Source organism: Budorcas taxicolor, chromosome 13 (assembly GCF_023091745.1).
Source record: "Budorcas taxicolor isolate Tak-1 chromosome 13, Takin1.1, whole genome shotgun sequence".
NCBI lineage: Eukaryota > Metazoa > Chordata > Mammalia > Artiodactyla > Bovidae > Budorcas > Budorcas taxicolor.
In genome coordinates, this window is record NC_068922.1 from 27,352,966 (window position 1) to 27,497,144 (window position 144,179).

Here is a 144,179-nt window from a genome sequence, read left to right on the forward strand (position 1 = left end):
TAAAAGATTGAAAAGGTAATCTTGTGTCTTATAAAGGTAACCATGTGTGTTCCTTGCCCAATAAACTTTGAAGAACATCACTATAACTGTGACTAGAAAAAGCCTTTGGAAATGATCAAGTACAATGTATGCATGTGTGTCCATATTTATTAATCCTTACTTATATAAGTGAAAAGCTGTTTCTGCAAATGGGCTGAGGCTGAGGCTCCCATCCCAAAGGTGCTCTTCATGTTGATGAGGCCTGGACAGAACCACAATGATAATCTCAGAACCATCATGTAACCTCTTGACCTAGACCCAATATGAACATTTCCTTGACTTGACAAGCATCATTTTTATTGCAATAAAATCTTCCTGGTATAATAAATTTGAACATATATAGTTTTAGTTCTGTTTTTCTCACAGCTATGAGACTTTCGCTTCTATTTCATGAAAACTTTACATTTCCTCTCAGTGGTTCAAATTAGAAAAATTGAACTTAAAAAAAAAAGTGACACAGAAGAGAAAGTAAGGGATTCCTTCATTGCACTGTTTAGATAGCAGGAAGGAAGCAGGAGAAGTGCTTCCTTATGTTTGGTAGTGAGAATTGCTGAGAGGTAGGTCATTGGAAAGACAGAGCCTGAGTACCATTCTCTACATATTTTTATCATCTTCAGCACTGAGACCACGCAATCTTTTGCTTTGAGGAGGACTGAGAAACACCAACTAGATCTGTGGCAAGTTGAATAGGTGAAAGTGTTCTCCATAACACTAATCTAAAATGTCCTACATATTGGGGCTATCATGGAATTCCTGAATTTTGATAAAATAAGTACATTTAAAATTTCAGTTAAATATGTAATTCAATTTTAAATCACAGCATTTTGCTGTATGCATCATGATATTAAATGTTGCTGACTCAGTAAAGTAAATAAATAAGTATATAAATGTAGATTCCATTCAGTTCAGTCACTCAGTCATGTCCGACTCTTTGTGACCCCATGAACTGCAGTACGCCAGGCCTCCCTGTCCATCACCAACTCCCGGAGTCCACTCAAACCCATGTCCATTGTGTCGGTGATGCCATCCAACCATCTCATCCTCTGTCATCCCCTTCTCCTCCTGCCCTCAATCTTTCCCAGCATCGGGGTCTTTTCAAATGAGTCAGCTCTCCGCATCAGGTAGCCAAAGTATTGGAGTTTCAGCTTCAACAACAATCCTTCCAATGAACACCCAAGACTGACCTCCTTTAGGATGGACTGGTTGGATCTCCTTGCTATCCAAGGGACTCTCAAGAGTCTTCTCTAACACCACAGTTCAAAAGCATCAATTCTTTGGCACTCAGCTTTCTTTATAGTCTAACTGTCACATCCATACATGATTACTGGAAAAACCATAGCCTTGACTAGACAGACCTTGTAGGCAAAGTAATGTCTCTGCTTTTTAATATGCTGTCTACATTGGTCATAACTTATCTTCCAAGGAGCAAGTGTCTTTTAATTTCATGGCTACAGTCACCATCTACAGTGGTTTTGGAGCCCAAGAAAATAAAGTCTGTCACTATTTCCACTGTTTCCCCATCTATTTGCCATGAAGTGATGGGACCAGATGCCATGATCTTAGTTTTCTGGATGTTGAGTTTTAAGCAACTTTTTCACTCTCCTCTTTCACTTTCATCAAGAGGCTTTTTAGTTCTTCTTCACTTTCTGCCATAAGGATGGTGTCATCTGCATATCTGAGGTTATTGATGTTTCTTCTGGCAATAATTGTACCTATTTAAATATTACAAGAATATGAGAATTTTAAGTTATATGCTGAAGTCTGGAGTATTTCAATTCAATTTAATAAACATTTATTGAGGCTCCAGTAGGAGTCCTGCTCTAATGCAGTATTCCAGGTTTTAAGGATACAGTATGGTCCATGCTCACACACAAAAAAAGACATATAGGCAAATAAGGGGAAGAAGAACAGAATTTTGCTTCAGATAAAATAACAGCACAAATAAAGGAATGGAGGACTTTTCCAGGAGTCATTAAGATTAGAAAGGGCTTCTAGGTGTTAACAGGTCAGTTTGGGATGATAAGCAAGAATCTCTTGAATCAGGAGAAGACCTTTTGTGATAGAAAGCATACTGTGTGCAAAGGAATACTCACATAAGGTAACATATATATTTTTAAGGCAGTCAACTCATGGTAGATAAGTGGCAGATGATAAGGAACAAAAGTAGATTGAGTGGTTCATGAAAACCTGATATGTTTTCAATATGATTGTTTTTAAAATATGGCAATTTTTATAGAATGAACAAAGACTTCAATGGAAATATAAAATCTTCAATTACTGTTAGAACTTCTCAGTGGAATTACAACGTGTTCTTAATTAACTGAACTTGCTAGCAGCAATTCTCTGTGTGATAGTACTAGGTGAATGTTAAAGAGTGCAAAGAAATTGGGCAATGCATAAACAAAAGTAAGTTTATCATCAGAAAACCAGGAGTGAAGTGTCCTAGCCTTCCCATACCTATTTCATATTAAATATGGGATATGCTCAGCAGTGGCGACAGAACTGGAAAAGGTCAGTTTTCAACCAATTCCAAAGAAAGGCAATGCCAAAGAATGCTCAAGCTACTGCACTGTTGCACTTATCTCACACGCTAGCAAAGTAATGCTCAAAATTCTCCAAGCCAGGCTTCAACAGTATCTGAACTGTGAACTTCCAGATGTTCAAGCTGGATTTAGAAAAGGCATGGGAACCAGAGATCAAATTTCCAACATCTGCTGGATCATCGAAAAAGCAAGAGAGTTCCAGAAAAATATCTACTTCTGCTTTACTGACTATGCCAAAGCCTTTGACTGTGTGGATCACGACAAACTGTGGAAAATTCTTAAAGAGATGGAAATACCAGACCACCTTACCTGTCTCCTGAGAAATCTGTGTGCAGGTTAGGAAGCAACAGTTAGAACTGGACATGGAACAACAGACTGGTTCCAAATAGGAAAAGGAGTACGTCAAGGCTGTATATTGTCACCCCGCTTATTTAACTTATATGCAAAGTACATCATGCGAAACGCTGGGCTGGATGAAGCACAAGCTGGAATCAAGATTGCTGGAAGAAATATCAATCACCTCAGATATGCAGATGACACCACCCTTATGGCAGAAAGCGAAGAAGAACCAAAGAGCCTCTTGATGAAAGTGAAAGTGGAGAGTGAAAAAGTTGGCTTAAAACTCAACATCCAGAAAACTAAGATCATGGCATCTGGTCCCATCACTTCATGGCAAATAGATGAGGAAACAGTGGAAATAGTGACAGACTTTATTTTCCTGGGCTCCAAAACCACTGCAGATGGTGACTGCAGCCATGAAATTAAAAGATGCTTACTCCTTGGAAGAAAAGTTATGACCAACCTAGACAGCATATTAAAAAGTAGAGACATTGCTTTACCAACAAAGATCAGTCTAGTCAAAGCTTTGATTTCTCCAGTAGTCATGTATGGACGCAAGAGTTAGACTATAAAGAAAGCTGAGTGCCAAAGATTGATGCTTTTGAACTGTGGTGTTAGAGAAGACTCTTGAGAGTCCCTTGGATAGCAAGGAGATTGAACCAGTCCATCCTAAAGGAAATCAGCCCTGAATATTCATTGGAAGGACTGATGCTGAAGCTGAAACTCCAATCTTTTGGCCATCTGATGCGAAGAACTGATTCACTGGAAAAGACCCTGATGCTGGGAAAGATTGAAGGCGGGAGGAGAAGGAGACAACAATGGATGAGATGGTTGGATGGCATCACTGACTCAATGGACATGATTTGAGTAAACCCCGGAGTTGGTGATGGACAGGTGGCCTGGTGTGCTATAGTCCATGGAGTCACAAAGAGTCGGACACAACTGAGCGACTGAACTGAAACTGAACTGATGCTCTGATATCATAGCTTCCCAGATATTGCTTCACATATGTACAATGGGCTAATGATACCTGTTGTAGGGAATTCACATAACTCTAAAGGTTATTGCGAAGGTAAAATTGATCTGTGTGTAAAGTCATCTTAAAAATTCTAAGCAGGTTTATGATATTTTGTTCTACAGTCAAGGAGATTGTGGCCTAACAAATTATATGTTTATAAAAATTGGTCTGTACTAACAGCAAGGACCAACAATTAAAACCTGCACTTCATATTCTTATCCATGTCCTTTCCCTTTATTAAAGCAAAATGTATGTCCTATACACCAAACTGTCTACTACAAAGCAGGGGACAAGTATATTGAGTTTGAATTCCTATGGATAGCAGTAATGCTCCCTACAAAACGCAACTCTTATGAAAGATTTTACATGCCTCATACATTTCCTTTTGGAATAGTAATATATTTGTAAGGAATTAGGGAGTAAGAGAAAAGATGTTCTTCCTCTCTCTGCTCCCGAGCAACCTGAGGTTTTTCCACCTCAGTTCTCTCTAGCAGGGAGTTCATTTCCTCTCCCATCATACCCCAAGCACTATTCATTCAAGGCTGTTATATGAGGAGATGAGAGAATTACATCAAGCCAGGGTAGTGAAATATTGTTATATGCATTCAGAGGTACATACATATTTTGATACCACTATTCTGAATTTCCTCATTTATTGCCATCAGAAGGAATTTCTCCAACCTCATTTTAACAGTGTATTCTTGGAATTTCTTGTCTAGACCATTCTCCCACTTTCACCTCTGTTTCTAAGTCTGCCATGTTCTCTCTTCAGAGCCCCTCACAGCTAACCTGATATTCCTCTTCATTTATTATGCAGAGCTACAGCTGGTTCTTTCTTTCATCTTTGTAATCTTGGCTAGGCCTGAGTGAATGTAGTAACTTCTCATATCAGTAGAATTTTTACACTGTAATGGAGACTTTATAAATTTGGGGAGGGCGGGGCGGTGGGCAAACACTGAGCCACTGAGGAGCTTGAGGAAAAAAAATGATCATGTTTAATAATATAAGTTAATCATGAAGTCTTATGAATTAAGATGTTTTTAGACTTTCAGTTCAAAGATAGTAATTGAGCATGCATTTGTCCATTTTCCGCATCTGTGCATCTCTGTTTATTGTATCTGTGGTCTCTGATTACTCAGTAAAAAACTGAGCTATCTGCTCACTCAAGTTATGTCTTTTTAATGGATCAGGCAGGACAACTACATATAAATTCACAGATTTTTTAGCGACGTTCTCTATTGCTAAACAATCTTCCTGAAATTTCACCTAACAGCTCATGCCATATTCCTTCATGAGAGGTGAAGAATAACTAGAGTGTTCTCAATGTAATTGTCTTGATGGCAATAACAGATTCTGTGCTTAATATGGTACCCTAGACAAACTGGCCCTGATATCTTAATCTGTTTTTTAAAAGGTTTACTGCTTTATTTCTCTCATTTCTTTACCCATTTCAGGCATCTTATAGCTGTGTTCATAATTTGAATCCTAAATATCAGCTCATGACCCTCCTGAGGAGCCTGCTGTATTTTTCTTTTTATGTCTCCATTTTAATAGAAAGAACTACATATTTGTGTATGTTTAAATTACACGATTGTGTAAGCACCATTCTTTCTTTTTTAAGTGTTGTGCCTAGGTGTGGACTTCAGGGATATTCGAGTTATAATTGGAAGTATTCAAATGAAAAGAAAATTTCGTTTTGACAATGACTTGAGAAGTGTGTGTGTTGTGTCTATGTGCTTTTAGTGTTCGAAGTTAAAGGGAACCACTCCCATTGTTTCTTTGTCTCCATTCATCTCTCATCTTTTATGCTCAGTAAAGCATCGGGATTTTTTAAAATTTTAGGTTAACTGATTTTGTTTTTCATCATAAAGTCACAGAACTGAGAGCCAGAAAGAACTTTAGAAAGTATAACAGAATGATTTAAATAGAGACAGCTCTACAGTTAGATTAAATCCTTTTTCTCATTTTCTAATTAAATGATCTTATTCAAGTTGCATAAGTAATCTGTGTTCATTTTTCTCATTTGTAAATGGGAAAAATAATGGTGACTGTTTCTGAGATCAGATTATGGTAAGGGTGAATTAGTTTATGTACCAAGCATAAATCAGTAAATTAATGCCTGGAACACAGTAACTATTCACTCCTCTGCTGTGGTGTCTCTGTCTCTTTCCATATATTGAACAGTATGGGTTTGAACTGCACAGATCCACTTATATGTGGATTTTTTCAATAAATACATATCACCGTACTACATGACTCTGGCTGGTTGAATCTGTGAATGTGGAACCTGGGATATGGAGTGCTGATTGTAAAGTTATACATGCAATTTACACTTTGCAGAGGATCAGCACCTCTAAGCTCCACACTGTTGAAGGGTCAGATGTGTGTGTGTGTGTGCATGTGTGTCTATTTATAAAATCTTCAGTCCCATAAAGACCTCCTATGTCATACTTATCCTCATTTCCAAAATGAGAATTTTACTGTAGAGCACTATAATAATTTGCATGCACGAAACATGTATAATTTGAAAAGCATTTTGCAAATGTTACCATATTTCATTCTATGAAAAATTTTAGAAATTTGTGGACATAGAACATTTATACCTTATGGTAATAACAAACATTCTGATAAATGACTATACCTTGTGTATCTTGAATATATCACTAAACTTTGAGTTTTTATGAAGTTACCCTATATCCTTCATAACTAATAGTAATATTTGGACAAAATTCAGTATTACTTGAGTATTTTGTATGAAAGTCATAAAATATAGGTTACTTAATACTTTTATCTTTCCACATCCTATTACATTGCTCCAACTGTAAAAACTAAAAAGATAGACCAAAAACATTTTTTTTTTCAACACACTGAAGAGCTTTGGATGCAAAGAAATCTGAAGGAAATACATTATATTGAAAAACAAGCCCTTCCAAGAGGGTCAGCAATCTAGGGCAGCTGGGAATGTTGCCAGATCTGAGCCTGTGTTGGCAGAGAAACAGTCCTTTCATGGGTGGAGAAAATTTGCTTCTGTCAAGAGAGATCACTCATAGAATTGGAATTCATAGAATCCCTATATGCAGAGTTAGTTCTCCCTGCCCATCTACCCTTGGTTCTCCCCAAAGAATAAGAAATGCATGTTAAAAAACAAAAAGGTTACAGTTTAAAGCAATTGGTAATATCAGTATGTTGAAGGATTTATAATTTATGTAGAAGTAAAATATATGGCAATACTAATAAGAAAAGATTGAAGAGTATGTAAAATTATAATATTAAAGGATTCTTATATTATCCACAAAGTTGCAAACTGTTCACCACCAGAAATATACTACAAAAATTTGTAGCTAAAAAGCCAATAAAGTAGATAGAGGGGAATAATAAAAACTTGTTTAACCTTAAAAAAGATAGAAAAGATTAAGAATAGATAGGATAATTAGATAACAAGATAGCAGACTTAATTCCACCCAAATCCATAATTATATTAAATATAAATGGACTAAATTTCCCAACTAGAGTGATTTTCAAATTACCTTGAAAAAGAAAAAGGCCTGATTTTTATACTGTTTATAAGAGATTCACTTAAGAATACATGTAGATTGAAAGTTAAATGATGGAAAATAACATGTAAACCATAAGAAAATTGATGTGACATAAAGAAAATGCAAGCTAAAACCACAATGAGATGTGACTACCCATTAGCATGGCAAAAATTAAAAAGGTGGCCAAAGCTGTGTGTTGTCAAGAGTATAAAACAACCAAAAGTCTCATTCACTGGTTGCAGGAATGCAAATTATTACACTGTCATTCAAAAACCACTTGATGGATATTACAACTAAACATATTCAAGACAAACTAGTGCATATACGCTAAATAAAAAGTACCTGGGGACTTCCCTGGTGGTCCAGAGGTTAAGTCTCCATACTCAATGCAGGGGACCCCAGTTCAATTCCTGATCAATGAACTAGATCCCAATGCCAGAAAAGAAGTTCAAAGATCCTTAGTTTTGCAAGTAAGACTCCTTGCATTCAAACAAATTTTTTTAAGGTACCTGTTCTAAATTATTCATAGTAGCAATGAGGTATTACCTCACAACCAGGCAGAATAACTATCATCAAAAAGTCTACACATAATAAATGCTGAAGAGGGTGTGGAGGAAAGGGAATCTTCCTGCACTATTAGTGGGAATGTAAATTAGTGCAGCCACTGTGGAAAACAGTATGATAGTTCCTTAAAAAGAAAAGAAACTTAAAATAGAGCTACCGTATGCTCCAGCAATTTCACTCCTTAGTATATATCCAGAAAATACAGAAATTAAAGTTTCAAAAGATTCATGGACCCCAATGTCCATAACAGCACAATATACAATAATGAAGACATGGAAGCAACCCAAGTGCCCATCAACAGACTATGGTCTTAAAATTGTGTGTGTATATATGTCCTGGAACATTTCTCAGCCATAAAAAAAAACTGAAATATTGCCTTTTTCAGCAACATGGATGGACCTAGAAAATATGCTGAATGAGTTAAGTCTGACAAATACTGTTTAACATCACTTATATATGGAATCTAAAATACAATACAATGTTGTGGGGAGGGAGGTGGGAGGGGGGTTCATGTTTGGGATCACATGTACACCTGTGGTGGATTCATGTCAATGTATGGCAAAACCAATACAGTATTGTAAAGTAAAATAAAGTAAAAATAAAAATTTAAAAAAATAAAATACAATACAAATGAACCTGTATACAAAACAAAAACAGATTCAAAAACACAAAAAACAAACTTATGATTACCAAAGAGGAAAGGGTTGGGAGAAGGGAAGGAACAAATTAGAAGTATGGGATTAACAGATACAAACTTATACATAAAATAGATAAGCAATAATGATTTACTGCATAACCCAGGGAATTATATCCAATATGTTGTACTAATTTACAATGGAATATAATCTGCAAAAAAAAAAAAAAAAACTATATGCTATACACCTGAAACTAAGGCAATATTATGAATAAACAACACTTCAATAAAATTTTTTTAATTTCCAAGTTCAGCATATCAGCTTTATTTTGTCTCTTCCAATATTTCCTGCATTTTTCTGTAATTAACTTTTCTAAAGCATAAATATCTGATTATGTCTCTTGTCCACTTAGAAATCCTTAAAGTCTCTTCATGGCCTAGAAAAAAAATTACAACGTTTGGCACATTGTGGATATAAATTACCATTCTACGTTCCTCTCTTTCACCCCCAATCTTCTCTTCCATCGTCACGCCAGTTCTCAGTGTCACAGTCACGTGGAATTCATTGTTTCAGGAACATAGCCATACTTTCTGACTTGCATTTATTAAAGCCATTTGACCACCTGAAATTCTCTATTCCCTCCTGAAACTTAGATCAGAAAATTCAGTATGATGCATTCTGTGAATATGTCTTAAAACACTTTTGAAATTAATTAGCCTCTCCTGTGTAGTAATCTAGTACTCACCTTGTGTGAAGTGGTCTAGTATTCACCTTGCTCTTGTTTGTTTTGGGGGGGAGGGCGGAGTTGTTTGTTATGTTAATGACTTCTCCTCTTATTGTCTTTTTAAGGTTGACAGTCCCTGCTGTTTCACAGAAGTGCACATATTTGTAAATTAGCTTTGAATTGAATTAATCTTACTGGTGAGTTCACATATCAATTATCCTTTTCAAGTATTTTCCTTTAAAAATGTCCTTGTCTTGATAAATTCTGATTTCTAAAAGAAAATTGAATTTAATTTTGACCATAACATTTTTTCAAAACAAAATAATGGAAAGTACCATGAAATGCTAATGCTAGTTATGGGTAACATTTTAAATGGTACATCAAATGTAAAAAAACAAAAAAAAGAAGAAACCCAATTCCTGTGAAAACCAGAGGGAGAAAAAAAAAAACCTAGATAATGCTATAACTAAAAACAGAGGAATTTAATACAATGCACAACTTTAATCCCAAGACTGCCATTTTTTCCTTGGCTTGGGGACAAAATGGTCACATTTATAAACTTTGCTTTTTATTTTTCCTCATGTTGACCTTACATATAGCATACAGTGCAACTGGAATCAACAAAGCTGCCAAATGATATATTAAAAATCCAGTATCTTCCTGCAACCATTCCTTGTGAATTTTAGATTGCAAAGGCGCTATTCTTTAATTACTGGGAAAGATCCTGTGCCAATGTTCCTTTCACTTCAGATAAACATTGATAAGATTAAAGCTGGCTCTAAATTATCTGCCTTACCATGCCTTGACTGATTCTCAGAATGAAATCGAGCAGTTTTTATTTTGGTTAAGTTGTTGATCTTTTTAAAATACAGGCATGTCTGGCTAAGAAAACATCTATAGAAGGCAAAATGACATGCAAAAGAAAATGTTAACCACCAGTAGTGCTATCAGATGTGTTAAAGTTTAGGATTTTGACAAATGTTTAAAGAAAACATGAATTCATCTCATTTCCTGTGAAGCACATAGGTCTCTGGGCATTTAGTTCTGGTTGAAGTAAATACCTAAATTTATCTAAATTTTTAAAGGACCTCAGTAATATAAGTAAATGGTATTCTTTTTAGTTTGTATTTCTGCATGTGATTCTTTGAGGAATCTTAGGAAAGAAAGAGTGAAATAATAAAATTAAAGGCCATTTAAATAGTAGTTCAATCTGTGTCTTAGGGATAAGCATAATCTACTTTTTTAAAACGTGTAAGTTAGTATTCATTTTTCTTTCAATTCAATCAGTTCAGTCACTCTGTTGTGTCCAACTCTTTGTGACCCCATGGACTGCAGCATGCCAGGCTTCCCTGTCTATCAACAACTCCCAGAGTTTACTCAAACTCATGTCCCTTGAGTCGGTGATACCATCCAACTATCTCATCCATTGTCGTCTGTTCTCCTCCCTCCTTCAATCTTTCCCAGCATCAGGGTGTTTTCCAATGAATCAGTTCTTCGCATCAGGTGCCAAAGTATTGGAGCTTCAGCTTCTGCCTCAGTCCTTCCAGTGAATATTCAGGACTGATTTCCCTTAGGATAGACTGGTTGGATCTCCTTGCTGTCCAAGGGACTCTCAAGAGTCTTCTCCAACACCACAGTTCAAAAGCATCAATTCTTTGGCACTCAGCTTTCTTTATAGTCCAACTCTCATATCCATACATGACTACCGGAAAAACCATAGCTTTGACCAGACAGACCTTTGTTAGCAAAGTAACATCTCTGCTTTTTAATATGCTGTCTAGGTTGGTCATAGTTTTTCTTCCAAGGAGCAAGCGCCTTTTAATTTCACGGCTGCAATCACCATCTGCAGTGATTTTGGAGCCCCCCAAAATAAAGTCAGTCACTGTTTCCACTGTTTCCCCATCTATTTCCCATGAAGTGATGGGACTGGATGCCGTGTTCTTAGTTTTCTGAGTGTTGAGTTTTAAGCCAAATTTTTCACTCCTCTTTCACTTTCATTAAGAGGCTCTTTAGTTCTTCTTCACTTTCTGCCATAAGGGTGGTGTCATCTGCATATCTGAGGTTATTGATAATTTTTCCAGCAATCATAATTCCAACTTGTGCTTCATCCAGCCCAGCATTTCTCATGATGTACTCTGCATATAAGTGAAATAAGCAGGGTGACAATATACAGCCTTGACGTACTCCTTTTCCTATTTGGAACCAGTCCATTGTTCCATGTCCAGTTCTAACTGTTGCTTCCTGAACTTCATATAGGTTTCTCAAGAGGCAGGTCAGGTGGTCTGGTATTCCCATCACTTTCAGAAATTTTTTCAGTTTGTTGTGATCCACACAGTCAAAGGCTTTTGTGTAGTCAGTAAAGCAGAAGGAGATGTTTTTCTGGAACTCTCTTGCTTTTTTGATGATTCAGTGGATATTGTCAATTTGATCTCTGGTTCCTTTGCCTTTTCTAAATCCAGCTTGAACATCTGAAAGTTCACAGTTCACGTGCTGTTGAAGCCTGGCTTGGAGGATTTTGAGCATTACTTTGCTAGCGTGTGAAATGAGTGCAGTTGTGCGATAGTTTGAACATTCTTTGGCATTACCTTTCTTTGGGATTGGAATGAAAACTGACCTTTTCCAGTCCTGTGCCCACTGCTGAGTCTTCCAAACTTTCTGGCATATTTGCTGACATTTTTCTTTAGTTACTAATAATTATTTCAATTTTCACTTAATTTACCCCCAGCCCCATGTATTTGAGCTAGAGTTTGGGTTGAAAGAAAGGAGAGCAAACCAATTTACAATCTGGTTTTAATCAACAAATATATTATTCAAAATGACGACCTTAACTATTAGTTTAAAAACCCATACCAAGTAGTTTAAAATCCATACCCAGCAAGATTCACAACTTTTTTATACAAACAGGTACCTTACAGTGCTCAAATACTTATAGTGCACTGATACTGTCTTCAAAATTATTGGCATTAAGCATGTCATCAGTTCACTTTTCCAAAGAGATAGAAGTTACTCCTTTCGCCATCTGTTTTTGTTCTTTGTTTTTGTTTTTTTACCATAGATCTGTCTTTTTTAACTACCAGGTGAAATAGCTGAATATAACTCACCACCTGCAAATCTGATGCTTTAGTCTCTTTATTTGCTTTTGAGTTATGTTTATATTCATCAGTAGTTCTGTTCTTTGTACATCTCTCTTCCTTAAAATATGCTTTCATTTAAATGGTAGCATATTTTTAAGGGAGACATTTACTCATGCCTAGACCTGCAGATTTTTGGTGTGGTGTTTTTTTTTGTTTTTTTTTTTTTTTTTTTCGCTTTTCCCTCAATTGCTGATCTGCCCTGAGGAAATGAATGTTGCTCTACTTATGATGCTATTTCATTGGTTGGATAGCTGAAATTTCTTATATCTGGGGGTTTTGTAGATGTCCACACTAAGCCTTTCCCTTGAGAACAGAGATTAATTTGCCCAATGTTTTGCTGGCACAAATATATTTTAGAAATCAACACAATATCTCAGTATCTCTCTAGTTAATACTGATTTGTATCCACTGTTCACAAAGAGTGATTCTAAGCTTCTTTCATGGTCTGAAAGCTTGAAATCATTTCATGAAACCCTACTGCAAATACCACCACAAAACACCTACAGAGACATAATTGGATATTTCACAATGCACTTTTCTAGAGACATAATTGGGCATTTCACATTGCACTGTTTTCACTTTTAAACATTCTTGAGATCAATCAAGTTATCTTTCATAGAACAGATAAACTCAGAATAAAAAAGTGAGCATAGTTATGTACCTTGGGAGAAAAGTGAACAAAGAATAGACATACTTTCCCTGTCAGTAAGAACTTTTTGCTGTTTGTTTTTTAAAATCTGTCTACTGCCCCAGCCAAACAACAGACGTGCATGCGTGCTAAGTCACTTCAGTCATGCCCAACTTTTTGAGATGCTATGGACTGTAGCCCACCAGTCTATCCAAGGGATTCTCCAGGCAAAATTACTGGAGTGGGTTGCCATGCCCTCCTCCAGGGGATCTTCCCAACAGGGGATCAAATCTGTGTCTCTTATGTCTCCTGCACTGACAGTTGGGTTCTTTACCACTAGCACTGCTTGGGAAGCCCTGCCAATGGATAGTGGTCACTAATCATAACAGCTCTGTGTGATAATTCAAATCCCATAAATCCTCTTTACAGAAAGACAATAAATTAGAGCGTTCTGCAACTAATAGAGTGTGAATATTTACATAGCCAGAATGCAGTTTTCCAAAATCTTAATAATGGGACTCTCATACAATCTAATGACAAATTTGTTTTACCTATTCATAAGGAAACCAGTGAGATAGGAAAACTGGCCCCAAGAACATGTGAGAAAAAAAATTCTATACTTTTTTTTTCAGAAACAAGAATTTAGAATGAAACAGAGTCAAATTTTAGGATAAGTTAGAGTCAAAATTGGCTACTGTCCTTTAACAAATGGCATTGGGAAAATGGACATCCACATGTGAAAGGATAAAGTCAGACTTTACCTGCACCATACACAAAAATTAACTCAACATGCATCTAAAGCTTAAATGTAAGAACTAAAACTATAAAACTTTTAGAATAAAACATAGAAGAAATATCTTCCTAACGCTGGATTTGACAATGATATTTTGCATGATACAAAAAACATAGAAAACAAAGGAAAAATAGACAAATTGCACTTCATTAAGAGCAAAATCTTTTGTGAATCAAATAACACTATCAAGAGAATGAAAAGACAACTCACAGAATGGGAGAAACTATTTGCAGATTATATGTATGCATATATATAATATGATAAGAAATTTTATCTAGAATATATAAAAGCCTCCTACAACCCAATACAAAAAAAAAAAAAAAAAAAAAACACCCAAAAAATGGGCAAAGGGGGCTTACCTGGTGCTCAGTGATAACGTGGAAGAGACACAAGTTCGATCCCTGATCCAGGAAGATCCCACATGCCACAGAACAACTAAGCCCATGCACTGCAACTACTGAGCCTGTGCTCTAAAGCCTGCAAACCACAACTACTGAAACCCATGCTCCACGACTAGAGAAACCATCACAATGAGAAGCTCATGCACCACTAGAGAACTAGAGAACAACCCCTGCTCGCTACAGCTAGAGAAAAACCCATGCAACACAAAGACCCAGCACAACCAAAAATAAACAAAAAGTTTTAAAATATGGGCATTATTTGGGGCTTAAATAGACATTTCTCCAAAAATACACAAATGGCCAATAAGCACATGAAAAGATGCTCAATATCACTAGCTCTTAGAGAAATGCAAATCAAAACATTGAGATACCACTTCACACCCATCAGGATGTTTCTTATCCAAAAACCCAAGCAAAACACAGTAATAACCCAGAAAATAACTAGCACTGATGGAGAATGTGATGTAATTGGAATACCTGGGCATTGCCATTGGGAATGTGAAATTGTATAGCTGGTATACAAAATGGTTCGGCGGTCCCTGAAACAGTTTAATGTCAAATTACCATATGATCCAACAATTTCATGCCAAGGTTTATACCCCAAAGCACTGAAAATAGAAACAAATACTGAATACCAATATTCTTAGCAGCATTATTCACAATAGCCAAAAGGAAAAAGGACTCAAATTCCCACCAACAGATGAATAGATAAACAAAACTTTTATTCATATAACAGAATCCCACCTTATGAGAAACACAGGCTACAAACCGATGAAATTTGAAAACATTATGCTCAGTGAATTGCCTTGACACAGAAGAATAGAGTAATGTACGATTTACTTAGGCAAAATCAGAGAGACAGATATTAGAACAGAGGTTATCAGGATCTGTGAAGGATAGTCAAACATATGATATTGTTTAATGAGTACAGAGTTTCTGTTTAGGATGATGGAAAAGTTCTGAAAATGGATAATGGTTATGGTTGTACAATATTGTGAATGTACTTAATGCCACTGAATCATAAATTTAAAAATAGTAAAAATGTAAATTTTATGTTATCTTACCACACAAAAGGAAGAAAGAAAGAAAAAAAAACTCTCCCAATTTCACTGTATTTGTGGTGGCTGAATATAAATGTTAACTTTATTAGCAAAAAGGGAATGAAAAGTTGATAAAATACAATAAAACTCTCATAATAATATGCATGATTAAATGTATACAGGGCCGGTTTTCTGAATGTCAACAAAGTGCCATCAGTTGTGAAAATTACTGACCACTATCCTCCAGGGTGATAGATAACCTCAGGCATTGTCTTGTCCTACAAGTGAGAAATACAAAAAGGCAAAAGGTTGTCTGAGGAGGCCTTACAAATAGCTGAGAAAAGAAGAGAAAGGCAAAGAAGAGGAAAGATATATCCATCTGAATGCGGAGCTCCAAGGAATAGCAAGGAGAGATTTAAAAAGTCTTCCTAGGTGATCAATGCAAAGAAATAGAGGAAAACAACAGAATGGGAAAGACTAGAGATCTCTTCAAGAAAATTAGAGATACCAAGGGAACATTTCATGCAAAGACAGGCACAATAAAGGACAAAAATGGTATAGACCTAACAGAAGCAGAAGATATTAAGAAGAAGTGGCAAGAATACACAGAAAAACTACAAAAAAAGATCTTCAGTTCAGTCTTTCAGTCATGTCCATCTCTTTGCCATCCCATGGACTGCAGCACACCAGGCTTCCCTGTCCTTCACCAGCTCCTGGAGCTTATTCAAACTCAGGTCCATCCAGTTGGTGATGCCATCCAACCATCTCATCCTCTGTCATCCCCTTCTCCTCCTGCCTTCAATCTTTCCCAGCATAAGGGTCTTTTCCAATGAGTCAGTTCTTCACGTCAGATGACCAAAGGATTGGAGCTTCAGCTTCAGCATCAGTTCTTCCAATGAATATTTAGGACTGATTTCCTTTAGGATTGAATGCTTGGGTCTCCTTGAAGTCCAAGGGACTCTCAGGAGTCTTCTCCAACACCACAATTCAAAAGCATCAATTCTTCGGTGCTCAGCTTTCTTCACAGTCCAACTCTCACATCCATACATAACTCCTGAAAAAAACTATAGTGCTACCATCCATGGGGTCACAAAGAGTTCGACATGACTGCAAGATTGAATTGAACTGAACTGAACAAGTGAGAAACCTGAACATTAACATATAATTTCTTAGTATGTAGTACAGAATCAAACAGTACATTGTAAAGTAAAACAAGAATTAAGTAATCTTTAGATTGGTCTGTTATATTTAACAATGAAAATGCATGTCTTATATCAGGGTTTGGTTAATTTTCCTTAAAAGTCTTTTATCACAAAAACTATTCTAGTCAATACTAATTTGTATCTAAGTCCTCTTACCAATTCCTTATTTTGATCATCAAAATACCAAAATATTATTCTTGACTAAAAAAAATGGTCTTATTGTGGTTGACCTTGATTATTTACTTGAATATAGAAAGAGGTTTTTAAAATTATGGGTCAAACCTTCCCTCCTCCACGTTTTCAAGTAAACTAGAAATTTTAGGCTTTCTAGAAGTTAGTTCCTTATCCCTTTGAGACTGGAACCATGCAGCAGGTTTCCTGGAAGGACCTAGTAGGCAATGGATCAGCATTTAAAGTGCAATCCTTGTCTGTAAATGGTGAATTGTCATAGCTGATAAAAGAGATGTGTAGCTTGGATGTCCAATTAAATCACAGCGAAAAAAGGACATATTCTTAATGAAACTATGCAAATAATATGTTGCCATTAAAAGTAAGGAGATGCTATAAAATATAATGTTTTGAATCCTCAAAAACCACTGAAAACCAAATACTGTTTAAATAATGTGCTTCAGGTTTTTTAAACACACAGTCTAAATTTTAAAATTTTATTATCAGAGATAAATTATAAAAAGAAGGGAAGTGATCTGTCATATATCCATCAGAAAATAAAACACTGAAACCACATCTCTATTCTAAATAACTGCTATCCATCAGTAATTTCTCTCATGAATTTTTTCAGTCTTCTGCTTTCATGAAGTCATCTGCACCTGAACCAAAGAGAAAACCTTGAAATAACAAGATTTAAAAATAACTGGTATGGTCCCTGCTTTAGAGGAGTACATTCAAGCAAGTGTTAAAACAAAAACCACCTAGAGAAGAGACTACATGGCTGTGATTAGTTTACTACAGAACCAAAAATCACAATAGAGCAAAGTTCTGCATTTGGTTGCAATACTTCATTATTTTATAAAGACTTCATCAGTGTTTCACCTCAGGGCATGTACATATCATTGTCCTGATGATCTCCACTCTATTAGGTAATATACTCAATTTCTGAAGGGCTTCCCAGGTGGCTCAGTAGGCAAAGAATCTGCTCGCAAAGCAGGAGACCAGATTGGGACCATCCCCTGGAGAAGGAAATGGCAACTCACTTCTGTATTCTTGCCTGGGAAATCCCGTGGACTGAGAAGTCTGGAGGGTACAGTCCATGGGGTCGAAAGGAATTGGACATGACTGAGCAACTAAATCACTGCCACCACCACAGTCTCTGAAATATTTATGTCAAAAGTATTCATTTGACCTCTTTAAAATTAATTGGAAGCCTGAGCTTTTTAGATTTGACAACTTTTTTCCTGTAGCTCATAGGTTTGTGTGAAGCTAATGAAAAAATATGCAAACAAGTCTAGTTTCTTTTAGCATCACTTTTTATAAGGTGAAACTCTTTATGATTTTTCCAGGAATCCTCTAGAAATTTGAAATATACTCTCTTTTGTCCTAAAACAAATCCTAAAAAAATTTTTTTTCCAAATTCAATGTATAATTTTGGGTAGGGAAAAATTTAAATATTATCAGAGAATATTTGATTAAGATAGGAAATCAATGCTGGGAATGAATGGTGGCTGAGCTGTCTATTGCTCAAGGAGACAAGATAGCATGTAAACTAAACAGAAGATGTTGAAATTGTAAGGAAGTTTATCCCCTTCAAAGAGAGAAATAGGCTGTTTCAAGCATGTTAAAATATCAAATTTCATATAAGAAGATTTGCAAATGGTGAATAATAATCTTTTTATTACTCCTTATAGCAGAACAAATATTATCAGATTAATTTGTCATTTTAACAAGTAAAAAGAGAAAACTCTAAATTTTAGTCCTGTTTTAATATAACATTTGGCAATAAAGAATTCAAAATGTTTTAATAAGTAAAGCCATTTTAGCCATATTATAATACATATCATTTTGTCTCTGACACTGATCATTTGCAGCTATTACAATCAAAGGAAAATAAATACCATTTCCCAAAACCTTCTACACTTCACTATAAACAATCAAGTTTTCTCCTTCACTATGCTCTTTTATATTTTGAATCTTCTCAAAATTACTTTATCTTTTGAAAGCAAAAATACATCTATTCCCTTGTATACACATCATTTGCCAGAAATATTGTAGTATAATTTCAACTACCCTTATTAATTATAACTTTTACCCAAAATAAATCTCCCGCACAGAGAGAACAGAGAGGCAGAAAGTTGAGAACCTGTCATGCTTACACCATACCAGTGATGAAGTAATCCCCTAAAGCTATCTACATACCTTTTATAACTTCATAAATAGTATAATTTGTGTCACTCTGCAATTATAGCAAGGTTTTGGTGTTAAATCTTCAAAAAAATTTATGTTAATTAACTCTAGTATTCGTTCAAATATTTAAAACAACTAAGCATTTTGGAAATTATGTTTAAGCTAATACATTTCAAAACATGACTACAAATATGAACATTGGCAGAATAATAATTAAGTTAAACTAAGTTTTATATTTTTTGTACCTCATCTTAAACATTATGTGGAGTAATATTTAACTATCTAATCAGTAAACAGTATAAGAGGTTAAGAAAGGTCAAATTAACTACTGTCTTAATGAAGAACTCAAATCTTAATATTTGAAAGGACAAAATTATATTATTGCACACTCTTATAAAACCCATATTTAGCTTTTATTTTTTTATTTTTTTTAAGATTTTTTTTTAATTTTTATTTTTACTTTATTTTACTTTACAATACTGTATTGGTTTTGCCATATGTTGACATGAATCCACCACGGGTGTATATGCGTTCCCAAACATGAACCCCCCTCCCACCTCCCTCCCCATAACATCTCTCTGGGTCATCCCCATGCACCAGCCCCAAGCATGCTGTTATTTTTAAACCAAAATTATTAAGCCATTCTTATTAATCCAAGGAATCACCTTGACCCTGTGAATGAAGATTGAGTTAGTAATTTCTTTGAGAAGGCTTTTTTGAAAAATAGAAAGTTGTGTCTCTTAATTTTCTGGTAGCTAGGAGGGGGGTTCATGTTTGGGAACACATGTAAGAATTAAAGATTTTAAAATTAAAAAAATAAAAAACTATTAAAAAAAAGAATATTATGTAACTGCTTCTTAATCTCTACAAATTAATCAGAATAGATTCTTTCAGTGTAAAAGACATTATACTTTAATTTACTAATATTCTCTGCAAGGAGGAAAACAGTCCACATGAAACACAATGAGAGCTAAAGGATTTTCCTAATGATAGACAAATCCAGTTTCATAATCTCAGTTTTATTGTCTCAGATACAGAAAAAGTTATAGCACAGAACACAAAAGCTTACCTGTCCAGGCCTTAAAAGGCTGTTGTCTCTCAATGGACATAAATAATTCCTTATTTTATACAGATAAACAAAAGGATTAATGAGATCTACAGTGGGCACCCATTTCTCAATACGTATTAGCACATGGTCAGACTAATGAAGCACAAGCTGGAATCAAGATTGCCAGAAGAAATATCAATAACCTCAGATATGTAGATGACACCACTGTTATGGCAGAAAGCGAAGAGGAACTAAAGAGCCTCTTAATGAAGGTGAAAGATGAGTGTGAAAAAACCAGCTTAAAACAACATTCAAAAAACTAAGATCATGGTATCCAGTCTCATTCATGGCAAATACATGGGGAAACAATGAAAACAGTGACAGAATTTATATTTTGGGGGGCTCCAAAAACACTGCAGATGATAACTGCAGCCATGAAATTAAAAGATGCTTGCTCCTTGGAAGAAAAGCTATGACCAACCTAAACAGCATATTAAAAAACAGAGACGTTACTTTGCCAACAAAGGTTGGTCTAGACAAAGCTATGGTTTTTCCAGTAGTCACCAATGGGTGTGAGAGTTGGACTATAAAGAAAGCTGAGGGCCAAAGAATTGATGCTTTTGAACTGTGGTGTTGGAGAGGACTCTTAAGAGTCCCTTGGACAGCAAAGAGATCCAACCAGTCTATCCTAAGGGAAATCAGTCCTGAAGATTCATTGGAAGGACTGATGCAGAAGCTGAAGTTCCAATCCTTTGGCCACCTGATGCGAAGGGCTGACTCATTAGAAAAGGCCCTGATGCTGGGAAAGATTGAAGGCAGGAGGAGGAGGGGATGACAGAGGATGAGATGGTTGGATGGCATCACCAGTTCGATGAAGATGGTTGGATGGCATCACCGACTAGATGGACATGAGTTTGAGCAAGCACCAGGAGATGGTGGAGGCCAGGGAAGCCGGACGTGCTGCAGTCCCTGGGGTCACAAAGAGTCAGACATGACTGAGTGACTGAACAACAGACAAAAAAATATCAGATTTCCAGTCATTGTTGCTGCCAGAGGGGAAAACTTACAGGTTATGTACCAACTAAGAACATATGAAAAAATGGGTATTAACTAACCTTTCCATAAAGAAAATAGAAATTTAGAGCAAAATTTCTAAGTTAGATAAAAAACTGTTTATACAGGATAACAAGACCATAAGTTTTGCAACTATCTTTTCTATCAAACCAAAATCTGCATGTTAACATGTAACTCCTACATTTCTGAGCTCTAATCCAATCCTTCTAGATAATTAAATAATCCTTAACATGGCCACCTGATGTGAAGAACTGACTCATTGGAAAAGACCCTGATGTTGGGAAAGATTAAAGGCAGGAGGAGAAGTGGACAACAGAGGATGAGATGTTTGGATGGCATCACCAACTCAATGGACATGAGTTTGAGTAAACTCCGGGAGTTGGTGATAGACAGGAAGGCCTGGTGTGCTGCAGTCCATGGGGTTGCAAAGAGGCAGACACAACTGAGTGACTGAACTGAACTGAACTGAATAACATGAAAAGACAATGTCTCCCTGCTTTTACTTTATTTTCACGATTTGGATACTTTTCCTTTTTGTGAAAGAAATTGTAGAAGAACATGAGGTATTTTTACTACAATATAGTGCTTAAGCTTGAAGGAAATTATAAATCTTAAAAGTCTTTCAATCTCTCATTAATCATCATTATTCAAATCACATGTCCTGAGACAGTTTCCCAATTTTTAAATGAAGAAAGGATCGAGATGATCTTTGCACTCTTAAGATTTTTAAAAATTCTGCTATTAAATGAGATTCTTAAATTTTTTTAATCATATACACTGGCCAGTTATTTTTTTTCTGGTTTTTTGTTGTTTTAAATAGTTGGCTCTATATTTGCAATAGTCCAGTGGCTTTTCATTAGAGAAGAGAAAAGAAGCGGAAACATTATTGACACTGTTCAGATCAATGTCCACAGTGGAAAGCTACACTCTCTTGATAAAAGTGTCATGAAAAAGCTCAAAAGCAATCCAACTGTCTCACTAGACTCTAATCCCTGATATCATCTCCATCCCCTCCATACACATTGCCCCTCTACACTTTCAAAGAAATCCTAAAGCTGTAAGAAACAGAGTTTAAACATCATTGATCTATGCATAGTTAAATGTAAGGGATCTGTCATGACACAAAGGATAACTTTGTCCATTCCATGAATCTAAATTGTTTTCTATTTACATCAATCTTAATTCAGCAATTTGCAAGCTCCTCAAAATTATTCTTTCTCCTTGCCTTACTTTCTTTCTTTATTTTCTTTCTTCCTGCTTTTCTTCCTTCCTTTTATTGAATGTAGTCACAAATATAATGCAATAATTCCATATAAAATTGAAGCTAGAATTTCATTGTATTCCAGTCTTCTCAAGTAGGCAAATTAGGCAAAGAAAAGTATCTGCTAGAACCCATGCTTCTTTTCTACTTCTCTAATCTAGTCTGTGTTATGAGAACATGTCTTCTTTGCAGTGATCATAATTCCAGAATCCAAATCTAAAACTATCCTGCCTAGAACTCCTTTGGAAGAATCCTGACCCAGCCTCTGACTGAAGTGACCTCATGTAATTTGGTGCAGAAATAGCACCATGCTGGTTTCAAAATATTCAGACCACACTGAAGAACATGGGCACAACAGTATCTTTCTGAAGTCTGAATTTCTGAATCTCACATCAAAAATATTGTGGGCCTGAGTAACAAACAATTAAGCTCAGCCCTTCATACCTAATAGAATTTGTCTTGCTAGATTTTTAATTTGTTTGGAACTGGTGACCTTTTTATTACTTGCAGTTTGTCTTTTCTGGAATGAGAATATCTGTCCTCTGCTAGTCCCCTCACTATATTTTGGAAGCAGATAACTTAATGTCCAACTTGACAGTTCCACAACTAGAGAGCAATTTTGTCTCATGATGGATAATTTCCAGAGTCTAACCCATATCTGATTTAAGAGTTAAACAATAATATTTTGCCTTTCAAGCTCATGCTATATAGATGATATTATGGACATAGAGCTTATGTTGTAATAGGTTGAGACTTCGGTGTATTTAGGGACACGTTGAACGTATTTTGCATATGGGATGAACATAAATTTTGAGGGGCCAAAAGATAGACTGTATTGGATTAAATGGTAGCCCCCATAAAAATAATTCCACATCTTTAACCCTAGAAACTTAATAGTAATTTATTTGTGAAAATGATCTTTGCAGCTATAATTAAATTGAGGATTTTGAGAAGAAGCTATAATTCTGGATATTTTGTGTAGACTTAAAACAAATAAATGTCATTATAAGGGAAAAGAAGAGGAATATCTGAGCCAGACAAAGAGAAAAGAGAAGGAGGAGGCAATGTGACCACTGAGGCAGAGACTGGAATGATGTGATTGTATTCTAAGAAAGCTAAGGGTTGTCAGTGAGCATCAGGGATTGGAAGAGGCAAGGAACAGAATTTTATCTGCAGTATTTGGAGGTACTAAGGCCTTGCCAACACATTGATTTTGGATTTTCTGTCCCCAAATTAGTAGACAACAAATTGATTTCATTTTAAAATAATATGTACATATATGTGTGTATAAAAATAAAGTGAAGTTGCTCAGTCATGTCCGATTATGCGACCCCATGGCCTGTAGCCTACTAGGCTCTTCTGTCCATGAGATTTTCCAGGCAAGGGCACTGGAGTGGGTGGGTTGTCATTTCCTTCTCCAATGTAAATATATAGTAGGCATATATTTGCTGCTGCTGCTGCTGCTAAGTCGCTTCAGTCGTGTCCGACTCTGTGCAACCCCATGGACTGCAGCCCACCAGGCTCCTCCATCCAGGGATTTTCCAGGCAATAGTACTTAATGAGAGGGAAATAATGCAGTTCAATATTACGGTTCTTGGATGCCTATAGGAGATGACTTGTATATACAAAAGAGTGAATTAAAATACTCCCATTCATTATATGAAGGAAAATCCCACACATGGCCACTCTCAGGCTCAAAAATGAATCTTTATTTTCCTAAGTTTTCATAAAGAAGGCCCCCAAAGTAAATTCTACTTTCTTTATTCTTATTAGCTGTTAACTACCATTCACCCTTGGAAATCTTCTTCCCCATAAAATTCAATTTATGAAAAGAAATTTTTTTATTCAGGGAGGTAACAAATGGACTTGGGCATTGGGATTATACAAAGCTGGGTTACTGAATTTAATCTTATGACACTTTTTAACTTTAAAAACAGAAGTATCTGTTTTTAAGATATCTCTAACAAAACCAAAATCTATATTACCCAAATCCTTTCCAATATCTCTTTTCTACCAAATTCCCTGAAACACAGAGGCTGGTGTAATCCTAATTTGTCCCTTAGGTATATAGGTATAAACATTCTTTCCTCCCTGTAATTCAGAGAAGAGCTTACTTAATAAGTCACAAAGCTCCTCAATCCCATACCCACAATGCCTGAAAGACTTTATTGTGGGCATGGCTGATGTGATAAAATTCTTGGGAAATGTGTAGAGAGAAAAGGGAGATTGTGGTTGGAAAATAAAAGGTTCCTTTCCTCAGTCTAACAAACTGAGAAAGCCAGACTCTTTAAAAATTAAAAGTTCATTTTTTTCCCTAGGATATTACCTCTGAAAGTAACACTAACTTGTTTAATTTAGATTGTAATAAATATCCTCTTTGATTTCCACCTTAAAAGTTTAATGAAGTAATAACAGACCAAGGTTGGTCTACCATCATTAATAATCCTCCCACCTGGTCTGACAAAGGATTTTTAAGCCCAGGAGCCAACTCTGATTCATTTTTATCAAATGCTTGGAAGAATGCATTTAAAAATATTTTTTGTCTGTATGAGGATGCTTGAAAAGAAAAACAAAAATTAATAACTCCCCCTTGGGTTGTTTTGAAAACTGAATTTGTTAATACCTGTGATATACTTAGAACAAGACATTTAACATGGTAAGAATGCATTCTGAGTATGTTGTCATTGTTATCAGCTTATGCAGTTTAGAGGACTTTATGTCTTTCTAAGCAAGCAGATATTAGTATAACTTCTATCCTAAAGCTTCCTGCCTGTTTTGAATATATTTCCTGTCTAGAAAATTATATCCACTTGTTTGGTTTACAAAAAACCTAATTTAACTAGTTTAACCAGTGACTCTTACACCTATATATTCAGAACTAAATTTTCTTCTGAAATGAATATGTACTTCAGAGTCATAGATATTTCCAAGGGTGTCTTAAAAGATCCCAAAGATATCAGGCCCCAAACTGAAGTCATTTTCATCTCTTTCTGCTTTTCTTTCATTTTAAATTGTTCTTAGATAATGATGTCACCATCCACTCAAGTTTCCAGAATAAAAAGTTTGAGTTATCAACTTCTATCCTCTCACCAATGCCAAGAAAAGTCATTCAACTAGACACAAAGTCTTTTCAGTTTCATTTAAAAAAATGGCTTTCAAATAGGTCTGTCCCTTCCATTACGACTGCTTTTGTGAATTGAATTGAAGCCTTCATCTTTTCTCACCTGGATATTAACTGTCTCCAAGTGTTTTTCACTTGATACTAATCTGTTCAATATTCCATGAGATCTTCAATTGACTCATTTGCCATCTTCACAACTTATCAGCTGTGAGAACTTGGGAAAGTTATTTGATATTCCTCTGCGTTAATTTCCTTATCAGTAAAATGGGAAAAACAATAACTAGCTTCCAAGGTATTGGTGATATGATATCAAATGAACTGATATCTTAGAAGGTAGTGACAAGTGAATGGCACATGAAGAGGGGTAATTAATAACAGCACAAAGGGCTTCCTTAGTGGCTCAGCGGTAAAGAACCCACCTATAAATGCAGGAGACATCAGTTTGACCCCTGATCTGGGAAGATCCCACATCAGTTCAATTCACTTCAGTTCAGTCATTCAGCCATGTCCGACTCTTTGTGACACCGTGTACTGCAGCTCCCCAGGCTTCCCTGTCCATCACCAACTTCCAGAGCTTGCTCAAACTCACGTCCACCAAGTCGGTGATGCCATCCAACCATCTCATCCTCTGTCATCCCCTTCTCTTCCTGCCTTCAACCTTTCCCAACATCAGGGTTTTTTCCAGTGAGTCAGTTCTTCACATCAAGTAGCCAAAGTAATGGAGCTTCAACTTCAACATCAGCCCTTCCAATGAATATTCAGGACTGATTTCCTTTCACATTGACTGGTTAGATCTCCTTGAAGTCCAAGGGAGTCTCAAGAGTCTTCTCCAATACCACAGTTCAAAAGCATCAATTTTTTGGTGCTCAGCTTTCTTTGTAGTCCAACTCTCACATTCATACATGACTACTGGAGAAATCAAAGCTTTGTCTAGATGGACCTTTGTTGGCAAAATAATGTCTCTGCTTTTTAATATGCTCTCTAGGTTGGTCATAACTTTTCTTCCAAGGAGTAAGTGTCTTTTAATTTCATGGCTGCAATCACCATCTGCAGTGATTTTGGAGCCCAAAAAAATAAAGTCTGACACTGTTTCCACTGTTTCCCCATCTATTTCCCATGAAGTGATGGGACCGGATGCCATGATCTTAGTTTTTTGAATGTTGAGTTTTAAGCCAACTTTTTCACTCGCCTCTTTCACTGTCATCAAGAGGCCCTTCAGTTCCTCTTCACTTCATCTGCATATCTGACGTTATTGTTATTTATCCTGGCTATCTTGATTCCAGCTTGTGCTTCATCCAGCCCAACATTTTGTGTGATGGACTCTGCATATAAGTTAAACAAGCAGGTTGACAATATATAGCCTTGATGTACTCCTTTCCCAATTTGGAACCAGTCTGTTGTTCCATGTCCAGTTCTAACTGTTGCTTCTTGACCTTCATACAGATTTCTCAGGAGGCAGGTAAGGGGATCTGGTATTCCCATCTCTTTTAAGAATTTTCCCACAGTTTGTTGTGATCCACACAGTCAAAGGCTTTGATGTAGTCAATAAAGCAGAAGTATATGTTTTTCTGGAACTCTCTTGCTTTTTCTATGATCCAACAGATGTTGGCAATTTGATCTCTGGTTCCCCTGCCTTTTCTAAATCCAGCTTGAACATCTGGAAGTCCATGGTTCATGTACTATTGTAGCCTGGCTTGGAGAATTTTGAGCACTACTTTGCTAAAAGTAATTTAGCAAATTACAAATAATTACTAACCATAATTAAGCATTACTGTTGAAGCCTTGCTTGGAGAATTTTGAGCATCCCATGCTGTGGAGCAACTAAGCGATGCACCACAAATATTGAGCCTATGCTCTAGAACCCAGAAACCACAACTATTGAGCTCACACACCACAACTACTATAGCCTGTGTTCCCTAAAGCCTGTGCTCTGCAACAAGAGAAGCTATTGCAATGAGAAGCCCACACACTGAAATGTAAGAAAGAGTGGCCCCCAGTCGCAGCAACTAGAGAAAGCCTGTGAGGCAACAAAAACCCAACACAGCCAAAAATTTCAAAATATTTTTAAAAAAATAATAGCACAAAAGGGGATGCATGAAAAAGTTTATAGAGTTTCATATAATTCAAGGTACAGTTAAGTACCTAAGTTTCAGGAAGAACCAGTGTCAGTCAGAAAGCATGGCACTAGGAATGTAGACCTCTTTGTTTCAAATTCAAAATCTCCCCTGATTGGCCCACTTAAATGAAATGTCTTCTTTTGTGAAGGGGAATCACCAAGAAGGGTATAGCAACTGGTAGCTCACTCTGTCATTATCAGAGAAGAGCAGTCATGGCAAGCCACGACAACATCTCAAAAATCATGGCTTTGTTGCTAAGTCACTTCAGTCGTGTCCGACTCTGTGTGACCCCATAGACGGCAGCCCACCAGGCTCCCCCGTCCCTGGGACTCTCCAGGCAAGAACACTGGAATGGGTTGCCATTTCCTTCTCCAATGCATGAAAGTGAAAAGTGAAAGTGAAGTCGCTCAGTCGTGTCTGACCCTCAGCGACCCCATGGACTGCAGCCTACCAGGCTCCTCCATCCATGGTATTTTTGAGAAATAAAACTAAGGCAAATGAAGTGCTATTATTGAAATGTTTTATAAAGACAACTTTTTAAAGTAACAATCAGCAGAGTGTACCTTCTGTGAAGGTTAAATAGATTCCATACAGAATTTTATATTTAAAGTTGTTTAAAAGTCCATCCCAAAATATCCATCAATATAGAAAACTAGTTTCTGATATAAAGATACCATTAGAGCCACAACAGGTAAAGAACTTACATATTATCAATCTCATCTTCACCGCAAAAAAAAAGCTGAAAGACTTGAAAGTCAGTGACTTTTCTGGTACTCCTCAGAGAACTGAGGTCATGGTGAAAACTACCACCCCCAAATCTGGAGAGACAGACAAATTTAAAGAGTCACAACTAAGACATGCTTATTTGAAGAAGAAGTCACTGTAGCCAGAAAGTGGTAGGAAGATTTAAATGATAACTTTGACAAATTGATGGGAGTTAAGAGTGGACCAGCTTGAAAGAAGACTACCAAGGATAAGTCTTGTGAGAGGAGATTTCCATCCTCCATAGATTTTATCTCCAGAAACACCACCTGATTTTCATGGGAAGGAGCCAAGTAAAATCCCCTCATGACTCTAATAGAGAAAGGGGGGAAATAAACATTTTGAAATTTCCTAAAACATTCTGTATGGGAAGACTTCCCATAACACTTGGTGGAAGGGCATTTCCTTGACTTTAGCCCCCTTTAAGCTTCAGATTTTACCTAGGGTGCTGGAGAGGGAATTAAGGAACACTTTTGAGGATCACAGCCCTGGGATACTTTCCCACTAAGAGTCTTGAGTTTCAATCATAAGATTACAGAGTTTTTACCACCGTATCAATAGAGCAATATTTTTACAGTGAATTACAGCTGAGAGAGCTACACAATTCATGCTCTACCTCAAGATGAGTTCCTAGGGAAACTCGAAGACAACAGGGGAAACAAAAACAAGTACATTAAGGGATTTGAAATTTCTGACAGCTAAAGCTACAGCAAACAGTAAAAACTGGCACTCAGCTCCTAGGTAGATTAATATAAAACTTCACACTGAATTGCTACTCATCTTAGTTCCTATTATTCAGCAAATATGTGTGAATTTCAAGTGAAAAATGGAAACGATGCTGAAAGGCTGAAGAAGGCTTTCTTATCTTTTCTTGCTATTCTCTGGAACTCTGCATTCAGATGCTTATATCTTTCCTTTTCTCCTTTGCTTTTCGCCTCTCTTCTTTTCACAGCTATTTGTAAGGCCTCCCCGGGCAGCCATTTTGCTTTTTTGCATTTCTTTTCCATGGGGATGGTCTTGATCCCTGTCTCCTGTACAATGTCACGAATCTCAGTCCATAGTTCATCAGGCACTCTATCTATCAGATCTAGACCCTTAAATCTATTTCTTACTTCCACTGTATAATCATAAGGGATTTGATTTAGGTCATACCTGAATGGTCTAGCAGTTTTCCCTACTTTCTTCAATTTAAGTCTGAATTTGGCAATAAGGAGTTCATGATCTGAGCCACAGTCAGCTCCCAGTCTTGTTTTTGTTGACTGTATAGAGCTTCTCCATCTTTGGCTGCATAGAATATAATCAATCTGATTTCGGTGTTGACCATCTGGTGATGTCCATGTGTAGAGTCTTCTCTTGTGTTGTTGGAAGAGGGTGTTTGCTATGACCAGTGCATTTTCTTAGCAAAACTCTATTAGTCTTTGCCCTGCTTCATTCCGCATTCCAAGGCCAAATTTGCCTGTTACTCTAGGTGTTTCTTGACTTCCTACTTTTGCATTCCAGTCCCCTATAATGAAAATGACATCTTTTTTGGGTGTTAGTTCTAAAAGATCTTGTAGGTCTTCATAAAACCATTCAACTTCAGTTTCTTCCATCACTTCATGGGAAATACATGGGGAAACAGTAGAAACAGTGTCAGACTTTATTTTGGGGGGCTCCAAAATCACTGCAGATGGTGATTGCAGCCATGAAATTAAAAGACACTTACTCCTTGGAAGAAAAGTTATGACCAACCTAGATAGTATATTCAAAAGCAGAGACATTACTTTGCCCACAAAGGTCCGTCTAGTCAAGGCTATGGTTCTTCCTGTGGTCGTGTATGGATGTGAGAATTGGACTGTGAAGAAGGCTGAGGGCCGAAGAATTGATGCTTTTGAACTGTGGTGTTGGAGAAGACTCTTGAGAGTCCCTTGGACTGCAAGGAGATCCAACCAGTCCATTCTGAAGATCAGCCCTGGGATTTCTTTGGAAGGAATGATGCTAAAGCTGAAACTCCAGTACTTTGGCCACTTCATGCAAACAGTTGACTCATTGGAAAAGACTCTGATGCTGGGAGGGATTGGGGACAGGAGGAGAAGGGGACGACAGAGAATGAGATGGCTGGATGGCATCACAGACTCAATGGACGAGAGTCTGAGTGAACTCTGGGAGTTCATGATGGACAGGGAGGCCTGGCGTGCTGCAATTCATGGGGTCGCAAAAAGTCGGACACAACTGAGCGACTGAACTGAACTGAACTGCTGAAAGGCAAAGAAAAGCAGTCTGAAAAGATAAAGCAAGCATCAGAAGATATTCAGATATGATACAATTTTGGAATTATCAGACAGAGAATCTTAAATAACTATAATATGTAAAGGGCTTTATTGGAAAAATTAGGCAACAGGCGAGGACATATGGATAATATAAACAGAGAGATGGAAACATTAGGAAAGAATTTTTTAAAGTGCTACAAATCAAAAACATTAGTACAGTCTTCTGGTTTCTAGTTCTACATGTAAGAAACTTTAAAGTGATCACAAAAAAGAGGCTGATAAACTGAAAATCAACAACTTTCAGATCCATCAAAGAACTGAGGTCACAGGACCAACCACTACACTGAAAACTGGAGACATGACAGGTTAAAAAGATGCAGTTTACTCAGAATGGAAAGGCCCAGAAATCCCTGATGGAGCTAATGTCAGTTCTTTTTACTTATAATAGATCACTCTTTTTATTTTCTAGTATTTCCTTTTGATACTAGGACTTCCATCTTTCTGCTTATATTACCTTGTAGTATACTTTGTTTTGTTTCTGTTGGTTTCATTTATTTATTTATTTATTTATTTTTGCCTCTTAACAGTAAATTACAAGGCATTTTCAAAGGTAAAAATCAGAGTTTGAAGAAGCAAGAGCAATCTCCAGACCTGAACTGGGATGTGACAAAGGTATTGGAATTATTGGACTGGCAATTTAAAATATCTATGACTAACATGCTAGTGACTCTAATGGAAACCAACGTGCAAAGGCAGGTGGATAATGTAATCAGAGATGGAAATTCTAAGATAAAAAGGAAATGCTAGAAAAAAAAAAATCCTGTAGCAGAAGTGAAAAATGCCTTTATTGGGCATTAGACTGGAAATGGCTGAGGAACATGAAGATATATCAGTACAAGCTTACCATACTTAAAAACTAAAACCAAAAATACTGGGGAAAAAACAAACCTAGAACAAAATATCCAAGAACTATGGGACAATTACAAAAGGTGTTACATAAATTTACTGGGAATACCTGACAGAAAAGAAAGAAATATAAGAAATATCTGAAGCAATGATGACTGAGAATTTCTCAAGATTAATGTTGTATGTCAAACCACAGATTCAGGAAACTCAGAGAAACCGAGAAAGATAAATGCCAAAACATCTACACCTAGGATATCATATTCAAACTTCAGAAAATCAAATACAAAGAGAAAATATTTTAAGAAACCAGAGGAAAAAGCACCTTAGCTGTAGAGGAGCAAGGATAAGAGTTGCACTTTACTTCTCTTTGGAAATGATGTAAGAAGAGAGTGGAATTAAACATTTGTGTGGAAAGAAAAAAAAAAATCTCTCCAACCTGGAACTCTGTATCCAGTGAATTGACTTTCTCAGCCAAAAATTGAGGGAACTTGTCACCGATAGATCTGCCTTGCAAGAAATGTTAAAAGAAGGTTTTCAGTGCAAAGAAATATATAGGTCAGAAATGCGTAACTGCATTAGAAAGGAAAAATATAAGAGAGGAAATAAGTCAAGGTAAAAGAAAAGCTTTCATTTTTCTTCGTTTTAATTGATTTAATAGTTTATTCAATCTTGTAATAGTAACAATGTATTCAATGATTATAGCTCAGGAATAAGTGAAGTAGGTGACAGCAAAGATATAAACGACAGGAGAGACAAATTAGGGATACTTTATTGTAAGACACTCACATGGCCCCTGAAGTGGTATAGTGTTCTATGGAAGGATTCCTTGTAGATGTATATTGCACACTTCAGGGACACAACTGAAAAAGAAAAACTAAGGAGCATAACTGATATGCTAACAAAGGAGACAAATGGAAACATATATTCTCAGATTCTGTGATAACCCATATGGGGGAAAAATCTGAAAAAGAATGGATGTATATATACGTATAACTGAATCACTTTACTGTACACCTGAAGCCAAAACAACATTGTAAATCAACTATCAGTTCAGTAGCTCAGGCATGTCCAACTCTTTGCCACCCCATGGAGTGCAGCACAAGTTTCCCTGTCCATCATCAATTCCCAGAGCTTGCTCAAACTCATGCCCATTTAGTCAGTGATGCCATCCAACCATCTCATCCTCTGTCATCCCGTCTTCCTTCAGTCTTCCCCAGCATCAGGGTCTTTTCCAATGAGTCAGCTCTCCGCATCAGGTGGCCAAAGGATTGAGTTTCAGCTTCAGCATCAGTCCTTCCAATGAATATTCAGGACTGATTTCCTTTAGGATAGATTGGTTGAATCTCCTTGCAGTCCACGGGACTCTCAAGAGTCTTCAACACCACAGTTCAAAAGCATCAATTCTTTGGCATTCAGCTTTCTTCATAGTCCAACTCTCACATCCATACAAGACTACTGGAAAAACCATAGCCTTGACTAGATGGACATTTGTTGGCAAACTGATGTCTCTGCTTTTTAATATGCTGTCTATGTTGGTCATAGCTTTTCTTCTGAGGAGTAAGCGTCTTTTCATTTCATGGCTGCAGTCACCATCTGCAGTGATTTTGGAGCCGAAGAAAATAAAGTATGTCACTGTTTCCATTGTTTCCCCATCTATTTGCCATGAAGTGATGGGACCGGATGCCATGATCTTAGTTTTTTGAATGTTGAATTTTAAGCGAACTTTTTCACTCTCCTCTTTCACCTTCATCAAGAGGTTTTTTAGTTCTTCTTAGCTTTCTGCCATCAGAGAAGGCAATGGCACCCCACTCCAGTACTCTTGCCTGGAAAATCCCGTGGACGGAGAAGCCTGGTAGGCTGCAGTCCATGGAGTCACTGAGAGTTGGACACGACTCAGTGACTTCACTTTCACTTTTCACTTTCATGCATTGGAGAAGGAAATGGCAACCCACTCCAGTGTTCTTGCCTGGAGAATCCCAGGGCCGGCAGAGCCTGGTGGGCTGCCATCTATGGGGTCGCACAGAGTCGGACCCGACTGAAGCGACTTAGCAGCAGCTTTCTGCCATAAGGGTGGTGTCATCTGCATATTTGAGGTTATTGATATTTCTCCTAGCAATCTTGATTCCAGCTTGTGCTTCATCCAGCCTGGCATTTTGTATGATGTACTCTGTGTTAGTTAAATAAGCAGGGTGACAATATGCAGCCTTGACCTACTCCTCTCCAAATTTGGAACCAGTCTGTTGTTCCATGTCCAGTTCTAACAACTATATTCCAATATAAAATTTAAAAATTAAACAAAAGCAGGCTTAAGGAGGGGGAAAAGATACAAGGAAACATAATGAAAAAGTCTTTGCCCACAAGTTTTATAACCTAGTGAAAAGTGAAAGTGTTAGTCACTCAGTTATGTCCAACTCTTAGTGACCCCATGAGTTGTAGCCTGCCAAGTTCCTCTGTCCATGAAATTCTCCAGGCAAAATTACTGGAGTGGGTTGCCATTCCCTTCACCAGGGGATCTTCCCAACCCAGGGGTCGAACCTGGGTCTCCTGCATTGCAGGCAGTTTCTTTTATCATCTGAGCCACCAGGAAAATCCCTCCTAACCTAATAAAAAGGACAAAGTCCTTGAAAGACACAAAGTTTAAACTCACAGAGGGAAAAATAGGTAATCTGAATGGTCTTATATCTATAAAAGGAATAAATAATTATTATTTATTCAGCACAGTAATTAATAACCTTTCAAAGAGAAAGCAGGCTCTGGGAGTTGGTGATGAACAGGGAAACCTGGTGTGCTGCATACAGTCCATGGGGTTGCAAAGAGTTGGACATGACTGAGCAACTGAATTGAACTGAAAAGAGTAAGTCCCAAGGCCAGGTAAATTTTGTAAAATATTTAAAGAAAAAATATACCAATATTTTACATTCTTTTCAAGAAAATAGAAACAGAAAGAACACTTCCTAACTCATTTTATGAGGTAAAATTTATTCTGATACCAAAACTCAATAGAGACATTTCAAAATATTAAAACTACAGATCAGGATTTCTCATCAGGGATATATTTAACAATCCCTCACAAAATAGTAGCAAACTGAATCCAACAAATCCAAATATATATATATATATATCACAACCAAGTGGACTTTATTCCATGTCGGTAGGACTTGTTCATAATTAGGAAATCAGTGAAATATACCAAATCAACAATTGTAGAATGTTATAGCCTCTTGAGAAGAAAATTGGCAATTTTTTAGAAAACTGAACTCTTACCATACAATTTAGCAATTGTATCTTTAGCCATTTACTGAGAATTTTTTGGAAAATATTCATAAAAAGTATTTGAAAAATATTTTAAATATTTTCAGTATTTGAAAATTATTGTTGTTTAGTTGCTAAACTGTGTCCAACTCTTTGCTATCCCATGGATGGTAGCCCACCAAGCTGCTCTGTCCATGGGATTTCCTGGCAAGAATACAGAAGTGGGTTGCAGTTTCCTTCTCCAGGGGATCTTCCCCACCCAGGGATAGAACCCACATCTTTTTCTTAGCAGGCTGATTCTTTACCACTGAGCCACCTGGAAATGTTCACACTAAAACCTGCATGTGGCTGTATACAGCAGCTTTATTCATAATTGACAAAACAGGAAACAACCAGGATGTTTTACAATAGGATGAAGATATAAACTGTGGTACATCCATAAAATGAAATATCTTTAAACTAGCATCAAGGATTCAGTGAGGCGTTTTAATAGGTGAAGTCTAGGAATTATTTGCGTTAGTGAAACTATTCTGTATGATACTGTCAATTTGAAATATGATACTATGCATTTGTCAAAAACCAAAGGACTTTATAACACAAAGAATGAACTTTATACAATTGTTTTAAACTTTAGTTAAGTAGGATTTGTCAGAATTATACATGTATATATGCATATATATATGCAGAAATATATATATAGCATTTACAAGCCAAATCCAATATCTCATCAAAATGTCAGCTTTTATGATTACCTAAATTTAAAATATCAATTTGTTTGTTAAAAAAAATTATTTTTCTCTGTATAAAGATATAAAAGGCAAAGGAGTAGCTCTTTTTGTATTTAAAATTCTCTTAAATATATATGTAATCTTACAAATTTTAGTTTTGAGTTTCTCTCAAATTTCAGTAAATCTCTAACAGATGGCACATCCTATGATTTCATTAAGTATTATTTCTTCTTTTATTGAAATGAGTATTAAAATACCACTTCCCAAAGCAGCCTTCTTAGACTATTGATGTAAGAGGTGACAACTTCCTACAATGAAATCTAGAAGAAATAGGAAACTTCAGTGGCCTCACATAAGTGATGCAAAGAACATCTATATCTTTACTTGAATTTTGCTCTGAATTCTTGAAAAAGATGAGGAAAAAAATTAAATTTAAAGCACACAATTTATAGTAATAATGAAGTCAGCTTATTAAAGATATTTATGATCCAACACAGCAATTTTCATGTTGCCAAATTTATATGATAACCTTTGGAGATAACAATAACTAACCTTACTGCAGAATTGCACATGAGAAACCAACATCCTGAAAAAAACAAAAAATCTGCCCCAAATCACACAGCCAATCTTCCCAAATTTGGGAGCATGTTTCTCTGATTTCAAAACTATCATTCTTTCTGTCACACTGCACTGCCAGACAAAGGTAAACTAATTTTAAAAATATTCCTAGTGTTCACTTTCTTTAAGAATCTTCCTATAACATATATGAGAGTGAAATGTTAGTTGCTCAGTTGTGTCCGACTGTTTGTAACCCCATGGGATGTAGCCTGTCAGGCCCCTGAGTCCATGGGATTCTCTAGGCAAGAATACTGGAGTGGGTTGCCATTCTCTTCTCCAGGAGATCTCCCCAACCAGGGATCCAACCCAGGTCTCCTGCATTGCATACAGATACTTTACCATCTGAGCCACCAGGGAAGCCCTTATGGCTTTGTCTAAACTGAAGAGTTCAGAGATCAGGGGAAATAATAACTTGAGATTGCAGAATTCTTTGTGTAGCCTCAGCTGCAGAAAGAGGTGGCTGGGGACCAGGAAGGGCACATGGTCTTTTCTTTCAGACTAGTTTTGACCTAGGGCAGCTGGGGAGCATGTTGGTTCCAGCCAGGGGAAGGTTTATGTGGAATTTCAAGCAGGAACAATCTGTATGCATCAGTTACTGAAAAGATAATGTCTTTTTCTTGAACATATTTGAAGAGGGAGACTCCCAAGCCCATTGGAGAGATGCCAAAAGACCATACCTGGGGGGGTCCCTGGTGTGTGCAGTGGGATACAGTGATACCTGAGCCAGAAGCGACACATTCTTAGAACATGTGCATCAAGCACCGATGGCTCCCAGAGTGTGCTGACTGTCTGGAGAAAAAGTACTTCTGCAGTTATTTGAGCCTTAATGTGTTCTCACACTTATTTTTCACCAAACACCAATCTTATTTGAGAGTTGGGACTTAAGAAAATATCCCACTGAACGTTTTTGTGTTCCTATATTGCTTGTGACCCGCATTAACCACACAGAACACAGTGCAAACCCTAGGCAATAGGATGCTTCTTGGCCAACAGATGACAGACACTTTTAAGAAAAGAAAAATAATCAATCTAATTATACAAAACTAAATGATGTATTCTTTGAGGTTTTCTCTTGAATTTTCCTGTGCACTAAATCAGCATATAGCAGAATTAGGAGTTAAATCATGTTTGGTCTTGTGTTCATGAGAAGGAGCTTGGATTTTTTTTCCTACTGGCCTTAGGAAACCATTGTTAGGTTTCAATAGAGGATTAATGTTAAAAGATTTTATTATTTTATTTTTTTAGAAAATCCCTCTGATGATCAGACAGGTTGAAAAATCTCATAAAATAAGTTGATACTCCTCCCTCAGCCCAAAACTATTCTGCATTCTAGAGGTTCTGTAAGTGGTAGCCCTCATGGAATCACAGAAGATACTCTCTACTCTTCCATTTTTTGTGTATAGAAAAGGATAAAATTCCAATAACAGCCTCCTGAAATTCAAGCTTATAGGGATAGCTCAAAATAAACTTAACCATAGTACAGTGAAAAGGAAAAACAATTAAGTTGTGAGATGGACATGTACATACTGCTATATTTAAAATAAATTGCCTTTCCATGAAAAAATAAATATATACATATATATTTTTTTAATGTTTTGAACTGGAATTGTTCTGAAGAGACGGAAAGGCTAGAGTTGGATCAGTCACAAAATCAGGTACTATCTTGTGGCTGAATCAGTAAGTCCCCAGATCCATGAAGAGGTTCTTATAAGGAGTGGAGAATGACTGAGGGTAGATCCCATTCTCACCTGAGCAGGTGCTTGACCAGCAGAACCTTCCCTCTGAGCTGAGAAGAGAAAAGGAGACCAGAGCCCAGGAAGAGAAGAACAGGTGTGCAGTTATTTGAGGCAAACCATAGAAAGCGCGGACCACAAAAACTGAGGATACAGAGAGTAAGTTGTTTCCTGGTACTGGCAAACAGACATGGAGATAGCCTGGGAGCTAAGGTATAGGGTTGCATGAGATAAATTCAGTACTCCATAATTCATGATTAGAAGCCTTGTTATTTTCCATGAAGTGAAGTCGCTCAGTCGTATCCAACTCTTTGTGACCCCATGGACTGTAGCCTACCATGCTCCTCCATCCATGGGATTTTCCAGGCAAGAGTACCGGAGTGGGTTGCCATTTCCTTCTCCAGACGGTCTTCCCAACCAAGGGATTGAACCTGGGTCTCCTGCATTGTCAGTTCAGTTCAGTTCAGTCGCTCAGTCGTGTCCGACTCTTTGGGACCCCATGAATCGCAGCACGCCAAGCCTCCCTGTCCATCACCAACTCCCGGAGTTCACTCAGACTCATGTCCATCGAGTCCGTGGTGCCATCCAGCCATCTCATTCTCTGTCGTCCCCTCTTCTCCTGCCCCCAATCCCTCCCAGCATCAGAGTCTTTTCCAATGAGTCAACTCTTTGCATGAAGTGGCCAAAGTACTGGAGTTTCAGCTTTAGCATCATTCCTTCCAAAGAAATCCCAGGGCTGATCTCCTTCAGAATGGACTGGCTGGATCTCTTTGCAGTCCAAGGGACTCTCAAGAGTCTTCTCCAACACCACAGTTCAAACGCATCAATTCATCGGTGCTCAGCCTTCTTCACAGTCCAACTCTCACATCCATACATGACCACAGGAAAAACCATAGCCTTGACTAGATGGACCTTAGTTGGCAAAGTAATGTCTCTGCTTTTGAATATACTATCTAGGTTGGTCATAACTTTTCTTCCAAGAAGTAAGCGTCTTTTAATTTCATGGCTGCAGTCACCGTAGGCAGACATTTTTCATGAAGTTGGCTAATATAGTCCAAAGGCAAACAATGCAATACAAGATATGATTTAAGTTGTATTACTAACATATGAAAGGAGTTTTAGATTGTACTCTGATATGTGCCCAAATGCGTGGTTGCAAAATTGATTGTTATTGTGCTTAGTGAGAATAATCTTAATAACTGTGTGCATAACACCATGCTAACTTGTGGGTTTTATTGTTTTATAAACATATAAAGCTGTAACCACTGAAATCTGTAATGTGTAGGAGGATGTCTACAGCATTTTTGTACTAAAAATATTTGAAACAACTGGGGATTTTAAATTCTGGAACACTATTTAAAGGAGTAATTTCTGCTCATGTAAATATTTGTTGTATCCTTTGACTTTCTTTGAAACTCTTTTCACCATCTTGGGATATTTTTACTAGTAGAAAAAAATTAATTTATTTTATCAAGATTCTGAAATGCATGTGTTTAAACATTTTTCTTTTGTTTTTCTTTACAGTGTAAAGATGCACTTGGTGAAATACATAGCTTACTGATAGAGTGGTCATAATGAAACTAACAAGAATTTCTCTAAACTCTTAATGAAATTAAACACTGAGATGTTAAGATAAACAAAAAGCAAAGTGTTTGAACCCGCGAGTACAGCCTAAGGAAAAATAAATGCATTTGGTAAAAATTGCAGCTACCTTAATCAATAATCGAAAGCAAACAATTCAAAGGAGTGAATGTGAGCATAGTTTAAATTAGGAAAATACTGAAGAAAATGGAAGAGAAATCTTGAATGGTTCAACTCTAGGTAAAATAACAGACATTTTCTATAGACCAGATAGACTTCTAATGGTGATTCTATTTTCATCTAAAGCCTCTGAGTTAAAAAAAAAAAAAAAAAAAAAAAAAAAAAACAGTGTACAAACAAATGGAAAAAAGTAGGACTAGGCAATGGAGAGAAAACTGATACATCATTTCAGAAACTGAAAGCTGTACAATTCTCTGTATTTTTAGCAAAAAAGAAAATGTGTGTGCATACTCAGTTGCTGGTGTCTGACTCTTTGTGACCCCATAGACCCCATGTAGCCTGCCAGGCTCCTCTCCTCTATTCTTGCCATAGAATTTTTCAGGCAAGAATTCTGGAGTGGATCACCATATCCTATTCCAGGGTATCTTCCCAACCCAGGGATCAAACCCATGTCTCTGTGTCTCCTGAGATGGCAGGTGGATTCTTGACCACTATGCCACCTGAAAAGGCCCCCAAAAGAAAATATTTGCTTTTAATCATGAGTTTAAAATGTAGCTATTATTTCACTAGTAAATTTGCATAAAACACAGTAAACGACCAACTAAATCTAAAGTGTAACATTCAGGACTTCCCTGGCAGTCCAGTGGTTAAGACTCTGTGCTTCCAACACAGGGTGTTCTTGTTCGATCCCTGGTCAGGGAACTAAGATCCCACATGCTGGGTGGTATGTGTGTATGGAAAAATTATCAATTGATAATGTAAGGATCCAGTATTAATTTCCAGTGCAGCAGCAGAAAAACATGTTGATGACATTCAAGAATCTCGTGGCTCTAACATTCTTGGGTGATGTGCAAAGAAACACACCTCTTTCTCAGGGTATCTATGGCTTATTAGCCTATTGGCCCCTTTGATATATGAGTTCTTAAAGAACTTTACATCTATTTTTGGAAAATTAAAAATTCACTGAGTCCTTTTATTTCTGTGATATCTCAGTATTCTCAAGTTCCTCTCTATTTTTTTGTAACCATGTTATTTACTTATACAGAGTTTGAAAGTACTCATTGCTTAGTAACTCGTCATTTCAGGGAAACACATAAAATCACTTAGATATGTAACTGAGTGACTGATTTATAAGACAATTATCATATAATCAGGAAGAAATGGTTCAGTTATGGTAAAAAGTATAGAATGACATATTTCATTACTCTTTCTTGCTCTTAACTTTATTGAGTTAATAAAATTCTTTCCTTCATTTTTCTCATGTTTCCCTGCTTCCTTCTCACTTTTCTCCATTTACTTTTTTCTTTTTATTTGATACCATATAGTATGATATAGTGAAAACATGAGATTACTTTTAAAATGGAAAAAAGGAAAACTAAGAGGAAATTGCTTTGCCGACTAAGGTCCGTCTAGTCAAGGCTATGGTTTTTCCTGTGGTCATGTATGGATGTGAGAGTTGGACTGTGAAGAAGGCTGAGCGCCGAAGAAGTGATGCGTTTGAACTGCGGCATTGGAGAAGACTCTTGAGGGTCCCTTGGACTGCAAGGAGATCCAACCAGTCCATTCTGAAGGAGATCAGCCCTGGGATTTCTTTGGAAGGAATGATGCTAAAGCTGAAACTCCTCTACTTTGGCCACCTCATGCAAAGAGTTGACTCATTGGAAAAGACTCTGATGCTGGGAGGAATTGGGGACAGGAGGAGAAGGGGACAACAGAGGATGAGATGGCTGGATGGCATCACTGACTCGATGGACATGAGTCTGAGTGAACTCCGGGAGTTGGTGATGGACAGGGAGGCCTGGCGTGCTGCGATTCATGGGGTCCCAAAGAGTCGGACACGACTGAGCGACTGAACTGAACTGAAGAGGAAATTATATTAATGAATTTAATTTTAGTTATATCTTCTGTACATAACTAGTTATACTAGTTATAGCTTTCTGTTATAGCATATTGGCTGTAAAGACTGTAAAAGGTTACAGAAACGTAAGGAAATGGGCAAAATTTTGAAATATGTGTTAGGTTAGCTCTAGAGATGTATAAACCCACTAATTAATGACACTTATATGACTTCCCTGGTGGCTCAGACAGTAAAAGCATCTGCCTACAATGCAGAAGACCCAGGTTCCATCCCTAGGTCGGGAAGGTCCCCTGGAAAAGGAAATGTTAACCCACTCCAGTACTCTTGCCTGGAAAATCCCATGGATGGAAGAGCCTGATAGGCTATAGTCCATGGGGTTCCAAAGGAGTCGGACATGACTGAGCGATTTCACTTTCACTTTCATAGGGAACTTATTGTAGAAAATATTTAAAGTAAGCAATTATGCATACTAAATGATATGTGGACAGATAAATGTGTCAGAACTCCTTGATTTGTTACAATGACAAAAGGAGATTAATGAACTAAATAAACATGTCTTGAACTACATAGTCCATGTCAGGCACTGGTCTAAGCACTGGATGTAAAGCAATGAGAAGAATGAAGTCCCTGTTCTTGTTAATTGTACATTCTTTTGGACCAGGATAAATACAACAATGAAGCTGATATCTCAATGAATCTCACAAATCCGAACTTATGTATTGACCTTTAAATAAATATCTGGCACATAATAATGGCTAAGTGAGCCGTTTCAATTATTCATTTTAGAACATTAGGTTTTCACCTGCTTAATTCTAGATTCCTACACTGTGAATTTAAAATAATCTTCCTATATGCCTCATGAGTGCTTAGTCACTTCAGTTGCAGTCGACTCTTTGCAACATTATGGACTGTAGCCCACCCACCCATCTCTGTCCCTGGGATTCTCCAGACAAAAATACTGGAGTGGGTTGCCATACCCTGCTCCAGGGAACTTCCCCACCCAGGAATGGAACCCACCTCTCTTAACATCTCCTGCATTGGCAGGTGGGTTCTTTATGACTTGTGCAAACTGGGAAGCCCATATGCCTCATAGATACTTCTACAGGGATTTGTGTCCACCTCAGTGATACAGTTTACAGTAAGTTAAATGTGGCTAACAGCAGAACTGCACGGGATTACAGAATTTCAAAAATCACTGCTTTGTCTGTGGTTTCCTCTTGTTAAAAATGCCAAGTTTTGCTTGACTTCAGTTCAAAACCATACACATTTTTCAAATTTTCACATGACTTTTTTCTCAAATACTTCCTTCCTAATATGCCAATACTTTTTTAGTTGTTTTTTTTTTTAATTTTTGCACAGCATTATCTTCAGAAATTATGGGACTGTCCAAATCTAGAACACATTCCCACTTTCTAAGGATCTGTTTTTTTAATTATTTTATAAAGACATTTTTCTTTTCAGCCATGTAAAAGTATAACCTAAGGGTTTAGCAGAAATTAATAGGCTTTTAAACTATTGAGTCAGATTCTAAAATTTGGAAAACACAAATTACATCCTTGCCTGAAAATCTTTCCTAGAATTCTGTGTTCAAATGATCCTTTGTATAATTAGAAGTGAACATTGTCATATAGAAGAAGCATGGAATATTGGAGAAAAGTAAAAGAACACATAATTCAGCTCTGGTTAAGCCTTCCTTTCTTGGTTTGGGAAATTCTGAGAATGATTTTTGGAGACATGCCTAGAATTTTAGGGATGCCAATAAATGTTCTGTAAAATAGTAGGTGCTCCATTTCATTCCTATAGAAAACTTCTTAAATCTATACCAAAGCAGAGCAATCTCAAGGTCACTGCTGGACTTGGGCCTCTTACAGAGTTATATTTTTCCACAGGGCTTAGGAAAGAGAAGAGATTTTAAATAGAGTGTGCAAAAGAAACCTGCATTCTTACATTCCCAAGTATCTCTTTGCACTTAAACTGCTTATCTGCAGAGCACAATGTTTCATTTCAATGGAATATTTGACACATGGGCTCAATAGGTCTCCCACTCATATTTTACTTTAATTATGATGCTTACAATGTACAATCATTTCCTTTATTTATAAATAGCCTTTTTAAAGGAAATCAAAGTCCAACAAAGTTTAGATTGCAGTGCGTTTTTAGTATTAATGGTGACATCAAACATTCACTCTTTATGCTCTGTTAACCCTTCAGTCACAAATTCTAGCCATAATGGCCATACATAACCTTCTTTTTCTGATGTGCTAACCTAAACTAAGGTTGACAAATCTAAAGAGAGCCTCCTTTTGGTTTAAGCTCTTGGGCCTACATTGTGTTTCTGTCATAGGAGTGATGGTAAGAGGGACTAATTAAAAGTCCAATGAATGTGCCAGGGTTAAAATCACAGACTCTGCTCATTAACAGTCGTTTACCTAAGGATATTTCCAGAGAATTCTTTCTATGTCTGAAAAGAACAAAAACTGAAGGGGGGAGGGAGGTATACATTGAAAGAATCACTTATAAATATTTTATATTAGAAATGTGATTTTTCAAGAAAATCCACAGATACCCTCACTGAAGGAATCCAAGTGTAAGTAGATTTTCAAATCCTGCTTTTTTTTTGTTATGTGTGCATGTGTGTCTGTGTATACATCCGAGTGTGTGTGTGTGTGTGTGTGTGTGTGTGTGTGTTTTAAAGGGGGAATATCCTCTCTAAAAAGTAAAAAAAGAAATAGGAAAAAAATCAGAGCCATTTTGTTAATTGTCTTTTTCCTGCTGTTTCCATGGTAATACTGGCTGCCAGACTTCTCTGCAGAGTGACAGTCCAACAATTCACACACTACACCCTTTCAAGCACAATGAATGGCCGTGAAAGAGGCCGAACAGGCACCATTCAGGAAACATGTGATATCTACTCAATGCACTACCTTTCATCCACATTTTCCAAATTGCAGTTAATTTAATTCTAAACAAATGGCTAAGGGGGACAAATGAGGATTAGAAGGAAAAGAACATCTTGAGCGCTAATGGGGATGGTTTGTGTGAAGAACAATATAGCACTTTCTTCTGTTGCCAAGAAGGCTGGATGTAAAGATGCACTTTCCCTCTTCATCTGAGGCCTTCGTAGAGACGCTATATCAACAATGAGAACCACGGCAAAAAAATTTCTTGGCAATATAGAGTTTATGTAGGTTTTGGCTTTCCATTTGGAAACACATTTGATACAGTACGAAGTAATTTCATTTACTAGGAAATAAAATATCACATCAGACTTTTTACTGACAATTAAGAGCTACTAGTTTTTGTAAGGTTATATTTTCCTCTATTTTTAACATCCTTTAAGGTTTAGGAGAGGAAAAGCAATGAATTCTAAAGTTCTTGTAACAAAATACAAGGAATTATCTTTATTCAGTCTACAGTTGCCTGTGATTTCTCTGTTTAAACGTCAGTAAAGTAGGCCACCATCATTTAAAAATCAAAACAGACCAATAAAAGGTAAAATGATATCCCTGCAAGTGATTTCATGTTATTTGAATGGAAGAATCATGATAATCAAGAATTCTCTCTCATGTTCATTTAAGTCTTCTGATAAATGCCTCAGAAAACTCGGGATAATTCAGTTTAGATACAGCATATATAAATCAATATTTCTAATAAAAAATAACTTAAGGTAGTATTTTTCAATCCATTGGTGGGCTTTATGTATTATGGTATCATGAACAATTTGGTTAGGGGTACACTAGTCAGATACCAATCTCAAAATTCCATATTCAATATTATAAATCCATCTCTAAGCACATTTATATTTCCCTTGTTACATTTAACTTTCTAAGAGATCATTCTTATTTATATTTACTGATCCAGGAAAAATAATCCGAATGAATTGGTTAATAATTCTTTGTCTCCATTATGACATGGTTCTGCTTGAAATATGAGCACATCCTTAAACTTATCTTCACCACTGCGATGATTACATAATACGCTCTTAATCCAAGTCAGTTATTTGAGAGGTACCACATTAATCTTCAGAGAATTTCTCTGATTTTTGACTCTACAGTAGTTCCAGAAGAACACACTTTTATTCATTCTGATTTGTCTGCTATCTATAAAGAAATGAGATGTGTACTGGCTTCAGTTTCTGAGTGGATTAGTCCTAGGGTTTAAGTATGAATTGCCCTAAATCTTTTCAGAAATTTAAAAGACACTAGAATCATAGTGTTTCAGATGTTTGAGAAAAGTCTTAAAATTCTTCCCTCTTTACTCGTTTCTTCTAGTTTTTTTTTTCCTCTCTAGTGTTTAGGGCCCTTAGGGTTGACAACCTATAGCTGTTGAAATGCACCAGACAAAGGGTCATTTTCCTCAAACAGAGGGACTTGGATCAGATGTTACCTTGTGAAAAAGTTGTGTTTGATGCAGAGATTCAGGTGGGGAGCCAGGACTCCTATTATTGCTGGAGTTTTGATATACTCCATGGAATCTTGATGGTTTTCTTGTAAAGAGAGAGAGAAATGGATACTTTCAGTGAAGAGTGACTTTCAGTGTCTAGAAGGTTGATACTATCATTTCAAGGCTGGGACTCAAAAGTAGCTGGTCCTGAGCAGGGGCCAAGGGCCCCCACTGTGGAGTGGGGGGGACAGACCAGCCTCTTCTGATGCTCCCACCATCCCCTCAGCATTACTTGCTTGTTCTCAAGCTTGCATTCCTCTGAGACTCAGACATATATCTTGGGGATTTCAATTGCTGGGAAAAATGGAGAAAACCTGTCTTTTATCACTGCCAAGCCACTCCTATGTGTTACTGTGCATATTGGGGGGGAGTCATCGCCATATTATTTTTATTTATTTTTGGCTGCGCCAGGTCTTCGTTGCTTCGTGCAGTCTTTCCCTAGTTGCAGTGAGCAGCAGCTCCTATTCATTGCAGTGTGCAGGCTTCTCATAGAGGCAGCTTCTCTAGTTGTGGAGCACAGGTTCTAGATCACACAGGCTCAGTGCTTGTGGCACACTGGCTTAGCTGCTCCACAGCCTGTGGAATCTTCCAGGACCAGTAACCCAACCTGTGTCCCCTGCACTGGCAGGCAGATTTTATCCACTGCGCCACCAGGCAAGTCCTGCCCTATTATTTTTAAAATCCATACATTTCAAAGAATCCTACTTTTTTGGTAATATTCCATATGGGCGGGGGGGGAGGGTGGGGGGAAGCCTGTGTTAAGTAGTTAGAAGTAGCCTACAGAAGTGGACGCAAAGTAAAAGACAGTTATTACAAAGACAGTGTGTCCATGCCTGAGCAAAGCATGCTGTCTGCAGCGAGCATGAGAAGACAGGCTAATGATTCAGCTGTGCTTATCTAGCTACACCCTGTCTATCTATAGGCCTTAGTATTATTTCTCAGGGCCCTTTCTCTTTAGGAAAGAAACATTTCCCGGACTGGGATTCAAATTTAAATAAATAATGACATCATTTTGCACAAAATGAGGAAGGAAACAGTAAGGCAGTGGCAGGTTGTCACATGCCTCACTCTTGTTTGCAGCGGTTCATTTTCTCCCAATAGAACGAGTCATCAAATTCTACTACAGACGGTACCAGTGTCTGAGGATCCTAGAGACTCACACGTGGATAGAGAGACTGAGGAAACCCTTGAATGGTGTGTCACGTAGAGGGAACATTTGTCTAAATGCATTTCTTCTGAGGAGGTGGTCACAATTTTACCCAAATCTCAAAAGACAGCACTACCCAAGGGTGGGGGTGTCCCTGGCTGGCAGGGTATTAAACAGCATTGGTGCTAAAACGACTGTGTGTCATTTCCTTAGCTTCATTTCCCAGAGGTCCCAAAAACACTCTCACCACAAAAGTGAACAAACCTCCACACAGTCAAGTAAGTTCCTTAAAAACAAAAACACATGGTGTTTGTCATGTATTTGTTTGGAAGGAGTGTCCATGACCTCTTTCTCACACTTGGTCCAAAGACAGAGAACAGTCACTAGACTCAGAAGCTTCCACAAGTGCTGCTAATTTGCAAGTGATTTCAATGTTTTTATTAACCCTGTTGAGTCACACAAAAGTGACACTGAGAATGAAGACACTGTGTCTTGTTTTACTTTGGGGCACAGATATGTGTCTTTAATCTTGCAATGTCACTATTCTCAGAAGTGGACGTTCTGGCGTATTTAAGCCTTATTTTGAGACTAATAATGAACAGCTGAAAATCTTCATCTTTAGAAAAGATGGAGAAAAACAGGAATGAATCACACAGTGTTGTCATTCTGGGCATATTAACTCCCTATAACAGGGAAATATGGGTCCCTTGGACCATCTCAAAAGCTCCAGTAAACGTCGACTAAACAGCAGATGTCTGTGAACTTAACTTGTCATCTTAAAGACAGTATTTAATTATTTCCCTTCATTCCAGCAACAAATGGCTCTTTTCGCAGGAAAGGTCAGTGCTACTCAAATTCTTTCTACCAACAAAGTGCTGATATTCTTATTTTGTTTTAGAGGAAGATATCAATTACCACTAGTCTTGGTAGTCATATGTCTGTTCTAAAACAATAAGGATAGTGAGAATTCTTGATTTTTCTCTTATCTGGACATCCAGTTACTCAGATGATACTTTCAACAAAGATGTGGAATGAAGAACTACAAACTCCAAATCTTCCCCCTTGGTGGCAAGTGGCTTTGAATATCTTTCTGCAAAATGAAAACAAAATTTGCAAGAAGGCAAAATGGTTGTCTGAGGAGACTTTGCAGGTAGCTGAGGAAAGAAGAGAAGTAAAAGGCAAGGGGGAAAAGGGAAGATATACCCAACTGAATTCAAAGTGCAACGAATAGCAAGGTGAGATAAAAAGGCCTTCTTAGATGAATAATGCAAAGAAGTAGAAGAAAACAATAGAATGGGAAAGAGTAGAAATCTATTTAAGGAAATTGGAGATATCAAGGGAATATTTCATGCAAAGATGGGCCCAATAAAGGACAAAAATGGTAAGGACATAAAAAAAGCAAAAGAGATTAAGAAGGGTGGCAAGAATACATAGAAGAACTATACAAAAAAGATCTTCATGACCCAGATAATCACGATGCTGTGATCACACCTAGAGCCAGACATCCTGGAGTGTGAAGTCAAGTAGGGCTTAGGAAACATCACTATGAACAAAGCTAGTGGAGGTGATGGAATTCCAGTTGAACTATTTCGAATCCTAAAAGATGATGCTGTTAAAGTGCTGCACTCAGTATGTCAGCAAATTTGGAAAACTCGTCAGTGGTGACAGATGTTATTCCAATTCCAAAGAAGGGCAGTGCCAAAGAATGTTCAAACAACTTACAATTGTGCTTATTTCACATGCTAGTAAGATTATGCTCAAAATCCTTTAAGCTAGGCATCAACAGTATATGAACCAAGAACTTGCAGGTGTACAAGCTGGGTTTTGAAGAGGGAAAAGAACCAGAGATCAAATTGCCAACATTCGCTGTATCATGGAGAAAGCAAAGGAATTCCAGAAAAACATCTACTTCTACTTCATTGTCTATGCAAAAGACTTTGACTGTGTGGATCACAACAAACTGTGGAAAGTTCTTAAAGAGATGGGAGTACCAGACTACCTTACCTGTCCCCCAAGAAACCTGTATGTAGGTTAAGAAGCAACAGTTAGAACCAGACACAGAACAACAGACTAGTTCAAAATTGATAAAGGAGTATGACAAGGCTATATATTATCACCCTGCTTATTTAACTTCTATGCAAAGTACATCATGCAAAATGTCAGGCTGGATGAATCACAAGCTGGAATCAAGATTGCTGGGAGAAATATCAGCCTCAAATATGCAGATGATACCACTGAAATGGCTGAAACTGAAGAGGAACTAAAGAAACTCTTGATGAAATTCAAAGAGGAGAGTGAAAAAGTTAACTTGAAACTCAATACTTAAAAAAATAAGATCATGGTATCAAGTCCCATCTTTCCATGGCAAATAGAAAGGGGGGGGGGGGGGAGGGGGGGAAGGAAATAGTGAGAGATTTTATTTTCCTGGGCTCCAGAATCACTGCAGATGGTGACTCTAGTGATGAAATTCAAATACTTTTGCTCCTTGGAAGGAAAACAATGACAAATCTACACAGAGTATTAAAAACAGAGATACCACTTTGCCAACAAAGATCTGTATAGTCAAAGCTATGGCTTTCTAGTGGGCTTCCCAGGTGGCTCAGTGGTAAAGAATCCTCCTGCCAATGCAGAAGAGAAGAAGACACAGGTTCAATCCCTGGGTTGGGAAGATTCCCTGGAGGAGGAAATGGCAACTCACACCACTACTCTTGCCTGAAAAATCCCATGAACAGAGGAGCCTGGTGGGCTATAGTCCATGAGGTTGCAGAGTCAGACATGACTTAGTAACTGAATAACAACATACAAAATAGTCTTTAAAATGACTGCTCCAATATTAATTTTGAATATTTTTTCTCATTTACCAATATTCTACTAGACAACTCTTAGTTATCTATAGATTTTCATTTTCTATGAAATTTGTTTTTCTCAGCTATTTAGCCATTCTGCCATTTTTAAAAGATAGAGTGAAACAAAAATCTGTTGGAAACAAAAATCTATCTCTATTGCAATAATGCTAATGAAGAGCAAATTTGAAAAGTAGTTTAAGGAGAAAATTTTGCATTGTTAATTCACTTCATTAATGGTCTTATTCCATTTAAGATGCACATAACATGAGTTTGCCCTTCCCTAAGCAAGGTTCTAAGCACCATGCTTGCATGAACTCAGTTAATCTTCCTAATAATACCTTGAGATGGATGCAATTAGTAACCATATTTTACAGATAAGTAATAACTTATTTATAAGATTTGAGAAAGCTATATGCAAGTCAGGAAGCAACAATTAGAAATGGACATGGAACAACAGACTGGTTCCAAATAGGGAAAGGAGTACATCAAGGCTGTATATTGTCATCCTGCTTATTTAACTTGTATGCAGAGTACATCATGAGAAATGCTGGACTGGAAGAAACACAAGCTGGAATCAAGATTGCTGGGAGAAATATCAATAACCTCAGATATGCAGATGACACCACCCTTATGGCAGAAAGTGAAGAGGAACTAAAAAGCCTCTTGATGAAAGTGAAAGAGGAGAGTGAAAAAGTTGGCTTAAAGCTCAACATTCAGAAAACAAAGATCATGGCATCTGGTCCCATCACTTCATGGGAAATAGATGGGGAAACAGTGGAAACAGTGTCAGACTTTATTTTGGGTGGCTCGAAAATCACTGCAGATGGTGATTGCAGCCCTGAAATTAAAAGACACTTACTCCTTGGAAGGAAAGTTATGACCAACCTAGACAGCATATTCAAAAGCAGAGATATTACTTTGCCAACAAAGGTCCGTCTAGTCAAGGCTATGGTTTTTCCAGTAGTCATGTACCGATGTGAGAGTTGGACTGTGAAGAAAGCTGAGCGCCGAAGAATTGATGCTTTTGAACTGTGGTGTTGGAGAACACTCTTGAGAGTCCCTTGGACTGCAAGGAGATCCAACCAGTCCATCCTAAAGGAGACCAATCCTGGGTGTTCATTGGAAGGACTGATGCTGAGGCTGAAACTCCAATACTTTGACCACCATGCGAAGAGTTGACTCACTGGAAAAGACCCTGATGCTGAGAGGGATTGGGGGCAAGAGGAGAAGGGGACGACAGAGGATGGGATGGCTGGAAGGCATCAGCAACTTGATGGATATGAGTTTGAGTAAACTCCGGGAGTTGGTGATGGACAGGGAGGCCTGGCGTGCTGCAATTCATGGGGTTGCAAAGAATCAGACACAACTGAGTTCAGTCTGAGCAACTGAACTGAACTGAACTGAACTGAACTGAAGGTCACCAAGCTCATGAATTGCTATTGCAGGATTTGAAATCAATCAGTGTATCTCAAAAGTCCTGTGTTTTTAAATCAAATGTTTTGTTTGCCTTCCGTTTAATCCTATGATTACTCTCTGTTTTAATATTTGTTCTTCAGTAAATTAAGTGAAATTTTGTTTTTATTTATATTTGTGTGTCTTTTTTCACCATTTAATATTCATTTGTTATGTTTCAGATATATCTTTTACAAATAGCATGTTGATGAATTTTTAGAAAACTAAACTGATAATTTATAAATCATCTAATACCATTCCATTACCTTCTCATGTTTATTGCTATTGTTACAAAGTATTTGATAGATTTGCTTTTAAAAACTTTAAAAACATATAGTACCCATCAACACATGTGACTACAGCCATGAAATTAAAAGACACTTACTCCTTGGAAGAAAAGTTATGACCAACCTAGATAGCATTTTCAAAAGCAGAGACATTACTTTGCCAACTAAGGTCCATCTAGTCAAGGCTATGGTTTTTCCAGTAGTCATGTATGGATGTGAGAGTTGGACTGTGAAGAAGGCTGAGCGCCGAAGAATGGGGATGCTTTTGAACTGTGGTGTTGGAGAAGACTCTTGAGAGTCCCTTGGACTGCAAGGAGATCCAACCAGTCCATTCTGAAGGAGATCAGCCCTGGGATTTCATTGAAAGGAATGATGCCAAAGCTGAAATTCCAGTACTTAGGCCACCTCGTGTGAAGAGTTGACTCATTGGAAAAGACTCTGATGCTGGGAGGGATTGGGGGCAGGAGGAGAAGGGGACGACAGAGGATGAGATGACTGGATGGCATCATGGACTCGATGAACCTGAGTCTGAGTGAACTCCGGGAGATGGTGATGGACAGGGAGGCCTGGCGTGCTGCGATTCATGGGGTCGCAAAGAGTCGGACACAACTGAGCGACTGAACTGAACTGAACTGAACTGAACACATGTGAAAAGGTTTGAGCAACACCCAACAATGCATAGCTATAATGTATTAAATGTCTATATCTTAGAAGAGTGATACATTATCATGTACTTTTCCTAAATTAATTCACTAGATAATCCAGTTAACTTACATAAGAAAAACTTGATTATATGTAATAATGCTCATATATGAATAACAATAACAATAATAATTACAATAGTTGGGTGGTTCTCTTTCCAAGCACTTATCTAAGACCTTTTCAGAAATTATTGAACCATTGCTATGATGTGTCTAGGTGTGGTTTTCTTTGTATTTATTCTGTTGTGATTGTGAAGTCTTTTCTTGAGCATATAGGTTTTTGTTTTTAATTTATTTTACTAAATTTTCTGCCATTACCTTTCAGATATTTTTTTCTGTCCCATTCTCTTTCTTTAACTCCATTAACATGTACGCTACATCTTTTCACTGTGTCTCATTTCTCTTACATTTTTTCCATTTTTTTCTACCTTTTATGCTTTCTGAATATTAGCCCACATATTTCTTCTGACCTATCTTTGAATTTACCAGTCTCTTTGGCTGTGTACAATCTTCTATTAAATACATATGCTGGGCTTTTCAGCTCAGTTTTTACATTTGAAAGCTTCAAAGTGTCTATGAGATTCTCCTTTATACTTTTTAGTTTTCTGTACCTCCTACTTTGGCACTTGATTTCTTAAACATATTAATCATAGTAATTTTAAAGTCTGTGTGCAAGAAATCCTAACATCTGATTTTCCTGTGGGTCTATTTTAGGTTTGTTTGTATTATCTATTTCTTCTCTTGGTTTTAATCAATTGTGTGAAATCATGCCTTGATATGACTAGAAATTTTATGGAACTCTAGACATTGTCTATGAAAAATTATAATATCCTGATCTAAATAATGCTGTTTTATTCCATAGAAGTTTCACCATCAGTTCTGGTGAAGTTAAGAGTTAGGAGCAGATTAATTTAAGGTTAATGAGAGCTAAGCCACTGCAGGGCTTCTGAATTTGTGAGTTAAAGTATTTCTGATTCACTTCAGTTAGTTGCATATAGTCCTTTCAGAGGCCCTAGCTGTAGTCTGCTGGGAGACCTGGGTTTGATCCCTGGGTTGGGAAGATCCCTGGGTTGGGAAGATCCCCTGGAGGAGGGCATGGCAACCCAACCCAGTATTCTTGCCTGGAGAATCCCCATGGACAGAGGAGCCTGGAAGGCTACAGTCCATGGAGTCACAAATGTCAGATATGACTAAGCTACCAAACACAGAACAGCACAGCTGTAGCCTGGGGTTTTAAAATGTTTCCTTCTCCTTCTTGAGCTCTAGACGCCAATTTCTGTCTTCATAGCTCCATCTGATTTTTGAAAGCACTGCTGGCCTTCTGAGTCTTTCAGCAGTCTCATCAAAACTCAAAAATATCTCAGGGAGAAAAGCAACACAATGTAGGGCTCAATCTTCAACTTGAACTCCAGACTCTTGTCCCCACAGTCCACAGGTGTTCACAAACTTGGTAACTCTCTGTTGTTTTCAAGCATGTGCAGACACACACACAAAGTATTCTGCATCTTGGGCTGCATTCTTAATAATAGTATACATAATTTAATACTTGGCTGTGTCTGAATAATAGACAGTCAATACCCTGTGAACAGAGAGGAAGACAAATTTATTTCTAAAGAACTTACTCATGTTTCAGGGACTCTTTTAAGTACCTTACATACATTGTCACACTGATTGGTAAAATCCCTAGGAAATTACATTTACAAATGAGAAATGAGTATGGGGACATTAAGCAACTTGTCAAAATTTGTGTATCTTCAAATGGTAGTTCAGTTCAGTTCATCAAATGGTAGAGTCCAGATTAAAAACCAGGCTCATATGAAAGAAAACATTATAATTTCGTTGTCTTTTTTATATTAATATTCTCTATTCTTTATCTTTTTCTTTTTACTTCTTCCCTTTGCTTTCAGTCTCTTCCCTTTACTTCCCTTTCCCTTTTTTCCTTTCTTTATTAAGTCTAAGAAAATGTGACCCAAAGACACTCACAGCCTGGATTCTGACTAACCCAAGTACCATCACCGGTGAAGGTGGACTTTATAATAACACTGGCTGTCTGGTGACTGGGGCAGGGGAGGCTGAGTCGGCTACCTCCCGAGGAACAGCTGCAGCATCTCAGCTGTTGCCTCACGTGATCCCTGAATGCCACACTTCTTCTCCCTCATCTCTTAGTCTCTCAGTTTGCCACAGGTCTCTCTACTTCCCACCATCCTCTCTCCTCACACCTTAGTTAAGAACTACATCCACTTCCTAAATGTATCCATAATTTCAGTTTTTTCAGGCCCCAATCCACTCTCCAAACTATAGCTACATCGAACTTTCTAAAATGTAAAACTTTTGATGATGGACCTACAGTCCCAAAGCCTTCAGTTTACCTTCAGTTCAGTTCAGTCACTCAGTTGTGTCCGCTTCTTTGAGACCCCATGGACTGCAGCATGCCAGGCCTCCCTGTCCATCACCAACTCAAGGAGTTTACACAAACTCGTGTCCACTGAGTCGGTGATGCCATCCAACCGTCTCATCCTCTGTCGTCCCCCTCTCCTCCTGTCTTCAATCTTTCCCAGGATCAGGGTCTTTTCCAATGAGTCAGCTCTTCACATCAGGATTGGCCAAAGGATTGGAGTTTCAGCTTCAGCATCAGTCCTTCCAATGAACACTCAAGACTGATCTCCTTTAGGATGGACTGATTGGATCTCCTTCCAGTCCAAGGGACTCTCAAGAGTCTTCTCCAACACCACAGTTCAAAAGCTCTCAGCTTCCTTTATAGTCCAACTCTCACATCCTTACATGCCTACTGGAAAAACCATAGCCTTGACTAGACAGACCTTTGTTGGCAAACTAATGTCTCTGCTTTTTAATAGGCTGTCTAGGTTGGTCATAACTTTCTTTCCAAGGAGTAAGCATCTTTTAATTTCATGGCTGCAGTCACCATCTGCAGTGGTTTTGGAGCCCAAGAAAATAAAGTCTGTCACTGTTTCCCCATCTATTTGCCATGAAGTGATGGGACCGGATGCCATGATCTTAGTTTTCTGAATATTGAGTTTTAAGCCAACTTTTTCACTCTCCGCTTTCACTTTCATCAAGTGGCTCTTTAGTTCTTCTTCACTTTCTGCCATAAGGGTGGTGTCATCTGTATGTCTGAGGTTATTGATGTTTCTCCCAGCAATCTTCATTTACCTTACATACCCTCAAAGTAGCCCTCAGCAGCTAACTGAAAGCACTTCATGGTCCAGCCCGTTCTCACTTACCGGTGGCTCTGCACATTTTTCATAACTCTTTAATATGTCAAGTTCCCTTTTTTATTTATTTCTCTCATATTATTTTCTCTCCTTGAAACTGTCATGTTTTTACCCCTCCTTGTTTTATCTTGCATACCTCCTCCATTTTTAATATCAACTTAGTCATGATCTCCTCCAAGATTTTTCCAGTCAACAAAGGCAAGATTTCTACATGCTGCCACAGGTCTCTGTGGAGTTCATATTATCATCTCAATGGTCGTGTTGCCCTAGAGTTTTCCAGTTATTCTGTTGTATCCTAGTCACCGTTGTACCTCACAATCTGCATGACATAAGGGCCCTGGTTAAATGTCTAACTAAATAAACGAGTGATAAAAAGATGAAAGTGCAACAAATTACACATGAAGTGTTATTCGTTCAGTTGTGTCCAACTCTTTGCAACCCCATAGACTGTAGCCCACCAGGCTCCTCTGTCCATGGAATATTCCAGGCAAGAATACTGGAGTGAGTTGTCATGCCCTTCTCTAGGGAATCTTCCTAACTCAGGGATCAAACCCAGGTCTACTGCATTGTAAGAAGATTCTTTACCATTTGACCCACTAGGGAAGCCCAAATTACCCATAGTGTAACCCAATTTATATTTAAGAAAAACTTAAACACATATATACGTGTTTAATACATATATGCATACCCATAAACAGACATAGTAGCAAAATCATTGGAAGATACTATAGCATTATTTATTATAGTTATAATAAATATATATTCATAAATCATGTGTATAATTCAAACAGTCACATAAAAGAGATTATCAGGACTTTCCAGGTGGTGCTAGTGGTAAGGAACCCGCCTGTCAGTGCAGGAGTCATAAGAGACACGGGTTCGATCCCTGGGTCAGGAAGATCCCCTGCAGGAGGAGATGGCAACCCACTCCAGTATTCTTGCCTGGAGAATCCCATGGAGAGAGGAGCCTGGCGGGCTATGGTCCATAAGGTCACAGAGAGTCGGACATGACTGAAGAGACTTAGTGCATAAGTGTGACTCCCAGGCTTGTCACATCTGCACAGAACATTGTAGCGCCTGGAATTTCTGGTGCTTTTGCATATTGCCCTCTGGAGTGGCATTGCGCTGCTTGGATTTGAATCTTAATTTGACTTCATAAATTATACTCAACTATTACATACTTCCCTGGTAACTCAGACAGTAAAGAATCTGCCTGCAATGTGGGAGACCTGGGTTCCATCCCTGGGTCAGGAAGATCCCCTGGAGAAGGGAATGGCAATCCATTCCAATATTCTTGCTTGGAGAATTCCATGGACAGACCAAGGGGTCTCAGAGACAGACACGACTGAGCGACTTTAACTCATTCACTCACTCACTCATTGCCTATTTAATCCCTATCATGTTGTTATTACTTGACTTGGTGCCATGGTAGAAAGGAATGATTTTATGAATGTTTTTGAGGTACCTACAAACTTTTGGAAAGAAAAAGTATTAATATATAGATAGCATTTTTGTTTTTCTATATATGCTTGATATATCTACCAAGAGATATATATACTTGTTTGTAAAATATTGAGAGGCTGGACTTCATATATTTTGATGCCACTCCATTCTATTCCTCTCTATGAACCAATCTCTTCTGCGCCACTGTATCTATTTTTGAAGCATAGAATCCTACACTTAGAAAACTGGAATAGCTTCAAGGGGCAAACTATTGTTTGTCTGAATGTATCCTTCAGAATTACCACTAAATGGTCACATTTTTCAGATCGGAACACCTCTAATAATGATAACTCAGTGCTTCTGAGATTCTACTGCTTTGTGCCATCTTCTTTGGTTTCTGATCACAGTGTCAAGACTGAGTTCAATCCCTCTTGCCCTGTTGACCAGACAATATCTAAAGATAAATACTTTGTTGCTTCTGAATCTCCTCTTTTTATTGTTATTTTAAACTCCCTAATAAAATCTAGACAAGAATTAGTAGAGTTGGCTTTTTATAGCTCCATAATAATTTTTTTCTTCTTAGATTCCGGCCTCTTTACTCATCAAAATCTTTTGTACATATAAATATTCACCCAATACTGGCAATATATTAAAAATAGATTCTGTTATTATCCCCACAGTACAGATGAAGAAATTGAGGAACCAAGAGGTGAGATGACAAGTGTGCAATGATGGAATTGAAATGTGATACCATAACATTTGGCTCAAGGGCCCATCCAAATGATAGAGTGCTCTTCTTCTCTGCGATGCTGGGAATAGTTGTACACTGAAACTACAATCACAGTGACAAGTATTAGATTGTTACTTTTCTCTGTGATGGTCAGAGTTTATTAGGGGATTTGTGCCTCAATAGCCACAGAGCTAGGGCAGACATTATCAAAAGATTCTTCGCGTAAGCTCTACTACACAACATACTACTGTCACCTAACTCTCTATTTTTAAAACTCTAATACAATTAGACTATGTTTTGCAATTATTTTTGCATTTTTCAACAAATTACTGAACCATTCAGTAATAGCCTTTATATTTAAATATAAAAATACATATATATGTTTTAAAATATAACTATATATTAAATCATAAAAATATATACTTAAATATAAAGTCATATTTAAATAAATACACTAAGAAAAGTTTGGATGAAATGCCCAAGTGTCTGTAATGAAATTGCTGCAAATGCATTTGAGAATATTAGTTTTTAAGTCTATTAATTTGATAGAGTAGGCAGGGGAAGCCAAATAATATACTTCCTAGTTAGGTTCCAATGCCATCTGTTTTGAAATTAGAAAGAAATGAGAGGCAACTAGAAAATTTTGCCAAACTATTTAACAGTGAAAATTGTTGTTTTTTGGTTTTTGTTTTTTTCCTTTACTGTGATTCTTCTCCTTAAAAGCCAGTGGAGGAAGTTCAGAAATGGAACTGGAGATAATTGCGTCCTTGACAGAGGCAGAGTGACATCGTGTGGAGTGAAAAAGAACAGAGCCACCCCGCAAGGCGGACCAGCTCTTCCCAGAAGAGCATAGCCTGAAATAGGAAACTGATGGCTGACTTATCAAGTTCAGTCACCTTATTTCCCTATGTACACCTTAGAATTTTTCATGGAGAGTGTGGACATATTCAAGTAGGCTCACAGCAAAGAGAGTAAATACAGTTAGACTGGAATATGTAACATTGTGAAAGAAATGTTTTATACTCTAAGAACAGAATAAAACCGACCATAAGACTTTCTGATCCATATGCATCTGAGCAAAATGTATAAAGACCCTTCCCATTCCTCCTCCTCACCCCCGACACACATACCATATTCTATCCGTACTTGTATCTGGAAACTTCAGTAATCTAAGGGCATTTAAAATAAAGCTCCCAGCTTAAATCATTACAACTTTTTTCTCAATTATATACTCTTCAGAAAAATTTACAACAGTGGATTTTATACCAAGTCCACTTATATAAGTCAGTTGTTTCAACAAGGAGAAGCCAGGAAATCACCAGCAAACACACATTTGAGATTGGATTTGGGGAAGAAATTTAACTTAAACAATTTTTTGAAGAAAAATGTGTGTTACAGTGGGAATTGTACATGTGTGGTTTTTTTTTTAATTCAACAAATATTGATGGGGCATGTATTATGTTTTAGGTGCTGTGAGAACTGTTGGAGACACCTCTGAAAAATAGAAATCCTTGCCCTTGACTTTCTGGAAGTATGATGAAAAGTCAGGAAAATTAATTGAGAAATGTTTAAAATATGCATTAAGTACCTTTTTTAGTATTTGTGGAGAAGATCAAAATATTTTTCTATAGATGTAATAATAAGGTAAATTATACCATTCTTTCACTATGAAATATCCAGAGAGAGTTTAAAACCCAAGTCATATTACACCTCTTTTTTTAAATTAATTTATTTATTTTTTGGAGGCTAATTACTTTACAATATTGTATTGGTTTGGCCGTACATTGACATGAATCCGCCATGGGTGTACATGTGTACACCTCCTACCTTAACATGTTCCCATCACATTTACCAACAGTTGGAATTCTTACTGGGTCTTCTGCACTCTCCCCAGTTGGACACTGCCAGCCCGAGCCAGTCTCTGCTGGCCCCTAGTCTTTACACAAACTCTGCTCTGCCTCAAAAGTTCCTCCTTCATTTCTGCCCTTCACATCTTATTCTTCAGAACTAAATGTGGCTAGTGATCCTATATCCTCACAAAGGATATTCCCTGACTCTCCAATCTGGTATTTCTCTCTAGACTCTATATATCACTTCACTCATTATGATTCTCTCCTTGATACTCATTAGTCACTTCCATTTTTAACTTGTGTTTTTATTTTTTATGCATCTCCCCTAACAAGAACGGAAGCTTCAAGTGAGAGCTTTTTAGTTGTTAGTCATATAGCCCTGACAGTGGATGAGATGGTTGGATGGAATCACCAACTCAATGGACAGATGGCATCACTGACTCGATGGACATGAGTTTGAGTAAACTCCGGGAGTTGGTGATGGACAGGGAGGCCTGTAGTGCTGCAGTCCATGGGGTCACAAAGAACCAGACTCGACTGAGTGACTGAACTGAACTTGAACTGATACAACACTATCATTTGGAATTGAAGGTTGTCCACTCAAAGGTGTTCAACAAGTATTAATGGAATGAATAATATTTTTGATCCTTGCTTATTTATTTACTTATTCTTTACACACAATTTCTTCCAAAGAAGGGACTTTGAGGCACTTTTTATTCTGTTGTTTTCCCCCTATCTCTTTCCTCCCTTCCTTCTTGTTCTTTCACTTTCTTTTTTCCTTCCTTCCTTCCTTCTTTCTTTCTTCTGTCCTTTCTTCCTATCTTCAATCTTTTCTTTCCTTCTTCCCCCATTTTCCTCCTTCTTTTTTTCTTTTCTTCTTTCTTTTCCTTACAGAAATATGAAGATTTTGATACTTAGCATTTTTTTAAAAATGACAACTGAAAGCCAAATCAAATATCTCTGTAATAATCCAGTTCTGAAAAGGAGTATTTGGAAATGGTCTCTAAAATTACCATGATATGATACTGGATGCTTAAGGCTGGTGCACTGAGACAGCCCAGAGGGATGGTACAGGGAGGGAGGAAGCGGGGTGGGGGGGGGGGGTTCAGGATGGAGAACACATGTATACCTGTGGTGGAGTCATGTTGATATATGGCAAAACCAATACAATATTGTAAAGTAATTAACCTCCAATTAAAATAAATAAATTTATATTTTAAAAAAATAATAAATAAAATAAAATCACCATGATAAACTGCTGTAACAAATGGCAAAGTTAACATGTATATATAGATATATAGATATATATTCATATAAGGCTTACATGATTATATCTTTTTCTAGTAGGAGCAAAGAAACAGATGTTTTATTTAGAACAATGCAAACAAGTATTAAGCATTTTTAGAAGGTTTTCAGACCTTTAATAAAGAAAGAAGTTTGGATTTATTCTGTGATCAGTAAGTAGTACTTACAGGGTGACACCTTTTAGCAAAGTATAAGAAAAAATAAATTTTACAAATGAGAAAAACATGTGTGAAATTTAAATTGTCTGCTTATCCAGTGCCAACTCTGGTTAATTGGTGGTAGCTGCCTTGAGTACTGTGTATCTAAGGATTCTGAGGTCACGTTCGGGCTCTGTGGGTAGTTCTGTGATTGAATAACAATGCCTATGTAAGCAGCTCCCTGAATTAAATTATTTCAGTTGAAATACTTAGAATGATTTCCATTTTCTTAGAGGATTTGGTTGTTACTAGGGCATTTCTCCAGGTGTTCTGTATATAGAATACAGTAATTAAAAGCGTGCAGTTACTGAAAAGGCATTGAAGTATACTACACTTGGGAAATCTTTTAATCTGTGAAATTGCCTAGTTTTTCCTGTTTAGAATGGTCCTAGGCCTACAGGGAAGGATTGAGTTACACAGAATGGATGGATGCATCCAAACTTTTTTGAGTTTCCATATAGGAGACTATTCAACTCTCTAGCCTTATTCTGAGAAAAGAACAGAGATTATAACATTAATACTGAATATACCTCTGGTCCTGTGTTCTACACACATATAACGAAATACCTCTTTGGCCAGCACACCACTTGAGCTTTATTCCAACGCTGAATTTCTGCACTTGTGCTTGAGAGAGACGTGTTGGCAAAAATTATCTCATGTGAATGTGGGTAAGTGGATAGAGGTATTCTGAAATAGTTGCCTTAAAATAGTTATAGAAAGAAAGTGAAAGTCAAGTCACTCAGTGTGTCTGACTCTTTGTGACCCGATGACTATAGCCCACCAGGCTCCTCCATTCATGGGATTTTCCAGGCAAGAATACTGGAGTGGGTTGCCGTTTCCTTCTCCAGGGGATCTTCCTGACCCAGGGATCAAACTCAGGTCTCCTACATTGCAGGCAGACTCTTTATTCTCTGAGCTGCCAGACAAAGTTAGACTAAATAGCTAAGTAGTCTATAAATCTGAACATACTACCTGAAAGAGAAGTTTGCATTTATTACAGGGCATAGCAATCAAGGCAATGTCTATTAAGTTAAAATTCATAAATATTATATAAAGAGGTAGAAAAATCTACATCCCAAATCTACATTGAATTTCACATTCAAAAGTGTATATTTTAAAATAGTTTATGGATCCAGAAATTTTGAAAATGTATATATTGAACACTAAAAGTTATTGAATAGCTCTTAAATACTATAATTCAGTTCTGATACTTCTATTCAGTTCTGACACTTCCTTTTTCCTTTTGTGTTTAAAGAAGGAATAGGTGAGGGGGATGTAGCAGAGAGGTGAATATAGAAAATGATGGTAAAGAATTTAGTAAATATTACTTGCATACAAGAGGGTACTATGGAGCCTTTTATTTTAGCTACTTAATTCTTAGAATTTATTCTTAAAATTGGTAGATCCTGTAAAAAGAACTTTCATAGTTTCGAAACCAGTGTTAAATGAGACAGGTTCTGTCTCACCATCCCTGGAACTTTTCATTAATGATTTTGGTGGCCTTTAGCTTTCAGTGAAGGCATTATCAAGAGCTTGAAATCTGAGAAAACATAATCCTAGACTTAGGCTTTTCTATATACCACAGAGGAAATGATGAACTAAATGAACACTTGCAGTTTGTTTATTCAAAACAAGTCCATTTGAAAAAAAAAGTGCATTAAGTCAGCTTGAGTTGGACACGACTTGGTGACCAACCAACAACAAATTAATTATTCAATCTTTAATTTCAATATTTTGAAAATTTTCCAAAAATAATAGAGTCCCAAGTAGTGGTTACTAAAGAAAGTCTAAGTTATAAGATAGCTTTAAAAAGATAGTAATGTTCAAGGATAATTGAACTGAGATTTAGAACATTTAGATACACCTATACTACAGCAATAAGAGCAGTGATTTAATATCTGAAGTCTAATGATTCAGAGATTGGGAGGGAATAGATATCTGTAGACATTTCTAAATATTTGTAAATATAGACAACTTTAAAATCTTGCTCTTCAACCCATTCCTTAGACATAGGAAAAAGTCACCTAGTTTCTTAAAGGATATCCCAATAACAAATTTCTGAATTTGAGTATTAGTATATTGTTTTCATTAATTAATGTGAGTGAGTGAATGTGAGTGAAAATCACTCATTCATGTCCAACTCTTTGTGACCCATGGACTCCATGGAATTCTCTAGGCCAGAATACTGGAGTGGGTAGTCTTTCCCTTCTCCAGGGGATCTTCCCAACCCAGGGATTGAACCCAGGTCTCCCACATTGCAGGTGGGTTCTTTACCAGCTGAGCCACAAGGGAAGCCTGAGAATATTGGAGTGGGTAGCCTATCCTTTCTCCAGGGGATCTTCCTGACCCAAAAACAAAACTGGTATCTCCTGCATTGTAGACAGATTCTTTACCAACTGAGCTATGGGGGAAGCCCTCATTAATGTGTGAGCTTTAAGAAATCTGGAAGTTATGCCTAAATGCCTAATCCCCAAAATTAGACTCTTTTAACTATCCATTTGCAAGTCTGAATAAACAGCCAAATATAGCTCAGTATAGCTTAATGTATAGCTTAATACCCATTAGTAACATGGCACTTTATTCTCCAATAGATTTAAAACTTGAGCTCTTAGTAAAAAGTATTTGACCTTCTCCTCACAATAACATTTTTGGCATTTGAACTAAATGTAATGGAGGCTAGTTATTTTGATGTATATTTATGGATTAATATTATTTCATTAATTATACTAATTTAAAAGCATTGACTGGCTCTTTGCAAAGTATTATCCATAATTTTTTTGACAATTCAAGAAATACAATATTTTCAATTTTGAATTTATCAACAAAGGTCAACACGAAATACTTTTTAAGTGAATGTCCAGTATTTTATCTTTTTTTTAATTTAATTTTTATTTTACATTGGGGTATACTTAATTTACCATGCTGTGTTAGTTCCAAGCATACAGCAAAGTGATTCAGTTATACATCTACATATATGGATTATTTTTCAGATTCTTTTCCTATTTGGTCATTACAGAATATTGAATAGAATTGCCTGTGCTGTACAGTTGGTTCTTGTTGGTTATCTATTTTCAGTTGTTGGTTATATGTATTTAATATGTAGTAGTGTGTATATGTGAATCCCAAATTCCTTATTTATCCCTCCCCATCACCTTTCCCCTTTGGTAACCATAAGTTTGTTTTCTGTGTTTGTGAGTCTGTATCTGTTTTGTAAATCAGTTCATTGTTATCATGTTTTTAGATCTCACATAAATTGATGTCATATGATATTCGTATTTGTCTGACTTACTTCACTTTATGATAATTGCTAGGCCTTCCCATTTTGCTGCAAATGGCATTATTTTGCTCTTTTGTGGCTGAGTAATATTCCATTGTATATATGTACCACATGTATCTATATCTTTGATGATCATCAGGTAAAAACCATTTTTCTTCAAAAAATAAGATAGTATCTGTCCACTGTTTTCAATTATATTTTCTCTGTTTATAGCAAAGACAATGAATTGCATTTTTCTGTCAATATTTTCTTCCTCAAGCACAACTACTGTTATTTACTACATTAGAAAAATAATTTTTGAATTGCTATTTTTTCCAAAGTTAAAGAAGTTAGGAGGCATAGAAATTCTGACCCTTCAATAGGGAACATTCATTTAAAGTTCTGTTAATTTTTGTTACAATTAAGACAAAACATTTTTGTCCCTGAGTTGGGAAGATCCCTGGAGCAGGAAATGGCAACCTACTCCAGTATTCTTGCCTGGGAAATCCCATGGACAGGGAAGCCTGGTTGGCTACAGTTCATAGGGTCTCAAAGAGTCAGATGTAAGTTAGTGACTAAACCACAACAACTACAATATTAATACCCCATGTTATGATAGGGGTTTGTGTTCAAGTGTATGCATTTTTCAAAACTCATCAAAGGGTACATTCAAGATTTTTTTACTGTGTCCACTACGGGGGAAAAAAAAAATGTACAACCTAAAGGGAGAATTGTTTCATTTGGGGCTTTACCTGGGATATCTTTGAAAGGAATGATGCTAAAGCTGAAACTCCAGTACTTTAGCCACCTCATGCAAAGAGTTGAGTCATTGGAAAAGACTCTGATGCTGGGAGGGATTGGGGGCAGGAAGAGAAGGGGAAGAAGGAGAATGAGATGGCTGGATGGCATCACTGACTCGATGGACGTGAGTCTGAGTGAACTCCGGGAGTTAGTGATGGACAGGGAGGCCTGGCGTGCTGCGATTCATGGGGTCGCAAAGAGTCAGATACTACTGAGCGACTGAACCGAACTGAACTGACAACCTGTGATGGAAGCCTCTCAGATAGCTCTGAGGAACTGTTTCAAAGAGGCAGAGGGAGGAGTCAGTATATATATTACTTTTGATTGCAGAAATATGTGTACTTGAGTTTACATCTTGGTAAAGTATTATCACAAAAAAATCTGCTTATTTTTTATATCTGCTAATCACAAAAATAATCAGATATCTCAAATTAATGTTTGTAGTGCTTTCTCATATATGGGAGGATACAAGAGTCTGGGCTTATTGAAATTATTCCTTTGCTTATGCACCTTAACTATCTCGGGCCAGTGTCCTGTTTTTCTCCATCCTGAATTCTCCTCAAGGCATACCTACTGGGAGGGTAGGGGGTGGCGGGGGGAAAGGGGTGTAGCTGCAGCAGCTGATGGTTTGGTGGCCACAACATCCTCTGTTTTACAGAAATGGCAGGAAACATTTTTTTTGTCCATAATTATATACGTTTTACCTCAAAGAACAAAATAAACTGCAAATAACTATGGAATTCTTCCTAATGATATTGTATGTTAAAATATAACAATATCTCTGTAACTTATTCAGATCAAAATGCATTAAAAAGATGGGTTGATTGATGGGTGTAAAGTGTAATGATAAAACAAATATATATATATATTTTTTTAATTTTAAAATCTTTAATTCTTACACGCGTTCCCAAACACGAACCCCCCCCCCCCACCTCCCTCCCCATAACATCTCTGTGGGTCATCCCCATGCACCAGCCCCAAGCATGCTGTATCCTGCGTCAGACATAGACTGGCGATAACAAATATTTAATGTTATTGATTGCTCACTCTAAAATTGTTTGACTATTTCTCTATTCTTAATGTTATTTACAATAACACTTAATTTTTTAAATTACAACTAAAAGAAAAATTGCATATTTTTATCTTCCTAAAGAAGTCTGCTTTCTTCTTGAAGATAATTTTTAAAGCTTTAAGGAGTATGTGATTAAATAGATCAAATAGTTCAGCCAGTTCAAACCATTTGTATTATTAAGCAGATCAGAGTGTTAGTGAAACATACTTTGCATTACTAATTATTAAACAGTTTTTTTTCTGTAGGAAGATAATGTAGAAATTAGGATTTTTACATTTAATCTATCTATCTAGCTTTGACCTTGTAGACCAAAATTTAGTTAGCATTTTGGTTTCTTGCCCTTCCATTGACCCCAGTTTTCAGAAGTTTAGAAATTGACTGCAAGATTGGCTTTGGTGCCAGAACTTGGCACCAAAATCTAAAACCCAAGACCAAGTCATCATTTTCAGTTTATTTTCAAGGTTATTGGCAAGAAGTCATAATGTTCATTTCTTCGTCTTGGACGATAATGCCAAGGATGTCAGGACATAACCTCCCTCAGGCAATGTATCAGGAATATCTGAAAACATGTGCACAAGATGATGGCCTAAGGAGTCCAAAAACACTAAAGCAGGAACTCAGAAATAAATGAGAAGCAAGAAAAGTTTAGCTTTCAGGTATGAGGTATCATTCTGTTTCATGCATATTAAATTCTTTATGGATGGGTGAATTTTCTGGCCAGGGACTCAGTATGTCAATAAGCTGACTTGCTATCTTACTGTTTTTCTGTGTGAACATTTTAAAATAAAAGGAAAAAATTAAAATGTCAATCACTTGTAGATTCAGGTGGAAAAGGTAGGTAAGTAAGTTATTTCTTTTGATTCATTTTTCTTTTCTTCCTATTTTTTATGCACACATTTTTTCATATTCAGTTGATTAACACTTTATATGTCTTAAGATTATCTTTTTATGGTTACGTCTCAATACACATCTCAAAAACTCTGGAAAATTTTTGAGGTTAAAATGATTTTGCCTTTGGTAACATTAAGGACCTGGATCTGGTTCTGAACTGTGTAGGAAACAGAAAACTAAGTCAGAAATAGCTGTCTATCCCTAAGAATTTACCCAGAACAATAAACCAAAGTGAAGACAAAAACTAGAGAGAAAACAATAGGAAAGGAATGAGTTCAATGGACCTATTCATTCAACAAATATCAGTTTAGCACTTCTGAATAGCCAGCTCTGCATGAAGTGCTTTGCAGGGAAAGGCAGAAATAAAGATATAGTCTCTGTCTTTGAAGAACCAATAAACATGCTGTGAAAATTGAATAAACAATTCTTCATACTCAGGAATCATACTAGGGTTGAGATAGATGCTTGTAAGTAATCGACAAGTAAGTCAACTGTGCAAGCTTGTCTAGTAAGAATTTGTGAAATAATGAGTAGTAAAACCTAGAAGTGAGGAAGATGAGTGAAGATAGAGAAGATGGACCAGCAAAGACCACTGTCGAGGATGTTTAAGAATGATGGCCAGTATCTGTTAAGCACTTTATATCTGTTAAGAAATACTTAACCTGTGTCATCTTGTTTAATGCTAAACAATTACATAGAGTAGGCACTATAATTCTGTCCATTTTACAGGCAAAGCAACTGAGGCTATGGAGTTTAAGTAACGTCCGCAAGTTTACATAGTTAGTATGAGGCTGAACAAAGATTCAAAGATGCCTGCTCTGGTTTCACATCGCAAACTTCTAGAGTCAATAGTTCCAGGTGCTCTAATGATGCTGCATTGGGATGGACTGGAAAATTGCTTTTGAATTTGACAGGAAAAGGACATACTGAGTTTACATAGTAGCATGAAAGACAGCACAAATTGCAGTAGTATAAATATATAGAACACATGATTTTAAAAAAAGGATTCTATGTTTATGACAATTATAATAAACAGCAAAACACACAAAACACCTAATTCACAAAAATACCACAACAGTGAAGAGAATGTCACTTCCTAATATAAAGGTATTCTCTGAGAATGCTTAAGAATGATTAAGTGAAAAATAAAACCGGAGGGTCTCAGCAAGATAAATCCTCCGGGCTATGCCTTCTCCACCGAAACTGGTTTAAGAACTCACATCTTTCTCATTATGTGTGCGTTTGGCTAATTCAGGAGAGTCTATCGCATGCATGCCTGCTCAGTCTCTCAGTCGTGTCTGACTCTGCGACACCATGGGCTGTAGCCCACCAGGCTCCTCTGTCTATGGAATTTTCCAGGCAAGAATATTGGAGTGGGTTGCCATTTCCTTCTCCAGGGGATCTTCCTGACTCAGGGATTAAACCCACATCTCTTGCATTAGCAGGTAAATTCTTTTACCACTCCGCCACCTGGGAAGCTCCAGGGTAGTCTATTGGGCAACAGTAATAAACTCTGAGTGGAAAATTTGTGCTTCTGTTCACACATCGTTTCATTTGATTGGCCCAAAGTTCATCATTTCCTGTCTCTCCTGTTTTCCTCTTGATTTTTTGTTATCCCAACTAGTATCATGCTTGGAGAGTCCCCAGTACTTGGACCAAATATGGTAATTCATATCTCAAATGGTATATATCTTCTAATTGATATGTAGAGGAACCCTAAGAAGTAAATGCATACAATATATACTAGTATCATTGTTCAGTTATTTATTCATCTATTTTGACACTTGATTATCTAAATTCTAAGGTATTTTGGCTAAAAGAAACTCTTTCATTTGTCTCCTGTGTCCCTTTATCTTATGTTGATCAGTGTCTTTTGCTTATTTTTTTTAACACTTCTTATTTTCTGGCACTACATATTTGGGATTAGGGTTAAGACATAAAGAAGGCTGAGTGCCAAAGAATTAATACTTTCAAACTGTGGTGCTGGAGAAGACTCTTCAGAATCTCTTAGACAGCAAGGAAATCAAACCAGTCAATCCTAAAAGAAATCAACCCTGCCAGTTCATTGGAAGGACTGATGCTGAAGCTGAAGTTCCAATGCTTTGGCCATGTGACGTGAAGAGCCAAATCATTGGAAAACATCCTGATGCTGAGGAAGATTGAAGGCAGCAGGAGGAGACGACAGAGGATAAGATGGTTAAATGGCATCACCAACTCAATGAATATGAGTTTGAGCAAACTCCACGAGATGGTGAAGGACAGGGGGGCCCGGTGTGCTGCAGACCATGGGGTCACAAAGAGACGGACAGAACTGAGCAACTGAACAACTACAACATAATGATCCAGGCTCACCTTGTATATTTTCTGCCTCACTCCTGGAATCATCAATTTCTCCAAGAAATCTTGGCTCTTTTGCACCCAGACACCAAGATCTGGGTGCTAGGTTTGCTCATTCCTACAAGAGCATCATAACCTTCTCTGCTGATAGAGAAAAGAAAAAAATATATACATACTAAGTCACGTATATACATAAGTATATATATATTTCTGTAGTAATCATCTGCATCCAAATTAATCTGCACACAAGTTCATTCTGATATCTCCATTCCTATTATACATGAATGATTCTGGCCTTCCCTCTTTGTGTATCTGTAACGTCCTACTCACTTTATTGGCTTTCTCAACTATAGTACAGTGCTTATGTATAGTTCCTTTTACTTTGATTTTTGAGACTCACTCATTTCCAAAATTAAATAACTGTCAGTAACTTTTTCCCACTTTTTTCAGTGAGGTTGTTTCATACATTATTAGTACAGTTAGATTGCTTTGACAGATTGTTTTGTTACATTCTGCAGTCCCTCCCAAGGTCCATTGAACTCCTAAATAATTTTTTTAATTTGCATACATTGGCATTCATTATTTATGTTAATGGGTTTTTACAAATGTAAAATGTCAACAAAGCCACAGTTATAGACTCATGCTGAATACATTTACCCCCATAAAAAGTCCCATGTGCTTTACCTATTCAATACCCTTTCTGCAGCTTAAGTTTTCTTAAGTCTTTTAAATTAAATCTCCTTCTCCATAAGAAGGACAAAATATACCCCTTTATTTTGCCATATATAAATATATGGCTTTCATTATCTATTTTGTGTTTACCTTCCAGATATATCCTTAGAGTCATATTCAAAGGCAACCAAACATTGTTCATTCCATGCAAATCAAACTATTTGTATTTCTTAGAATATATCACCTTGCTAATTAATTTACACTAAACACTTCTCTCTCTGTCAAAACTGTTCTTATAGACAAGAATGCTTGGAAAATCTCCATACATTCTTCAAAAATGATCTCAAATGTTATCACCATTAGGGGAAGAAAACTACTTGATCACATAGAACAAATTATATAAAATATCTTATGCATTTCATTTTATAGTCATTTTATTATCCTTCTATATTGTTATATTTCTATTGTTTTGCCCCCTCACTAGAATTTAATCACTTTGAAGGAAAATGGTATGTTATTCATCTCTATATGCCTGTCACAGTATCTATTGTTTAATAGTCACATGTTTAATAAATATAAGTTGAATAGAAAAAGAAATGAACAAGAGAGTAGGACAATGAATGAATCAACCAAACATATTTATTTCTGATTTTGCCTTTCAGAATTTGAGCGTTTTGGAAGTTGAGGCCAGTCTAAGCCTAAAATATTAAATCCTATCTTCTAAGGGGAATTCAGAAAGATCTGGAGTTTAATCACCTAAGGATCACCAGGTCCAGTTATGGAAGGCTGGGGCTGTAAACTTGATATAAACTGTGTTCCCTTAAAGTCACTGCACAGTTTCCTTATTACATTCACTTACTAAGTTTGAAAAGGTGCTAAATATCCCCATATGGCTGCTTAACCTGACTTTTATAAGCATACAGGCATACATACACATCTCTAAGAATGATTCCATGGCCGAATGGTGAATTTGGATAATAATGCTGTGCTGTTACAACCCCTGCCATGGGAAACCTTTTATCCTTACTTGCACACTCTCAATACAACTTTGGTACAAATATCAACATATTAGGTAAAAATGTCACCATATTAGGTACAGATTTCACCACTGAAATTCCATATTCCACGGGCATTGAAACAAATCATTAAAAGCAATTTAAATTCTTTGTAGTACATCACATGACCCCCCCCCCTCCATGTCACTCAGAGTCACTACCTAAAAATTCAGTGTTAAGTTCAAGTGCTATTTTATTTTTAATGAAAGAAATCAAATACACCTGAGGAAAGAGTCCAGCTCTCTTTACTAAGTCCTCCAAGTAAAAGATTCAATCACACCAAATTAAACCAGATATTTCTATAGACCAAAGTAACACCTGCATGTGGAACAGGCTAGGTGTTTTTTAACTTCCCTATGCTGAACTCAACAATTAGCCAGAAAACAGAACTGTGCTTGGAAAACCCAGTCAAATAAAATGAACTGTTTAACTTAATGAGAGAATGATTAATTCTAGAGTCAACTCTTAGAAGACCAAGGTGCTTCATTTAGGGGTAAATGAAAACCTTCCCCCATTACTTCTAATAATTCCCCTTCTTAAATCAATCTAAGCATTTGCCATGAACTTCTTGAACAGAAATAGAAGTTTTCATTTTCTTAAATGGAACTGATTAAAGGTAGAAATTTTAATAAACAGTAATGAAAAATTGTTTTTTTAGGAAAGCGTCAAATCAGCTGATCTCACATCAAGAACTGAGCTTTGCCATGTTGGTTTGAACCAAACCCAGAACATACTCTTTGAAGTAAATTCTAGTATTGCTAATTTAACAGTAATCTGCAAGAGCACCAGTATAATAAAATCAGAAAGTGTTTATTGGCTGAGTACTCTTGTTCTGGGTGACAGAGGTGAATAACACTTAACTTACATGTGTTATCAGGCAGAAAAACACCAGTTAGTAGTCACTGAGGAGTGAAAATGCCACAGACTCTGACCTAGATGTTAGTCACTTAGAAAGAAAAGACACCAGCTAGAGGGATCATGACCTTTGGCCTCAACAATGAGCCCATTGATTGGAATCAGAGCATACACAATTACCTCTAATAAAATAGTGTGGCATGAGCCTCTATAATAATCAAATATTACTGGAAGCAAACTTTACAGAGCTAGAATTTATTTATTTTTTATTTCAATTTGCATCCTTCTGCCTCCCTACTCCTAATAACAAAAAATGAAATTATTTCTACTCATTCTGTGAGTATGATTCATTTTAAATCCAACAGGTATGATAGGGGAGTGCAATCCATCTGAATTAGACTTCAAAAACTCAACTCTTCCTTGAACTAGGAATGAATTAAGAAAATGAATGTTATGAAACAAAATACCAACAGAGGCTCAGATGTTGAAAAGTTGGTGGAAAGGCAATGGTAAACTAGGGTTTAGGAAACAGTTATAACAATTTTGTTGGGAATAAATAAATATCCTCATCATTTTTGAACTGCTAATCTCCTTGAACCTTTGGTAATAAAGGATGAAATAATGTTTTACTATCTTTAGTTGATTAAGGCAGAGCATTTAGATGCACTTAAAAAAATGTTATATTAAAATATCTCTATCAAAGAAATACAACAGACTCATTGGTTAAATGACTTTTTTCCCTTTAAAAGTAAACTAATTTTCATTCTCATTTTATGCACATGTGGAAGATAAGATTTTTGCAATTGCTCTAACACAAATACTGCTAACCTTTGTTACAATAACATTGCTCTTTTCTTTGGAATAAATGAAGCCTCAAAACCAGTGAACCATTTCCTGCTATGTGTTATTCTTACAGTTTCATTAGCTCCAGATCCACTGCCAGTTTGAAAGCTCCTATGCATAAAGCATTGCCAAGCTTGAAAGTATAATAAACCTTCTGTAATATTCTTGGAAACCAAAGACACTGAGCTCAGGGAGTGAAGCGTTTATATGTTTAAGTCAGGTACTGCAATTCTCCTAATCTCATGAGGTTCTAAATAACCACTGGCTGAATAAAGCTGTTTTCTGCTGACAATGAAATTTCACCCAAGTCTAGCAATATAAAATGAGAGACTTCAAACCAGAAGGCAGGGTTTGCCTTCACAGAAGAGTGTGAAAACTTGAGTGGTGTCATGAGTGTTTGAGAACAAACATTCACAGGCTGTGGCCAGAAAGCACAAACTCAAGAGTTTTAGTAAATATATATAAGTATTCCAGCATATTTATATGAGACAGTAGTTTTTTTCAGGGATAAATCTATGCTTTTGTGGCTCCTTTTAGTCACCGAAAAACATTTGATTTTCTGACATAACCTTCCAGTTTGAGTAAAGGAAATTAGAGAATATAGAAATGTTTATCCTTGGTTTTATAAGTGTCTGGCATCTATTAAAAATTTCCTTACTATTATAATTTGCATTCATTATGACTCAGAAATAATTCTATTCACTAGTCAAGTATGATCCAGGTCTCAGACCTTAGGCCAGACACACATGGAAAAACTGATCAAGCAAGCCTGAGTCCCTTTCTATTGCCAGTAAATATTAGGATTGAGGTTAAGGTCAAAGTTGAAGCCAAAAGGAGTGAAAATTTAGATGTCTTCAAGACCCTAAATCACTGTCTGATTCTTTTCCTGCCACTGCTGAGGCAGTAGTCAAAAAGGTACAAGCATACAGAATATTCTTCCAGAAAACCAGAAATAAAGAACATTCCAAATAATAGAGATCATCATAAGTCCTGAGAAAATTCTCCTTCTACAGAAATACTATGTTCCTTATTTCTTTTTTAAGACTGTCAAGGCAATTTCAGAAGTCTAAGAAAGCACAGACATGTTATTCGAATGACAGGATGCCTCACATATATGTTACTGGTCTTGGTTATATGTGTGGGATTTTCATGGCTGAACTGACCTCTGCCTGCCTCAGTTTCCTGTTCTGTACCAGAGATGTAACTCTGACATCCAGGGGTTTAGTGAAAGACTTAGCCTCTGTTCTCCTATTTTTGCAAAGTAGCCTCTAGCCCCATTTCCCAAATCCACGCTCCTTTCTGAAAACACCTGAAATTTCCCTTCTGAACACTGTGAACTGACCCCAAAGGTTGGTCAAGATACTCGCCCTTCCACTGTGAGTCACCTCTGGTTTCCTCCTCTCACCATCTACATTCAAAGGTCCAAGTGAAAGCTGGTCATGAACCATCTGACAGTTAAAGGGAGTGGTAGCCTGTTGGAAGGTTGTTGTTTTTCCCCACCTCCATCATTCTTCCTTTCCCTTTTCTTTCTTTCCTCAAATGGCTTGGCTGCTGCAGCGTGAGACAAATAGTTGAGCTGTCTGCTCTCCGCATGAGGTGAGGTGAGGAGGGAGCAGTGACCGCCAGGCACCAGATTGATGGTGTGTGGAAACCAGAGCCAGGGCAGCCGGCAGCCAAGTGCTTCTCCACGGGGATCCCACATAATACACTTTCCAGATTTCTGGGCCTCCATCCAGCCACTCACTTCTGTGCCTGCAACTCTCCCTTCACGAGAGAGGGATGGAGGGAGAGGGACAGAGGGAGAGGGATGGAGGCGAAGGCCTGTGTGTGCACTTGCTTACTTATTTACAACCTTAATAAATGTGTTTAACATATGTTACTTTAAGAACTGGCCAGGGAGAGGAAGGCAATCTGACTGTCTCTTTCCACAAAGCCTCCCATCTCCCCCTTTTGGGGTGGATGATTAAAGTTAGATAAGGGCCAGTCTAAAAGGGTGATGTCTTCCAGAGCTGACAGCCACTGAGGTAGGCTCACGTGAACGCAGTAAAAACACCACTGATAACATCTCCTCTACTGTCAGCCCAGTTGCCACAAGCAATTAGAATTCCTGTGCTAGACCATCACCTCTGTGCATAATTGCTGTTGTCCAGAAACACAATGCTTCTGGAACACGCTTCACTTTGGTGCTCAAGAGGACCCTGCAGCTGAGAAGACTCACCTCCAATGCCATTAGGGGAACTAGATCATGTCCCTAGGATTAACTGAGAATATCATCTTTTCTGGCATCACCAACATCCCCTCTCCAAAGTTCTACAAATCAAAGCTAAATTTGAAGCAGGCAAAATAAAAGTACAAGGCAAAGTAAAAGTCAGTAAGAAGTGGTTGAGTGAATAGAGTCTTTTGAAAACAAATTGCATCTGTGCTCACAGGTGAATTTAAGCTATCAGTATAATCAGAAGTATAGAGACATTACAAGCTCAAAACCATGTTTTTTAAAAAAAAGTATCCCTACAGAGCTGAGGTCTTCTAGCTCCAGGTCTCTGACTTACACATTTTTCTTGCCCTCTTCTGAGACATTATTAAAATAACACAGTAAATGAATTAAAATTATACATACACAATAACAAAAAGAAAAAAAGGGATTTGTGGAGAAGATGGAAAGTAGATAACAAACGGAAATGATTAAACCAAAATAAAATGCAAAATCTATAACACAAAAGGTTGGGACTATATGGGCAAGGAAACATGTTTAATGAGACTTGTGGAGAACAAGAGGGTGGGGTGAAGACATGGTGAAAAATTAAAGGTTAATTAATTCCTTTAAAATATAAAGTATATCATAGATTTCCTATCGAATCCTGCCTCATTCCAACTGTTCAGTCCAGGAGTTTACCCCTAGGCAGCACATTGGAGAACTGTTCTCTATAAAAATTGACAATCTGGGAAACTAAGATGCTTGAGATAGACACTGTCATCCTATAATATACCATTAATAATTCTGGCATCTTTGAGAACCTCAAGAGTAAGGCTAGCTTCCTGCTAACACATGCTGAGGCATTTTTTGATCATCTTCAGGTTTCATCCTCAGCTCTCAATATCAAATATAAAAAAACAAATAAAGATGACTAGATACTAGAAGAAAGCCCCCAGCATGAAAAATAAAGACCCATAAAAATCTAGATAAAATTGAACTCAAAAGAAGCAGATATTCATGTAAACGAAAAGGACTTTTTAAAAACTCAATAAAACCCAACTCTACTTAGAAAAGTTTCAGTAAGTGTTATGTTAAGGAAGAAAAGTCAACAATAAGAAGCAACCCAAAATAACTATAAGAAAAAAATGAGTCAGAATTTAAATATGATTTAAATTTAAATATGATTAATTAAACTAAAATTATTTTAATTTTAAACAAAAATTCCATAGAACACTGAGAAAATAAGGTGAGGCCCTCTCCAAGAACTTAAGCTAAAGAATATAAAGTGTTAATCCAGAAAATTCAATATCTGACTTGCTAGTTTTTAAGAAAAAAAGTAGGGAAGAAACAATTTAAAAAATCATCAAAGAAAGAAATAATGGGAGAAATTTCCCCAAATCTGAAATAGAATAGACTATTTCAAATGTGTCTTCATATTTAAAGGACCCTTTAACTGTCCATTTAGCAAGAATTTGTGAAAGACCTACACCTAGAAATATTACCAATTATTAAAGTACTGAATATATCAAAACAAGATTCTAAAGAGTTTCACAGAGGAAAATAAAGGAGCACATCTTCTAAAAGAAACAAGAATCAATCTTTGCATCTAATTTTTTCACAAATACAGTGTATCCTCAAAGATAAAAAACAGAATTTTGTAACAGATTGAAGGTCAGATATATTTAAGAAACTGAAATTATATTTTCAACTAGAACATATGAATAAAGTTCTTTTTAATTTGTATATTTTATCTTAAAAGCATCCTCCATGAGGAAGGTTTCAAAGTTGTACACTAGCTATACAAGACTGGAAACAAGAAAAAAAAAAAATGTTGCATACAAGAAATGCTGGACTTGCCTAAGAGTCCAGTTTTTTAAAATTCTTAAGTCATGCAGGAGGGCCTACAATTAATCTTTCCAAATTTGATCTGGAAGCCAGTTGCTTCTAAGAAGAATGCTGTCAGTGTAAGAGAAGAGCATAGTACAAAAGAAGGTTAGAATTTGGAAGAACTTGGAAGATTTTGGAAATAAATGTGGTATTGATTTTGTAGCTCAGTAAGAAAAATAAAAAGCAATCTCAAATTCCAGGAAAAACAAAAACATGTCCAAGAAAAATATGATCTCAAAATGAAACAAAATAGAATGTGACTTAATATAAACAACTGATAGACAAAAATGAAAGGGAAATAATTGTCTCTGATATTAGAAATACCAATTTTTGTGTGTGGCATAAGGCTCATAACAGCAGAACTGAAGAAAAGGATGAATAGCAACAGCACACTGCTTCACACTGGATAAAAGATATTTACCTGATTATTGTTATGTAAACACAGTTTGTTGGCTGTCAACTTTTAGAATCAGGATGAAGGACTTAATTTTAGTTATAGAACAGAAATAGGATGTGACAAGATTTGGAAGCAGAACTTGAATCGGGGAGAGGTTATAGTCGGGAAATTAATGTTCTCATCTTAAAAAGCAGCAAATCAAAAAACACCATGGAATGTTAGGGAATTGAATTGTAAATGAGCAAAATTGTCCATAGTTATCCATGTGGTTACAGAGATACCCATTAAAGGAACTAAAAATCAGTGGCATAACAATAAAAATACAAGAGTAGAAGGAAAAATAATTGAGGTGTTTGAATAAACAAAATTCTTATCTGTTAGAATGGGAATATATGAACATCAATAAATAGTGATATTTTTGTAATTTGAAGATAATCATAAAATGCTGATAACAGAAATATTTCAAAGTAGTTGTGTTGCCTATAAGAATCTGTTCTGTAATTAAGAGACTGTGAGAGATACTCTTTTCTCATCCTTTTTGTGTTATTCCATTTTTACACTACATGGCATAAATTCCATTTTTAAAATATAATAAAATATAAATAGAACAGAAGTATACATGGATATGATAAAAATGTTTAATTTCAACTTGACAAAATCTACTGGCTTTATTTTCTGTCTTCCAACTCTCTCAACTCATACCATCAAAAGTGTATGGAGTATTCAAATAAACAAGTATAGGAAATTGAACATTTAGCCATATTAACAATACAAATGCATTCAACCACTTAATTTTTTTTTCTTGCCAACTTCATAGCTGTCAATCAGCAGTAGAAATCTCCCAACTATTCCAACATCTGCTTCCATATGATTGATTTTTTTTCATTTTTAATGACTCCCAAGGAAGGTAGAAGATTTTTTTTTAAATCAAAATTCATTTCAATATTTTGGTCATCTTATTAAGCACACGTGCAAAAAAGTCACAAAATCTATTTTGTTTCTATCATACCTTCCCTATTCTTAAACTGTTTTGTCTCTTGAATAATATAATACTGTTTACCTTTACTTCTTCCATTCTAAAGAGTGTCAGTAAAAATCCATGTCCAATACTGCAGTGGAACTCAAATGCTTGTTGACAGGGGCTGGCATCATATCAATATATCAAGAAGGTAAATTATTAAATATACAATGACCTTCATGTTTTAAATCATTGCTTGTGTATTTATTCTCTGCTTTATTTGTTAACTGCATTCTAGATCATTTGGGCTTCTCTTGAAAATTTTATTTTTATGCCCTTTAGCTAAGTCAAATTTATATTTCTGGAATGTAGTTCATTAATTCTAAAACACTGTCAATTTTCAGAAGTGTTTTTGACAAGTCCTTGTGTTATGAGAAATTGTCTAGGGGAAAGCTAAAAGAAAAAAAAACAGAAAACACATACTTGGAGTGGACTTTTTTATTACTTATTATGGTTAATAATTTCAAAGTTTCAACACTTTCTTTGAACAGGAAAGCATGATTTTATCTACACTATGATTTTTAGTTGCTCTACTATTTATTAAAAATGAGAAAAGAGTATTCTAAGAGCTACTTGCTTTCTGTGTCAATTAAAAGAAAGCATTTTATTATCCTAATTTAGAGTAGACAAGATTAATTTTAAAATGTACTGAAATGTGAATATTATATTTCTTTTCCTTTGGTAAATGACTTATTACTGGGAAATAAACCTATATCCTGAGTAGACTGAGAACCTGTCAGTTGTTTTCCTGCCTTGAATTTTGAAAGTTAATTATTTTTATTTCCCACTAGTTCTTTTCAAAACTGCTCTATTTTTTTTTCCACAATCATTTTACTGAGTATGTTACGCTTCATTTTAAAAGCCCTTGAGGGGAAAAAATCTAATCTATACGGATTATTTTAAATTTAGTACCTTATATTAATGGAAACTAAGAAACTGATTTGATTGCAAGGATGTGAGGATAAAGTATAAGACAGAACAAAGTATAAGACAGACTTGCTTGTAATATATCTTGTTTAAATGATATTCAACCGCTGCCCTCTCCAACCTGGGCTATGTGTCAACAGACTTCCAAATAGCTTTCCCACTGCCAGTGAGTTTCCAAACATGACCCATCCACTTTATACTCCTACCAGAGTTACTCATCTATTTCACAAAAACAATGATATCATACTCCTATGTAAAAATGTGCTTGTTCCCAATGATAATGGGACAAATTTCAATTTTCTTAGCAAAATAAACAAGACCCTATAGTGCCTGTTCCCAGCTGCCTCTCAGCTCATCACCCTTTCCTTCACACCAGATTTCTCAAAAGACCTGTTCTTTCTCCTTGTTCTTACCCTACACTCGTTCCTCAGCACAAGACAATCTGCCTTTCGATTTTATTATTGTACTGAATGTCACCAATGACACTTTTCCTTCCTAAGGTGCTTTCTTCAGCTGGTGCCTTTCTTGACACAAACTTCTGCCTGATATTTCCCTGTCTGCTTAGTGCTCCCTTGCTGTCTCCCTTAGGTTTATTCAGTTGCAAGCAGCTATTTGAAAGAAAGCAGTTCCTCAAGGCTTAGGGCCCAGCCTTCTCCTCATCTTCTTCTCTGGCCTCTGATCTCTTCCTAGGTGACCATGAACAGTGACCACATGCGTGGAGATGACTCATAAATTAACATCTACACACTAGGCCATGGCACTGGGCCCTGGACCCTACGAGTCAAACTGCCTACTTAACACATGACTTGAACGTCACAGAAGATCTTCAGATTCCACATGTCCAAAACCCAGACCATAAATTCATTCCAAAGCTTAGCCTATATACTATATGTGGCTACTTGCTATCCTGTTTTGAGAAGCAAAATGTTTTAGAGCCAGGTTTGATACATTTCCCTCATTGCCCTCTACTCCCTTGACCAGTAAATTAAGGATTTCATTACCATTTGTAATCATCTATCCAGGGATTCTCAACCACAGGTCCCAAGTTCTGATACAAATTAAATGGGTCAGGACTACCACTTTTTTAATGAAAAGGTATATAGTAAACTAAAACTGGAAGAGATCAGCATCAGTTTTGAGTCACAAATATGTATTTTTATTATAGACTTACATGTACATGCACAAACTGGATCGAAATGTAAAAACCTATTTTTTATTCTAGACCATGGTCAAAATTTTGTTTCCTGTCCTGCTTTCCACACTTCTATCCACCACCACTATTCTAATCTAAGCAGCCAACAGATCTCTAATGAACCAATAAAATAACCTAAATGGATTCGCTCTGTAATCTTAGTACAGTGTCTGGTATATAAGCTCCATTCCATTAACATTAATGAATAACTCTATCTTTTCAGTGTCACAGACTACTGGTCTCTTACACAAGCTGTACTTAACCAGATTCAACTTCTCTCCATTCTGTAAATGTTTCTGTCATGAGTTGTTATGGGCCAAGGTTGGGGCAGGTGTGGGCTATTATCTAACACCTGGGAAATAAATTGTCCAAGGCAACACAGGTACTGATAGGCAAAAGACTGTACTGAAAATGGATGTTCTAGAGAAAGCAGCAGGATAAGGTAATCAGAAGGACTGCTCTGCCTCGTGGCTACCAGTCTCAGGTTTTATGGTGATAACGTTAGTTTCTGAGTTGTCTCTGCCAATCATCTTGCTCGTGACCATATTTGGTGACTCAGGGTCCTTTCTGGCCCATGCATCTCTGAGTCAAGATGGTTTCCAGCATGAAGGTTTCTGGGAGGTTGGCAGGACACATTGTAGTCCCTCCTGAATTTCTCCAGTCAGTTTTGGTAGCAGCTTGTCAGCGGCATGTTCTTTACCAGGACTTCCTCTTGTGAGACAAATCATGCCAGTATGCCTGGCCAGAGCAGGTGGTCTCAATCAATTGGTCCCTAAGAAACATACCATATCATACCATTTTCTCCATTTTATTTTATTTTTATTTACTTTTTTAAAGTGAAAGCAGATTTATTCAGAGAAATACACTCCACAGACAGAGTGTAGGCCATCTCAGAAGAAGGGAGGCCCCAGTACTATGTTATTAGTTTTTATGGGCTAAGTAATATCATAGGCTAAGGAGAGAAAGGATTATTTCAACTATCTTGGGGAAAGGGAAAGAATTTCCAGGAACTGTCATAGCAGCTTTGTGTGTCATCCAGATGCTAGTGTCTTACAATAAGCATGTAATAAGGCTCAAGATCCACTGAAGTCAACCTTCTAATATCTCGGGCTGTTTCCTCCCTTTTAAATGGCAGGCTCCCCTCGTACATGACTGAACATCTGTGAGGTCAGAGTCTGAGTTGGTCCTGCTCGGCACTGCATCTGGTGAGGCATGCAACGTTGTTGTTATTTAGTCTCTCAGTGTTGTCCAGCTCTTTGCGACCCCAAGGACTGTAGCCCACCAGGGTCCTCTGTCTATGGGATTTCCCCGGAAAGCCTGTTGGAGTGGGTTGCATTTCCTTCTCCAAAGGATCCTCCTGACCCAGGGATTGAACCCACGCCTCCTGCATTGGCAGGTGGATTCTTTCCCACTGAGCCAGCAGGGGAGCCTAGGTCACTCGATACCTAGCAGATAATACATGCTTCATACATAGACTTTGAAGAGGTGTAAGAATGAGTAAATATATGAATAAAATGGTGTTAGAAAATTGAAATATTTGAAAGGAGTCAAAACTATTTACTTGACAACACAATTAAACAGCTGGTGGTTTAAAAGTCAGTCTATTTTGTTTGAATTAAACCAGTTTGCTTCAAAATAGTTTATAGGTCTTATTGTTATCTTCACCTAAAACTTAAAACTCATGCTTCTTTTGAAAAATCAAACAGAATTGCTAAATAACTCAATGGAAAATCTTAGAAATGTACAAAATTCTTGCCAGTGTGATTTTATAAGCTATTTTATGCCAAATTCTTAATATTTTTTTGTTTTCTCAATACAATGAAACATGTGTCTTATTTAAAAGCTTTTAGTTTTTTCCATTAAAATGTCTTATATTTCCATTTTACCTATTTTCTGCCTTTTAAAACCATTGCATTAACCTTCAAATTTTAATAAATTTTAGTGTTAAGGTTCAGAAAAATAATTTGAACATTGGAAGCACATAGTATTCTAGACATTATGATTTTACTACACAAAAGAAAGAATAACCTATCCCCAACAATTTTACTTTTAGCCCAGTTCTAAAGCAAATTTCCTGGACTGCAATGAGTAAGGGTTCAAAGACACAAGGCCAAGTTTGATGTCACCTAAACTTCATGAATTTAAGACTTTGAATTAAATTCAAATCTTCCCATAGCAAAATTTGCTTTTTTGTTTTTTTGCTCTTTCAAAGATCACTTTATATTTTTAAAGAATTTTTTTACAGGTAGCTGTATCAAGGTACATTTAATTTTAAAAACTATAAATATTTGAGAAATGTTTTTGAACATTAATTAGCTCTTATGAAGCCAGTTTGTGAGTTAGTTGTAAATAAAGAATATATTTACATATATACATACTTAATTTTCCTTATTCTCCACATGGATTTAGGAATTTATATTGTATTGTATTGTATTATATATCATGTATTGACCATTGACTTCTTAAGAAGTGCACAAGAGACTGAGGTAGAGAAGAATCTAGTTGTATAAAGTAACTTTGTACAAAGTTGGTAACATTGATAACTTGCCTGTTTTGTCTTTGCATCTGTTCTTGCGTGCATAAAACAGTTGATTCTACCTTAAGTGAACAACAGTCATCCTGGAGCCTTTGTTCTTCAGTCACTACATTGTGTCCAACTCTTTGTGACCACATGGACTGCAGCATGCCAGGCTTCCCTGTCCTTCACTAACTCCCTGAGTTTTCTCAAACTCATGTCCATTGAGTCAGTGATACCATCCAACTATCTCATCATCTGTTGTCCCCTTCTTCTTTTGCCTTCAATCTTCCCCAGCATCAGGGTCTTTTTCAATGAGTCAGTTCCTTGCATTGGGTGGCCAAAGTATTGGAGCTTCAACTTCAGCATCAGTCCTTCCAATGAATATTCAGGGTTGATTTCCTCTAGGATTGACTGGTTTGATCTCCTTGCTGACCAAAAGATTCTCAGAAGTCTTCTCCAGCACCAGTTTGAAAGCATCAGTTCTTCAACTCACCCTTCTGTATGCCTTAGGCTCTCTTCAAAACACGCAGACTTATGAACTCTGTTCAGCCTGCCTCAGTTCAGTGATTTGGTCAAACGTGTTTCCAACCTTGATGCTTGATCCATTTGTGTCTACATTCTGCTATATCTCAAGTGCCCTCCATTTTATTATTTGCTTTGATTTTGTTTTCAAAATCTAAATAAAATCCTGACCACTACACTCCCTTTTATATTATCCAGTGGCTCCCTAAAGATTTCATGTTCACGTCCAAGTTTCTTACATACATGTAAAGTTTCTAACAATATGGCCTTAATTTGTTATTCCAGATTTTTTCTCTCACTATTCCTTGTCATATATTTTGTGTTCCTCTTTAACCCAAATCTTATTTATGTCCCAAAACAGTTTTTACCTCTCTGCTTTTGCACATGGTCTTTGTGGAATGAGCCCTCTTTTCCACAGGATGCATCCTGCTGAATCCTCTCAGATCAGTCATGATGTTTCCTTCTCTCTGGACCTTTATGCTTGTCTCCAGCATCCAGGCTCAGTACTTATGAGCCTGGAACAGAGTTCCTCTGTTCTCCACAGCACTTTGGGATCCTTTCGACCACTATCACCGCATTAGTATGTCATTCATTGGGTTGCATCACATTACAGTGTTATATTAATGTATCTTTCTTTTTTCTGCTGCAAATTCCTTGTGGGTAGAGAATTTTCTTTATTCATTTTATATCTAAAATATTCTATTTCTTCTCATATAAAGAAGCAAAAAATATTTAGTGAATGTTGTGTGAGAACAAGAAGAAAAAGCTGGACTTGAAAGTTACACAGGAATATATTTTATTATATTATATTTTATTGATGACCTGGGCCTTGAATTTACATGATTGTATAATACATGTCTGATATCTTGGGAGGCCTGTAACAAATTGATTTTCTAATTATTTCTTTATATTGTTCTATTTGATCTTTACAACTTAGTCTCTAAAATGGAGAAGAAAAGGAATTCCATCTACATGACAAACAAATAAACAGGAGATAAATGGAATTTGTTAATAATGGGATTTGTTTATAATCAGTTAAAAACATGATAAATTTTTACTCCCTGTGATAGTAACAAAATGGAATAAGTTGTGTTCCTAGGGTTTACTTATAAATTAAACACAATATTACTACTTTATTTCCTTATCTCATCTCTTTAAGAAAAGTGTGTTCCTTTAAAATGATCTATCAGTTTAATTTTATATTGAAAGAACAATAAAATTATTCTTAATGCAAATAAGGGTTTCTTTGTAATGGCAACTGTAAAAACGGTTTCTTATTCACCACAGGGTGTGTGGCACAGACCTTTAATACAACCAATGTCACTAAGAAGTCAAAAATACAGTAGTACAAAATCAGTAGAAAACAAAGTGTCCATCTTTTCTTTGTCTAACATGTTTGGGTATTAGTATTGAAAAAGCTCTATAACAAGTTGCAAATTATGTGTGAAATGAATCCACTCTGCTCAGCACATAAACAGAGTCTAAAGTTACTTATGCAAATACAGTTTTGCTGTGTTAATTGCTATAGGATTCAGATGACATATGGCAGATGACCAAATTTAGGTAACTTATACACTGGTGTCACACTGAATTCACTCCCTTCAGATGGCCCTGTGAGACAGGAATTGTTCTTGCCAATTTTAAAGATGGGAAATCGAGGCCCAGAAAAACTAAATGCCATGGCTAAGCTAGTAAAAGGCAACATCAGGATCACCCCTAAGCATGCTGTCCCTAGAGCCTGTCCTCTTCATCACTATCCCACCAGCTCTGACCACCTCTACGCATTCTTACGATGCATAGGTCAGTGGAAGCAGTGGATAGTGACATAAGCTGCATTTATACCTACGGTATACTGACAAACTGGCTGTGGAAAATACCATGGTCATTAAATAAATGAATCCTGCTGGGACCTACTTTGGAGCAGATAGCCCATATCTTCAGATAGCAGAGATCAGACAGCCCTGCCTCACACCAACTCTTGGGACCTCTAAGGAGGTTGCTGTTGCTCTGGTGGGCCAGCCCCTAAACACACACAGTTTGTACACCCTACGAAGGGGATATTTCACATTCCACAGGGTCTATATTCTTTTGTCAGATTATCCTGAGTAACCCTCAAGCCCAGAATGACAATCTGTCCGTCTGCTCACAGGTACCTTGAGACAGAAAGAAACTGATTTTGTACGTATTGTTGAGATATTTTCTCCCCTCTCTAGCCCTCTTTGTAGCCAGTGAGCTAAGAGCAACTGCCCAGAGCACTCTCTTGCTCATATTTTTCTTCCTAAGCATTGCCTATCCTCACAGTCTTATCTAGAGTCTTCCCTCTTTCTGTCATCCAATCATTTGTCCCAATAGTACAAAGAAAAAGAAAGACAAAAGTCTTGAAACCTGTCATATGCTAAGCAATTTCACATACTTTGAGGAATCCATATGATGGGGAATTTTTATTAACTCAAACTATACATTAGGGGCAGAGTTAATTCAGAATTCAGGTTAAGCTAACCCCAAGGCCCATTTGCTTTCCACAGTTCCATTAGAAATTATCATTTAAAGGAGGGCAATTTATGTAAAAATATGAACTAATTGTAGGTCACATTTATTTTTTCTATTAAAAATGAGAATCATGCCATTATATTTACTAAGGAAAGTGATATATTCCTTAGTTCAGTTCAGTTGCTCCATCTTGTCCAACTCTTTGTGACCCCATGGACTGCAGCACCCCAGGCTTCCCTGTCCATCACCAACTCCTGGAGCTTGCTCAAACTCATGTTCATGGAGTCGGTGATGCCATCCAACCGTCTCATCCTCTGTCATCCTCTTCTCCTGCCTTCAGTTTTTTCCAGCATCAGGGTCTTTTGCAGTGAGTCAGCTCTTCACATCAGGTGGCCAAACTATTGGAGTTTCAGCTTCAACATCAGTCCTTCCAATGAACACCCAGGACGGATCTCCTTTAGGATAGGGACTGGTTGGATCTCCATGCAGTCCAAGGAGCTCTCAAGAGTCTTCTCCAACACCACAGTTCAAAAACATCAATTCTTCAGCACTCAGCTTTCTTTATAGTCCAACTCTCACATCCATACATGACCACTGGAAAAACCGTAAGGACTAGATAGACCTTTGTTGACAAAGTAATGTCTCTGCTTTTTAATATGCTGTCCAGGTTGGTTATCTTTTCTTCCAAGGAGCAAGAGTCTTTTAATTTTATGGCTGCAGTCACCATCTGCAGTGATTTTGGAACCCCCCAAAAATAAAGTCTGTCACTGTTTGCATTGTTTCCCCATCTATTTGCCATGAAGTGATGGGACCGGATGCCATGATCTTAGTTTTCTTAATGTTGAGTTTTAAGCCAACTTTTTCACTCTCCACTTTCACTTTCATCAAGAGGCTGTTTAGTTCTTTTCCACTTTCCGCCATAAGAGTGGTGTCATCTGCGTATCTGAGGCTATTGATACTTCTCCCGGAAATCTTGATTTCAGCTTGTGCTTCATCCAGCCCAACATTTCACATGATGTACTCTACATATAAGTTAAATAAGCAAGGTGGCAATATATGGCCTTGATGTACTCCTTTCCTGATTTGGAACCAGTCTGTTGTTCCATGTCCATTTCTAACTGTTGCTTCTTGACCTGCATTCAGATTTCTCAGGATGTAGGTAAGGTAGTATGGTTATCCCTGTTCTTTAAGAATTTTTCACAGTTTGTTGTGATCCACACAATCAAAGGCTTTGGCGTAGTCAATAAAGCAAAAGTAAAGCTTTTCTGGAACTCTCTTGCTTCAGTTCATATTTATTCTTTTATGAAATAAAATGTTATGAATTAGATAATTGGTACTGCTTTTTAGCCTGTAACATGTAATAAATAGTTAAGATTATTTAATATATTACAACTCAAAATTTGTTATCTTTTATTTCTCATATTTCTCAGGATGTTTATAAAGCATCCTGTTCGTTTCTGGAAGGGAATAAAGACCCTCAAGAAGAGATAATTCCTCCTGTGTTAAAGAAGATGAATTTGAAATTACTTATTGAAGTTGAAACTGCAGAGCAGTGACTGAAGATAGGTAGTGGCATCCATTATCACACTCACCAAACAATGTGGGGTGTACCACCCTATTGGGTACGGCTGTAAGGAGATAAAAAGCATGAGATACTTGTCTTTCCCCTGTAAAATTCCTTCCCTTTCTCTTGGCTATAGAACAGCCTCTCTTTTGGAGCTCAACAGGGGAAAAGTAAACCCTAGAGCAGCCCAACGCTGAAATTTTCTTGCTAAAATCTCTAGGGAACCCAAGCAGCAGTCTGCTATGATAAGTTGGCTCCTAGGGCCCTGAAGTGCCAACATAGTATGTGTGTGTGTGTTCACTCAGGCACTACATCATGTCTGACTCTTTGCAACCCCATGGACTGCAGCAAGCCAGGCTTCCCTGTCCTTCACTATCTCCTGGAGTTTGCTCATGTCCGTTGAGTCAGTGATACTATCTAATGCAGGTTTATTGAACAGAGAAACTTATTCCCCACCTCTTACAATGAACATCTTCCAAAACCCATGAACCTGAGTCTGTGGTTTAAGTTGCTCAAGTAAACTCATTGGCCAACAGACATGTATCATGCTTTCTTCCTACTATGCTAAGTAGACAGTGAAATTCAAGTTAATATGCTAATGACCAACAAGAACTTAAGGTTTCATGGTGTTCAAATAATGTACACATTTATATAGGGACTGCTCTCAGTTCAGTTCAGTCACTCAGTCGTGTCCGACTCTTTGCGACCTTTGCGACCTTTGCGACCCCATGAATTGCAGCATGCCAGGCCTCCCTGTCCGTCAACAACTCCCGGAGTTCACTCAAACTCTTGTCCATCGAGTCGGTGATGCCATCCAGCCATCTCATCCTCTGTCATCCCCTTCTCCTCCTGCCCCCAATCCTTACCAGCATCAAGGTCTTTTCCAATAAGTCAACTCTTCGCATGAGGTGACCAAAGTACTGGAGTTTCAGCTTTACCATCAGTCCTTCTAAAGAACACTCAGGACTGATCTCCTTTAGGATGGACTGCTTGGATCTCCTTGCAGTCCAAGGGACTCTCAAGAGTCTTCTCCAACACCACAGTTCAAAAGCATCAATTCTTCGGCACTCAGCTTTCTTCACAGTCCAACTCTCACATCCATACATGACCACAGGAAAAACCATAGCCTTGACTAGATGAACCTTTGTTGGCAAAGTAATGTCTCTGCTTTTGAATATGCTATCTAGGTTGGTCAAGGAGTAAGCGTCTTTTAATTCCATGGCTGCAGTCACCATCTGCAGTGATTTTAGAGCCCCCCAAAATAGTCTGACACTGTTTCCCCATCTATTTCCCATGAAGTGATGGGACCAGATGCCATGATCTTTGTTTTCTGAATGTTGAGTTTTAAGCCAGCTTTTTCACTCTCCTCTTTCACTTTCATCAAGAGGCTTTTTAGTTCCTCTTCACTTTCTGCCATAAGGGTGGTGTCATCTGCATATCTGAGGTTATTGATATTTCTCCCAGCAATCTTGATTCCAGCTTGTATTTCTTCCAGCCCAGTGTTTCTCATGATGTACTCTGCATAGAAGTTAAATAAGCAGGGTTACAATATACAGCCTTGACATACTCGTTTTCCTGTTTGGAACCAGTCTGTTGTTCCATGTCCAGTTCTAACTGTTGCTTCCTGACCTGCATACAGGTTTCTCAAGAGGCAGGTCAGGTGCTCTGGTATTCCCATCTCTTTCAGAATTGTCCACAGTTGATTGTGATCCACACAGTCAAAGGCTTTGGCATAGTCAATAAAGCAGAAATAGATGTTTTTCTGAAACTCTCTTGCTTTTTCCATGATCCAGTGGATGTTTGCAATTTGATCTCTGGTTCCTCTGCCTTTGGTTCAAAAGAACAAATAAATGTAGACGTTGTGCTGGAGGCTAAAGCTATCTTTGTCATTTTCAACTTTATACACATTTAATGCAAGAGCTCTTATTCTTACTCTTATTGTTACTGTTCCTCATTTTCCCATTATCCTTCAATTTTTTAATTCATTTGATTCTGAGGGTTAGATTCATACACTTGACCAAAGCTGTTTATCAGTTTAGAAGTAGAAATTGAAATGATTATCTTTTCTCTTTGCTTTGTAGGCAATAATTAGTAATTAACATCATTCCCTCAAGGAAAAACATAACTTTTTTAAAAGAATGTTTTAGTACAACTTCAACTAAATACGCTATTTAATCATTGTAATCCAACCCCAAATTTTTTTTTCAAGAAAAATAACAAAAGGAAAAAATGGAGGTATATTACCCTTTGTAGCAATAAGGCATTTCTTCTGGGAACCTAAAACTTTAAATTCAGTTAAATGTTGAAAAATTATGCATTATAGCCTGAAAATAAAAATCTACAGTACCACGAGAGTCATTATCCTTTATGTGCCGAACATAAAACCTTGAAATTGTCTGTCATAGTTGCAACTTAAGTCATACCTTCAAAATAGCCATGTAAGTTATAAATAGTCCCTCATAAAAATACAACATTTTTTTTTAGTGACCAGAAAATGAAAACCCAGCTCTCTTCAATTCACCTCTATCCTTTTTCTCTTAATTTTATTAATGGCCCAAAGTGGGGATTAATGGAAAGTTTAGTATGGCTCCATGATGGCAATAGACATTTGTTTTCTATGAAGTTAACTCATTTTCCAACAATAACAAAGCATTTTCCAATAGTGGAGTAGGAAAACAGAGGGGTTCTTTATATTCAGGCGGGATTTTTAGGTCTGTGCTCCTTTTAGATCTCACTGAAATTAATATTGCCTGACAGCTTTAAGACTTGAGTGCTGATTAAGCTAGACAAGTTGTGGGAATAACAATGAGTTGTTCTTTATGGATAATTGGAACTGTGGTAACTTTTTCACTTGACATTCAACATAGCCCATTGGATGGAGAGTAACTGGAAATGGAATATTTGATCTTTTTGAAGAAAGTATAGTATTTTATTCATTTTTAAATGCTTAATACCTAACAAAATGTCTGGCACACAGTAAAAGCTAAAAATATTTGTTTCCTTCAGGACAAAATAAGTAAATGAACTAATAAATAGAATTCACTTTTCACAAAGGAAGGAAACATTATCCTCTTCGTCTATCCAGATATCGAACATGGTCCTTGGCAATTTGTTACCTGATACCCAATATATGATCTATGTTAAAGTAGAGTAGTCTGCTTTGAGAATGGCGAATTCTGTGGCTAAAATGAATATAATCCCTATAAGGCACTATGCCACAAATAAAACAGAAAACAATGTGGAAAAATATTTTTCCCTGAATGTTTCCTGTGCCCACATTGTATTTTAAAACATGATTGATGACCAATTTTGCTGAAGAACACTTAAAATAGAGGATTTGACAATTCAGCTTCTCATATTTCTTTCCAACAGATGGCTGCCTTTCTTTTGGAGTGCTATCATTTCTTGTTTGTAAGATGAAATGCAACAGAGAAAGAGAAGATTAGATTTCCCTTCTCCTGATTTTCAGTTGTACAGGATTAAAGAAAAATTCAACACATAGGGAAAATTTGGTCAAAAAAGAATAATAACACTGTTTCAATTTAATTAGGGCTATACTCATTTGAGAATAGCAAGCAAATATTCTGCATTTATAACCAGCTTTGTACAAATCCAAATGACCTGGAGGCAAAGACTACATGAATTAATTACATTCCCTAAATATCCCAAATCTCAGTTTTGTCCAAAGGTTCAAATACCTCACAGAGCTGTCAAAAAGGCATAAGACATCGTAAATCTAAAATCATTTTTTGTTCAAATCATGAGCTAGAAATACTAACTGCCACCAAAAAATACAATAAATGAATAAGAAAAGAAGGCAACAAAATAACTGGATTTTTTTATATGATCAACAAATACTTTAGCTACACACAAGTGTAAGTTTATTTTCCAATGGGTAATAATTTTAACATTAAATTTTAATGGAAAGATAAATAGTTTGTTCATGCTTTAAACCATAGCAAGAAAAGAGCAATATCCTTCGCATCAGCAAAGCCGACTAGGTTAACATTCAACCTACATAATTTCACATTGTCTTTTGATTTTTTTAAAAAAAACATATTTTTTGATAATGTTTTTCTAAATTCCTATTTTATGTATTTAGTCATGTCAGAAAATTGCTTATTTATTTTAATGTTTTTAATACACAATAAGTTTAGTGAACATCCATTATCTCATAAAGATACAAAACTAAGAAAAAATTGTTTTTCCTTGTGATGAGAACTCAGGAATTACTCTCTTAACAAATTTCATGTATAACAGAGAACACAGTATTTATTATGTTGATTGTATTGTTACATTACAGTACATGCCTAATTCTTATTTATCTCGTAACTGGAAATATGTACCTTTTGACTGCCTTCAACCAACTCCCCCTCCCCCATCTCCTGCCTCTAGACAAATCTGATCTCTTTTCCTATGAGTTTATTTGTTTCGAAAATATAATTGACCTACAACATTATATTAGTTTCTGTTACATTCAATATTTCTGTACAATTCAAAATGATCACCATGATAAGTCTAGTCACCATACACAACTACTACATTATTATTGACTGTATTCCTCCCACTGCATATTTCATACTTGTAACATTTATTTTGCAGCTGGAAGTTTGTACCTCTTAATCTCCCTTACCTATTTCTCTCCCCTACAACTCTCTCCCCTCCGACAACCAGCCACCTGTTTGTTCTCTGTATCTATGACTGTTTCACTTTTGTTATGCTTGTTCCTTTGTTTTGCTTTTTAGAGTCTACATGTAAGTGAAATCATACAGTATTTGTCTTTAAATGTCTCACTTATTTCACTTAGAATAACTCACTCTGCTGCTGCTGCTGCTAAGTCGCTTCAGTCGTGTCCGACTCTGTGGACCCCATAGACAGCAGCCCACCAGGCTCCCCCATCCCTGGGATTCTCCAGGCAAGAACACTGGAGTGGGTTTCCATTTCCTTCTCCAGTGCATGAAAGTGAAAAGTCAAAGTGAAGTCGCTCAGCCGTGTCCGACTCTTTGCGACTCCATGGACTGTAGCCTTCCAGGCTCCTCCGTCCATGGGATTTTCCAAGCAAGAGTACTGGAGAAGGGTGCCATTGCCTTCTCCGAACTCACTCTAGGTCCATCCATGTTATCATAAGTGGCAAAATTTTATTTTTTATGTCATGCTGCTGCTGCTGCTAAGTCACTTTAGTCGTATCTGACTCTGTGTGACCCCACAGATGGCAGCCCACCAGGATCCCCCGTCCCTGGGATTCTCCAGGCAAGAACAATGGAGTGGGTTGCCATTTCCTTCTCCAATGCATGAAAGTGAAAAGTGAAAGTGAAGTTGTTCAGTCGTGTCTGACTCTTAGTGACCCCATGTACTGCAGCCTACCAGGCCCCTCCATCCATGGGATTTTCCAGGCAAAAGTACTGGAGAGGGGTGCCATTGCCTTCTCCGATTTTTATGTCATATTATGTTGTATATATATGTATCACATTTTCTTTATCTGTTCCATATCTTGGTTATTGTAAATAATGAAGCAGTGAACATGGGGTGTATATATCTTTTCTAATTAGGGCTTTAATTTTCTTCAGATAAATACCCAGAAGTAGAATTGCTGTATCGTTCGGTAGTTTTATTTTTTGAGGAACCTCCATTCTGTTCTCCATAGTGACTACACAAACTTATATTCCTACCAACAGAGGGCCAGAGTTCCTTTTTTCTCCATATCTTCATCAACACTTGTTATTTGTCATCTTTTTAATAATAACCTTTCTAACACGTGTGAGGTGATGTCTCATTATGGTTTTGATTTGCATTTCCCTGAGGACTAGTGATGTGAGCTATGCCTGTAGACCATATGCATGCCTTCATTTTCTAAAATGCCTGAGTATATAGCTGAAAAATCACCAAAAAAAAAAAATTCAAGAAGATACACGCACCCCGATATACATAGCAGCGTTATTTACAATAACCAAGATATGAAAGCAACCTAACTGTCAATAAACAGATGAGTGGATAGAAGAGGTGTGTGTGTGTGTCTGTGTGTGTGTGTGTGTGTACGAAACAATGGCCATAAAAATGAAATTTTGCCATTTGCACCAGCATTGTTGGACCCAGAAGGTAATTTACTTGGCAAATAAGTCAGAGAAAGGAAAACTGGTACTATATGTTATCATACATGTGAAACATAAATAAATGAATGAATATATAGAAACAGAAAAACACAGATATAGAGAACAAACTAGCAGTTACCAGTGGGAAGAGGTAAGGGGGAGGAGAACAAGAAAGATGTCAGAGAGCAATAGATACACACTGCTATATATAAAATCAGTAAGCCACAAAGATGTATTGTACAGCACAGAGCAACTGAGCATGAGCATACATACACACAGGGAATATAGCCAATATTTTATAATAACTTTAAATGGAGTATAATCCATAAAAAATATTGAATTACTGTGTTATATACCTGAAACTAATATAATATTGCAAACCAACTATACTTCAGTAAAGGAAACCCAATCTACTTTAAATGTGGAAAAAAATTGTAAAGAAATCAGTAGAATTGTTACTCTGCAGTTCACATGATATTCTACTTAAAAATACTATAGATGCCACAAAAGAACTACTGTAAGTCATCAATGAATTTGGTAAAGTTGCAGGACGCAAAATTAACATACAAAAATCTGTTGCATTTCTATACCCTAACAATGAAATATCAACTTGCAACAGCAATTAATCGAAATAGATTTATACTTTTAACATCTCCTTGAGGTGACTGTGATTCCTATAACTATAAAGGGCCTCTGTCAAATGATTAGGATAAAATATTTTGTCTGACACCAAAACCTGAATCGCCTCTCTTACGGTCAATTATAGGTGTTAAATAAATTGCTTTTCCTTTAGAATTGGTCTGGGAGTACATCTGACCACTATTTTTGAAGTGGGTAATAGTAAAAATGTCACTTTCTCACCTTTTTTGACCTCTCATGTTTGTGATCTGATCTTGGTATCATCCCTTGTGCATGAGACATCTTCATTAAATTTCTGTTGAACTACTTACAAAATATAATCCGAAGAAGATTTTATGCTATGGATTATTTCACCACAAGCACATTTTTCTCTCTTCTCCATAGGATAAGACAGAAACTAATTCATATGCAGATGATAAATATGTATCTTTGTGTTTAGTATGAAGGAGAAATTTTCATCATTATCAAATGTTGCAAAAAAAAAAAAAGTGGTAAAGTTCCTCTAAATGTTATAAGAGAAAATTTTCAGTTAAATAGAAAATTTCATATCAGAATATTGTGATATATTTTTTAATTCCCTTTTCTGTTGAAACATGTATACTATCATGTAAAAATTGAATCGCCAGTCTATGTCCAATGCAGGATACAGCATGCTTGGGGCTGGTGCACGGGGATGACCCAGAGGGATGTTGTGGGGAGGGAGGTGGGAGGGGGGGTTCATGTTTGGGATCGCATGTACACCCATGGTGGATTCATGTCAATGTATGGCAAAACCAATACAGTATTGTAAAGTAAAATAAAATAAAAATAAAAAAATAAAATAAAATAAACCTATATTTCCTCAAAAAAAAAAGTCAAGAGGTCAAGAGAGAGTGAATACTTTTTTTTAATTCTTCTCTATATTGCAAACACATAGCAATGATACATAGAATATTTTAAAAGTAAATGACATAGAACAATTATCACCTTGGATCAAAGGTAGAATGGTATCAGACAGAGAGAAGCCGCATTAACTATTAACACAGATGCATTAACTATCAGCAGCTAATTAAAAACAAATAGAGAATGTTAAAACTTCACATGCGAAGACATATGCAATCCACCATGTTCATTACACTATCTACAATAGCTAAGATAGAGAAGCACTCTAAGTATTCATTGATAAATTAATGAATAAAAATAACGTGCCATATATATACATATATTTATGTATACATATGCATACATATACACACACTGGAATATTATTTTGTCATAAAAAGGATGAAATCTGTCTTGTAACTTGCAACAACATGGATGGATCTTAAGAGGATTATGCTAAGTAAAACAAGACAAATACCATGTAACCTCAATTATATGTAGGATCTAAAAACAAAACAAAAAAGAAAAACAAATGAAAAAACAAAGTCATAGATACAGAGAACAGATTAGTTGCTGGCACCAGAGGTAGGGGGTGGGAAGTGGGTGAAATGGATGAAGGGAGTCAAAATGTACAAACTTCCTGTTGTAAAATAAATGTCATGAGGATACAATGGACAGCATGGTGACTATAGTTAACAATACGTATGTATGTATGCTCAGTCATTTCTGACTCTTTGCGACCCCATATTCCCAGGCTCTTCTGTCCATAGAGTTTTCCAGGCAAGAATACTGGAGCAGATTCCCATATCCTGCTCCAGGGGATCTTCCTAACCCAAGAATTCAAAAATTCTGTAACTATGTGAGGTGGTAGATATTAACTAGACTTACTGTGGTGATAATTTCACAATATATATAAAAGTCAAATTATTATGTTGTACACCTGAAATTAATGTAATGTAGTATGTCAAAACCTCAATTTTTAAAAATGACCTTTATTTAAAAAGCTTTAAGTTTTCTTGTTCTTTTTTATTGTTTTTCTGATCTTTATTTTATTTCTTCTACTATCTTTGTTATTTTCATCCTCTGCCATGATTGGGCTTAATTGCTCTTCTTTTTCTAGTTCCTTGAAATATGAAGTTAGATTATTTCTTTGCAGTCTTTCTTTTTTCCTCTGCATATGTTTATTGCTATAAACTTTCCTCTTAGACTTGCATTTACTACATCCCAGAAGTTTTGGTATGTTGTGAATCCATTTTATTTCAGATTGTTTAGTTTAATCTTTGACCCATTGGTTGTTCAGGAGTTTGTTGTTTAATTTCCACATATTCATGAATTTTCCAGTTTTCCTCTTGTTATTAAGTTCATGTTTTATACCATTATAATTAGAAAAAATACTAATTGGTTGGACTTCAGCTCTTAATTTTATGAAGACCTGTTCTTTGACATAGATATATGATCTATTCCTAGAGAATATACCATGTATCCTTGTAAAAGATTTTTATTTTGCAGTTGTGGGTTAGAATGTTCCATATATGTCTCTAGGTCCATTTGGTTAAAAAGTATAATTTAAATCAAAAGATTTCTTTATTCTTTATAATCTATCCATTGTTGAATTGGGATTTTAAAGTCTCCTTCTATTATTAAAGTATTATCTAATTATTCCTTTAGAATTGTTTGTATTTGCTTAATATATTTAGGTGACCTGCTATTGAGTGCATACATATTCTGTTTTCGAGTTAGGTGATCAATCCACCACCCTATATTACAGTAATATAGTATTCTAAATTTGATTGCACTTACTTTTACCAATGTGTTGTATATTTTTTAATGATTTTATGTTACTAATTAGCATCCATTCATTTATTCTTGAAGAATTTCTCCCAGTGGTTCTTGTAAGTCAGGTCTAGTGATAAAATTTTCTCACATTTTGTTTTCCTGGAAAAGTCTTTTATCTGTTGGACAGGTTTGCTGGGTAAAGTATTTGGTGTGCAGTTTTTTCTTTCAGCAGTTTGAATATGACAACCAAATCTCTCTTGGCCTACAAAGTTTCTGATTGTGATGAGTCATTTTGGGGACATATAAACTTCATGAATTTGGATGTTTAAATCTTTTGAGATATAGTAAGTTCTCAATCATTACTTCTTTATATAAGCTTTCTGCCCCATTTTCTCTCTTTTCTTTTTCTGGATTCCAGTAGCATGTAGATTATTTATTTTAAACTATACTATAATTAATGCCATTTTCTCACTTTTTTCAGTCATTCTTTCTTTGTTTTCCTCTGACTAGATACTTTCAAATAACCTCCCTTTGACTTCACAGTTTCTTTCTTCTGCTTGATCAAGTCTGATACTGATGCTTTTTGCTTCATTTTTCACCTCATTCATTGTATTCTCTAGCTTCAGAATTTGTTTCTTTCTTGTGATTTCTCTCTATTAAACTATCACTTCATTTGTGTATTTTTCTTCTGATTTCATTCACTTACATTTCTTTATTTCCTGTAGTTCACTGAGTTTCCTTAATTCAGTTTTTTTTGATTTATCACAGATCTTGACTTCTTTGGGGCTGGTTACTGGAAACTTTTTGTGTTCCTTGGGTGGTGTCATGTTCCTTAAAGGCTTGTATAGCTGTCCTCACATTTGAAGGAGCCACCCACCTACTCCAGTCATTACTGACAGCTTTGGTGAGAGAAATATTTTCTGTCAATCCTTCAAACATTTCTGAAGCTTTCACAAACTTTTACTATGGATACACGTGCTCCACACTTCTTGTTCACTGTTTGGGGACAATTATCAACATTGAATGCCTTCTCTCAGTACTGAAAATCCAGGCCAAGTGAAAACAATCTTGCATTTACTTTCTCTATGGCAGTGATTGGCGCTTACATTTGTGTGCATTCTCCCAGTTCCACGGGCTTTGGTTTGTTTTGGGCATATGCTTACTAGCCACCCAAAGATCTTCATGACCCAGATAACCATGATGGTGTGATCATTCACCTAACGCCAGACATCCTGGAATGCAAAGTCAAGTGGGCTTTAGGAAGCATCTCTATGAACAAAGCTAGCAGAAGTGATGGAATTCCAGTTGAAGTATTTCAAATCCTAAAAGATGATGCTGTGAAAGTGCTACACTCTTTATGCCAGCAAACTTGGAAAGCTCAGCAGTGGCCACAAGACTAGAAAAGGTCACTTTTCATTCCAGTCCCAAAGAAAGGCAATGCCAAAAGAATGTTCAAACTACTGAACGATTGGACTCATCTCACACACTAGCAAAGTAATGCTCAAAATTCTCCAAGCCAGGTTTCAACAGTACGTGAACCATGAACTTCCAACTGTTCAAGCTGGATTTAGAAAAGGAGAGGAACCAGAGATCAAATTGCCAATGTCCCTTGGATCATCGAAAAAGCCAGAGAGTTCCAGAAAAACATCTATTTCTGCTTTGTTGATTATGCCAAAGCCTTTGACTGTGTACATCACAACAAACTGTGGAAAATTCTTAAAGAGATAGGAATACCAAACCACCTTACCTGCCTCCTGAGAAATCTGTATGCACATCAAGAAGCAACAGTTAGAATGGACATGGAACAATGGATTGGTTCCAAATTGGGAAAGGAGTACATCAAGGCTGTATATTGTCAACCTGCTTATTTAACTTATATGCACATTACATCATGCGAAATTCCAAGCTGAATAAAGCACAAGCTGGAATCAAGATTGTCAGGAAAATATCAATAACCTCAGGTATGCAGATGGCACCACCCGTATGGCAGAAAGCACAGAGGAGCTAAAGAGCCTCTTGATGGAAGTGAAAGAGGAGAGTGAAATAGCTGGCTTAAAACTCATTCAAAAAACAAAGATCATGGTATCCAGTTCCATCTCTCCATGGCAAATAGATGGAGAAACAATGGAAACAGTGACAGCTTTATTTTCTTGGGCTCCAAAATCACTGCAGATGGTGACAGCAGTCATAACATTAAAAGACTCTTGCTTCTTGGAAGAAAAGTTACGACCAACCTAGACAGACTATTAAAAAGCAAAGACATTACTTTGCCGACAAAGGTCTGTCTAGTCAAAGCTATGATTTTTCCAGTAGTCACGTATGGATGTGAGAGTTGGACTATAAAAAAAGCTGAGCACTGAAGAATTGATGCTTTTGAACTGTGATGTTGGAAAAGACCCTTGAGAGTTCCTTGGACTGCAAGAAGATTCAACAAGTCCATCCTAAAGGAAATTAGTCTTGAATATTCATTGGAAGGACTGATGCTGAAGCTGAAACTGCAATACTTGGGCCACCTGATATGAAGAACTAACTCTTTGGAAAGCCCCTGATACTGAGAAACATTGAAGGCAGGAGGAGAAGGGGACGACAGAGAATCAGGTTGTTGGATGGCATCACCAACTCAATGGACATGAGTTTGAGCAAGCTTTGGAGTTGGTAATGGACAGGGAAGCCTGGGGTGCTGCAGTCCATGGGGTCACAAAGAGTTGAACATGACTGAGTGACTGAACTGAACTGAAATGAACTAGCCACCCGCAACCATTTACAGTTGCCTCCATTGGGTCCTACACAAGGAGCTGGCCAAGGTGTGCGGATCTGTGTGGGTGAGGTATGTGGGTACTAATAGTGCCCTTGGGCCACTGTAAGGAGATCCACAGATAGGGTATTCCAGGACCTCATAAGAGGCCTTTCTTATGGTGTCCATGAGAAGACGAGTAGGGTCCTCATATTGATCATGTTCTTTAAGAGCCCTGGCTGTAGATTTCTCAGCCATCTATACCCTCCAGTTTTACAGCTCAACTAAGTATTCTAAATGAATTGAGAAAGAACTGGAGTTCATTGTCAGCCTCCAACAGAGATGAGGGAGACAGACACTCACTCACAAAACCTAACTTTCCCATGTGGAAGAAATCTCATGCCAAGAAGTTCTTGGCACTGAGCTGTGCTGCCCTGGAGGAGGGCTGACACAGTTAATTTAAAACTGTTCTTTCCCTTGTCAAGGCATCCAATCTCTGAGGGGCTTTTGCTCCAACTCTGTGCTAGAACATCATCACAAAAATCTTGGGCTTCCAAAATGTCACCCTCATTCAATGGTGATTTTCAACATTGGTGTTCTTCAGGAGAAAGACTGTAGAAAACACCTATTTTGACTTTTTTTGTTGTTGTTGACACTCCAGACTTTAAAAAGAACAAAAAAGAACTCAGAAAAATTAAAATAAATCAATAATTATTATTAAAAAATTAAAATCAAAATCAAAATGGATTAACTGCATTAAAGATTAGATTTGAAGATGGAGTTAGAGAATAAGAGAAATAAATTTGAAAAAGTTAACTAGGATAAAGCACTGTATAATAAAAAAATACAAAGTACACTGGACATTTAAAGACATAAAAGATGATGAGATTATCTACTATAAATCAAATTGGGGTTGCCAAAGAAGAGAATGGAGAGACTGTGGGAGAAATATATAAAGGAAAAAATATTTATTTAAGAGCTTAAATCAGGCAGGAATAACAATGGGAAATAAAAATGTGGACGTTCTGGAGAAAAATTGCAGAACACTAAACCTGGCAACCCACACCAGTATTCTTGCCTGGAAAATCCCACGGATGGAAGAAGCTGGTAGGCGACAGTCCACGGGGTCACAAAGAGTCAGCCATGACTGAGCGACATTTACTAAACATAAGGAAAACTTAAAAGTTACCAGAGACAAGCTTAAGCTAAATAAAAGGAATTTAAGCTAAATGACTATGTATTTCTTAATAATAATGATGGAGAAAAAGAATACAATGGAATAATTAATTTAAAGAGCTGAGATTTTAAAATATCAGTTCAGTTCAGTCGCTTAGTCGTGTCTGACTCTGCGATCCCATGAATTGCAGCACGCCAGGCCTCCCTGTCCATCACCAACTCCCGGAGTTCACTCAAACTTACGTCCATCCAGTCGGTGATGCCATCCAGCCATCTCATCCTCTGTCGTCCCCTTCTCCTCCTGCCCCCAATCCCTCCCAGCATCAGAGTCTTTTCCAATGAGTCAACTCTTCACATGAGGTGGCCAAAGTACTGGAGTTTCAAAAGAACCCAGATAGAAATCCTAAAGATGAAGAACACAATAATAAAGATGAAAGGTACTGAAGATTTTCAATAATAGACTTGGCTCTAAATAGAATAAAGAACCAGTGAACTTAAAGGCTGGTCACTTGAAAATATCAAATCAGAAGAGCAAAAAGAAAAATGAATGAAAAGATATGAAGAAAGCTTATAAGACTTATAGGACTCCACCAAAAAAAAAAAAAAAAATGTAAATATAAGAACTATGGGAATCCCAGGAAGAAAATAGAGAAATGGAAAGAAAGTATATTTAAAACAAAAATGGCTAAAAACTTCCCAAACCTGGAAAGAGAAATGGGAACACAGATTCATGCTCTTCATAGAAACTTTTAAAGTTTGAACCCATAAATCACAATAGTATTTTTTAATCTGTTTCCCCTGGAATAATGGAAATAAAAACAAAAGCAAATGGGACTTAAACTTCAAAACTTTTGCACAGTCAACGAAACCATAAACAAAATGAAAACACAACTTACAGAATGGGAGATGTTTCTAAACAATGCTACCAACAAGGGGTTAATTTTCAAAATATAAGTACAGCTCATATAGATTAATATCAAAAAAAAAGCAACCCAATCAAAAAATGGACAGAAGACCTAAATAAACATTTCTCATGTGCCAAGGACATGAAAAGTTATTCAGAATCAGTAACTGTTAGAAAAATGCAAATCAAAACTGTAATGAGGTATCACCTCACAGAATGGCCATCATTAAAATGTTTACAAATAATAAATGCTGGACAGGGTGTGGAGAAAAAGGAACCCTCCTACCCTGTTTGTAGGAATATAACTTGGTGCAGCCACTATGGAGAAAAGATGGAGTTTCCTCAAAAAAAAAAAAAAATTAGTTATTATATGATCCTGCAATCCCACTCCTGGGCATATATCTAGAGAAAACTCTAAATTTACAAAGATACATGCACCCCAGTGTTCACAGCAGCACTGTTTACGATAGCCAAATCATAGAGGCAACCGAAATGTCAGGTGAATGGATAAAGATGCAGTACGTATACCCAATGGAGTATAACTCAGCCATTAAAGGAATGAAATAATGCCATTTGTAGTAATATGGATGGACCTAGTGATTTTCATAGTAAGTGAAGTGAGCCAGACACACACAAATATGTAATATCACTTATACATGGAATCTAAAAAACTGATATAAATGAACTTATTTATAAAACAGAATAGACTCACAGACATAGAAAACAAACTTATGGTACCAACGTGGTTAGAGAAGAGTGAGGGAGATGAATTTGGTATTATCATGTGCACAGTACTATATATAAAATAGATAAACATCAAGGACCTATGATATGCCACAGAGAACTACATTCAATATCTTATAATAACTTGTAATGGAAAAGAATCTGAAAAAGAATAGATGTATATAAATAACAGAATCACTCTGCTGTACATCTTTAACACAGCATTGTAAATTAACTATACTTCAGTAATTAAATTTTTAAAAAGTAACCTGCAAAACTGACAGTTCCAAATGTATCTAATTTCTTTGGATTGACTGTCTTTTAGCACTTCTATGTAGATGAGTCAGTTACCTAGATTTTCTTTTGGGACGTACCTGATTGTTGTATGGCAAGGGGCAAACAAGAGTAACTGAAAAGAATTTGTGATCCTCAGAAAGCACTAGAGACAAACCACATAGCCTGTTTAGATTGTGGTAGATTGTCAAAGGGTAAAAGGCAGTAGCTGCTTGTCAGGCTCCCAGTGAGAGAAAAACAAAGGAAGTTTCACAGAATGAGAGCAGCAATATTGCCCATATTGAGATTAGGAAAGTACTAATAAGGACCACAGACTTGCATCTCTGTTTTACCCCCTCAGATCCTTTAGCTCATGTGCAGCATCATGAAGCTTTCACCTGTGCTGTCAGTTGGCAAGAGTACACAGCGCAGGATAAAGGGCGCTAAACGTACCCGTGGTGGCTCACTGGATAGACAGTGCATACACTCACTTTTTACTGGATGTGTCCTGCTGGAATCAAAGTCACAAGATTCATATTTCATCACATCAGGGCCAGAAGTGTTTTGCATCCTCCAGGCATGTCTAGTGGCGTATCTCAGCATCTGGGCTGGCCTCAGAGTCTTTTCAATGGGATTTCAAAGCATCCTCACATGTGAGAGAAGCAGACAGTTCTACATGGGGTTTGTTTATTTATTTATTTATTTTAAAGTTTTATTGTAGTATAGTTGCTTTACAATGTTGTGTTAGTTTTTGCTATATGCCAAAGTGAATCAGCTATATGTATGTGTATATATATATATATCTCCCCTCTTTTTTGGAGTTCCTTCCCATTTAGGTCACCACAGAGCACTGAGGAGAGTTCCCTTTGCTGTACAGTAGGCTCTCACTAGCTATCATTCTATATGTAGTATCAGTAGCGTATATACGTCAATCCTAGTCTCCCAATTCATCCCACATCCTTCCTTGTCCCCTTAGTGTCCATACATTTGCACTCTACATCTGTGTCTCTATTTCTGCTTTGTAAATAAGTTCATCTATACCAATTTTTTTGAGATTCCACATATATGCATTAATACATGGTATTTGTTTTTCTCTTTCTGACTTACTTCACTCTACACAAGTTTACAAGGATCTTGTAAACATTAATCTTGCCTCAACTCATTTACCTGAAACAAAGAAATTCTATCCTTCGTTTTTTAATTCTGTCAGTCATTTTTCGTTTAACTGTTGCTATCACCAGGTCCTAGTCTACCCTCTATCCCTTTTCTTATCAAGAGGGCAACACACCATGATGAATACTCACATACTAAAAATGATTTTAATCAGAAGTATTTAATTACTATTTTCCATAATGAGTAAGATGAGTGGAAAGGATGATAGAAAAGAAAGGACTGGGAAGAAAAGGTGAAGACTTAGAGCTCCTCATCTGCAGATGTGCCTCCATTCTCGCTTTTATCCCTCTGAGTATAGGAGTGTGTGTGTGTGTGTGTGAGAGAGAGAGAGAGAGAGAGAGAAAGAGAGTGAAAGGATATTGTGAGAGTGAGTTTTTTTCAGCAGAACTGCCTTCGGGATCTTCAGTTTACTTTAGGAACCCAGTGTTTTCTTTTTTTTTTTTTTTTACCTTTTTATTTTGCAGTGGAGTATAGCTCCAAAATCACTGCAGATGGTGACTGCAGCCATGACATTAAAAGACACTTGCTCCTTGGAAGAAAAGCTACAACAAATCTAGACTGCATATTAAAAAGCAGAGACAATTCTTTGCCAACAAAGGTCTGTCTAGTCAAAGCTATCGTTTTTCCAGTAGTCATGTATGGATGTGAGAGTTGGACCATAAGGAAAGCTGAGCGCTAAAGAATTGATGCTTTTGAACTGTGGTGTTGGAGAAGAATCTTGAGAGTCCTTTGGACTGCAAGGAGATCCAACTAGTCCATCCTAAAGGAAATTAGTCCTGAATATTCATTGGAAGGACTGATGCGGAAGCTGAATCTCCAGTACTTTGGCCACCTGATGCGAAGAACAGACTCATTAGAAAAGACCCTGATTCTGGGAAAGACTGAAGGCAGAAGGAGAAGGGGATGACAGAGAATGAGATGATTGGATGGCATCACCAACTCAGTGGACATGAGTTTGAGCAAGCTCCAGGAGTTGATGATGGACAGGAAACCCTGACATGCTGCAGTCCATGGGTTCGCAAAGAGTTGTACATGACTGAGTGACTGAACTGATGACTGATGATAGCCAATTAATAATGTTATGATAGTTTCAGGTGATCAACAAAGGGACTCAGCTATATATACATACACATGTATCCATTCTCCTCCAAACTCCTCTCTCCTCCAGGCTACCACATAACATTAAGCAGAGTTCCCTGTGCTATACAGTAGGTTCTGGAACCCAGTGGTTTTAGCAGTGCCAGCCTGGTTCTGAGTGAGGAGGTGCTAACAGGGCCAGCAGCTGTGCTGTGGTTGCCCTACTGCAGCTATTGAACACGTGCTCCACGTGTTCTACTTGTGGGGTGCTTCCTGTGTAAGTTCTGGTAAACTTCTGGTAAACTTGCCCCAGAAAAAGCATTCCAGGAAAATATAGTATGACTAATGATTCACCAGTTACTAATCACTTAAATGCGCATACATGTACATATGTGAGTGTTTTGTCTGTATGTTTTCAAGCTTTTTTTATAACATTTAAATATGGAACCATTTAAATTCAGTATGTCCAATGGACTTCAGTAATCAGTAATAGCAATAAAAGGAGGAACAAGAATAACAACTAAAATTCATTCCAGGGCTTACATTTTGCCAGGCATTATTCTTTATGTTAAGGGTACTAACCACTGACCCCTCACAATCTTGCAAGTAAGGTTTTACTAGTATCCTATTTTATGGATGACAAAACTGAGGTAAGATTTAACTATAAACTACCTTTGTGAAAACACATATCTAATATTCTTAGAAATAGGCTATTATTTGAAATAGTAAAAATACTTTTACCTTTAAAATATATTTACACATTTCAACTCAATAGGAAATTAGTGCAAAACACTATGCTGAGCTAGCCGTGATTTAATATGCTTAGAAAGTGTGCACTCCTGAGGAACTGTAACCTGGTAGTGCCCAGTCTTGTGTTCAGAATGGATTTTGAGAAGATAGATGTCTCCATGCAGAAAATAAGCTCCATTTTACTAGCCCAAGACAACTTTTCGACTATATGTAAATGCAGGTGGCTAGCATTTGCATGAATATACTTACATCTTCTTTAATTGCTTGTCCTCAGCCATATATAGAATTGAAATGATTTCCCTCCAATTCTTTGTGCTGTGGTAATATCTGAGTTTATCATCTTTATAGTTAGGAGTTTCTCCCAGCTTGTTTGACTTCCCAAGGAAGCATTGTCTTGACAGCATCCGGTTCATCCTCCATAGGGGAGCTCATTAGAACAGTGCAGACACAAAGAGCACACCAAAGAAAGAAAGGCAAAACTGTAATGGGAATAACAGTGGTTTGGATAATCCAATTTCCTGTCTTCTGGGGGAAAAAAAAAATTCAATCTCATAGATAGAGTATCTTTCCCCAAAGTAATTCTTGGATGTTAGACAAGTTTATTCACTAAAAAAGATGACTGTGAGCACAGAAATGCCATTTAAGACCTACAATGGAAGCCAGGGAAAAGAAACAATCCAGTTTATTTTCAAGGCCATTATTAATTCCTATGGAATCTGTAACGCAACATTTTTATAACAATGTAATTTAAAGGCTAATGTATGATATTGCATTTTGAACTGAGGGTAACTGCTTGCTTTTCACTTAGTATTCTGCACAATAATTTTCCTGAGATGAAATACTGTGTTACATATTTTACTTTTTACTCTCTTTATTTTTACAAAGAGTTTTTAATAGAATTATAATGGTGAGAAATCAGTGTCAACATATTGAAGGACCGATTATAAAAGAGAATATTCACTGGGAATTTGCCTAGGTATTTATAAGACAATTCAATGACAAGGATTTCATCGTGAATTCAACTCAATTTGAGGAATGTTTCCTGAATCTTTACTCTATGACACGTAGGAGCTAAGTATTATAAAAAGCCCAAAGAAACTCAGTATCTTCTCTGAGCTCTGGGGATTTGTGGAATGTTAGTCAGATAGTGTAGGCTTTAATTTTAAATAAGAAAATTAAACTAAAATTAGAAAGAAAATAGTGGAGACATTTTCTCTGAATTTTATGTATTGTACTCCTTATTTCTACAGTTCAGATTTCCTTCTACTCTAAACCTCATTAATGAGCAAGAATTCTAATGAAGCATCAGAGATTATCTGTGGAAATGTATGCACATGGCTTGCATCACAGTATTACAATTTGATGACCTGAGAAGTTGTTTGGTTGCCAAAACATGGTTTGCATGGAGGTCACACAGATTTAAAACTTATGATTAGTTACATTTATCCACACTACTAATAGAGCAGTGTCCACACCACTCCGTTGCTTTGGAAAATAGCCAAAACCCCACCAGCTTCATTTTTTGGACTTTCAGCCTGGAGATAATTTTACTTGTACTCCAACTTAGACATGTACTAAGGCCAAATAGTTTACTTGAACAACTCTAAGGAGCCCAAACCAATAAATTAATAGGTTGTGCCTAAAAATATGAGAACATTTTTTGTTTTGTTCAATCAGTGGGATTAAGCAATTCTAGTTGTCCAGATGTACTAGGTATTGGATCATCTCAGGGAAGAGCTTGAACAAAACAGATATTGTAAAACTTGGTCTTTATTGCTAAAAATGGAAAGTCTGAAGATTGGAAATTTGACCTAATATTGGCCTCAAATGGAAGCAAATTCAAACCAGAGCACAGAGATGGAAGATGTCCATGATGTCATCACCACTTCCAAGCCTATTGTGAAATGAGGAAAATCACCTCCTGAGCTCAGCTTGTTGCCTGAGGATACGAAGTCCAAAAGGAGGCCTAGGTTCTTTATTTCTCGATGCCTTTGTATTCATCTCTGAACTTATTCTGAACACACTTTCCAAAAATACACAAATCTAGGCTTCAGTGTACTTACTAATACATGATAAAGGGAAAGAAAAAGGACTTGTGGATAAGAGTTAGAGGGATGACTGTTTGAAGCTTACTCCCTCTTACTTGCCATGTTTCCAAATGGGTGAAAGGGAGATTTTCGCATGAGCAGCATCAGACACAAAGGAAAGCTGTCAGAAATTGTTGCCTACTCTTCTCTATTCTGCCACCTGCTTCTACCCAGCTACACAGTCTAGTCCAATTCCCAGAACCATCGTCTCCACGACATTGGCACTAGTGAGACTTGCTGTGTTTTGTTACTTGATTAATATTTTACAGCCGTAAATAATGCATCTGCCTACTTGGAGATTGTTACATTCCAAGCTGCTGACTTATCTTGAGAGTCACAGAGAGCACCGCCGCATTGGGGCCACTAATTATGGGGACGAGCTATGAGATACTGGAGTAAAGCAGATGGGGTGGTGTGGGGTGGAGATAAGTCCACATGAGGTGGAGCTAGTGACGTTTGTCAACCGAAACTTAGAAGAAGCAGAAAGGAAGAAGCAGATGATGTGTTGCAACTAGCATGCGAAGAAACAAGCAGACAACAGATTAGGGGGATATATACTCTTTTTGTGTGGATAATATGATAAAAGGCTAACTATGCATTACTTGAAATTGCTAAATGAGATCAAATAAAAAGGAGCCATAGATTGCTAACCTCTGGCTATAGGCTATCTCATGATAGCCTGGGTGAGGAAGCATGTCTTGGGGAAGGCTGCTCTATCAGTTCACCTCAGTTCAGTTGCTCAGTCATGTCCAACTCTTTGCAACCCTATGAATCACAGCACGCCAGGCCTCCCCGTCCATCATCAACTCCCGGAGTTTACTCAAACTCATGTCCATCAAGTCGGTGATGCCATCCAGCCATCTCATCCTCTGTTGTCCCCTTCTCCTCCTGCCCCAGTCCCTCACAGCATCAGGGTCTTCTTCAATGAGTCAACTCTTCTCATGAGGTGGCCAAAATACTGGAGTTTCAGCTTTAGCATCAGTCCTTCCAAAGAACACCCAGGACTGATCTCCTTTAGGATGGACTGGTTGGATCTCCTTGCAGTCCAAGGGACTCGCAAGAGTCTTCTCCAACATCACAGTTGAAAAGCATCAATTCTTTGGCACTAGGCTTTCTTCACAGTCCAACTCTCACATCCAAAATGACCACTGGAAAAACCATAGCTTTGACTAGACGGACCTTTGTTGGCAAAGTAATATCTCTGCTGTTCAATGTGCTATCTAAGTTGGTCATAACTTTCCTTCCAAGGAGAAAGCATCTTTTAATTTCATGGCTGCAGTCACCATCTGCAGTGATTTTGGGGCTCAAAAAAATAAAGTCTGACACTGTTTCCACTGTTTCCCCATCTATTTCCCATGAACTGATGGGACCAGATGCCATGATCTTCGTTTTCTGAATGTTGAGCTTTAAGCCAACTTTTTCACTCTCCTCTTTCACTTTCATCAAGAGGCTTTTTAGTTCCTCTTCACTTTCTGCCATAAGGGTGGTGTCATCTTCATATCTGAGGTTATTGGTATTTCTCCGGCAATTGTGATTCCAGCTTATGCTTCTTCCAGTCCAGCGTTTCTCATGATGAACTCTGCATATAAGTTAAATAAGCAGGGTGACAATATACAGCCTTGACATACTCCTTTTCCTATTTGGAACCAGTCTGTTGTTCCACGTCCAGTTCTAACTGTTGCTTCCTGACCTGCATACAGATTTCTCAAGAGGCAGGTCAGATGATCTGGTATTCCCACCTCTTTCAGAACTGTCCACAGTTGATTGTGATCCACACAGTCAAAGGCTTTGGCATAGTCAATAAAGCAGAAATAGATGTTTTTCTGGAACTCTCTTGCTTTTTCCATGATCCAGCGGATGTTGGCAATTTGATCTCTGGTTCCTCTGCCTTTTCTAAAACCAGCTTGAACATCTGAAAGCTCATGGTTCACGTATTGCTGAAGCCTGGCTTGGAGAATTTTGAGCATTACTTTACTAGCATGTGAGATGAGTGCAATTGTGAGGTAGTTTGAGCATTCTTTGGCACTGCCTTTCTTTTGGATTGGAATAAAAACTGACCTTTTCCAGTCCTGTGGCCACTGCTGAGTTTTCCAAATTTGCTGGCATATTGAGTGCAGCACTTTGACAGCATCATCTTTCAGGGTTTGAAATAGCTCAACTGGAATTCCATCACCTCCACTAGCTTTGTTCGTAGTGATGCTTTCTAAGGCCCGCTTGGCTTCACATTCTGGCATGTTTGGCCCTAGGTGAGTGATCACAACATCGTGATTATCTTGGTTGTGAAGATCTTTTTTGTACAGTTCTTCCGTGTATTCTTGCCACCTCTCCTTAATATCTTCTGCTTCTGTTAAGTCCATACCATTTCTGTCCTTTATCGAGCCCATCTTTGCATGAAATATTCCCTTGGTATCTCTAATTTTCTTGAAGAGATCTCTAGTCTTTCCCATTCTGTTGTTTTCCTCTATTTCTTTGCATTGATTGCTGAGGAAGGCTTTCTTATCTCCTCTAGCTACTCTTTGGAACTCTGCATTCAGATGCTTATATCTTTCCTTTTCTCCTTTGCTTTTTGCTTCTCTTCTTTTCACAGCTATTTGTACAGCCTCCTCAGACAGCCATTTTGCTTTTTTGCATTTCAAGGTCAGGGGCGGCAGCCAAGAGGAGCTACCCCACATCCAAGAAGCGGTACAGGAGGGTTGAGAGGAGCTACTCCGCGTTCAAGGTCAGGAGGGGCAGCTCTGAGGAGATACCCCTGGTCCAAGGTAAGGAGCAGCGGCTGCACTTTGCTGGAGCGACTGTGAAGAGATACCCCACGTCCAAGGTAAGAGAAACCCAAATAAGATGGTAAGTGTTGCGAGAGGGCATGAGAGGGCAGACACACTGAAACCATAATCACAGAAAACTAGCCAATCTGAACACATGGACCACAGCCTTGTCTAACTCAATGAAACTAAGCCATGCTGTGTGGCACCACCCAAGACGGGAGGGTCATGGTGGAGAGGTCTGACAGAATGTGGTCCACTGGAGAAGGGAATGGCAAACCACTTCAGTATTCCTGCCTTGAGAACCCCAGGAACAGTATGAAAAGGCAAAATGATAGGATACTGAAAGAGGAACTCCCAGGGTCGGTAGTTTCCCAATATGCTACTGGTGATCAGTGGAGAAATAACTCCAGAAAGAATGAGGGGATGGAGCCAAAGCAAAAACAATACCCTGTTGTGGATGTGACTAGTGACAGAAGCAAGGTCCAGTCCTGTAAAGAGCAATATTGCATAGGAACCTGGAATGTCAGGTCCATGAATCAAGGCAAATTGGAAGTGGTCAAACAGGAGATGGCAAGAGTGAAAGTCAACATTCCTGGAGTCAGCGAACTAAAATGGACTGGAATGGGTGAATTTAACTCAAATGACCATTATATCTACTACAGTGGGCAGGAATCCCTTAGAAGAAATGGAGTAGCCATCATGGTCAACAAAAGAGTCTGAAATGCATTACTTGGATGCAATCTCAAAAACGACAGAATGATCTCTGTTCGTTTCCAAGGCAAACCAGCCTATGCCCCAACCAGTAACGCTGAAGAAGCTGAAGTTGAACGGTTCTATGAAGACCTACAAGACCTTTTAGAACTAACACCCAAAAAAGATGTCCTTTTCATTATAGGGGACTGGAATGCAAAAGTAGGAAGTCAAGAAACACCTGGAGTACCAGGCAAATTTGGCCTTGGAGTACAGAATGAAGCAGGGCAAAGGCTAATAGAGTTTTGCCAAGAGAACGCACTGGTCATAGCAAAGACCCTCTTCCTACAACACAAGAGAAGACTCTACACATGGACATCACCAGATGGTCAACACTGAAATCAGATTGATGATATTCTTTGCAGCCATAGATGGAGAAGCTCTAAACAGTTAGTAAAAACAAGACCAGGAGCTGACCGTGGCTCAGATCATGAACTCCTTATTGCCAAATTCAGACTTAAATTGAAGAAAGTAGGGAAAACCACTAGACCATTCAGGTATGACCTAAATCAAATCCCTTATGATTATACAGTGAAGTGAGAAATAGATTTAAGGGACTAGATCTGATAGACAGAGTGCCTGATGAACTATGGCCGGAGGTTCATGACATTGTACAGGAGACAGGGATCAAGACCATCCCAATGGAAAAGAAAAAATGTTCTATCAGTGTACTTGTATTAAGATAGGACCTTCCTGTTCTTCCAAGATTCAATATTATTTCATGTATCATGAGTTTATGGGTAACTTTATGTATGACTTTTGTGAGTACATATCTGCTAGTGATGGCTTCAGTTGGCTTCAGAAGTGCTGAAGGGAGAAGAGGGGAGTAAAAAAGAAAGACGGGTCTTGGCTTTCTATAGTTCCTTCACAGTTATGAAGTAGTGATTTTCTGCAAATAATGTAGTTTCTAAGGATCAAAATTCATGTTTTTGAAAATAAAACTGAGATCTAGCAACTTTGGATTCCGAGATTCATGTTAATATGACCTGGCCCAAATGGTGAACTGTCAAACATTGATATAGTGAAGTTGACGCAGGAGAATGGGACTGAGTTGTGAGTGGTCTCAATTGCAGATTATGGCTAGTTTAGAGCCCAGTGGTAATTTTGCTGAGGAAGAAAGTGCAAATCCCGCAATTATAAATGACAACAGAAACTCTGTTTTTAGGTTCTTAACCTTAGAAATTTCTCTTTAATTTAGTAAGAGAATGCTTGTATGCCATTGATACTGAGGCTCCAGGATAATTCAGTTATGTAATGAAATTCCAGTTGATGAAGAAATAGTGTAATATCCATATTGGCTTTAGTGACAGTATTGTTGCAAAAATGAAAACAAAACCATAGGGCAAATGATCCTTTGCAATAATGGCACTGTGTTTCATCAGCAATATAATTTCCCAAACTATAAGGGAAATTTTTATGATGGATGAGAGGAGGAAGGTTTGGTACAGGACAGCAGCTACTATATGAAGAGAAGGTTGATAGAAACAAATTATTTAAGTCTTCAAAGATTATAAAGTACTTTATAGTTCAGATTTACCCAGAGTTTAGAGCACAAAACAAATCTCATCTCTTCCTAATGCTTTTTTGGGCTTCTTCCTAGTCTTCCATTATATTGTGCTCAGTCACTCAGTCGTGTCTGACTCTGTGCAACCCCATGGACAGCAGCCCACCAGGCTCCTCTGTCCGTGGGATTCTCTAGGCAAGAATACTGGAGTGGGTTGCCATTTCCTTCTCCAGGGGATCTTACAGAACCAGGGATCGAACCCGAGTCTCCTGAGTCTCCTGCATTGGCAGGCAGATTCTTTAATACTTCACCACCTGGAAAACCCCAATTATAGCTTTTGCATAATCTAGCTTGTGATCCTACTTAATGATTTATGATGATCTTTTTTCCCTGGTGGCTCAGAAGTTAAAGCGTCTGCCTGCAATGCAGGAGACCTGGGTTCGATCTCTGGGTTGAGAAGATCCCCTGGAGAAGGAAATGGCAACCCACTCCAGTATTCTTGCCTGGAGAATCCCATGGACAGAGGAGCTTGGTGGGCTACAGTCCATGCCATGGGTCGCAAAGAGTCAGACACGACTGAGTGACTTCACTTTCACTTTTTTTCCTTAGAGCAATCCAATGGAAATATAATGTAAGTCACATTTGTCACTTAAATTTTGTAGTAACCATCTTTAAAAAGCAAAAAGAAGTGGAGGTTTTTTCTTTGGTTCAATGAACATTTTGCTGAAATTTATTATATTATAAATGTTATTATATTGTAAAACTTTTATATACATGTAGAAACATTTACAGTCTTAAGTGTGCAGCTTGAGGAATAACCACTAAGCAAATATACTTATATAACCACCACCCAAATCAAGAAATAGAACACTTTGGAAGCCCCACTTATGTCCTCTCCCAGTCGTGACCCTCTCTCTTCTCCTGTGGTAAGTCTGTCCTTACTTCTAACACCACAGATTGCTATTACTATTTTTGAACTTGATATAAATGGAATCATACAGTACATATTCTTTCATATATACATCCTTTCATAAAACACTATGTGAGATCCATCTATCCATCCATCTATTGATTTTCAATGCTGTATATTATACCATTCTGTGAATACACTACAATATATTTATCCATTTTGGATCATTTTGAATAGTACTGTTAGAATCATTCTTCTAGATTTCTCTTGGAGCATGTATGTAGGCATTTCTTTGGGTATTTATCAGAGCTAAATGTGTGCATACTTCAGCATTCTTCATTTCAGTTATCATATTCTGAAATTTATGAATAGAATTATGATTCTAGAATTTCCATTTGATTTTTTTTATACTTTAAATTCCTTAGCTGAAATTTTCCTTCTTGTTATCTGATTTCTCAAATATATTAATAAAGTTTATTTGAAAGGCCATGGCTCATAATTCCAATATCTGATTCCCCATGAGCTGGAGATATTGATTTAATAATTATTTTATTTTATCCAAAATATTTCAAAATATAATCTAAAATTATTTTATATTTGTATTTTATAATATTTTTCATACTAATTTGATAAAAATCCAGTGTGTATTTTATACTTATATTTTGAGTGTCAGTAGCCACATGTGAGTACTGGTTTCTGCACTGAACAGAGCAGTACTAGAATTTTAGTTCCTGTCTGACTTATTTTATTACTTTTAGGATATTCTATTATGCCATGAATGACATGGCACATAGAAGACATTCAGTATAAAAATACATTGAATCAAACTCATCGTAATTATCCATGATGTGAAGTCAGTGAGAATCTATCAGGAGCTTTAGCCAGGTAGAGAAGGTGTTTGCCTCAAATAGGAACACTTATCAGGGCTAAAATCCTCCAGTCAAGTGAAACTTCATAAAGCACATAAAGACCGAAGTTTGCTAGTAAAAGTCAGAAGAGCCCAGGAGCTGGTGCTAGGAATTTGATTGACAGTCCAGAGAGTTTTGCCTTGATGCCAGCCCTGCATGTAAGCCTGTGAGCTGTCCCCTCCTGGACTCTGGGTTGAATATCTGGGCCCTGGAGATCACTCTCTTACTAAATATTTGAGTTAGCACTGATTTTTTTTCATCCTCGGTGAGGAGAGAACATTAAATAATACCCTTTATCCCTTAATTCCTAAGTGATAACCAGAAAAGTCCAACAGAAAAATGACTGGTGTTAAGCCACTTCTTTCGAAGAGGAGCTCCCTAAGCCTCTTCTGAAGCCAATGTGATAATATATCTTTACTCAAGCAAGGTCTTAGGCAAAGGTGTCAAAAAGCTGGACGGTGCTACTATGTTGATCATGAACTGTAATTCCACTGACAGGTTCTCCAATGTACAGATTGTCTCTGACCCAGGAGGCTTGTTTGAATTTCCTGATGGAAAGCCGACAGTTTATCAATAATTCATTATTTTGGAGGCCAGTTAAGGCTTCATAGGAACACATGCATTTAAATACTTTTTTTTTAATCTACAGTGTTCCTCAGATCTTAGTTTCTTTAATACTTCTTTTATTTACTTGTTCTACTGGTTGCCAATGTTGTGTGGTTTCTAAGGAAAAGTTGGATGTAATTCTCACCTTAGTTCCTCTATAGGTAAACACTTTTTTCTTCTGGTTTCTTTTAAGACTTTTCTTTACAGCTGATTTTCTACAGTTTGAATATGATATGACCAGATATAATTTTGAATTTTTTTGCGAGGGGGGCATTTTTCCTGCTTAGTATTCTGTGAGCTTCTTAGATCTGTGGTTTGATGTTTGTCATTAATTTGGGAGGGGGGAATTCTCAGTCATCACTTCAAAAATCTCTTCTATTCCTTTCTCCCCTTCTTTGGAACTGAGCTGAATACTGTGAGGCCCTTTGCAAACACATAGATCTTTCTATGTCCTCTGTCTCTTGTTCGTAAAAAAGCTGAAGTCTTCCAGGGCTCCCAGAATCACAAAAGAGTAGGCTCTAGCAGTTATTGACTAGGACAATAGAGTCACAGATTCAATGTCTAATGAAATGAGATTAACACTATTGCTCATAATAATCTGTATCTTTGTGGGCATTAGAATAAGTGTAGCTTGCTCTACCCATATGTAAGCAAGTAACTAAAACTGTCAGCAAAGAGATTGCTACAGACCCACGTCAACATATTCCACTCTGAAAATATGGTGCCCTATGTCAGCATGAAGAAGTTATAGAATAAGGATCTTCTCCCCTAATTCCATAGAAATGATGTCTGACAAGTGGGAATTTGTAAGCAGCTTTTGCCCCTTTCCTGTTTATATTATTTCTGTTCCCCTTAAAACTTAATTATAAAAATGTGATCAATAGGCAACATTTAACCAAACTCCTGATTTTTGCTCTACTGGATGTACACAATGCCTTCCCTAACCTGTTGATTCCTTTCCTGGATTAAAAGGAGTTATAATGAAGAATCAAACAGTTAAAGAATGACCAACTATCTACCTTTAGCTTCCCCTTAGCAAGTCTGCAGGCAGACAACGTGGGCAGAATAGCATCTAAAGGGAGATCAAAAGTCAGCTGGTTAGCTCATGATGGATAAATGACAAAGAATTTGACCTCCTACCTTACTGTTTAACTGAGATTGTTTCCGCCTTTTCCTTTTAAAAATTGTCATGGCTGAGAAGAATGTTCATAAGTGATCTCTGGACATGAGTCCACCTCCCCACTAGATGGCTGACTTTCCTTTCTACCAACAGTTACCCTTCGATTATTGGTTTTTGAGCAGCAAGCTGCTGAACCTAAATTTGGTACCATCTTCTCCTTTGTACTCACATTATGCATGTGTGATTCCTCTTGCAGTTGTCTCACAATCCCAGGATATTCTGTTCTGTTTTTGCTTTTGTTTTGTTTTTAGTCTCTTTGCTTTGCTCTTCAGCTTTCAAGGATTCTATGGATAAATCTTCTAGCCCAGATATCTTTTCTTCAACCATGTCCAGTTTATTAATAAGCCCATCAAAGGCATTCTTTGTTTCTGTTTTAATGCTTGTGATCACTAATATTCTTTTTTGGTTGTTTCTTAGAACTTACATATCTCCATCTACATTACCCATCTGTTTTTAGTGTATGTGTGCTTTAGCTACTAGAGTCCTTAGTATATTAATCAAAGTTGTTTTAAATTCCAACTCTGGTAATTCCAACATCCCTGCCATGCCTTGTTCTGATACTTACTCTTTCTCTTCAAACTGTGGTATTTTCCTTTTGATATGTTTCATAAATTTTTCTTAGTAGTTGGACATGATGTGCTGTGCAATAGGAACTGGTATAAATAGGCCTTAGTAATGTGGATGTGTAGTGTGGAAGGAGAGGAAACATTGAAGAGTCCTGTGTTAGGTCTGTCTTTTAGTGTGACCTGTGTCTCTGGACCACAAACTTTACAAGAATTTATCAGTTTTTCCCTCCCACCCCCAACCCCCACCCCACCCCTTAGGTGAGACAGGATGACTAGAATGAGCTGGAGTTGGCTGTTTTCCTTCTCTGGTCAGTTAGGCTCTGAGAAACCCACAGAGGGTTAGGCTCTGGTTAACCAGTTTTCCCTGAGGGCGGCCCCTATTAAGAAGAAAAGAATATCCAGGCATATTTCAAAATGGTTCTTTACCCCTCCTCCAGCAAGAAGCCTGGGGGGATTTTTCTCCTGTACTTACTGTGGGAATCTGGTTATATTCCTAGAGGTAAAACTCACAGTATTGACTGTGACTGAGTTTGCCTGATGCCTTTTAACTCTCAGACTGTCCACAATGAGCCTCCAGCAATTTGTAAAATTACAATGCAAATTTCCTATCCCAGCACTGGTGTCTGCTCTGGTGAGCCAAGCCTTGTATTTACTTGTCTCTCTCCATCTTGGGAGCAGATGTTTACCCTATGTCCTCCCCTCTCCTGTGGATCCAGGAAGAGTTGATTATTCAGTCTGTTCAGCTTTTACTTATTCGAATGGAGTGGTGACTTCCACGCTCCTTATATGTCAGACAGGACATTTAATTTATTTTAAGACCTTTTAAAATGTGATATTGATATGATATTCTACCTGTGATAAACATGAATAAATAATATATAGGCCTTATTAATCTCATTGGTAACATTCTTTAATCTCAATTATTTGCTTCTGTTTACCTCATTAGAGACTAGACTTTATTTTTCTTATAACTGTTTGAATCCCTGTGCTATCTATTGCTAATTTTGTCTCTCACATTTTAAACTATATCTTCACTGAAATTTCAGTTTTGTGACCAATAACTTTAGCTTTTATTCATTGTTTTGTATTTCTTTAATTACATTTAAAATGCCTCAGTATCACATAATTACAGTTTGACAGAAACTTAGAAATTTTCTGGTGCAATTTAATTCTGAGACTTTAAGACACATATTTTGCATTTTGCATAAGACAAAATTATGCATTTTGTGCAAGTTCATGAAGCACACACTAATAAATCCAGACTAGAACTGACTGCCCACTTTGCTCTGAATAAAAATTAATATCATGTTAAGACATACAGAACTGGTGCCTGGCATCTCTGATTTCATGCCAAAAACTTTCCCCTGTGTTGGGCCACTCCTTCTGCTATAACCCAAATACCAGCTACACGGGCTGCTGGGGGCCTCTGCCCCGCTGCTCCCTCTTCATAGAACTTTCTCCCCACAGTTAGCTACACAGGTAACATTATACCTTCTTCAAGCCTTTGCTCATTGTCACTTTCTCTATAAGATTAACTTTCACCACTCAGGTTTAAATTTCACCTTCCCATAAAAATGCATACCACATCTCCCTTACAGGCTCCAATTTGTCTTTTTCCATTTACCACCTTTGAACAAACTACGTCTATTCCAGAACTTAGATTCAGCTGTTTGCTACTCAAAAGCCAATGATCAAGGAGCAAGTTTCAGTAGAAAGGAAAGGTGCTTAATTCAGAAACATTAGCAATCTGGGGAGAAGCTGGACTCTTGTCCAGAGGCCAACTCCGAAGATTCTGCTCAGTCATGACAGTTTTTATAGGAAAAAAGGGGGAAACAATCTCAGTCAGTCATTAAGGTAAGAGGTCAGATTCTTCATCATTTTTCCATTGTGTACAGACTGCTGACTTCTCCTGATCTTCCTTTGGATGCTCTCTTGCCCATGTGGCCACCTGCAAATTCACTGAGGGGGAACTGGGGGTAGAGAGTCAATCATTCTTTAACTAGATTATTCATTCTTACTCCTTTTAATCCAGGAAAGGAATCAACGGGGTTTTAGGTGAGGCGTTGTGTACATTCAGTAGAGCAAAAATCAGGAGTCAGGTTAAGTGTTGCCTAGTGATTTCATCTTTTTAATTAAGGTCTGAGGGAAACAGAGATGAGCAAACAGAGAAGAGGCAAAAGAGCAGCTAACATGTCTTCTTTTCTTTACTCTCTGTCTCCTTTACATAGCCTATGCCTGCCACAAGGGCACAGTCTTTGTCAACATATGTTCACTTATGCAGGTGGTGCAACAGTAAAGAATTGCCTACCAATGCAGGAGACGCAGGAGATGTGGGTTCAATCCCTGGATCAGGAATATCCCCCTGGAGTAGGAAATGGCAACCTGGCCCAGTGTTCTTGCTGGGAAAAATCCCATGGACAGAGGAGCCTGGCAGCCTACAGTCCATGGAGTCGCAAAGAGTCAGACCTTACTGACTGAGCATGCACATTCACATGCACCCCAAGACATAAACAGAACCAGGCACCTGAGAATAACTTTGCTAGCATTTGTTGCATGGATGAGCAAGTGAATCCCAGTAGATTGATTCTTTAATTTAAAAGAATATTTTTTATTTGATTTGATTTTTAGCTGTGCTGGGTCTTCGTTGCTGCCTGAGCTTTCTCTAGTCGTGGAGAGCAGGGAAGCCCTGCCTCAGGTCTCTCATTGCAGTGACTTCTCTTGTTGCAGAGCGCAGGGTCTAGGCACATGGGCTTTAGAAGTTGCGGCATGTAGGCTCAGCGGTTGTAGCTCCCAGGCTCTAGAGCAAAGGCTCAATAGTTGTGGCACATGGGCTCAGGTGCTCCACGGTATGTGGGATCCTTCCCAGATCAGGATTCAAACATGTATCCCCTGCTCTGGCAGGCAGATTCTTTATCACTGAGCCACCAAGGAAGCCATGATTATTTAATTTTTATGGCAACTTCAATTATTAAGGTTATATCTTATAAAATATTTAATTTAATAACATTTAAAGACTATACTTAAATGACATTACCAAACAGGAACAATTGAGCTGAAAAAATAATGAAAACAAAAGTGAAAGTGAAAGTGAAGTCGCTTAGTCGTGTCTGACTCTTTGGGACCCCATGGACTGTAACCTACCAAGCTCCTCCATCCAGAGGATTTTCCAGACAAGAATACTGGAGTGTGTTGCCATTTCCTAATGTGGTAAACATAAATGTAGGTTAAAGTATGTAAATTAGTTATTTATCTTAGTGAAAAACAACCTGGAGGATTAGGAAACAGGAATGTGATATGTAAGTTCAGTTCAGGAAAGTAGTTCTCAAAATATGATCAGTATCAAAACACTGTTTGTGTTTAATACTAAGAAGTCGTTTTCTCCAAATGACTATGAAGTTCTCTTGAGGCTACATGATGTGTAATGTCACAACAGATTGACCACAGATGCAGATTTGGGAACCTAGCTGTTTTCTAAGGAAGAAGACATTAAAGCAAGTTACAAAAATGTACAATAATGCTTTGCTTCTCAATATATATTTCTTTTATTTTACCAATATATTTCACTTTCATTACAATATTACTTACAGTGATGTGTAATTGTATTATTATTTCTAAATTAATTATCATATAGGCAATTTATTTTTAATCCTCAGTTTTAATTTCTAAAATGCTAACTGTTACTGGGTACTACCCATACAAACAGAAGCTCTTTGGGGCCCCCCAGTAATTTTTTTAAAGTATAGAATTTTCCTAAGACCAAAGTTTGAAGAACACTGATCAAGCCGCATTTACAGAGTTTAACGATAGTGTTACTGAGATATTCTGATTGGTGTGAAGCACTGGTCAGATTAAATATGGGCGGGCATGAATTTCAGGACCCTTACTTCAAGAGTGAGGTAGTCTGACAGCCAATAAATCAGAAAAATAAGGAGTGGCTTAGAGTTTGGACTTTGAATCAAGACTGCCTGGGTTTGAATCTTGCCTCTACTAACTTCTTAATTATGTGAGTTTGTGCATTTTTCTTATCTATAAAAAAAATAGGTCATAACATTTTTTGTGAAAATTAAATCATTTGATTTAAGAAAAGCACTTAAAAGAGAGTCTTGCACATATAAACAGTATATAAATTTTCATTATTATTGTTGTCATTATTGTTATTAGTTTGTACAGGCATAATTTGCATTTCCTGAGGAAAAAAGCAATCACAGGAAAGAGTCTCATGGGGGCTGCATCATAGTAAAAGCTGCCAGTAGACAACTAATAAACACAAACAGTAGCAAATGTTATTGGAAGTAATAATAAGGGCTGTGAATTGTGATGCAGAATTACTGGCAATTACTCCTTTTAGCTGGACTGGTCTGGAAAGGCCTTTAGAAAATGAAATCTTTGTATAGAAACTTGAATTATGAGCAAGGAGGACACCACATGAAGATCATTAAGAGAATAATCATATAAAGAGAAGTAAACATTAGAGGCCCTAATGTGGGAATGGCAGCGGCAGGCTGAGGCAGCTTTTAAGGTCATTGTTGCCAGAACAATAAATTCTGGAAAAAATGGAAGGAGATGAGGTTAGTACCATGGCACAAACGAAGATTTTTCCTGCATTCTGTGGAAAACCATTACTGGGTATTGAATTGCAGGGACAGAATGTACACACTAGAAGGGAAGTCTGCAGGGTGGAGGATGAGTTTAGAGGTGCAGTAGGTGAACAAAGACCAGGAGGATAAGAGGCTGTGGCTTCAAGATGGTGGTGGTTTGATCTGAAGCTGTAGTAGTAGAATGATGACATAGTCATATTTTATTATAGATTTTAAAAGTAGAACCAATAGCATATACTGCTGGGTTAAATATAAGGTGTAGAGGAGAGATCACAACAAACTGTGGAAAATTCTTGAAGAGATGGGAACACCAGACCACCTTACCTGCCTCCTGAGAAATCTGTATGCAGGTCAAGAAGCAACAGTTAGAACCGGACATGGAACAATGAACTGGCTCCATATTGGGAAAGAAATACTTCAAGGCTGTATATGGAAGTTAAGTGGGCCTTAGAAAGCATCACTAAGAACAAAGCTAGTGGAGGTGATGGAATTCCAGTTGAGCTATTTCAAACCCTGAAAGATGATGCTGTCAAAGTGCTGTACTCAATAGGCCAGCAAATTTGGAAAACTCAGCAGTGGCCACAGGACTGGAAAAGGTCAGTTTTCATTTCAATCCAAAAGAAAGGCAGTGCCAAAGAATGCTCAAACTACCGCACAATTGCACTCATCTCACACGCTAGTAAAGTAATGCTCAAAATTCTCCAAGCCAGGCTTCAGCAATATGTGAACCGTGAACTTCCAGATGTTCAAGCTGGTTTTAGAAAAGGCAGAGGAACCAGAGATCAAATTGCCAACATCCGCTGGATCATGGAAAAAGCAAGAGAGTTCCAGAAAAACATCTATTTCTGCTTTATTGACTATGCCAAAGCCTTTGACTGTGTGGATCACAATCAACTGTGGACAATTCTGAAAGAGATGGGAATACCAGACCACCTGACCTGCCTCTTGAGAAACCTATATGCAGGTCAGGAAGCAAAAGTTAGAAATGGACATGGAACAACAGACTGGTTCCAAATAGGAAAAGGAGTACGTCAAGGCTGTATATTGTCACCCTGCTTATTTAACTTATATGCAGAGTACATCATGAGAAACGCTGGGCTCAAAGAAGCACAAGCTGGAATCAAGATTTCCGGGAGAAATATCAATCACCTCAGATATGAAGATGACACCACCCTTATGGCAGAAAGTGAAGAGGAACTAAAAAGCCTCTTGATGAAAGTGAAAGAGGAGAGTGAAAAAGTCGGCTTAAAGCTCAACATTCAGAAAATGAAGATCATGGCATCTGGTCCCATCACTTCATGGGAAATAGATGGGGAAACAGTAGAAACAGTGTCAGACTTTATTTTGGGGGGCTCAAAAATCACTGCAGATGGTGACTGCAGCCATGAAATTAAAAGACGCGTACTCCTTGGAAGAAAAGTTATGACCAACCTAGATAGCATATTGAACAGCAGAGATATTACTTTGCCAACAAAGGTCCATCTAGTCAAGGTTATGGTTTTTCCAGTGGTCATGTATGAATGTGAGAGTTGGACTGTGAAGAAAGCTGAGCACCAAAGAATTGATGCTTTTGAACTGTGGTGTTGGAGAAGACTCTTGAGAGTCCCTTGGACTGCAAGGAGATCCAACCAGTCCATTCTAAAGGAGATCAGCCCTGGGATTTCTTTGGAAGGAATGATGCTAAAGCTGAAACTCCAGTACTTTGGCCACCTCATGCGAAGAGTTGACTCATTGGAAAAGACTGATGCTGGGAGGGATTGGGGGCAGGAGGAGAAGGGGACGAGAGAGGATGAGATGGCTGGATAGCATCCCCAACTCGATGGACGTGAGTTTGGGTGAACTCCGGGAGTTGGTGATGGAGAGGGAGGTCTGGCACGCTGTGATTCATGGGGTCGCAAAAAGTTAGACACGACTGAGAGACTGAACTGGACTTTATATTCACCCTACTTATTTAACTTATATGTAGAGTACATTTTGAGAAATGGCACGCTGGATGAAGCACAAGCTGAAATCAAGATTGCCGGGAGAAATATCAATAACCTCAGATATGCAGATGACACCACCCTTATGGCAGAAAGTGAAGAGGAACTAAAGAGCTTCTTGATGAAAGTGAAAGAGGAGAGTGAAAAAGCTGGCTTAAAACTCAACATTCAGAAAACTAAAATCATAGCATCTTGTCCCATCACTTCATGACAAATAGATGAGGAAACAATGGAAACAGTGACAGACTTTATCTTCTTGGGCTCCAAAATTACTGCACATGGTGACTGTAGCCATGAAATTAAAAGACACTTGCTCCTTGAAAGAAAATGTATGACCAAGCTAGACAGCATATTAACAAGCAGAAACATTATTTTGCTGACAAAGGTCTGTCTAGTCAAAGCTATGGTTTTTCCAGTAGTCATGTATGGATGTGAGAGTTGGACCATAAACAAAGCTGAGAGCCAAAGAATTGATGCTTTTGAACTGTGGTGTTGGAGAAGACTCGAGAGTGCCTTGGACTGCAAGAAGATCCAACAGTCCATCCTAAAGGAAATCAGTTCTGAATATTCATTGGAAGGACTGATGCTGAAGCTGAAACTCCAATACTTTGGCCACCTGATGCAAACAGCTGACTCATTAGAAAAAACCTTGATGCTGGGAAAGATTGAAGGCAGGATGAGAAAGGGACAACAGAGGATGAGATGGTTGGATGGCATCACCAACTCAATGGGCATGAGTTTGAGCAAGCTCCGGGAGCTGGTGATGGACAGGGAATCCTGGGGTGCTGCAGTCCATGGGGTCACAAAGAGTTAGACATGACTGAGCAACTGAACTGAACTGAGCTGTAGAGGAAAGAGAGAAATCAAGAATGATCTCTAGCTTTTGGACTTAAATACTGAATGAATAATAGTATTGTTTATTAAGATGGAGAATTTGGTAATAAAAAGTTTCAATAGACAATCAGTAATTTTGTTTAGATAAGGTTGATGCTGTGATGTAAAAGAATTTCAAGTAAACAAGTCTCAATTGAATTTGAGCCTCTTGAGAGAAGCCCAGGTTACACTACACATTGAAGAGTCATTTGTGTATGATTGGTATTTAATTAACAAGGACTGGTTGAGATCACTTAAAAAGAAAGTATAATATAAAGACGAATGGTAAGGCAACTCAGTGGTAAAGAATCCGCCTGCCAATGCAGAGGACACGGCGTCCATTCCTGGTCCAGGAAGATCTTGCATGGTGCAGATTAGCTAAGCCTGTGCACCACAATATCGAGCCTGTGCTCTAGAGCCCAGGAACTGCAACTACTGAGCCCGTGTGCCACAACTACTGAAGCCAGTGTGCCCCAGAGCCCATACTCCACAAGAGAAGCCACCGCAAAAAAGCCTGCGCACTGAAAAAAAGAGTAGCTTCTGCTCTCTGCAACTAGAGAACGCCCGTGTGCAGCAACAAAGACCTAGCACAGCCAAAAATAAATAATAAATGGATAAAATTATTTTTTTAAAAAAGAGAATGGCAAGGACAGGATTCTGGGCAAGCCAATATTTAACAGCAGAGGACAATTATCCAGCATACGATTTGAGAGGAGCAACCAGTGAATTATAAAGAAAACCACAGGAAGGTATGGTGTCATGTACTCCAGCAGATGAAAGTGACACTTTCAGATGAATGTCTATAATACTAACAAGAGCAACGGAGATAAGGACAAAGAATAGACCCCTGGTTTTGTCAAGCATTCATGACTCATGAAAGTTTCTTTGAGTAGAATGGTGAAGACAAAGGCTCAGTTGCAGTGATTAGAAGAGATACCAGAAGGTGGTAGAGTGAAAACAGAAACTTCATGCAATTTCACAAGTGGAGCTGGCAGGTCAGGAGACTGCAACAAGAGATCTAAGAAGTCTTTCTTAAACATGGAAGTGAGGAAAGAAGATATGATCATGGGTAGTGAAAGGAATAGGCAAATTTGAAGTTTCTGTGATGATGCTGGAATGGTTCTAGTAGAATAAATGCTCTAAAATAAAAGGTGAGAGTCCCAGACTCTTCATATTCGAAATCAAGATTTCAGAAGCAATGCTGTCATTGGTGATGACCAGATCTGGATCCTTGTGAGATCCTTGGCATCATCCGAGACGAGGTGGAGAAAAGTTCACTAGGGATAAGAAGCCTAAAGACCTAAGGGGCCAGAGTATCAGATGACATATAGCGGAATGTCTGAGATCACCATGCTTCAGGGAAGGGGAAGACAGTGGCTAAGAGATGCTAGAACACATGGAATGGTAAAGTCTGACAAACATTTCAAATGAGCTTATGTTTTTGAAAAGCCAGAAGAGTTTGGAAGTAACAAGCAGAAGCAGGGATTCTATCAACTCCACAAGCAGATCTTGAAGTATTAGGGTAGAGAGGGAGAGGGAGAAAAACCTTTTTTATTTTTTATTTTTTTTTTTTTTGAGGACCTGAAGGGAAGGAGTGTCCTCAAGGAATAGCTAAGTTTCTGTTGGAATAATAAACAGAAGTGAATGCTTAGAGGAACAGAATTTGCTTTTAACAGACCAAGGGAGCTAAGTAGAGGAAAAATCGAAGAAAGTTCTGGGAGTTTGGGTAGAACACATGATTTGCACAGGGAATTGGGCACATGAGTCTACATGATCACAATTCATCTGAGAGTCTTGCTTTTCTGGTAACGAGTGAGGAGTGGGGAGATGGGAGGAATGATGGGTTTAATCCTGCAAGTCTCTGAGTCTGAAATGATTGAGAACTCAGGAAACCTGGAGAGAAGCAGACCTCCAGAGCACATGGCAACTGAGTGTCTCGGTGGACTGTCTAACCAGCAGGAAATCTGGAAGTCAGGAGGCTTCCCTAGACATGTGAGCTAAAAATGTCAAGGCTGCTGGTCTTGCTGCCAGGAAGGTTTATAGCATCTGAAGGATGAGAAACTCAGGGCAATTGGTCCAAAACAGAACAGCCATCACTGAGATATTTGGGGTTTGAGCATGGTACAGCAACGCTGATGTCTCACCTGGGAACTTCAGAAAGGCAGTGGTTTTCAAAATGTTTGGGTATAAAAATAAAATCTGAGGATATAATTATGATCCTTGATCTATAGAGAGTGAGGCTGTTAAACCACTTCAATAAATTCTACTTACTGTTATGTCAGCCAGAAAGTTCATTTGGGTTTTTCCTTAACATCTTATGAAAAAAACCTGAACAAACTTTTTGGACAACCCAATACTTTCTGGATAAGTTCTCAACCAGCAAATCTAAATCTTAGAATTTCAGATGATTACATATTTAGATTGTGAATATCACTGCTACTACTGTGACACTGTAGTTTGAAGACAATGGATTTTCCTGTTTCTCTTAGGAACATTTTAGTTAGAAGTATCCTTCCCTTTTCTTTCTCAATTTTAAGATGTCAGTGGAACAGTATTAGTTCTTCTATGTGGAGGACCTGAGACTCCCAGGCAGGAAATGAGAGGCAGATGACACAAATTCCCAACTGATAAAGACCAGCAAACGTAGGCCAAGTTGAAGTGAAAAACTGAGCTCTTCTGTCACTTGAAAGGTGTCTAAATGGATGCCACAAATAGGAATCTGGGGTTTTCTGAGCAAAAAAAAAGTAAATGAAGGGTTCACATCCAGTTTTTCTAAACGGTGATTTTGGAGACAGGGAGGCAGACTGTGATCAGTATTTGCTGCTGAATGTGTATCATGGTGGCAATAATGAATCAAGATACAAGGTTGGGGACCACAGTGGTTTGGGAAGTCCCACTGTTTCAATAGTCTTCTCAGTTTAAGCTCTCACCCTGTACTTCCCTCAGTTTAGAGTTTCAATAGTCTTCCTGTCTTTACCCCAGGAGACTTGCTTGGCAAAGCTAGCAAATCAAGCAGCTCTTACAGATCAACAACTAGACCTGCCAGCTTTCTGCCTCTAGGGCTGCCAGGTTCCTAACAAGCACCAGGAGATGGAATGAGGCAGATGGCAGGAAGCACAGTTGGCCTTGCACCCACGAAAAGCCTGTGAGGCCACTGCTTGGTACAACGCTTCACTCCCTTCATTCTTTTACGAGGAAAATAAACCAAGTAGCCCTCAGGGGAATTGAAACATATAACAAAACACAGTTGGCTCATGAAGAAATAGTCTGAAGATGCATTTATATTTAAACTGTATTTTCTGTTGGAAGGCAAGTACTGGAGAAACATCCTTTTTACCCTTGTCTATCTTTTGCTTCCAAATGGACAAGAAAATGCCAAGAATACAGAGCTGATCTCTACAGACTGGGCTGGTTTAGAAGCCAGTATGTTTAGTGAGCAGCTTCATCAATAGTCTCAAAGACTCCACTACTTTGTATATTTCATACTGTAATTACTTTGTTTATCTCACACTGTATCATTTCCTGTCTCAAGGCCAAGCTCAAGAAGTCAATCTACGTCTGCCTAATTGACTGTGCTCAGTAACCTCTGACACTGAGAATTATAGCTAGTCTAGTCAAATGAAAATGAACAAATATACTACTCACAAGGCATTTAAAAAAGAATTAAAATGTACTTTAAAAGCCTAAAACTAGATTTTAGGCAATATTTTCTGATGATCTGGGTAGTTTGAAGTGAATCAGTCTTATATCTAAAAATTTTCATCTTTCATCAAATTTCACGTGATATGCTGCCCGGTACCCTAGCTAGTACACTATTGTAAAGAATTACTATTCAATACTTTATATATATATGTACAGTAACAGAGTAAAAACTATTATTATTCTTTTGTATTGATGCTGTTGTTGTTCATATGTTTATTTTCTTGAGCTGACCTCTTTATCATTATGTAATACCCTTCTTTATCCTGATAACTTTCCTTGCTTTGAAGTCAGCTCTGTCTGAAATTAACATAACTACTCCTGCTTTTTTTCTGGACTAGTGTTAGCATGATACATTTTTCTCCATTTGTTTGCTTTTAGTCCGTATGTCTTTATATTTAAAATGAGGGTTTTATAGACAACATGTAGTTAGGTTGTGCTTTTTAATCCACTTTTTTTAATTTATTTATTTCTAATTAGAGGACAATTGCTTTACAGTGCTGTATTCGTTTCTGCCATACAACAACGTGAATCAGCCATAAGCATACATATGTTCCCTCCCTCTTGAACCTCCTTCCCACTTTTCCACCCCATCCCACCCTTCCAGGTTGTTACAGTTCTTCTTTATAATGATGAAAGTTGAGGTTGCAAGTGAATTAGCTTTGCTCTTTTGTGTTTTGGTTGGAGATTGGGTTCTTATAAAATGTCAGAAGGAAAGCATATTTCCACGGGTTCACATGAAGTGATAATGAGACAATTTCTACTCTGTTAAGGGAAAATTTTTAATTATGCTAGAAGTCTCTATATTGTAACCAATTTGTCCATGTTTAAAGACAGAAATTATGGGCTGTCATTGTTCTCCTTGTATATATTATGTCCTTATAGACAAGAAATAAGATGCACAAAGCCAAGCAATGTCCTCATCCCAATAGAGAAAAGTTCTTGAGTAGTCAGTACTTCTCAGTGTTCCTGAAACTGCATTCTATGCAAATAGTAACCAGTTCATTGCAAGGCAGAGTCAGGACCTGAAACAGAAGGGTTAAGTCATGGTGAATTACAGAAGTCAGGCAATAGAGCAAAAATATTGTGAGTAAAACTTCCTGAAGGCATATGTTATACTTGGACCTTATGCCTAAATGATTTAAACAAAATGATTCACTTTATTGAAACAGTTCATCATTCCTGATTCCCCTTTTCACACAAGCTATTACATTCGGTGATAATGAGAAATTTCCTTCAGCATATTTGCTGAAGCTACTTTTGTTGGTAAAAATGAAAAGCAACATCATTAAATAAGAAGGAATAATATTCAGCATAAATACAGTTTTATGAGTGATGCCAAATAAAAGCTATTCCAGATGAAATCTATTTAAGATTATAATAAGGTAATGTAAGTAGTACGTGCAATTATAAAAAATACCGGAGTGTTGATAGTTTCTAGTTTAAGATAACATACGGTCGATTTTTCCTGTAGTAGACAGGTTTTTTTTTTTAACAGATTGAAATTTTGGCAACAATATACATAAGCTTCCCCCTCCCACCCACCCATACACATTTTTCTTCTTAGCAGCTCTGCTATCAAATCTCAAACTTTATGGCAAAATTATTTTGAAGAATATCTAGGTCTCCAAGATGTACATTTGAACCTGGATAATGGGCTTATATTAAACATTTTCTTTCATCTCTTAAGTAAAACCCTCTACTGAATATTCATTTTTGTTATTCTCTCTGATCATCTGTCAATGTTGTAATTTCAGAGCAGATAAAGTGAGAATCTCAGGGTCTCTATTCTGTGAGGCCAATTTCTCACCTTAGGACAATATAGATGTTCATTCAATCATATTATTATTATTATTATGTCTTTAATCCACCAAGAAGATTCATGAATCTTTTAGTCACACAATGTTTAGAGGTGCTAGTGTCCATTTTTTAGATTAATCAACCAGTAAAGATAGAAAATCCATCTGCTTTGTCTACTACTGTGTCTTCTAGTTTGCATTTACATAGCATAACTCATATATAAAGAAAACAATATATACTTGCAAAAGGGTTTATATACATTCAGTCCAATATAAGCAACTCCATGTATACCACCTAGTATGAGAAATAAAATATAACAGTGTGTTGAATTGTATGATCCCCTCCCGTGAGAATACCATTATTGTTAAACTTTGTGCTTATTTTCTCGCATTTTAAAGAAATAATTCCAACGCCTTAAATATACATATATTTTAAACAGTTCAGTCTTATACAGTATTGAACTTTATATAAGTAAATGAGTTGGTAATATTCTTCTGTAACTTGCTAACGAGTATTAAAGTGATATTTCAGGTTTTTAAAGCTATTTTCATAAAATGATTGGCATTTAGTTGCTATTTCCCATATTATCCCTCCTTGGTTTGGGCTTTATGGTTATATAAACCTCATAAAATGAGTGGAGACATGAATCCTCTTTTATTTTTTCCTTCTCTAAGGTTTGGCTAAAATTTAACAATGCATTTCTCATATATTTGGTGAACATACTTATAAAATCATTTAAGCCTGTTGTTTTCTGGGGGAAAAAAATGTCCAATTTCTACATTATGGGGCTTTTTATTTCATGTTGAGTCAGTTTGGGTGATTTATATTTTATCGAAGATATTTTCTTCTAAGTTTTAAAATTTATTGCCATAAAGTTTGTACATGGTTTCTTATTTTTTAATCTGTTGCATTTACAATTATGTCCCTCTGTTTTATTTCCCAATGTTATTTCTGTTGCCTACTCTCCTGTTTTATATTGATCTTAGCAGATTTCTGTCAGTTTCACCAGCCTTTTTAAAGAATAGATTTAGGTTCTTTGTTTTCTTGTTTTGTAGCTTTGTACTCTATTTCCTTAATATCTATTCTTATTTTAAAATTTGTCCTCTGCTTCCTTATGATTTTTTCTTATAATTTTTCTAATTTTTTGTTTATTTCCTAGCTCATTCATTTTCTGCCTTTCCTCTTCTTTCCTATATCTGATTTTTAAAATAAAGTATGAAGAGAATATCTATCATCACATATTGAGTATGATATTCTAAACATGATTATTATAACAATATTGTTACTTATTTACTTATTCATTTGAGTATTCTATAACTTTCTCTGGGGTTTGCTTGAATTACCAATTATATACACCAAACTGAGGGTTGTGTTACAAATTCACTTTAAGATGCTGAATTTTTGTTATTATTTTTATTTCACTAATGTTTGCCTTGTATATTTTAAGAAGTTATATTAACTGCATACAGATATTAAATTATTTTCCTAGTATAATTTATCATGTGTACTGGACATACTTGTAACTAATAATGTTTTTGCTTCAAAGACTATTTTGTCTAATATTAAAATATCTATTTAACTTCCTTGTGTGTGATATTTGCCTAGTATTTTTGTTTAATAAGCTGTCATTTTCTTTCAATCAAAATAATATATACTTCTTATTTTAGTTGTGTATGTTCTACAAAACATCTAACTCATTTTTATTAATCTACCTAATTTTTAAAAAAAATTTTAGCTATCAAGTTTAGTTCACAAACATTTATTTCTTTTTTATTTCTGTTTCTATCTGTTTGCTTTTCCAATGTTTTTTTGTCCTGACAGTTTTTTGGATTGATTATAAATTTATTTCCCAATTCTGACAAATTCACCATGTTTTTACCTCTTAAATTCTACTCCTTTCCCACATTCTTTCTTCTCTTCTAGAGCTCTAATCAGAATCATGTTAAATCCTTACAGTCTGTTTGTGAAAAATTTTGACTTTTCTCCCCTGTTGTACTGTCTGAATGCATATGCTTCTTTCTTAATATCTTCAGACAAATACTTCAGCCCATGACTTTTCTCTTCAGCAAAGTCTAATTTTACTCTGGAATCTAGCTATTGAGATTTAATTTATATTATGTTCTCACATTTCCAGAAATTCTATCTGCTTATTTTCTAATTTACCTAGTCATTTTTTACTTGTCTCATATCCATGTATAGGCTTCCACCTTCCCACTTTATTTCTTTAAATATGTCATATTAGCTATTTTACAACTGTATTCACTAACTACAGCATCTGAAGCCCTTGAGGGTTTCTGTCTGTCCTTTGGCCTTCTCTCCTTAGTGATATCTTGCTTTCATGTGTTTTGTAATTTTTCATCAAGTGCTTGTTTTGGTATGACTTCGATAAGTGGAATCTTGAAGTAACTGGGTGGGGTAGTGATACCTCTGGAGATAATTTCCCTGTGTCTCTGCCTCACACCTGGCCTACATTAAATACGTTTCTAGGCTGGAGGTTTACTAGAGCACAAAGGTGGCATCAGATGGAATTTCAGACCTTTGTGAGATTAAGACTGTCACTCTGAATTTTCAGAGCAGATATCTGGAATGTTTTTTGTTTTACAGCAGAGTCAAGGTGAAGATTAACCAATCCTCCTTTGCTTAGAAAATATTTTTCTACGATATCCTCCCATAAAAGGTTTAATTTCCTGGGCCTTCCAAGTCTATAAGTGTCTGTTATTGGGTTGGCCAAAAAGTTCATTTGGGTTTTCCACAACATCTTACAGAGAAAGCAAAAGAACTTGGTGGCCAACCTAGTACAATTTCTCCCACCCATGATGTGGACCAAGTCCTTGTCTCTCGTTCCCTGTGTGATCATTAAAGTATGTGGCACCTGACAACAGGAAAAAACTCTCACAGAAGTGGTTTCAGTGCCTCATTAGCACACTGATATGCAGCCCCACTCTTTGTTTTGAGACTTGTATATTTTCCTAACATTCTTAAAGGCTTAGTACATATTTAAAGTTATCCTTTTGGTATTCTGGGCTTTCCAGGTGGTGCTAGTGGTAAAGAACTCACCTGCCAAAGCAGAAGTAAGAGACTAGTTCTCGATCCCTGCTTCAGGAAGATCCCTTGGAGGAGGGCATGGCAGCCCTCTCCAGTATCCTTGCCTGTTGAACTCCATGGACACAGGTGTCCAGCAGGCTACAGTCTGTGGGGTCACAAAGAGTCGGACATGACTGAGCTACCAACACACATTTTTTGGTATCCTAGTCAGAATTCTTACATCTTTGATGGTTGGAATACTTTTCTTTGAGAATCCCTACTCCATCATTGCTTGAGTGGGAATACAATAAGTATTTATTAGTCAGGAGATCTGACCACTGTTGCTCATCATGAAGATGCCTCCAGTATTTTGCAAGAGAAAACAAAAACAATCTTCCACTTCCCACAGCTTGGTGTGCACTAACCACGCTGCCTCACATCCTGCCTTCCTTTTTACTCACTTTCCTTTTCCACTTTTCTCCACATAATTATATTCAGATATGTAAGACTGACATCTCCCTACAGACACACACGCACACACAAACACACACACAATACTGACCCATACTCCTTCAAAAACTAATATCGATGTCAGACAAAGAGAAACCCATTTCTTTTCTTTCACTGAGCTATTGTTAAGGGAATCACAGTGACTTCAGATGAACAAGAAACCTTAATTTTAACAATAGTTCTGTCCATATTAGCTATGAAGGAATCTGACTTTGTGATCCAATGCATATAGTCTAAGTATCATTTCCTGAAAAAATGAGAAAGAGTGGAGTTGGGGAAGGAGGCAGTGAGGAGTTACTCTTTCCTGTCAGGTTTTGGTCATGAACAGCTGGGGTGGCTCCGGGATCTGCTGCAAACAGTATGTGTGTAATTAGCAGTTTTGTACTGTACACTTGGAAATTGTTGGGAAGGTGAATTTTAGTTACACTTTCTGGTCATGATCAATAAATAATAAACAGAAATTTAAGAAATGAGGAGGAAGCTGTAGATAATCTCTGAAACTCTTTTCAAGTGTTCAGTTCAGTTCAGTTCAGTTACTCAGTCGTGTCCGACTGTTTGCAACCCCGTGAATAGCAGCACGCCAGGCCTCCCTATCACCAACTCCCGGAGTTTACTCAAACTCAAGTCCATCGAGTCAGTGATGCCACCCAGCCATCTCGTCCTCTGTCGTCCCCTTCTCCTCCTGCCCCCAATCCCTCCCAGCATCAGAGTCTTTTCCAATGAGTCAACTCTTCACATGAGGTGGCCAAAGTACTGGAGTTTCAGCTTTACCATCAGTCCTTCCAAAGAACACCCAGGACTGATCTCCTTCAGAATGGACTGGTTGGATCTCCTTGCAGTCCAAGGGCCTCTCAAGAGTCTTCTCCAACACTACAGTTCAAAAGCATCAATTCTTCGGTGCTCAGCTTTCTTCAGAGTCCAAGTCTCACATCCATACATGACCACTGGAAAAACCATAGCCTGACTAGATGGAGCTTTGCGGGCAAAGTAATATCTCTGCTTTTCAATATGCTATCTAGGTTGGTCATAACTTTCCTTCCAAGGAGTGACAGTCTTTTAATTTCATGGCTGCAGTCACCATCTGCAGTGATTTTGGAGCCCCCCAAAAATAAAGTCTGACACTCTTTCCACTGTTTCCCCATCTATTTCCCATGAAGTAATGGGACCAGATGTCACTAAATCTATAAATCTGGATATGCTTTGGCACTGGGCAATTTTAAAATTAGACTTCATATTATCCTACAACTTACATGAGTTTGCTCCTCAAACAATATCTGTTATTAGAAACATTGCTTAAAAAATACAAGAATGGAGTTACCATGTAATCCTTCAATCCCACTCCTGGGCATATATTTGGAAAAAAATTTAATTCAAAAAGATACATTCACCCCAATGTTTATAGCAGCACTCCTTGTAATAGCCAAGACATGAAAACAACCTAAACACCCATCAACAGATGAATGGATAAAGAAGTGTAGTATGTGTATATGTGAGTGTGTCTATGTATATATGTACTACTCAGGTGTAAAGAAGAATGAAATATTACCATTTGCAGTAATATGGATGGACCTAGAGATTATCACACTAAGTGAATTAAATCAGACAGGGAAAGGCAAATATTATATGATATCACTTATAAGTGGAACCTGAAAAAAGTACAAATGAATTTGCAAAATAGAAATAGACCCATAGACATAGAAAACAAACTTATGTTTACCAAAGGGAAAGATGAGGGAGGGTTAAATTCAGAGATTGGGATTAGCATATATACATTACTTATTTAAATATTTAAATAAATACATTACATATTTATCTATTTTAAATATACATATTTAAAATAGATAAACAACAAGGACCTACCATATAGCACAAGGAACTATACTCAATATTTTGTAAAAACCTATAATGGAAAAGAATCTGAAAAATAAATATTCATTGTGCTGTACACCTGAAACTCACACAACATTATAAATCAACTATAGGCTAATTTAAAAAAAGAAAAGAAAAAATATAGAAGCCTTGCTGAGTCAGAGGCACAAGCCTTCATGAGCGGAAGAGTTGCCATGACTAGCTTTCTGTGTTCCCTATGTGGCACATCCCAAGTTGAAATGCTTGTGCTCAACTTCAGAAGCTGTTTCCTTGAAAAATTTTATTTAAAGTCTTTCACTTATCAATATCTGCATCTGCTTAATCAACTCATAAACACTCAGTCCTGGATTCTGAGTTGGGCTGGGTCATTAATGAGTAAATTAATTGTTTTGCAGACAAAATACCATTTTAACGATCAGTGTACTCTGGAGCATTCTGGTTGTTCATTTGTCCCCAAAGTTGTTGCTAAGTGGTGCCCTCACATGTCTTCCCCTTGATCAGCTCTCTCCCTTTCATCTCCCGAAAGGAGGGCAGGGCTCTCCCAGACCAAGGCCCAGGGCTCCAAGTGCCCAGACAGAGCCACCAGGTTGCGGCTCCCTCCTCTCCCCTGGGAGGCACACTCGTCCAGCACAACCACAGCCAAATAGAAAGTGGGAAAAAGCAGTCTTCTTTGGCAAGAACAGTAGTGCACTCAAAGCCAAACCTTATGAATTCATGTCAGTGAAGACTGGCATTTCTTGAAATTCTCCAAACAAATAAAAGGAAAAACCTAGCTGCATTTGTATGCAGAACATATTCAGTCCAGACAACCACTAATTTTCTTCCAGGATTCAAGACCTGAGATTCTGACATCTTGCAGATGAGCCCCTTGTCATGTTGTTTTTCTCTGTCCTGTCTCCTATTTATTCCACTGGCAAAGGGGAACCATATTTCATTTCCCTAAGAAGCTACTCTCCTAAGATCGAAGGCCAGATCTGGTAATGAACTTACAAGGATTGGCTCTAAGACCATCGCTGGAAGAACGCATTTGGGAAAACAGGTCTGGGTGAGAAAGCCTTCATTAGTGCATGAATACTATTTATTTACCCAAGGATGGCCTGTGTGTTTTTGTTTGTACTTCTACAGATTTCAGAGATAGGCTTCAGGCAATGCAGTACCTAGAAAAACACACAGTGAAGTCCAGGTGTGCATTGCATACAAGAGCATATGCACTAACTTTGTATAGAAACGGATAATTGGACACAGCTTCACTCTCTGGTTATACACTGGATCCACGCTAGAGAGCAAAGTGGTCAATCAGCATAAACCCAGGAGACCTGAACCAAGATAAATTAAGCCAAGGTTGAAGAGATAGGTTTAAAAAAGATTTTTTCTGAAAGGAAAAATGGTCATAATTATGATAATTTTAATCAACTGAATTCATAATCAAACAGTCTGAGAAAAGTTCATGTATCATATAGTGGCCTGATAAGGTACATTATAGAGAATGACAGATTCTAGAAAATGAAATATATCAGGTAGAAATAATTTCTAGGCCATCAACGTCCTGTCTTTCATCACTGATGCTAAAACATTTCTGCCAAGCAGGATAATGGAATAGTTGTTTTAAGATTTTTACAAAAATAAATCTTATTCATTTCTAATATTTTCACTACTTTCTAATTTGTAACCTACTTCTAAGGGCTCCTCTAGTGGCTCAGATGACAAAGAATCTGCCTAAAATGCATGAGGTCCAGGTTTGATCCCCTGGAAAAGGGAATGGCTACCCACCCCAATATTCTTGCCTGGAGAATTCCATGGACAGAGGAGCCTGGCACACTACAGTCCATGGAGTCGGACACAACTGAGGATGCACGCGCACGTGTATAACTCAGCACGAAGTACTACAGGGAAATAACAAAGGATAAGACGTGATGTCTAATGTTGGTGAGATTAGTACTAATAGAAGAGAGGCCATTATGAGTGGGGCATCAGAAGAAGAACAATTAGTTGAAGGGAATCTGACCAATTTGGAAATCTGTACACAGAGGCCAATTCAGATGAAGGGCTAGGTCTTGCTAATTATAAATTATTTACTTTCTCATAAATCTCACTCATCATATATAAAATATGAGAACTGATTTAAGATTTTAATGAGTGATTGTGTAACTGAACACGTATTTGGAGTTCCCCAAATCTAGGAAACACATTAGTTTTTATTTTCTGAACACTCCCCTAGTGTCCCACATAAGAGGTAGAATAAATGCCCTCAAATATCATGCTGTGCCTCTCCAAATCTTAGAGACCGACTGTAACAATTTGATGCTAGTGGTAAGGAACCTGCCTGCCAATGCAGGAGACACAGGACATGGGGGATCAGTCCCTGGGTCGAGAAGACCTAACGGAGGAAAGCGCAGCAGCCCACTCCAAATTCCACGGACAGAGGAGCCTGGCCAGCTACCATCCATAGGGTTGCAAAACATTGGACCCAGCTGAAGCAACTTAGCATGCATATTATAATCTGTGCCTTTATTGAAAAGATTTCTTTGAGGCTCATGCCATTCAGCTCTGCTGTTTTCTGTTCTTCCTTGTCGTAGTCATTTTCACATGTTAGCTTTTGCTGCATAACAAACTAAAACTTAAGGGCTTAAAACAAGAATCATTTACACTACTCATAATTCTGCAGGGCAGCGATTTGGACTGTGCTCCTCTGGGGTTTTCTTCTGGTCTCAGCTGGATTCATTACTGCTGCCAGGATGATGGAGTTATGGCTAGACCAGGCCGACCTCAGGTGGGACAGCGTATTTCTGCTCCATGTGAATGAGGCCAGCAGACTAGCTTGGGATGCTGGGAAGAACCAGGAAGGAAACAGGTGGAGGCACTCAAGGTTTTTGAGGCCCAAGTTCCAAACCATCATTTCCATCACTCTCTGTACATCTGCTGATACAAGTTATAAGACCAGCACAAATGCAAGGGGAAAGGAAGAGATGTCTTTTGGGGTGGGAAGGTGGGAAGGGCTATAATCACCAATGGCAAGGATGTGGGGAGAGACACAGCACGGGGGTCATGTCTGCCTCTCTCCTTTCTGATCTTCTGGTTCCTCCTCCTCTGTCACTGAGGAGTTCTTGCAGTCATGGTCCTCGTCGTTTGCCATCCATCCTTTGACTGACCTCAAGATCTACATGCAGCTTTCTACTTCCCAGGTTCCTAACCTCTTCATCACCACAGACTTCCACCTCCATGATATTCATTGCTCATCTGTTGCCTTGCCATATCCTGGACCTAGTCTACGCTGGAACAGATCTACCTTGGCAATGTTAGATGGCAGCACCCCACTTCCTGACATACTCTCAACCCTTTGGGCTCTCGTGATAACCTGACCCTTTTTCATGGGCTTTCTTGGTCTTTCCTCTGGGCCTTTAACACTTCTTCCCATTTATCAGTTCCCTTTCTGATCACTTCCTTTACTGTTAGATGCTATGCTACTTCATTTCAATCACTCTCCTCTTTATATCTTCAGATTCTTTCAAAAAATACATCACATTTATGTGACAGCTTAGGTGCTGTTCCCTAAAGGAAACAGATGGCCACAACCCACCCCAATATTCAGCAGGACATTAGAGACAAACCTGGGCTCACAAATGAGACTTCTCACACTGGGGCCTGTGCAGAGTCAGTCCTGGCTTACTCTGCAATTCGTACTCTTTGACCCCTGCCACAGTAGTTGTTATTGTCTGGAGAATACAGAGTCCTTACATGTGTTCCTTGTTTACTGTGGTATTTTAGCTTAGCCAGGACATTAGTAAAGCAAAGGAAGGCTAAGTCTATTTACAAAGGGACATAGAAGAGAAACTTTTTCCCTATGAGCTCCTGGCAAATAAACTTGAAACGGCACTAGGAAAATTTGATGGTTTCCACTCCACCCTCCTAAGCCTCCTACCATCCTAATCTCGCCTCACCTACCTGCAGAGGCTGGAAGAACACAGTAAAGCCTTGACTATTTCCTGAGCCAGTAGTCATTTTTAACTTCTCAGAAATAGAGGAACAAAATGCTAGCAATATATTTAAAAAAAAAAAAAAACATAAACACTGAAAATGAGTTTCTATTCATGGAAGCCAAGTGGTAAAATGTGGCATTTGTTTAAGAAGGACAGAGTGAGTGCCCAAGTTACATTACCCATAATTGAATGTGTTGAAATCCTCAGAATTGGTGAAGCCTTCTGGTTATACAAGGGCAGAACCTGCTTGTAGGGAATGGACCTCATTTTCCTTAACTAACTGTTACCAGGTGCCTGTTTCACTTTAAAAAATACACTGTATTTATTCTTTTACCTCAATCATCACTATTTTATTTCAAATTTTTTCATAAACAAATAGAGCACTGAAGACAGAGAAGAACACTTAGGTCCATGAAAATGATTCTTTCATCCAGATCACAACACTAATAAATTTTATACTCAAGCTGAACACAAATCTTCCAGCATCTACTTCAGCATCCTCTTCCTGTCTTACAAGGTCGGAACAAACACAGTTATGGATCGCTTCTTTAATACACTTGCTTTCTTTTTTAGTATTGCCCTTCTTGGTAGCTAACAATACATACCTGAACATCCTAGTCTAAGACAAACTGCATTAACTAGCAGAATAAAACATAGCAAAATTCCTCCTCCTCTCCTGCCACTTTCACTTTATTGCTCTGTACCGTTTAATTTGCTCATATTTGCTCAGCCCCCAAAGCAAAGCTGTCTTAAAGGGAAATATTCATCGGTGAATACTTACTCCAGCATCCTTGGATGACTCATTGAAAGATCAGTGACCCAATCAGCAGAAATATGCAGTTTGAAAAATAACTAAAATATAGCCAACAAATGAGTCTCCAGTAACAAATAGAATGGGAATAATACAGGCAGTCAGTGGCTTAGAAACAGGCTAAATTATAAAGCTTTGCGTTTAAATTAGCTATTAAATGGAAGAGGTTTGTTTGTTTTTCAAGTGAAGAACCTTTTCAATCATACTAGCTCCCAATATCAACCATAGAATAGTGTCCACAGAGATGGAGAGTAATTTGACTCAACTCTGATCACCAGGGTGACAGTTTTTAAAATCAGGTCCAATAACCACTTGCAAGAACACACTTGCAGAGGGAGTTGCCAGAGGCGACACCTGGACCAACAGCAGACCCACCAGGTCACACTTCCTGTGGAGAAACCCTTTTCAGGAGGGAGCGGGCAGGGATGAGGGTATGGGGTGGACTAGGAAGAGAAAGTGTGGAAAACTAGTCACTTATGACATCATTCTAGGTCATTTGCCTCTCATTTGATATGGTGGGAATTTTTCCAGAGAGTGAGGTTATTAAGTCTAAAAAGAGAATATGAATATTCATAATTTGGGTATAACCTCTACGTGGAAACCTCAGTATCTTTTAAGGAGCACACTGGAACCCTTCAACCGAAGTCACTACTATACTCTACATATTCAGAATCTGGGTTTCAACATGCTTAAGAAACTTAAGGTAAAAAAATTTCAAATCACAATTCTCAAAGAAATACGGCTTTGAGCTCTAAATGACTCTGACAGGAAGCTAGTATTAGACTTGGAAATAATGCCTCAGACAACCTCAAACTTGGAGCAAAGAAGGAAATTTTCCACTGGTATAAGCATTTTTCAAACTTCTTTCCTGTCTATGCACCATCATCACACCAAACCCAACCCCACCTCAACAATGGCAGATTTATAGACAGAATCAAAATGCAAATTTGAATCATAATGTAAAATATTGGGTAGTAGCAGAAAATTAGGATACTACAGGCTCCATTATAGCAATGAAAAAAATCATACTGAGGATGTAGAAAATAGAGGCTGTAACTTGTGTGCTCAGTCGTGTCCAACTCTTTGCGACACCATGGACTGTAGCCCACCAGGCTCCTCTGTCCCTGGAATTCTCCAGGCAAGAATACTGGAGCGGGTTGCCATTTCCTCCTCCAGGACATCTTCCTGACCCAGGGATCCAACCTGCCTGTATCTCTTGCATCTCCTGTATGGGCAGGCAGATTCTTTATCACTGTGCCACTTGCGAAGCATTTAGAACTAGAAGTAGTCAAAACAATGTAGTGTGAACTAATATTTTTATTGGTGAAAAAAAGTGAGGTTTCAAATTTTTATAGTTTTATTAAACTATAAATAATACAAGTCTTCAGTGGTAGAATTGCTCCTAAAACCTGAACTTTTAATATCGCATAGCTCTCAGACAAATAACGGCACCTATTAAATATTATTTAATATTATCTATTTATTAAAAGGCTCAGTGGTTAAAGCATCTGCCTGCAATGCGAGAGACTCAGGTTCAATCCCTGGGTTGGGAAGATCCCCTGGAGAAGGAAATGGCAACCCACTCCAGTATTCTTGCCTGGAGAATCCCATGGAGAGAGGAGCCTGGTAGGCTACAGTCCACGGGGTCGCAAAGAGTTGGACACAACTGAGCGACTTCACTTTCTAATATAAACAAATCCCACAGTAAATTCACCCAAAAAAACATAAATTACAAGAAGAGTAATGTCTTACTTTATTGTTCAGTGTTGGCTATTTGAGAGTGATTAAAATTTATATTTTATGAAATATTTAATGAATATGAAATCAACATGGATACGCTGGTATATTGACCATTATATTTTAAAACTATTTTCAAAAGTAAAATTATTTCTGAAAGTGAGAGCTATATATATTTTTAAAGCAAAATTTTAAAAAGCTGCTACTGTATCTGAATATTAAAAATAGAAAACAGAATAATTACATATATTTGTACTTTACCAACTTATTAGTACCATGTCACTAGTATTTTCCTGAAAAATATTGTTTTCTTAGTATGATATTGTACATACTTATCATCTGCTTTCCTGAGAAATGAAAAGCCAGTTCTAACTTGATTTTTTAAGTATTTTTAGGTCATTTCTGTTGCAAGTGGTTATTGCAGAAAGAAAACAGAGCAATAAAATAGTTACAGATTTAGTCCACACAAAGCCACCACAGCAAGATCTTAGCCTTTGTTAATTTTTTTCTTACACTTAGACTATAATTTTCCCTAGTTTCTCTCTGACTTTCTACTTGACCTTGTGTGTCTCCCATGCCTTCTCGAAAGGACCGCGTACAGTGGCTGAGGTGAGCTGACACAAGGCACTAGAGACAGGAGCAAAGAGAACTGGCCCAAGGAAAACTGTAAGATTAAAAAAATTGCATTATTTTAGCTGTTAAGTTTTTTATTATAACAGAAAATAAAATATTATTTTAAATATTTATATAAATTTCAATAAATTAATCTATATATGTATGTATGTATATATAATATATGTGTGTGTCTAATAAACAGATAAGATGTGCAGTCTATTCAGATACCCCAAGGCCATTTGTGAGGACCTAGATATCATGTTGTAGCATATATTTTATATGCATACATACGTACATTACATACTGAAGAAGTGTAGAGTTTCCTTTGAATTTACCAGGTACAAATTTTTAAAAACAGCCTGCACAGATCTCATTCATTCCTCAAAGACAAAGCTCGGCAGGTACCTGCCAGTGCAAGATGGTGATTTAGATTTCACCTCACAGTCTAGCATTTAGTATTTCATGAAGAATTTTTAAAAATATACATTGCATGTTTTACTCTGTTTGCATATTATATAAAATATAATCCTTTTTTAAATAACAAAATAAATATTATGCAGCAGCAAACTAATATGAATACAACACTTAAGATCAGACTAAAACCTTGGATTCTGTATCACTCATTCATAGAAGAGTAAAGCTAAGCTATACTGGGGAGACAGCAAATGTTTTCTAGAGTATATACCTGGATAAAACATTGCAAAGCAATGTAATTTTGGAAAAGACAATGCTCTTTTCTTCCCTGGGAAATTTATTTGTAATATATAGCAGCATTCTAAAGATTCTGAGAAATTCTGTGAGGTAACACAAAGGATAAGATCATTACTTCAGACATAGTAATCAGAAATCTCTCCTGAGCATTGCTAATAATTTCATTAAAATGCTCAACTGGTGCAAGTGAAGCAGGAAGATGCCCGGAAGACAAAGGGTGATGCTCCCTGTGCTTCCTTCCAACATCACACATGGGCTTTCTGGCTCATAATATTGATGAGCTTTGAGATTCAGATACACATACTATGATGTCACAAGCCTAGAATATGTAGGTTATAAAATGACTCCATCTTATATATCAGATAGCTTCTCTGGTGGCTCAGAGGGTAAAGCATCTGCCTCTAATGCAGAAGACCTGGGTTCGATCCCTGGGTGGGGAAGATCCCCTGGAGAAGGAAATGTCAACCCACTCCAGTATTCTTGCCTGGAAAACCCCCCATGGGCAGAGAAGCCTGGTGGGCTACAGTCCACAGGGTTGCAAAGAGTCAGACACAACTGAACGACTTCACTTTCATTATATATCAGATAGTTCTATGTCTTATCTGACATTTCTGGACAGCACGCTTTAAAAAAAAACCATAGATTCTAAGTTTGTTTTCAGTAAGCAATTCTGAACACAAACTTTTTACTAAAAGCATTTGACAGGTAAGGATTCTACTGCTGGCAAAAACTAACCAGGAAGTTAGTTTTCAGTCAGGTTAACAGGTAAGAATGATTCTCTTACTCTTAACAGTAATGGGAAAGAAATGGATCATGGGCCAGTTTCCTTAATTCCTTTTACTCCACTCTGAAGTTTAAAAATATCTGTATGTTTGATTTGTTTAATCTAGTTTTCAACACCTTATTTAACTAATGAATAATTTTCCAAATATTAATATACAAAGAACACATTTTGGGA